Source organism: Plectropomus leopardus, chromosome 6 (genome assembly GCF_008729295.1).
Source record: "Plectropomus leopardus isolate mb chromosome 6, YSFRI_Pleo_2.0, whole genome shotgun sequence".
NCBI lineage: Eukaryota > Metazoa > Chordata > Actinopteri > Perciformes > Serranidae > Plectropomus > Plectropomus leopardus.
Window position 1 is genome coordinate 23,753,044 of NC_056468.1, and position 116,826 is coordinate 23,869,869.

A 116,826-nucleotide genomic window follows, 5' to 3' on the forward strand; every position below is an offset into this window, starting at 1 on the left:
CTGTCTTATTGTGTTTCATGAAAGCCAGGTCATTTCGAGCAGAATGGCTGTTTATATAACTGCCTCAGGCCCCTTTAGGAGAACGTGTGTTGCCTGAAGCCGGTCATCCCGGCTGAATAAGGCGAACTAGACCCCCTCTCCACCTGTCTGATAAATGGCTTGGGCCTGATTCCCTCGCTTTGCTTTTTTATGCCGTCGCCTGTCTTTGATGTCATCAGATAATTGCTCCTTTTAGAACTTGGAAGAGGCCACTCAGCGCACGCGGGATGGAAGAGTATCCATGGTGACAATCTTTGTTATTCCACACTGCAAACAACTGTTTATAGTGCGCTGGAAGAGAAAAACGCTTTTGAGTGGAGATACTGCACATCTGGGGCAGAGGAGAGAAGGAGACGGAGGGAAAGAAACAGGAATAGAAAGGGAGGCAAACTAGAAAGATCACATTTGTGTGTGAGTGACAGAGGAAAAGAGAGACAGGCACTTATTGGATCGTAACTGTTCGGGGAGAGAAAGAAGAGCTTGGTGAGGGCTCAATGAGGCTCCTGAAAGGAAAAACAAATTCACAGGATTTTTTTTTGTCTGTGTTCACAAAGGATCTTTATGTGCAGAGCATTGATCCTAACCAGGCAGGAGGGATATTGATACCCTCGCTGGATAGATTTATAGATGCGAGGATGACACAGTACCTGTGGGTGACAGATTGTAATAACACGTCTTTCAAAATGAACATATGACGTATTACAGCAATTTTGCTTGCCTACTTCCACCAGCACACTTCTGCTTTAGCTTCCCTTTTCCTCGTGTATTATTATTAATGAATGCACACACCCACAATGTGGATGATTTTGGCTCAGCCATTTGTAAGGCTGTCATTCTGCTGTATCCCTCAGCCCCATCAGTCCCCCTCTCTTTTCTTGTATTAGACCTGATGACTGAGCTAAACTCCACTATATGTCAAAGCACTTTGAATTACAATCCTCTTCACACTCCAGTGCAACAACAAAATTGGCCGTCTCACATTTTGCAGTTATTACCAATGGATATTGCCAAATGCAATTATGGCAGAAATATGCATGGCTTCCGGCTATGTGATTGACTTTGACGGGTAGCCGTATCAACTTTATTGTAACCCTACAAGGTGATGAGAGTCATATTATTAATGTACCTGATTAATTTAGGGAGCACATAGCTCCCAGTGAAACAAGTGAGGCCAGAATCAGGAACAGACAGGACTATGAGGCTGATTTACGTGTCATTTTCTGGAACTTTTCTCTGATATTACACCTGTATAAAACCTACAGTTATTCAAAAGTCAGAAGATAAGTTACTGATCAAATGAGAACTGCAGTTTACAGTGGGTTCAAATTAGAGTTTAGATGTGATGGATTTGTTGTTTTTTTTTTAAAAATAAGAACTTCACAGAAATACACACACTGAAGAAGGGGATGGATTACAGATTTTTGGTAAACAAGTTGCAAGCCGTATCGTGTGAAATTACTCCCTGTCTATAGCCATCTGCAAGTGATCTGCCCACATCTTGTTTCTTGTTGTGTATGCTGAACCATTACCAGCAGCACTTATTTCAGTGGATCCTCAAAGATATCCCAGGGGTCTGGAGCAGCAATCACTTCCCTGCGCTGCATCTTAATGACAGAGGAGAGGAGAGGAGAGATTGTGCCTCTCTGAGGAGTTGCTGAGGGGAAGGGGAGAGAGGATTTGGGTAAAATAGAGTGCAGTGGAGAGGAGACGAAGTTAGGTGGAGGATGAGGAAGACAGGAAAGGAAAGTGTCAAGAGGAGAAGAAAAGTAAAGAATGAGGGGGCAAATTACAATAACACAGAGAACAGAAGAGTAGATCATATAGTGCATTATACCAGATGTCTTGATTTTGAATCTTCACCTCCTGGGAGACTCAGCCGTACCGTTTGTCTCTCTCTCTCCCTCTGCATGAATAATACATCTGAAACTTTATTCTTCCTTTGTGTTAGAGAGGGGCATGTGTAGCTTGTTTTGGCTGCACCTGGAAGTTAATTGATGTCTTCTCAAATCCATATTCTTCATAAATGAAGATTGCCCTTGTTATTTCTGTACTCTGAACATCTATTGCATGTCTGACCTTCCTGGATGAGGATGTTTTCCCCTGTTTCTCATCCTAATTTGTCTTTTTCTTGAAGTTTTTTTATTATTTTATTTTACAGAGAAAAAAAGGGTGACATTGTTTATATATATATATATATATATATATATATATATATATATATATAACCTTAATTTTAGAGGATTTTATTTATTTTTGTTTTAGTTTTCCTTATTCCAAGAGGGTCAGTGATAGACATATTATTTTGCACTGTACAGTAAGCAGAACCGATGGGAAGAGAGCAGGAAAATAGGATAGAATTAGTGAAAGGGTGAAAAATTGGGCGAAAATGAAATGAGGTTTTATGAAATGAAAGAGAAAACAAGAGAGAAAGAAAGTAAGTTAAATATGATAATGGGAGGGTACTGACGCTATAGGAGGAAAGGGCAGGAGTGATAAAACGAAGAAAGAATTTCATGGAAACCAGAATTATGTCTCCACTGTCATGTGTGCACATGTGTGTATGTGCTTTTTACAAGCATGCATATGTGTGCTTGCATAAAGTAAGAAAGCCTGCAAGCATTTTAGGAGCCAAAACTCTCTGGTTTCCAATTTGCAGAAGTCGCGCTCTCCCCCTGGAGTTTCACACTGTGAATTCTTGTCATTTTGCGAGGCTCTGAGTTTGGCAATCTGTGCAGTGTATTGTTCACACATCTCTGATAATCCTGGTCTAGTCCTTGTGGATTAGAGCAGAAGATTCCTCTGGGGTCTTGCGGTTCAACTTTATTGATACTCAGTGTTGTCTGAGAGGGGAGAAAATGCTCTGGCTTAGCAGGAGGACAGAGAACCTGATATATCCGTTCATTATTTCATTGTCTGCGGCCTCCGTCCATTTTTCCCATAACTTGTCGCTCATCCAGGCAAACGCATTCAAATTTTTCTTTAACATAGATCATGACAATATGTAAGGCCAGATGACTCCAGCTTTACATCAAAGTAGACCAGTCAAAGATGCATGGTGTGCATAATCATGTTCACTATATATTATCATTCAGGAAGCTTGTCTGCATAATTCATATTTTGTTGGAGCATATTTTATCCAGTGTATACTTTCTCCTTTTCTGTAGTTTCCCTTCTTGTGTCATTAAGTCAGGAGACCTTTGCATGAAGCACTTTATTCCTCTCTCTGTCAGGAATGAAAATTCATCCTTTTGCTGAGGCAAACATATGCCCTCAGAATATCAAAGCGTTGCTGTTCAGATTTACTGACATGTAGTATCTAACTGAGTTTGAGTTGAATATATTCATTCAGTGGATCTGTGCTCCTGTAGGTATGATGAAGGGTTGTGTGATACAGATTTACAAACATCAATCATTTCTGTCACATAGATAAATTAATCAAAATGATATGGAAATATGCATTTAAATCTCACATTGTGACATAATCATGTTTTACATGATAAATGTGTGGCTCAAAAGCTTTTACTGTATAGTTATTTAAATGTGGCCTTGTCAGCTTAGTGGCACTGGATCAACAGTTTAGTCATGGAACTATAAATGACCTCCTCATCCCCACTGCCTTTAACCCAAAGAGTTCAACCACATGTCACATGCATCATTTCGCATTACATGGCATCACTTAATCTCAGTGCTTGGCCAATATAGGGAGTAAAGGCAAGGCAAAGGCAGGGCAGTCTTCTTCATGTTGCAGTTTTCATACAGAGTGGCAAGTCAAAGTGCTTAACAGACTGCATAAAATACGTTAATATGGCCTGTCATTAAAAGCCACAACAAACATAAACTGTTGAAATGAGATTGATGAGCAGTTGTAAAACCAAAGTGGAGACAAAAATCAAGCCTCCTGGAAGTCCAGGCAGGGTATTAAATATTTTGTGTTTTTATCTCTCTATTTATTCATTCAAGAAGGGACAATAAAAATCAATCCACGTTCAAGGATATATTCCTAGAATAACAACAAGAATACAATATAATGGCCTATACCACACAATCCACACAAGCACTGTTACAAATAAATAGATGTCCAAATGAATATGAAAAAAAAAAAATCCTGGCCAATCAGAAGCCTGAAAAAAAAAAAAGCCATTACTGGCTACCTGGAGGCGATTTGCATGTCCTATTTGTAAAGGCATGACCAGCCCTACTCCCCCCTCTGATTTGCTAGTACTTGTTGAGTTTGTTGCTTTAATTGTGTAGCTTTAGGAAAGATGAATAAGATCTGTTAGGGTAAGAATCTTCTGGTAAGCCAAACAGGTAGAGTAGGGCAGGTGATGCTTTCACTACCCTCGGAAATGCAAATACATTACCTGGAGTAGTGGTCTCTGTAGTGCATTTTGACACCTTTGTTCATTAATATAGCGGAGTAACTGTACATTTATCTGTAAACTTTAAAATTGTCCTTTTAGCATGGCATTATTTTGGCTACCATTGCACGAAAGGTTGCCTCATTCATTAGGCCTCACAAAGGAGATCATGGTACACACTCTTATGAAGAAAAAAAACTCAGTTTTTCCTGTCTGCAAGTCAACACTAAAAACAGAGTTTCTTAAAATCATTACCCTGGTGGGAGTTTTACAAAATATGTTTTCATTGACCCTAAAGGTAGTTTGCATGTTGATAAAAGACCAAACCACAAAGAAAAAGATTTGTTTCCAAATATACCTGTGCATATGCGGACAAGGGGTTGACAGATATTGTTTTTGTTTTGTTTTTTTTAGGGCTGATACAGATACCGATTCGTAGTTAATGAGACCGATAACCAATACTTGGAACCACATTTACATAAAACCATTTACATACAAATGAAAATATTTCTGTCAGCATTTAGGATCTGGATTATCACAAACTCCAACACAAAGCTTTATTTGGATGCCTTTAGCAAATGTCAAAAACTGAAACTTTCAACAATCAAGTTCCATCCATTTTCTTTTGAAAATTTTGAATAAAAAATGAATAAATAAAAATAGCTCCCAGAGGTTTTACAAAGTAAAAGTTCCTCCCACTTTGACACTTTCGTTGCACTTTTTAATCCATTAATTTTATTGGCAATCATTAAAATAAAACGCTGATAAAAGTGATAGTCAAAATGCCAAATATCGTCCCCAGTAATCGGACCGGCCAATAATCTGTCGACCCGAAGTATGGACAAGGTCTTGTCTGAACAGCAGTGCTGCTACACTTCATTGTCCTCTTGCACTGTCCAACTGCTCAGCCGCCTCTTGTTAAGTCTTTAGTTGTATGTTTTTTGTTTTTTTTTTTAGTCATGCTAGCAGCTTGGCTCTAGAGATGACGATGTCTGTCTGTCTGGTTGGTCCAACACTTCAGTTCAAACCGGATTAACTCAACAACTACAGGACAGACTGAGATGAATATGCGTTAATCTTCATCTAATGGTGTGTACCACAGGCTCTGCCAGAGGGGGCGGGGTTGTGTGCACACGGTCTGACTGTGTCAAGCTTGCTCAGATTTGTTCCAGAGAATCACATGAGCAGAGGCACAGTGCCAAACTGAAATACGAAATGTTGCAATAAATGGAGAACTCCTTGCGTGAGGCCTCCCAGTCGAGGTCTGTTATAGGCAACAGTGTGCAAGTTTTGATGTTTAGATTAAAACAAGGTCACATTTAGACAGCACTTAAGATAAACTTAAGTTATTAATGTTTTTTTACATGAAATTTTTAACTCAAGAAAAGCTTAAGAAAAGTAGAAAAACATTACAGTAGATTGTGAGACCAGACTCTGCAGTGTGAATTACCCTCCATTGAGGGTTTCTTGTCTCAACAGTAGCAGCAAAATAATGTTTTCGGATTTTCCACAGTTGAAATTTAGTGGTCTTGCCAAAAGCATTTTGTTGTTTTCTACTTCAAACGTTAACCAGCTGTGACGCCGCTTTTGCCATTTCTCATTAAATGTGGTCGTGACCCTTTTTTCCACGCTTCTTTCTCCCCCTTCTCATGGTAATTGACAGCTTTAGTTCTTTCCTTCCCTCAAGACCTTTTGCATCAAGAATATAGCACCATATTTTACAGTGTAGCTGAGCTTTTTCCCTTTGTGTAACCCAATGCCACAATGTACAGTTTGAAATGGTTCAGTACAGCAGATATGGGGTCTCTGGCATGTTAAAGTTTTTTCTTCCTGGAAAGAGATCAGAGGATCTCTTGCACTAGTGTGTGTGAGAGAGGGGTCAGCACAACACCCCAGAGATAAAAGAAAATAAGCTGACGGCTAAAATTCAAATCATAATAGAAACTCTGATATGATCAGTGCATTTGGGTGTTAACGCACCACTGTCACATACATACATACAAACACACGTGCACATGCACACACTGCTGTCTCAGCAGCACATCTCCTGTGAATCTTCTCTATATATTTTGGGTCAGTTTAAGAGTAGGGATAATGGTATACAGAATTTATACTGACTCTGCAAACTTTGGCAGTATATCCCTCCAGGGTCTACATAATTAATGGAAGTGGGGGCAGGCATACGTTATCAGTATACTGCACATACAGTATCCATTCCTATTTTGTATACGGTGTTCTCTCTCTTTTCCTGCAGGCTAATTTCTCTGCTTCTCATCCATATTTGCTCATTTTCACTTTTTTGTATTCCAGGAATTAACAGTTACAGTATTTTACCTTTTAACATTGGTTCAATCTTCACAACTAAGCCAAACCAGTTCAATTTAAAATACTTTCGACCACAGTATTATTCAGGGAAGCAGCATTGCAACATATATTTTTTGTACTTTTTTTATAGCTTTTCCATTACAAAAAATGCACACATAAAAATGCATGAATGAAAAGGGCTAGATTGTCATGTCTCTACAAGACCTATTCATTCCTGTGACATATTCACTGGTTCAGTCTCTTATCTACTGATGTGTAAACATTGTCCATTTTTCCCATTTCTCTTGACATCGCTCCTCTTGAGGTAACTGTTCCATATCATATATTTCATTCCAAATTTCAGCCATCCATCTTGGTGATTTGGCCTTGTACCATCTCCTTGTAAGGGGCTTTGTACAAGTTGCCAATAAGATTTTCAGCAGATATATGTGTTCTCTTAACACAGTCGTTCTTGTATTAATGCCAAAGTACAGTAATACATTACCCAGGTATATTATAGCCTAAATTTTTGATATGGGAGTACAAAAGACAAAGCCAAAATACATGGGAATGGTCTGCATTTATTGCCCCCAAATCATCTCCCTCTTGTTGTTGTGCTATAGACAAGCATTTAATCTTAGTTTTGGGTGTAAAAAAAAAACATTCATCTACTGTAACACTCACATCTAATTATTTTTACATCTCAGCTCTACATATAATATTGTGTTTCCTCCTCTCTCTGGCATAAAACCACAATGTTTCTGTTAAATGCTATGGATGTGGGAAAAATTGATACAGCACAGTATAGCAGTATTTTTTGCGTGGGACTATCGCATTGATGCATGGATGTCAAGTATCATTTTTTTTAAAAATATATGAACTTTTAATATTACAAATACAAGTTAAACTTTTGGTAGCCTAGCAGAATAACAAGATCTTTTTTTATTGTTTGTACAATTTTCTGCAATAAAATTGACTTAAGTGAAATGAACAGACTGAAAACTTTATCTTATTAGATAACACAATGTTGACAAAGCTTACCTTTGGCGACAATAAAAGCTGCTAAGAAAAAGTAATAAAATGCAATATATGTTATTGCAATACTCAGCATATTGCAACATGCTTCAAATTGCAATGATATTGTATCTTAAGTATCATGATATTTTTGTATCCATAGACATGGCCACCATGACTTCACCCAGTGGTTTGTGGACTGCTGTTCTGAAACCTCGAATCTAGCATTTTGGCCATCACCATCTTGGATTTATAGAGCCAGAAGTAAAGATATTTGGACAAGAGGGTGGAGCTGTGGAGGAGCAAGGGATTTTTGTTCCTCAAGCAGCCTTTTCTTTTAATATGTGTATATTTAAAATGTAAACGGTTGAGTTATAAAACAAATGCAGCCCTTCTACGGTTGTCATGAAAGGGGACATTGGCCATAAACACCCAAACCTTTTTTTTTGTGACAGGCTGCAACATGTTTATTTCTGTTGTAAAGTTGGGGGTTCTTCTCTTTTGGAGCCAGCCTCAAGCAGTTTTTAGCACTTCCCCATTGCCTTCATTTTTCAGCCTTGGAGGCTGCTGCTTATCTTGGGGCTGGTGGTGATTCCCAGGCTTATTTAATGACAATACAAAAAGTAAAACAATGCAGAAAAATACAGTCACAATCTGCTTTTGTGTTACATTTTTTATCATTGCTATTTGCATCATCTTCGAGAAAACTGCTATGTTTTGTCTTTTCCTAAGAAGAGACAAAACATTATTTAGACCATTTTATTATAGAATTAATGATTTAGTAATAAACATATACAATACTATAATGCTCTGTTGAACATGATGCATTACCTAATTCGCTTCAAGTATTTTGTTTTGCGTGCTACTCTATGTGAGATTTGAGCCCAGTATCATAGCATGTTTTGTTTGGGGTTTTTGCACAGCGGCTAAATTGAACCAAAGCAGTCGTAAAATACTTTAACAGTGCATTTTATTGGTGTTGAAATGATCGAATCTAATCAAATGGTTGGAAGCCAGCAAATTCTCCCTTGCCAAATAGCTCTGCCTCTCTTCATGACTTCTCTCTCTTCCTGTCTGTCTCTATCCCCCTCAAAAACATTTAAAGGGTCTCTCAACATTCAAGAAGAGAGGTCATCTGACAGGCTCCGCTGCTCAGAAAAACGGAACAAGAGCGAAAGGTCAAGGATTTCTGCCAGCTAGATAGCAAGCGGGTGCTGCTCTTCTCTGACCTGTTTTTTTTTCGGTTGCTGTTAAGTGGAAAGTCTATGAGACCAGACTGTGGAGAGAGAAGAGGAGAGTTGCTTGGGGAATAGTGAGAGAGGAGTAAAAAGGTGAAAATTTAAGAGCATGGGAGGAACACAAAAAAGAGATCAGGACAAAGGGGAGGGAGACTGGGGGCAAAGACGAAAAAGGGGTGGTTAGGGGTCGTGAGGATGATTCATGTGTATGCTCTTCGTGGCTCCCATCTCTGCCAGTCATTATGCTTAAATTGGTTGGAATTTGTTTTGAATCCTTCATTATTGGTTTTCTAAAAGCAAGAAACAGAAGCGCAACTGTAAGAGCGCAGCAGTTACACATTACGGATGAAAACAAAGGGAATCATTTTGCTTTTAAATTATTTACTTGACAGCAGCCTGCTGTGGTTTGGGACCAGGATGGCTTAGGGAGTGGAATTTGTTAATAACACTGAAAAGTAGATATTGATCAGGAAGACTCTTCCCTGTGGAGGATTTCCAGGATTTCCTCCTACTGGGAAGAGACCTCGGGGCTGACTCAGAACACACTGGAGGGATTAGAAATCTTCTGAGGAGGCTGTCAGATCACTTGCCAGACTTAATCACATCACATCTTTATGAATAGCACAGACCTTGAAAGCTGCATGTGCTTATTGTTCCTTATAGATATATGTCCCTAATGTGATGTTATGGTGCAAGTGTGCAAGTGCACATGTTTCTATTTGCACAAACTTCCATGCTTGACTACCCACATAGCTCTGTTCATACACTCTCATATTGCTACTCTGTTAAATGGCGTGGTCAGAGGATCATAAGATAAGCCCCTTGGCTCCTGTTAGCGCTGCATGTATCTAATTGGCCTCCTTTAGAGGCTCAGTTTGCGAATGATGAAGTGTCAGCCAGCTCTTATCCTTTAGATACGTGGAGCTGCAGCTTGGCTGTGACAGAGACTAACGGATAGACTTTGCCAAGGGTACTGCTGCTGCTGCCCACTAACACATATACGCAAATACATCACACACACATCTAGGGAAAAAACAAATGAGAGCAAGCTATGCACACGCAGGCACGCTATTTGTTTAATAAGGTCTGACAGTCCCATATAGGAGTATTATCAGCCTCAGGGTTTCTGCTGTCCAGAGACATTCAGATGCAGTTTACACATACACATGAGCAGAAAATACACAACAATCACTTCTGGAAATAGAAGGATATACTGTATATATTCCATGCTTGAAAGAGTATTGCTTGCATGTACACATGTGCACACAGCAGCAGCAGCTCTCTTATCTCAAGGCCAAACGCCTTCAGCTAAACCTTGAGCCAGGACTCTGATTATCCTTCCATACGCTGAGGATTTCTCCGTTTGGTAACAAATAAGCTTTCTGAGTGGAGTAGTGCATGAGCCTGAATTTTTGGAGCAAACCTGAGGCTGAAGACAATATTTTAACATCAAAACTCTCTGTTCATTTCATGTCTTTTTTTGTCTCTTTCTCCCTTTCCATCTCTGTCTTTTTCTTTTTTTTTGCACACACAGGTGGCCACACATAGATGGTGGCGCCTTGTTCATTGTGTTCCTGCTTCAATTTATGGCCCAATCCATCACAGAGCATTAAGTAAGTGAAGCGATTAAATTAGCTAAGACAAACAGTGGTAATAGTAAATGTAGCTCTCACCAAACATTAGTCAGCCAACCATCACTCCTACGCAAATCTTTAAATCTCTCCCTGCTGATAAAGTACACCTTAATTCAACAGTTAACAATAAACCAATGAATCAAGACAAGGGAAGGGTTAATTTGAGACATGACCTGTCTTTTTATTCTGTGAGGAATTATATGGCCCTTTCTATGAGCTCTCACTAAGACCGAGAAAGTGCATCACGTCACTCCAGTTTGGAGATCTTTGCACCCGTTTCGTGTAATTTCCATGCAAAATTGGTCTAGATTATGTTTTTTATTAGATAATCTAAATATGCTTATGGCTATTTATCTAATTTATGTTTCAGTCTCTACTGCCTCTGTCGATTCTCTCGTGGGCCATCACCCTGACACGCACACGCACAGCTCGTGTGTTCAATGACACTTGGTCGAGTGGAGGCAGCACTCGGTCTACTAAGTATAGTGGCATAATGTACCAAAAAAGAAACAAATGAAGAAGATAGCAGCTGAGGTCAAACAGTCAGGTGATAGTGCTGAACTGTGTCGCTGTGGAGTGCAAAATGTTTGTGGTGCACAGTCTTACAGTCTTACTGAAGGTCCAACATGCAGGGAATATTTAGGGAGTTAACCCTGAAAATGCACAGAAGCAGTTACACTATTGTATTGTTTTATTTTGATGAAACTTGCCTGAATACAGACTGTGTGCCAGTTATCTGCACATTTGGATACTAGATGGGGCTTAGGCCACACATTGATTGATTTTATTATTTTCAACCACTGAAAAAAAACAGTAGGCCTCATGAAAACAAGTGACACATTATGCTGATCTCACAGCTGATCAATAGATCGCAGCAGACTTTAAGCGCAGCGCAGTGACAGAGGCAGTAAAACTGCACGTGTTTATTAGTGAATCTGGAGTTTTTTCTCACAGTACCAAAGTGCCTACAGTAAAATGTCCAGCAAGGGAAAATGACTTCTTCAAACTCCTACAGAAGATGTTGTTTTAGTCTTAGTTTTAAGTCATACTTTAGATGCAATTCTTTATAAATGTGACAGCGCATCGATCCGTCTCTCATCCAGGTGATCTCTACTGCTTTCGTTATTATCAGGGGCAGATTTAGTAATTTGGGGGCCTGGTGACCCAGCCTAACTGCCTTGCTTTGATATCACCCATTATCTAACTGGGAATGATGGTGGGCTGTTGGCAGCTGTAGAAGAAGTTATGCTGTTCTCTAAACCCTCAATTTAACAAATAGAGACTAATGCAGGTGATGTACCATTGCAGGAAAGTTGTTTTAAATTACATTTAAACACAGGACACACTGCAGGAAATAGAAAACAACAGAAAATACTCTTACTGGCTCTACAGGAGTGAACTTGGTAAATAAATATATGAATTAATCATTTAATAAGCTATAGATAAATACAGTACATAGAAAATGTATGGGGAATTATTTAAGTTTTCTTTATTGGTTGGTAATAGGGGAGGGGTCCCGTGGGAGACCATCCTCATCCAGCCTAGGCAAACACCCCCCGCCTGTCACAGCTGGCAACTGTTTGCTGTTATTCCTTGAACTAATGTTCTTAAGTAGTTTTATGCATTTTCCCCCTTAACTGAGAACCAAACCATACACTTTAAAACTGAGGTATGTATTGAACCGTGATTTATATGTACCATTACGCCTAATTTATAATTTGATTATTTATTCTGTTATTTTTATTCATTTATAAGGGCTGAATCATTTAGGGCCCAAATATATTTCTGATCTTCTTCTATAATATAATCTGTTTGATTCTGGTCTCTCTCCCAATTCGTCAAATACTGACACTTTGCGACAGATTTAGATTTCAGATTTCCTTTATTTGTCATTTTCAGTATGCAATTCCAAACATAGAGAAATTACATTTCCTCTAAAACAATAAAACAGTGCAAGTCCATAATAAATAGCAGAAAAAAATAAGTCGATAAAAGTCATAAATAAGTAATAAAAGTCATAAAAAGGTTATGAACATCTATAGTTAAAATTTATAAAGTGCAGCATTGCAGAGACATGCAGGGCCCCTCTAATAATGCCTAGTGTTTTGTTTTATTGTCTACGAATAGCACTACACGTGTGTGACTGAGTCTCTTTCCTGTGCTGGATGGGGGAGGGCAGGAAACATGTGCTGGGAGTTTAGAGTCTGACTGCCTGTAGAATTTAAAAAAAACTGTTTAGCTGCCTAGTAATCCTGGTGCAGATGCTTCTATATCTTTTCCCAGACTGCATGGGGTAAAACAAGCTGACACAGACACACTGAGGCACCTTCAAGTGGTGGTGAGAGATACTGAGCAGCTGCATTTTTGACACTCCTGGCAACTATTGAAATATAAAGTGTGAAAAAGTCTGCAAAAGGCAGGCAGAAGTGGAGATGGATGGGTTAAACAAACTCTGCACCTTCAACTGGGAACCAGCTGTTCATATTCTCTGTGAAAGAAGAAGTCAGTCAAACCATGATGGGTTTTTTTAAACTAACTTTTGTTCCCTAGTTGCCTAAAGCATCGGTATTAGAGGAGTTGGGAGAAACAAATGTCTTAATCATCCAGGTGTCTCAGGTCATCTGGCACAGGTCTGCTCTCTGTCCCCAAAGACAAAACTAAAGGTGAAGAAGCAGCTTTCACTTGTTGTGCACAATATGTCTGAAACAAACTCCCAGAAAACTGCAGGTCTGTTTCAACTATCAGTTCTTTAAAATCATCACTGAAGACTTCTCTGTTTGCTGCTGCCTTTTGTTAATCAAATAATTATTCATAGATTACACTGCACTGTAACTTCTATTCTCAATTTGATACCTGTCTTATTTTATCTAAGCTTTATTTTATTTTCTCTTGCTCTTTAATGACTGCTTTGAATTGTATTTAAATATCTTTTCACTTGTTTCCTTTGCATATTGTTTGTAAAGCACCTTGAAATGTCCTGTTCCTAAAATGTGTTATATAAATAAGCTGGCCTTGCTTTAGTCTAATCAAGGATTGTTGTTTACTATTTCAATTCTCCTCTCGTATTTGACAGTGAAGAAGTGACGATGATCAAATAGCTCTAAATCAGCCTCTTTGCCTGCATCATCCATATGATTTTATTTTACTTGAATTATTCATTTATGGGGGACAATGTACACTTATTGACATCAGTATAAAATTCTGTCAGATTTAGCAGAAGGCTAATTTTAATCTGCAGTCCCTGAATAACTGGGAGCAAGTTGGGAATAACTGTATTTGTCTCTCTCTCTCTCTCTCTCTCTCTCTCTCTCTCTCTCTCTCTCTCTCTCTCTCTCTCTCTCTCTCTCTCTCTCTCTCTCTCTCTCTCTCTCTCTCTCTCTCTCTCTCTCTCTCTGTGTGTGTGTGTGTGTGTGTGTGTGTGTGTGTGTGTGTGTGTGTGTGTGTGTGTGTGTGTGTGTGTGTGTGTGTGTGTGTGTTTATAACTGCCCAATTAATGGCCACATCTTCTGCCAGTGTCTGTATCTTGTTGGCAATTAAGACAACATGACTGAAAGCAACAGCGCTGTCTCGGAGGACACAAAGCAGCGAGCCCTGAGATGATGTTGTTATTAAAGATCTATGAAGCAGCAATAAAGCTATCGTTACTGAGGACACACAGACTCCTAACTGCCAGAAAACATGCAAAACTGATGGTGGTGCATTTTGGTTTGCAGAGACACAAGAAAGAAAATGTAAATTGAAAAAAGAGAGCGAAATATTAACTCAAATTAGATGTTTTCCCTGAAGCAAAAAGCTGACATGTTAAGTTATTTATATGTAGACTGTGAACATATTTACTGGACACATGGTGAGATGCTGCGAAAATGAATCGCAAGAGTTGGCAGGAGATGAAACAAAGACAGCAGGGGCTTTTTTTGTTTTTGAGTTCATTTTAAGGCAATAGATCTGTACTCTTGGCACCAGATTTTGCTTGCTGACAGGCACTGGAAATGATGCAATAAGCCAAGTGATGTTTCCTCTCCAAGATCTCTCTCGCTCTCTCTCTCTCTCACACACTTGGTCTCTCTGTCTCTCACTTTCAGTCTCTGACTCTGTCTTCCAGCGCCATCAACAAGGTGCCAGAGGCAGTAAGGTCCAAATTAAAATGTGTTGACTCCATCCTCTCAAGAAGCACCACTACAGCCTTAGGAGAAATGCACACACAGACACACAAGGGCCATTTTCTTACGTCTGACTAAGAACTTGAAAATCTAGGAGATAATGAAGTAAATATTAGACGTGTAGGATCTTGAATAAGCCAAATTACATTCGGAGTTTGTGCTGTAAATATTCATCTGTCACTGTTGGGTGGCTGAAATTGAGTGGCAGAAGAAGTATTGAGTTTTTTTAGTAAAGTAAAAAGTAGCAATACCACATTTTAAATGTACTCCATTACAAGAAAAAGTCCTGCATTCTTAATTTGATTTACATTTTAGCACCATGTGGCAGCAGAATGGTCTCTCAGATTAAGTGTTAATGGTTAGTGACAATTTACTTTCATTTAATATGAAAATGATTTAAACTTTTTGATTTAAACTGACTTAAACATTTTGCGCTTGGCAGAGATCATGCATTTGGTTATGTGTGTATGACTGGTGTGTGTGTGGGCCTGTCTGTCTGTCCGCAGCTAATCTCGCAAACTATTGGACTAATCAGCCTAATATTTTGGATGCACATTTATAACTACACTCAAGGACCTTTTGTGGTTGCAGTGATTCACAATTCTTAAGGAAAACATCTTATTGACTTTTCTACCATCACTGACTGCAGACAAGCTGCTGTCAGGTCAAGACTTTGGTGCAGAAGATGAGTATGTAGATGCAAAGAAATTGTTTCATATGTTGTTTAGGTGGCTGGTTTAGACAATCTTTCAGGTGAAGATGCTGGATGTGGCAGTCCTGAGTTTGGTTACACGTGATTTATGGTTGTGAGATTGGTTTGATGTACTGCCAAATTCATGGAAATGACACTGAAGACATCTTATGGTAGTGAAATGAACATTCAGTTCATTGGCAACAGCTCTAGTGGACATGTGGTCAGTAGCAAAACTAGAGACATCTGTGGCAATGTGGTCTGTGATTAAACTGCTCATCTTGGAACGTCCTTTTATTGTGACCATCCCAAGGCACACCTGTGGAGTAATGATGGTGTCTCATCGGCATTGTGATATGCCACACCCGTCAGGTGGATGGACTATCTTTGCTTCCTAACGTGGTTTTTAACAAATTTGAGACCAAATTTTGAGAGAAACAAGTATTTTGTGTGCATGCTAAAAGTCTAAGATTTGTATCTTAAACTGTTGAAAATGGGAACAAAAGCAAAAAACTTGCATTTACATTTTTCTGTGACAGATTCCACGCTATGGTGGTTTTGCGAAGGAAATTCATAATTAATGCTGTTTTATTGCGAATGCTGATCTCTGTTTATGGCTCTATGAAAGTTTGATTTCTCTAATGAAATACACTCAGATGCTGTTATAGCTTTGTGGACTGTGATGATTCATCATCCTGCCTGTTTGTTGGACCCTTTGATTATTATATTATTGTGTGCTGTTGCTCCACTCTGTTTAATTTTGTGAAGTTGTATTATGTGAGTAAAGATGTTACAGTGCCAATAACTGCAGTAAATGATGAAACACATTCAGTTAGCGCAACCTGGCAGTCAGTACAGCGACAGAGTGTTGATGGTAGAAGACAAGTGCCTTGAGATGCAGCTCAGCTGCTGTATGAAGGATCCAGGAAAATGCCAGTTATGAAAGTGAATAAAGAATCCTTCAAGCATCTCAAAATACACAGACTGTATTGCCATGTTTCATGTGTGGTGGTAGAGATTTGGAGAATTATTGTTTCATCAAATAGTTCAGTAGTTTAATCAGGTGGCTCCCCGGCTGGGAGTTTGCCCTCCAGTCAAAGTTCTGATACACAAATAATTTGGGGTTTTTTTGTGGAGGTGTTGGTGGTGGGGAGGTAATATGGATAATTTTACCTTTTTGGTGGGACCACAATCAGACACAGCTTTTTCTGTAAAGGGTTACAAATTAAAAGGCATTTAAAATTTTAACAATGCACCATATTTTTTAAGTATATCTGACATTTTCATCTGAAAAGTAGCAAGGAAGTGCATTGGTCAGATAAATGTAGTAGAGTAAAACGTACAATATTTCCCTCTGAAAGGCCGAGGAGTGACAGAGTAGAATCATAAAGTAGCATAACATGGAAATACTGCAAAAATATACTGAAGTCTAATACAGGAGTAAAAGTACTACTGTCCTGTTACTGTTAGGTCCAGATAACCAAATACATTTCTAGAAAATATGGGTCAGTGTTGACCAGTTAACCAATGTAAAGGGTATAGGGATGATGCGTTGTCAAGTGTTGGAGGTGTCGGCGATAGAGGTGTCTGCCTGCTCTTGATGCAACAAGATAATCCACAGACCTTGTTGTGAGCAGTTTCATGTCTTTATTTACCCAACTACACTCACTAACTGAATCATCTTACAGAAGGAAGCATTCATCCTTTCATGGTCAAGAGGCTTTTGCTCACGACAGCATGAGATGTAAACATTAATGGCTGCCACCTACCAGCAGGCTCTACAGTTAAAAAATTAAGCGAACATAGAAGTGCCAAAAACTGCAGTTCTTTGACTGGCCACTTGAGGCTGGCTCCAGAAGCGAGTCAATCCCCATAGACCACAATATTAAAATAACCACCTTTACAGCAAAAATAAACATGTTTGCAGCCCGTTACAGAAAACAGTTGTGGCCTCTAAAACTAATTTCCCCTCTTAATAACGACTGTACGGGGCGTAAATTTCTTTGTAACTCACATATTTACATTTTCATGGAGGCTTAAAGTTACGCATAACTCAAGGTGAGTTGCTTTGAGTGACAGGTTGATGTAGTCCTTGGCTTAGTCAAATGCAAAAAAAAACCAAGACGGCATTCAGCCACATTGCTGAATTCCAGGCTTTAAAGTGTGAGTCCACAAACCAATTGGTGATGTCACCTAGCTACGTTTATTATCGTTGTAGCTATGTGTCCTCAGCTGAGCTATAACGTTGGTTAGCTCAGTGCTGCTATGTAAGCAAACAGTAGATGCATGCTTCCCTCTGTGCAGTGATACGCTCAGTGAAACTGCTCACAGCAAGGTCTGTGGATTATCTCGTGTGAACGGGTCATGATTGCTAGAAAGAAACGTTAAGTTTTTCAGATGTATTTTTTGGCACTTTGGGCAAGCGGATTGCCATCTGGTTCCATTATACTGAATTGAAGGAAAACATGGATGATATCTCCAACACTTGTGAACTCACACTAAAACAATCTAGACTGATAAACAGCATTACAAAAAAATTATATGTTAGGTTGCAGCCTTGTAGTACCTTGTTTTATGTGAACTTGTGCAGCATTTGATGTATTCTATTATGTTTGATGTATTTGTATATTTTATGTGTTTGGTCTGTGTGAGTTACTGGTGTGTTTCATCTGGCTAGAAAACAAATTTCCCCTTGAAGACAATAAAGTTAAAATTGAAGTTGGGTGGGAGCTGTCAGCTGACATTTGGCCTTATAAATAACGACAAAGATTTTAATTTCCCTCTGCCCCCTTTACAAACAGACACAGACACACACAGACACACACAGACACACACAGACACACACACACACACACACACACACAAACACACGTAGACAAGCAACTGCAAAGCATTCACTGCCTCCAGGCGAACTGAGAGGAGCTTGTTTTGTTTGGAGTGGCCTTTGTTTGGACACTGTGTCACACAGTCGGAGTTTGTCTCACACAGTTGATGTTTGGTACTCCACTCTGTGTCTGCCCACATATTTTATCCCATCAAAGTTTTAGCAAAATGGCACTTTTTAAAAGCGCTGAGTAATCCTCTTGAGCTAGAAAAAAAAAAAAAGGGGGGGAATAAACAAAGCAGCTGCAAATGTTTGTCTCTCATTGAGGAAGATGCATAAAAGTTCTTTAAAAATCTCAGAGTCTTGGAGTGAAGTGTTTCTCACTGACTTTGATACTTACAGTAAGAGGCACTGGAGCACCACCCTTCATCTCTTATTTGTTTTTACATTGTTTGTGAGAGTGGAAAGTATAAGAAAGGACTAGCGATCATTTACTTTGCCTTTTGTTTGCTGTTGTCCTTGAACATGTGATGCCTGCCTTCCATCAAAGTGATGAGTTTGTGTGTTTGTGCGAGACAAGGCGATCTATACACATGCTCTATTTTATCCATCAATTTTTGGACTATACTGCGAAACAGAAGTGACGCATGTGCTTCTAAATGAGGTACACTAACCTTTGTTGTAAAAAATGACCATATCTAAAAACACCCAAACCCCCATCTCTCTGCGTCAGAAGGAGTTTTCTGGTGCTCTTCCCTCCCTTCCTCTCTCTCGGGCTTGAACAGAGAGAGAGCCTCCGGCGTGTGACGGGCTGTGGGCTGTGAGATCCCTGAAAAAACTGACAGATCAAAAAGACCCTGTAGTAGGAGGGGGCGAAGCAGAAACATGTGTTGTGCTGAGTGTTCAGTCATATCTGTTTCTCTCTTACTTTCTCCTTGTCGTTGCCTCCCTCCTCTTCCCACTGTCTTTGAAACCTTTTTTTTCCATCTCTTTCTTTCTCGCTGTTTTTTTTTCCTCATCGCTTCACTAACTTATATTTATTAATATCCTTTTACCTCTCTTTGTTGCCCTCCAAACAACTTAAACATGCACAGATATACACAAATACACTACTGTCATGTTGAATGGCCATAATAGTAAACGTCCCTCGATTCTGCGCCTTTGTTGTAGCATCGGAGTCTCTGCCTTGATTATGTTCAGAGATTACATTAATTCAGGTAGCGAAATACTACATTCATGTTCCCTGTTGGCTTTACAGGAGATGGTTGGAGAGGGTGGCGGGCTTACCAAGTGCAGAATTTCCACATCAGAATTTTGGGTTTGCATCCTGTCTTAGGTAAAGGCAGCAGAAGCACTTTGGTTGAGGTTAGGGAAAGATCTTGATTTTGGTTAAACGTTAATAAAAAGGTAATACAAAATGAATGCTGCCGTTACTAAGTCCAGATACTTTTATAGCTTTGCTTATTTTGGTGGCAAAAAACTGAAATGCGTTGTCACTGAATACCGATATGTTCAATATCAAAATATTTGCAACTTGCCAGATATGTGAATTAGAAACCTTCCCTCATTATGTGAGTAGAAAACGTGATTTGCTTGGCATCAGGTTTCCCTAAAACATATTTGCTTTTTCAAATTAGTTTTACATACCCATAATCTGTGGGAGAGAGGGCTGCATCACTAGCATAGATTTATTTTTTTCACTTTCTGTAATTCTTTATTTGATAGGAAAGCTTAGTGTGAAAGGGGAAGAGAGGGGATGACATGCAGCAAAGGGCCGAGGCTGGAATCGAACCCACAGCCACTGTGGTGAGGACTTTATATGGGGCGCCTGTTTTACCAACTGAGCTACTGGGTGCCCTGATGCTTTCCTGTATTTTAAAAATAAAAAGTGAATTTAGTGAAAGTGATTGTTTTTGATTGATTGGTTATGTAGTCATACATTAATTACCTTAAACTAGGGCTGGGCTATATATCAATAATATACTGATATCATTAGACTAGATATCGTCTTTGATTTTGGATATTGTATTGTTTAAAGTGTTGTCTTTTTCTGGTTTTACAGGCTGAATTACAGTAAAGTGATATAAGTTTCTGAATTTGATTGTTTTTACCTGTCTTACCCACTTAGTCAATATATCCATAATACTGATGATTATTTACAAAAAATCTCATTCTGTTAATATTTTGTGAAAGCACCAATAGTTAACCCTACAGTATCATCTTGATATAGGTATTGAAGTATTTTAGTAAAAAAAATCATGATATTTGATTTTCTCCATATCATGCAAAATAACACTGATTTAACATTAATAAATGTGTCCTTTATGTGTTTTTATGGAGCAAAAAATCTGTCGTTTTGCCAAATACTTGAAAAACAAATCAAACACAAACAAACAAACAAAAAACATGATTTTTTGGTACTAGATACAGCTCCAACATTCTACTGTTGGGACTTAATATTTACACTGATTAACTTACTCATAGTGTTCAATTTTAACCACAAATTGTTATTAGAAAATGTATTATTTCAGTGCTGATGATCTGTATTGGTGGATAAAAAAAAGTTTTATTGTCCAAGTTGCAAAGAAATCCTTATGCAACAAATATTTTTAGACTTGTTTATGAAAAAATCACCAAAGCAGCATCTTTCTTTGAATGCAACCTAATTTTGTAGGTTTATTTTGAGATTTCCATTTGAAACACTTCACTATGACTGGCTCTACTGTCTCAGATGATAGTCTGTTTTAATTAATTAGGTTAATTTTGAAATAAACATCTGAAATGTACGTGTACTTTTAATATTTTTTTCCATATTAACTATGCATTTTCTCCCTATCATTCTACAGTGCATGCTTATTAAGACTCTGCCTTTCCGAAGTGATCAGTGAAGAACATCAATTTTCAAGTGATCAATCAGAACAATTCGTCACCTGATAACCTATGAGATCCTTTGATCAGTTTAAACTTTTTCATGTACCATCTAAAAAAAAAAGCTTTAATAACAAAAATAGTAAGTGAATTAATAAAGTAATAAATATTGATAAGTAGGTTTACTTCTCTGATTCACTGTTCTTAATGCAGCCGCTGTGGTATCACATTTTCAGGTGGCAACTTGAGTTTGATATTGATCGGTTGAATCAATTTCAAAATAGCACTGTGAAAAAATTACCATTAGGTACCCAAATTAAATGTCACTTTAAAATGGACAGGTTTGCCTTTGGAATTATGTTACTTCCTGCGTGACTTTTCAATACAAAATCCATTAATGTTTAATATCTTGTGTGTTGGCACCACTTTGAGTGCTGAAAAATGTGTTGAATCAGGAGCCCCGCGTTTCACTTGACTGTTCTTTAACCTTCTGTTCAGCCATACTTTAAATGCTTCTAAAGGACCAATAACAACCTACTGCATATAAGCAAAATCTCATACAATTTTGCCCCAGTTTTAGGCCCGAGGGCAGTGGCACACATGTAATAAACCCTGTAATCATCCTGTTAGTGGTGCTATTTTATATAATCCTCTCCTCTCCTCTCCTCTCCTCTCCTCTCCTCTCCTCTCCGTTGCTGGGTTAAAGGATATGCTTGTGCGTCACCACACTGTTTCCACCTACCCACATTACATTTAAGAATCCTAGAGGGAGTGGGATTAATGCAGACCTACAATCCAAAGCTTTGATATTACGGCATAGTTCAAAGGAGGTCATCTGCTTTGTAATCCCATGTATCAGGGCTAAAATGTAATGATTTTAATGGTCTTACACACAGTGTGACTCACAATTGAAAAATATACTCTGCCTTGCTGATCGGCTCACATCACATTCTCCACGGGCCTCTCTGAGCCCTTCATAAGCCCAGAACTTGACCTACAGGTCACAGGTTTGAGATTCATTTTCCCAAAAGCATTTTGAGTGCATTGATGTCGCACTGATGCGCCAAAGAGTGAAAAGGATCAGATGGAGTAAGGAACTAGTGTCTTGGAGAGACAAAGACATTTGATGATGTTTTTCCAACTCTATTTTGTCAGTAACTGCACTTTTCTGCACATTGTAGCTGTAACTAATGATGATTTTTGTTGCCAACTTTTTTTTCCTTGAAAATAGTGAAATAAAAATGTAATTGGATTTTTTCCCTGTTCAGCAGTCACAAAACAAAAGATATTTAGTTTACTGTCATGGCCTATAAAGCAGAGAAAAGCATCACATTTTCACATTTGAGAAGCTGAAACAATAGAATATTTAATTAATTATCAAAAGAGTTGCAGAATAATTTTTCTGTTGAATGACAATAAATTGATTCATCATTTCAGCTTTAATGCAGGTGTTGTCACTCTGCTGCTCACCACACCACATGTGGCTAAATTTTTACTTCCTGAAGTCAAGTCATGTTAGCCCTGGCGGGAAAAGTCAATTTTTTAAAAAACTCCATTAATTATGTTTTATGACATATATATAGTATTGCCCTGTGGCTGCCACTTGATGGGTGCCCTGGGTGCCATTTAAGGTCACACTTTATTATAACCCCCTGAATTTTACATAGCATTAATATATACACACTTCGTAAATGGCTCACAACACACTATAAAAGAACTTACTTTGCCCGGGGGGCACTTTTGCAAAATAACAGGAGGCCAGGGGCCATTTACTAAACCAAAATAATATTTATCAGGTAAAATTAATAATCAATGCAAATCCAGTGTGAGCAGCCCTGAAAAGGTCAGCTGTCCAGAGGGGTGTTTCTAGGATGTTAGGACATTTGCGGCCTCTGTTGGGGTCTGGGGGGTCCTTGCCTGGCACTTTTTTTGATAAACTTGTTCTATGTTGAAGCTTTTTAATACACTCAGTGACTTAATTAAGCCTACATTCAAGTTAATTAATGTATTTCCATTGTAAATTAAAAAATGGTCGGAGGGCCACCCGGCCACTCTATAGCGGGCCATATTTGGCCCACAGGCCATAAGTTGGGTGTCCTCACTCTACTGTATATTGTAGCCATAAATCATCCATAACTGGTGCATTAAAAGTTAAGAAATAAATGACAATTTGATATAATACACTTTTAATCATATACCAACATTTTACATGATTAAAAAACATGAAGTATTTGTTTCATTTATCAACCATTTTGTGATGTGAATTAGTTATTTTACCTAAGTAGTGTTTATTATAACTATATCTATTGATCTAGTATTATTAATTTAAAACTACTTCTGCCAGGGTGCCCCTTAGGTCACCTGGTGGAGAGGGTAGCCCATTTACAAAGGCTATGTCCTTGCCGCAGCAGCCACAAGTTCGATTCCAACGATTACTGAGAGCCCTGAAATAGAATGTGAAGTGGACTTTTAGTTACTTGGGTTTTTTTTTGTTAAACTAAACTGAATCCTCAACTCAATAGGACTTTGCAACATAAATTGCACGTACACATAACATTCATAACACACTTTGAAGATGTGTCCGTGTGTTATCATATATAATTTAATATGATTGCATACTGTGTTATCAATAAGTTATTGACTTTTTATACAGAAGTTACAGATGCCTCACAGGAGGAGCTGTGGTTGTTTACACATTTAAAATGCCCTTATATCTGCTTACAATCACATTAGTCTGTTATAGATCATTTTTTATTCATTGTTTACATCTTGTCCCTGTGAACAGTATGGACTCCATGGGTTTAATTACTAATTAGCGTTATTTGTGTTTTCTGGAAAAAACACGCACCCTATCACACACAGGTGTCATCTTTAATTTTCACACTGTATCTTACACTCTGGTTTGTCCACGCTCGCCCAGCCTGCCTGCCTCCTTGGCTGACCTGTGAGGCCTTGGGCTTGATATGTTGCCATGACAACAAGGCCAAATAGCCACCCATCTTGTAAAGGCCTCATTGGTACTTCTTCCTGAAAGTTTTTTTTTTCCTCCTTCCTCTTTTAACGTCTGACAGTCTTTATCTCTGTATCTACTGTAAGTGGATTTGTGTCTGGGGTTTGTTGGATAGCTGTGAGGAGGTTTCCTGCAACTCTTTCTATGTACTGTAAAATCTGACAAGTTGATCTAACTTCATCTTGGAAACTCCTTGCTTTGAGAAAGGAAAGTAAATATAAATATTAATCTTAATTTTTGTTATGTGTCTAATTGTTACGTTTACTGAAAATGCAGTTATATTTAGGCCTACTTGATTTTTTGAAGTTGCTGCAACGTAAAAATAAAAAGTTTAATTAAATCAATCTTTCTAAGCGTTAGCAACTTCAGTAAACCAAGTCACTCTGACTTGACTTCACAAATTGGATTTTGCAAGTTCTGTTTTCTTATGTTAAAGAAAATACAAATATGATTGACCGGTTTGTAACAAGCGGAATTCAGACATATAGCACAGTAAGGTTGGTTTATTGAAGATTGCTTTAATTAAACTTGTCATTTTTAAGTTGTAACAACTTCATGGAATTAAGTAAATCTAACTACATTTTTAATAAACCTAACAATTAGATATAATGTAAACATAAATTAAGACTAATAGTTATCACTTATAGTCACATTTACTTACATTTGTTAAGGCAATCAGTTCACTAGACTTCTTAAAAGTAAAATCAACTTGTCAGATTTTACAGTGTGATGTGATTCCTCTAAGCAGGCCTCTATATTATGTGGTATTATGAGTGCTTGAGCTAAATTTAGCACTGCTCTTTCTTGATGTTACAAGCTGCCTTCTCAAACACTCAGTGCTCTGTAGGCCTGTACGGGGAATGGTGCTGTAAAATAATCTAATATAGAAAAAAAATGTTTGATGCCCTCTTTTCTTTGGAGCAATCTTTCCTTCTCAGTCTGCTGTTGTTTCAATCTTTCTCTCTCTCTCTCTCTTTCACACACACACGCACACTGGCGACAATCTGAAATGGGATTGGGAGGCAGCTCTGGAATAAGAGGCGAGAGAGGGAGAAGATATAAATGTAATACCAGCCTCTGTATAAAAAAAAAAGCCCATCTCCTTTTCTTTGTACTTTGAGATGGATTTGACAGATAGGCGGTGAAGTTAGTTCGATACCCATTTGCTGTGAGACACGCCACACGCCACACACGCCATGCACTGATAACCTGATCGCCCCCATCATCATCATCATCATCATCATCATCAGTGAGGCCTGTCAGAGCAAATTGATAAGTCGCTCACTGCTTTGTTTCCTCAACAACACAATGATTCTCTGAAGACGTATATGAGACAGGTCCCAAGTAAAACTGATTTCTCACAACAGGCCCTGAGCTCTGCTTGACTCATTTTATTTGCTAAACAAAAATGGACTCGTTTTGTTTCTTAATGACAAACTTTGATTGCTTTTATTGTTTCAGTGCTACAAAGCTCATGACGTAGGACGGAAACCCCGCGTGTCTCATGATAAAAATGCATGAAATCAGCACATGACACGTGTTGCATGGCAATACAATGATGGCTGCCGTCGCATATAGGCTATATACTGTAGCTACAACACTGAATAAACATGAGCTTGTACATTAAGAGCGAAAAGTTTCTGCCTCATTTCATCAATGCCCGGCTTTTTACACGGTCCTCGAACACACACCGAAAAGAAACTGTCCCTGAATGAAAGTCTGTTTACAATCAGTGAACATTTCCAGCTGTCCCTTCATTTACTCCACTCCAACACAAATGTCTCCACTGTGTGGTTACGGTCTGTTAGAATTTGCATCTTATGATCTTCTTGAATGCACTTTGGAAGTCTTTGTTGAAGTAGGCATATATGATGGGGTTGAGGAGAGAGTTGGAGTAGCCCAGCCAGTTTATCACTGCGCCCAGCCAGTCGGGCATGTAGCAGCTCTCTGCACAGAAAGGCAGCACAAGTGCGACGATGAAAAAGGGCAGCCAGCAGAAGATGAAAGTTCCCATGATGATCCCAAGTGTTTTCACCGTTTTACGCTCTCTGGCCAGCGCGATCTTTCTCTTCGCCCCGGAGTTTTTTTCATTCATGTTTTCGTAGCCCTGCGAGGAGGACTGAGGGGTGTTGGGCAGAGGCAGGTGCGTCTTTGAGTTGCTGATAACTTCTATGATCTCAAGCGACTCACCCTCCTCTCCATGTTTCACCGCGCCATTTACGCACGGAGAGCTGGGTTTGGACTCGTCGCCGCGCCTCCAGCCTTTGCCCCCGGCTTCCCCGTTGGTTTTCTTGTGGAAGATGGCCGGCGACACAGTCAAACACTTATCTGACACTTTTGCTTTCTCGGTTTTCTTAACCGTCTTCCGAATCCGGAACCGAGCAGCCTTGAATATTCGCCCGTACAGGACCAACATGAGGATGAGAGGGATATAAAAAGCCCCAAATGTGGAGTAGATGGTGTAGCCCGGGTCCTGGCTGATGATGCAGTTGTTGGGGTCCGCCCTGTCTTCGGCGCTTCTCCAGCCTAACATAGGTGGAATAGAGATGGAGAAACCAATTAGCCAAGTCACGCTTATCAAGATCGCAGCTCGCCTTGGTGTCCGTTTATTTACATAGTCAATGGGGTCTGTTATGGCCCAGTACCTGTCCAAGGCAATTGCGCACAGATGCAGGATGGATGATGTGCAACACAGTACATCCAGTGAGATGAATAAGTCACAGATTTCCTGCCCCAGTGTCCACTTGTTCAAAACCTGGTAGAGGGCCGCCATTGGCAGAACCAGCACCGATACCATGAGATCTGTCACGGCTAAGGATCCAATTAGATAGTTAGCTACATTCTGGAGAGATCTCTCCAGGGCGATGGCTGCCACGACGCACGCGTTGCCAAATATGGAGCAAAAGATGAGGGCCCCCAAGAGCAGAGAAGTGATAATCTGGTAACTCAGCTTCACATCTGGCAGAGCCCCAGACCCCGTGCCATTCTCACCCCCGTCCCAGTCGGCGACCACGTCCACCCCTTTAGGGTAACCGCCGGTCGCGTTGCTGTCGTTGCTGCTTGTTGTTATAAAATCCATAATGCGACCACACTCAGAGCGCAACTTTCCCAGAGCAGTGGGGGGACACGCTGGACAGATAAGCAGGACACAGTCAGCCCCTCAGACTGCTGCTGCTGCTGTGCGTTTTACCAGGGTCCATCGGAGTTACCGCGTTCGTGCCGTCGCTCTCAGGACGCATGACGCAGACGTGTTTGTGAGTGTGTGTGCTGGGGGTTGTGTGTGTTGTAGCCCGTGAGTGTTGACAGCCGGGTGAACTCACTGGTGCTGCGAATCATCTGAGCCTGGTGACGCCGTGAATTCATTTATACCAGCAGCTTTGGGTACGTCAGACCGTGTGGAGGTCGCCCTGGAGTTTTGTGCCTCTGCTCTCGTCGTTGCTCCGTTTTTCACTGCAGACAGCCGATGAGGGCGCAGAGCTCCTCTCTCCTCTTCTCTCTCCTTTATTTGACTCTTTGGACTCACTGAATATAACGTTTTGAGGATTTTTTTTATAAGTTTACATCTCAAAGGGTAGGTGTCAATCAGGAGTGATATTTACTAACTGATCAGATGGGAAAAAAATACAGATACAAGATACAGTAAATATAAAAAAGTCGAATCTGTTTGCGGGATATTTGAGACGAAAATATTAACTGAAAAATATCTTAACGTTTCATCACTTCTGTTGAACTTTTAGTTCAAGCCAACTTCATTTACAGCAAGCGTTATTTAAAAGGCAGGAAGATGTTAAAGGGAAACTCAGAAACAAGTGGAAACAGTGAGTTTAACAGCGCAACAATGCATTTCCAGCCGGTATGGAGAGAAAGGTGACATGCTCAGAGCTGTGGGAGCGAGAGGTAGTTTCAGGACCAGGGACAGCGCCACGAAAGCCCAGAGAGGAGAGCTGCTGCCATCTGCTGCCCACAGCGGGTCCTGCATCACACGATGGACGCTGTTATATCATTATTCTGAGTTCAAGACAGAGTAGGATTCTGTAGTATGGATGAGGCAACAGGACGGAGCTGAGCTGCTGAGGAAGATGTTGAGTTTGTTGAAGCTAAACGAAGCAAGTCATGTTCTTGTGTATGTGTGTGTGTGTGTGTGTGTGTGTGTGTGTGAGAGAGAGAGAGAGAGAGAGAGAGAGAGGGAGAGAGGGAGAAAGAAAGCAGTCGTTTTTTCCTCATGATTATGTTTGAGCCAACTGATGATGTCATGAATTTTGAGGATCATTTAATCTTAAATAAAAATGTAAAAAGAATATCAAAGAAATACAACATAAGCGGATCCCTTCTGGTACTGGAGAGCGACTACCAGTCATAGTACCCATTCCTCAACATTTTTGTCTCCATAAAGTATATACAACAAAGATCGTTGATTCATTACTGTTATTATTACTATTATCAGAGGGCATACGTTTTAAGATCTTACCTGAGTGTGCATTATTGGCTATCTAATGCCTGCCATGAGCTGCACTTAATATTCAACGTGGATCCACTCAGTAAACAAATTCATAAAATACAAGTACATGGTTCAGCCCTGTACTTACTATCTGTATGACACTCCATGTGTTTGTGATGTTCAGCAGATGATGTGTTTTATACTTTAGACTGGTTTGACACTAACTAGGAAATGTCATGTTCCTGCTAACCATTATCATGCAAGTGTCCGCCAAACTACTAGAACCATCAATATTCAAGTATCTGTGTAGAGAAACAAAAAGATAGCGATAAAACCAGGGCAGTGGCTGAAGCTGTTCCTGACCCGACCCTGTTCTTTAGTCTTTAAGCCTAGAGCTGCGTGAACGGCAGCTCAACAGCCGCATCCAAAAATGAGGCTGCTTAGACAGATTCTCTGCTGAAGGTTTCTTCCCCTCCTTCTCCTCATTCTATATAATAGAAACAAAAACAGTATGTAAGTACAGAAATGTCTACAGTTGAGCAAGAAGATAACAATGTTGAGACATCTTTAAGTCAAAAACAACTACGCTTGTTTGATCTAAAAGTCTTTATCATTTCACAACTCATGAAGCCTCTGGACAAAGCAGCATAAAGTTGGAAATGGGGATGAAACATGTTAAAGAACAAACAAGTCCAGCTGAGACAGCTTATCATGAATCCTTCATAGTGTCTCCGCAGGTTTTTTGCACCTGATTTAACATCTGACATCTTTTCTGGCTAATCTTTTCTGATCTAATCTCTTCTGCTGTACTTTCATAATGATCTCATTGATTAGAACTACCATTTTGATGCATCCTTACCTTTGAGAAGATATTGCTGAAGAAGCAAGAGAAGTGGTTGCTCCTTTTTGTCTTGGTCTTGTCAACATCAATTTGGTTTTCGCTGAGGCACTGGGGGTCAGGCTGAGACTGGTCCACAGAGCTCTCGCAAGTGCTTTTTTCCTGACACTCATCAGTCATAGCTTGAGCCAGGGGTGTGACCTCAGCAACCTGATGATCAGGTGGAATCAAGCTTGTGGACAACAGAGATGAAACCTCTCTGGTGTCTTCTGGTGTCTCATCCTCGTCCTCTATGTAGTCCTCCAGCTTTACTGGAATGAACCTATGGTCTTCTCTGCAGAAGGTGGTGGAGGGTGTTTCCTGAAAGCAAAGAGTGTGGTTGCTCTCTTTAGTACTGCTAGATGTCAGGTCAGCACCATCTGACTTGACAGAATCCAAATGTTCAAATGGAGCTGGCTGAATCTTTTGCCTCTGCCACCCACTGACACACCTCTTCCACTTCCACAGATTCTTCTTCTGGCCTTTACATCTTTCTTTGTGTGTCTTCTCTGTAGTGTCTTGTTCTATTGCCTGTAATGTGTTGTTTGTAACAGACTCTGAAATGAACCTCAGCACATCTCCGCACATGTTTGTCAGCTGCTCCTTCATATCCTGGTTGTAAATGCCTTCTCTTTCTTCTTGCCATTGCCTAAAAAAGGACTAACAAAAAACAGGAAGGTTAGGCATAGAAATAATGCGTACAAAAGTTTTAAATCTATGTAACTATCCACAATATTTTCCATGGGGTCATAGATAACCTACTCTTCAGTAATACCCTGGAAAAATGTCCTTATCAGAGCATTGACGGTGGAAGAATCCAGGATATGTTGCAGGTCTGCTGGTCTTTCTTTGTCCTCCAGGGAGGGAGAACTTCTCACCTCCTCATGGGAATCAGGCATGGTTTCGGCCAGCAGTTGAGCTGTTGGAGCTGGTTGAAGTGAGCTAGCAGAGAGTAGAGATGGGACAACGTTCCTAATCTCCTCTGGTGTAACAGCCTCAAAAGGACCTTTGGTGTCTGGACAGTTTCAGTGGGCTCTGGTGTCTCAACAACCTCAGTGGGCTCTGGTGTCTCGACAACCTCAGTGGGCTCTGGTGTCTCAACAACCTCAGTGGTCTCTGGTGTCTCGACAACCTCAGTGTGCTTCAGTGTCTCAACCTCAGTGGGCACTGGTGTCTGGACAACCTCTGTGGACTCTTGTGTCTTGATGGCCTCAGTGGGCTCTGGTGTCTTGGTGGCTTCAGTGGGCTCCAAAGTCTTCACAGGATCAGTGGACTGCATTGTCTTTACAGCATCATAAACCACTTTGAAGACCAGCATTCTGGCCTCCTTTGTGATGGCTGTCTGAATTGGAGTGGTGTGTTTTCCTCTCGTGGAAACATGTTTGTAGTGCAGATACTCTCTGTGCTCTGTTCACTGTGAAGAAGAAGTCTGGAATTAACTATTTCAGTTGCAGCACAGAATCCTGTCAGATTTGATAACTTCCTGACCGGATTAATCTGTTTGGAAAAATTTGCTAAGTTTTGCTATTAGGCTTCTGTTATTGTGATCATTTCATTTAACAGCACTTTATCTAGAAATATGTATCCAGTCTGACTTAGTTTATATTATGCTTAAGGGGTACAAGTTCCATTACACATTTACAATTAAATTACCAAAAAACAGTTGACACATGATCTGTGGCTTTTTAGGCCCTGAGAGTTGTGGGGCCCCTGGGCATCCAGCCCTAGCTTACTGTTGTAGACAGAGAGACAAACACGCACACACACACACACACACACACACACACACACACACACACACACACATATATGTACCTGTACATACTGTTTGTATAGGGTACTAAATAAATGCAAACTTGATCAATAAATGGCAGCCTACCACATTATCAGGAACACCTGGCGAGTGCCGACAACAGCACCCATTCACCTGCATACACCAGTGAGTCAAATTACTACACCTCATTATATGCTTTAATTCGCTTTCATGAATATAGTTTGATGAAATTATTTCTGAGTACATCCATACTCAATTGCCGTGGCCTGCATGCCAAGCGAAACAGGAGGAAAAGGGTCAAATTAACGTGTTAAAAATTAAAGGGAAAATTTATTAGACATTATTAAAACAATTAACGCAAAGTATAAAAAATACACAAAAAAAGATTGTTTTCAAGCCATTCTGCACATTTTTTTTAAAAAAAAGTAATTTTCCAGCCACACCTTGTAGGATATTCCAAAGCTTAATAGGCCAAGAGCCAAAGGCATGAACTCTCAAACTTGCCTGGAATTAGGACAAACTATTGAGGCTCTTTTAGAGCTGGATGTAAGATGGAAAGTTATGCCTTAGAATGGGCTATCATGTAATTTCCTATGATCATTTTTTAGGAATATGTACATAGTAGTTAAATAAAATTGGATTTTATAAGCCTTATTAAAGATTGGAATCTGTTACCATTATTGAAGAAGTTATATGTACACTTTTAATCAAATACATTTAGATTTTCTTCAAATCTAGAGCTTCCGATGCAAAGACACTGAAGTATTTGAAGGTGATGCACCAGCAGAAACTAGAAATTATACATCGAATAAAGAAAACGTTAGAGGAATTACATTTTTAATGATAACTACACTTTCTCAATCTCTCCCTCTCTCTCTCACATGCACACACACGCACACACGCACACACACACGCGCGCACGCACACACACACACACACACACACACACTCACTCACTCACTCACTCACTCACTCACTCACTCACTCACTCTGTGCTCTGTTTGTAAACCCCAGAGTGAAAAAAGCTGACACCATGGCAGTGAACCTGAGAAAAAAAGGTGGCTCTGGTTTTTTCACCTTATTTTGTGTGTATTCAGGGGTTGCATAGCAGTGTGTTTTCTATAGGTCACACAGGACAATAGTAAGGCCATGAACAGTGCACCTATTGTAAAGGGGCTCACTAGGGGGACTTTGTCTTTGTTAACAGTGTGGAATGTCCCAGGGGGGCAAACAGGGACAGGATAGGCCAGGCCAGAGGGCTGCACTCCTCACCTCCTCTACGCTGGAACAGTCGCTCTAGCTCTTAGAAAAAGAGCTTGAACCTGTACATCCAGAAGGAGTGGGAGGCAGAGAGAAGACTTGGGAAAAGATGACAGGGGAAAGACCAGGCTAGCTGGTTGAAGTTGCATCAGATGTGCTCTGTTGGTGACTGAGGGGCTCAAAAGTGCCGTCATGAGCTTCCGTGCAGGGGCCTCTGGTGTAAATGGCTCAAGAAGATTTGAAGGTTGTGGAAGTGAGGATGCCGGTGAAGAAAACAGCAACAATGAGACTTATATCCCGCGCTTAAAAGCAGTGAAACCTGGGCTGAGGACTGCAGATCCAGCCGGAGAGGGAAGATCGAGCAGTGTGGAGCAGCTGGTGAGACCTGTGCTGCCGGGGAGGAAAGCACACAGAAAGACCTGCAGCAAGGACAACAGAGGAAGATGGAGAGAGGAGAACCAAGAGAGGGATGAAGAGAGATGTAATGTTGAAGGAGGCAAGGAAAGAGGAAAACAAAGGCAGAGAAAAACTGAAAAAACAGAAACACATGAAGATGAAGCCCAGGGAAGAGGAAGCACTGACAGTTTGTCAAGCAGTAACTCCGACATCCACTTAAACAGCAACTCGGAAGTTGGAGAAGGGTCAAACAACTTGCAGAGAGGATACACAGGTCCTAAACCTCCCAGTGCTGGCTGCACCCGGACCAGCACCACCAATTTAACCCCCCAATCCCAGCGGCCAGGAATGAGGTCTTCTGCACTAACTCATCCTCGCATCCAAACCCAGTCCACACCTTTGACCCCTGAGACACTTTCATCCAGGGCAGCTGCAGGAGATTCGCAACTCTACCCTTTAAGTTTATCCAGAGAGACAGATCCATTCTGGGCGGAGGTGAGAACTGGAGCAGCAACTGCACGATCTTCCCAAAGCCAACAGACGAACATCTCATCTCTCACCAGCTCAGAGCTAGGAGAGGAAGAAGAGGAAGAGGAGGGGGAGGACGTGGAAGATGGCGAGGAAGGAGGCAGTGGTGTGACAGAGGTGATGGGTCAAACCGTGACCTCGTCAGTGGTGCCACCTTGTGTTCCTTTTGGAGAGAGGAGGATGAGTAAAAGAGAGAAGAACAGGATTAAATGCCTGAAGAGGAGGCAGAGGAGGAGGGAGAGGTGGAGACAAAGTCAACTGCTGGAGAGCAGACAGGTGAATGACACAATTAACTGAGACTTCGATATGACACTCATGTCAGTGTTCTTTTGCTTAACAGTTTGCCAGTGAATTATGATCAAGCAAGCACCTTGTATATTTTTGTGCTTTAATAGAACCACAGAACTGTGATTAAATCACTGAATTATTCATTTCTCTCTCCCAATTAATGCTATGCTAATACAATGCAAATCATTTATTAACTATTAAAGGAATGTGATTTTTTAATGTGGCCACTGAGAAGCAGGGGCAATTATCTACTGCTGAATGACACACATTATTAGTCTTTACCAAACCGAACATTGCTGTCTTCGTCCGCAGTCTTTATCCATTTGCATTTGCAGGATACTTGAGAAACGTTAGGATACTCTTAAGTTGCTCCAGTCTCAGAGCACTTCAGTCCCAAATTACCTAACTAATGCACTTAAAGGTCCATTTACATTTTAGGATGAAAGGCAAGTACAAGTTTTGTATTTGTTTGTGTGATGCAATGCAATATGCACAAAACTGAGAGTTAAATATTGCCTGTTGAGTCCACTTTCACTGTGTTTATTGATAGTACTTTATGTGTGTTGCTACATGTATATTTGTGTGTCTGTATATGTGTGTGTTCATTTCATCTAGAGTCTGACTCTCGACAGCCCTATCAGCACCCAGCTCATCTCAATAGCCATTGTCTGTGCGGTTTAAAGTGGGGTTACATCTGAATTAGTTGCATGATGAGGCTTGGATGGAGAGCCCTTCAAAAACAACCAGACAAAAGAGCAGATTCTGTTTTGATTGGCTGCTGCAGATCTGCAGTCACGTTGGTGGATTGAAATGATTCTGACTGCTGAATAGAATTATTTGCTTTGAAAGACAAGATGTATTTCCTAATTCAGTGCCCCCTGCTGATTATTTTGTTATGAGCTGAGCTATCCCTCTCTTCTTTACATTGGAGTTGCTGTGTCCATGTTAAGCATGGTGTTGATGCATAATGCACATGCTATCTGGCTGTAGCAGATTTATTTGTGTACATTATTATGTGAAGGATTATTTCTGAGGGAGAGAACAAATGGCATGTGCAGCCATGAGGAAGATTTTATGTGCTATGTTGTTTCAAGTGATTATTTTAACCCAAACCACTAGCTTTTCCTAACCCTAACCAAGTGCTTTTTGTGCCAAATTTAACCACAACTCAACCTTGGCATTCTCATGCCATAAAATCGTGAGACAAAAATATTTTGAAGCATCTTACAAGAGTTTCGCAAATCTAAGTTAATCATCTAGCCAAGATGATTATTCGCTCAGTTTGATTTAAAGACTAAAAGCAGGGGATAACAGCTAATATGGCTCTGTCCAAAGTTTAACATTTTCATATAGTATTATCAACATACTAAAATAGCATTGCAGCAAAAGCAAAGTATCTCATTTCTTTTTTTGTTTGTGTGTTGTGTTTTGCTGTGTTTTTACAAGCAAGGTTGAGTAGTTATAGATTACATGTGATCAGGATTATGTAATCAGATCACAACAACTAAATAACTATAATTGGAGCAAATGACATTTTAAAATACAGTGTCATTAGATTATAGTACATTGTCAAGGATTATTTTTTGATTTCATCTTAAATATGAGACAAATTTAAAATTGTGAATTATTTTTTCATGATGACTTATGCTCTGAAATAATAATGAAATGATATGAAAAGTGCTTCTGACATATGGAGTTTCTCAGACACTGCGTCACTTTGTGGGAGAAAACAGAGCAGTGCTGAGTTAAGATGGAAGGTTGAATCAACAGCGGTCTTCTTATTTGTATTTTCAGAACTTACATTTTTTTGGCCAAGTCTTTTTCCTTTTTTTTCTGTGCTGTGTGGAGGAGAGCAACAGCACATTCAGCCTAACTTGTAAACTTTAGTCGTGCTGGTAGCCATATATTTGAACTTCAAAGAAAGCCAGCCTTTTGCTTCCAGTCTTTATGCAAAGCTAAGCTCCACACTTGAGTGGGATTGATCTTCTTGTCTAATTCTGAGTAAAAGTGAGTAAGCATGTTTGTGAAGGTGTCCCTTTAAACTTTTTTTTTTATTTAGAGGAAATTGAATAAACTTAATTGATCATTAGTCATTATCAAGGCTTATTGAGTATGCATGCTCTTTTCTCAGCTTTATTCAACTTTACACTTGCACAGTTACACTCATTCTCACCTCAGGAACTGCTCACTGCAAGCACAGTGTATCTGATTTAAGCCATAGCACCTGGGACTTGGGGATACTTCTCGACAATATTTTTTCTCTACTTTCCAAACCATTTGATCACAAAGCCTGTTTTATATTTCAGATAGGTATTAAGTATTTATGTTTCCAAGTTTGATGCGTTTTTTATTTCCCCCTTGGTGGACTTCCTGTAATTTAACTGTCTACTTAACTCCCTTGTTTATGGAATCTACAAGTCAATATCCTGCTGTGCTTTTTGCATACATTATACATTAGGCCAAAGGTCAGAGCGGGTATTAATGTCATCCAGTTTCCCAAAGGAAGTGGTCTCATCCTGTGTGATGGAGAGGCAATTAGTGCTGGATTGTTCTGTTACTGTATCCAGCCGCTGCACAAAGGCTGAAATGTGGTTTTAGTTGTTTCTTGAAGTTCTACAGAAACATTATCTGCCGTTGTGTACACAAATTGCATTTGTTCCAAGTGCAATAGCTCTATGAGTCAAATTACGCCATATGGTTGTAAAAAAAGAGGCTTTCTTCATGTCCAAGCAAAGATCTGGATTTATTTTGACTGCATTTTGATAAAGAATGATGTTTATTTATTTATGTACAGTGTAACCAAGACAAAGGTGACATGTTACAGTGCATGTAGCCATGAGAGAGCCTCAGTGCCCATGATTACTTGGGATCTGTGCGCTCTGTGTTCACTCCTCTGTGTTAATGACACACCTTGGGATGCAGGTCTGGCGCGCCGTAGAGGTCCCTGGAGCTCCCCCTGGGTGACAGAGTGGTAATTACTTTGGAAGCATCCCCACCCCCCCAGAGTCTTTTTTCAAGACACAAATCCTCTGGGTCTGCCAGATACAGGAAGATACAAAAGAAGATATAGGGCTTGAGGGGCCCCATACACTGTTCTCAAAACCAGTTTAGGTACTCTCTGTCATATGAGTTTTAGTTGAAATTTGGAAAAGCTGAGTGTGGATTTAGGTGCAAAGACACTTGAGAGGGAGGGCAAGTTGACTGCTGAGGAGATGAGAGGGATTAGAGCAGTGGGGGTGGCAGATGTATTGTGCTGCATGAAATAAAAAGATACAAACTAGATTAAAAAGGTAAACAGAGGAAAAACCATCTGCAGCGTAAACAAACTGTTTTATCGTACAGAATTGTGCAGGTCACACTGCCTTATGGAGAAAAAAAAACTCTAGATAAAGAGATTCAACACCTTTCTGTTTTCTATCAACTGAATGGAGCTTGAATTAGGGCAAGCATCAGGGTCAAATATCTCTAACAAGCGATGTTTATGCTTTACAGTAAGAAGTGAGAAAATGTAGATAGGAAGACGTCTCAGTCTGCTTAGCTCACACCTGACTCCCTCATGTCCTCACACATATCAAAATGCTGTTGGGTGTCAAAGACATTTACACTCATCAGATAGGGTGTATTAATGTGGAGAGTGTTTAAAACATAATCCCAAGAGGGCCGCAAAATAGGACATTTTATATTTATGGCCAGCCAGTGCGATGACATCTTGATAATATATGCTCAAGACCTCATATGTATGGGTCAGATTTCTGCATTGTTCTGCTTTATTCTTCTATTTGATGCTTAATCTGTCTGTCTGAGAAGTTTATTCCATGTAGACGTGATCCTGCAGAAATGTGATTTTGATTTTAGTGTTGAGAAGAGACACTCATAGAAGTATCTGCTCCTTTTCATTTTTATCAGAAATGTCTAATTTGGTGCTAATCAGATGTGAATCTAATCCAAAACACAAAAAACAACATATACAAAGCCTTGCAGATGTGCAAGTACACATTTGCATTATTAAAGATTTGCACAATTAGTTGACTAGTTCATATTGTGAGATGACACCAGTGATTATTAGGATGTACACATTTAAATTGCATATTGGCATAATATACACTAAAATGTCATGCATTCCTAGTCCAAGTTTGCTTAAATACATGCATTTGTTGGGCACGAATGTTAACAATACTGGATTAAAAAAATACAACAAAGGAAAAAGTTCTTCAAAAACATAGGAGAAAGGCAATGAGCAATAAAAGAGGAACTTACCCAGAAATTACCATGAAATAGTAAAAGTACAAAAAATGGCCTGAAAATTTGAAAATGTTTATTTTAAAAATGCAATTATGATAATAATAAATATAGTATTTCCCTGGGTTTTTACTTTTTTCCCACTAGACATTTTTCCTGGCTTTTTAAAAATAATTGTAAAAAAACAAAAATGTCTTGCAGTATGTTGAACAGTTCTTACATAGTTGCTCTTTGCTTTTTCCTCATGTGTTTTTTTACAGAAATCACATGAATTTTCTCAACATTCAATGGTTTAAATACTTGTGAAGGGCATCTGAAAGCAGCACAAGGAAAGTGATATCACTTCAGGTTTTAAAGGGTCAAACCTGCATTTTAATGTGAGGGAAATACTCCACAAGGAGCATCCCTACCATGTTTATACACATAGATGTTTATCTGCATGAGTAGGAGGTTTACAAGAACATCTTTCAACATCATCTGTCTCTCTTCTCTCCCTTCTGTCTTTCCGCCTCACCAAGAGCTCAACAGGGAACCCATCGAGCAGCAGTAGCGAGGACGATGAGGACGTGAGCGGCGGTGACAGAGAAGGTTACATCTGTGCCGTGTGTTTGGATGTGTACTTCAGCCCTTACATGTGTCACCCCTGCAACCACATCTTCTGTGAACCCTGTCTGAGGACGCTGGCTAAGAACAGCCCCACCAACACTCCCTGCCCCCTCTGCAGAACAATCATCACGCACGTCTTCTTTCAGAAGGGTGAGCTAATGGGCTGAAAGCACTTGCTGTACAATTCACATGATTTGAAATACTTACCGCCTCTACTTGTGACTCTATTTAGCATTCTAGATTGAATAATGTGAGATGGATAAAAAAAAACAGCTTTAAATATGACAGTAAAATGTGTTGTTTCGACTAAAATAACCCATGAGCAGCCCAGATGCATACATGTATATTTGCAGCTATGTGTATTCTTACATCTGTTGTACAGATGACATCTAAACTGCAGATTGTTCAGGGGGCCCAGCTGCAAATGTCCCATAGGGAGCAGAGTAGACCTTTAGTTCAGCTCTGACCAGATGAGTCACCCAGACCGAGAAGACAAAATCAAACACAATCTGAACACTTTTATTTAGTGCTTTCTGACGGAAATAACAAGTAGTATTCCTTATGGGTGGAAAAGACATTGCGATATAATTTTATATGTAACAAAAATGTTACGTCATTCTTTGTAATAATAATATTTTTGTAAATAAGCTGTGTGGTGACATACTTATCTTATGTAAGCTTGTGATCAGTGCATGTTGATTACATGGGAGGTATTCAGATTTGGACAAATCTATTAATAAGTAATGAAGTTCTGTGATTCACTTTGGCCTACTTCTGGATGTATGTGGGATAAAGTGAGCGGCAGGGACACTGCCGCGGCCATAAAAAGGCAGAGTGGCCGTGGTTATGAGGACTGCAGACACACTGAGGGCTCTTGTGAGTGATTAGGTGACAAGCATTGTAGATTAGATTCTTGTGCTGATTACCAAAGCCAAGGTCACACAGAAACAGAACAAAGAGAAAATGAGGGAGTCTGGTGATGCTTCATCTGCTGCTTTTTTTGAATATATTGAATAAATCAAAAATAATCTATCCATGTTATCAAGAAATAGAGTAAGATGTTCACTTTTTACGATATTTTTACCCCCTTGTCTTTCTTACAGAGCTAAACCAAACAGCAAGGACATTCTTCCCAAAGGAATACCTTTCTCGGAAACAGAACTTCCAGAAAGCAAGTTGTGCAAAGTGGCCTCTCCCAAGCTGTCGAAAACTCTTCCGTATATTTGGAGGCAAGTTTTAAATTCCCCCTATTCTCTCATGAATTGTTAGATTTGGCAAAATAACAGTAAAAGAAGGACACATTTTCAACGTCACTGGTTTTCTCCTTGAAAGTTTTAACAAGACTTGTGACAGAGTACCAGAAATAAACTGGCTACGTCTCTATCCTACAAGCACCTCGAGGCTTCAATGACATAATAAACACAATGTTTTAATCTTATGGCTTACAGAATACAAATTTAAGTGGCTGCCTTTCCCACACACAAATGCAATTTCTTATTAAACACAAAATTCATGGAGAATATCTTGAGGGGAAGCAGTCTTGTACCATTACCTAAAATTGTTTCCAACCCATTTATAACTATTGATATTTTACCACTAATTAAAGCAATATAAATCTCTCTTTGAGTATTAAACACTCTATCCTTATGGCAACAGTCACATTCAACAGAATATGTGCCCCTGGCTTCAATTAAAGCAGTAATGCAACATGGATGGCATATTTGGGGAAAAACAATAGTTTATGGAATATAACTGAGCATATGGATGTGCAGGGGAGAAGCTGATAATGCTGCAGGAGTTGATTGACACATTTTGCTCAGCATTTTCCAGAATATTTAGGTTAGGAGTCCCAGCAGAATACTAACCTCCTAAGAAATGTTTGACTAACCACCAACCAACAATCTAAAGTATTTTTCAATGATAATATTTTTTGTAAATGCTGTTTTTTGATGTTATAGTCTAAATATTGTTTCACAAACACCTCTATACTGTGTAATTCTGATGGAGAAGACTGAATCCTGTTTACTTTATTTCATTTATGTTTAAAAACAGTCAACATTTAGGACAGTAAAAAATCAAAGGGAATTAAAGATACAGTTAACCCCCAAATCAAAAATATATATTTTTCTCTGACCTGTAGAGCTATTTATCAGCTTTGTTTTGGTGTGAGATGAGTGTTGGAGATATCAGCCGTAGAGATGTCTGCCTTCTGTTGAATATCATGGATGTAGATGGCACTCGGACTGTGGTGCTCAAGTAAAAAAAAGAAGAAAAAAAATTTAAAAACTCAACCACTATTAGCTCACATAGCGCCACTGAACTAGCTAACATTATAGCACAGCCGAGGAGGACAAAGTTATTGTTTACATCTCATGCTGCCACACGCTCAAGCCTCTCATTCATGCATAGATGCACGCTTTCTTCTTTGCGGCGGTATGGTTGGCCAGTGTTGTTTGGTGGAAATAAAGAAGTTTCGAGAGTAGATCATGATTTCTGGAAAGAGACATTGCTGTTGAGTTTTTCTGATGTATTTTTTTGCCACCATAAAGTTCCATTATATTCAAGAGAAGGCAGACATCTCTATAGCAAATATCTTCAACTCTACAACTCATACCAAAACAATGTGAATTTATAAATAGCACTACAGTTTGTGATTATGATTTTAGGGTAGCTTGCCCAGTGAAAAACACAATTTGTTAGTAATTATAAATTGTAAACATTTCTTGTTGGTATTTAACCCCTGATTTATTACCAGAAAATATTACAGAGAAAATGTGTCCTCAGTAGTAGCTATGTATTCAATATTTTGATACTTTTTTTACTCTGTAAGTTTGTAAACATTAGAATCCACTGTTACTGACATGAATCCAATTAAGGGGAAAAGTTCTCAAGAAATATTTTACCAAATATAACTGATTTTGAGTGAATTGTCAGTCTAATGGAAATCACCCGGTAAGATTCTTCATTTGTCGCCCAAACCAGGCTTCCAGAGGCAGTCCAGTCCCATAGCTAGACGCCAGTTCCCCCATGGAGGAGGCTACCGTCTGGATGCTCTGGATTTTGAGGATGACTCTCGTGGCTGGCACTTTGACATGGACATGGTCATCATCTACATCTACTCAGTCAACTGGGTTATAGGCTTCTTCATATTCTGCTTCCTTTGCTACCTTTTCTTCCCTTCATTTTGACAGTCCTGGCAACAGTGATGGTGCAACACAGAGAAAGGAAGGGTTGAAGATACTAAAGGATGAGGCTAAAGTAAGGAATTAAAGATGAAGCAGAGGGCAGGCAAGTACATATAAACACACACGCACATACACACACACACACACACACACATATATATATATATGGAAAAACTGAGCTGTAGGGATTAATGATGAGACAATGAGTGAATTATGAGCGGGTGGGATGGCCCAGTGGAACGAAACAACAGTGTGCCAGCATATTGTCTCTCATTAATAAATTATTGAAATTCGAAAATGGTGTACGGGGCATGTTTGGGCATCCAGTGTTCTCTGTCTCTTCATGTTGCACATGTAATGTGGGTTACACAACATGTCTTGCTCCTGTACAGATAGGAGTTAATACATGTGTAACATCTTATAGTGTAGTATAATGTAGTGTTTTTCTTCCAACATAATTATATACAGTCTATTCATGCTTAAAATTTCAATTTGCAGCACACCCAGTTTGATCACTCCTAGTTGATTACTTTGACTGAAAAATTACGTACGACAAATTTTATAAAGAACAAACTTCAGTGGAAAACTCTAATTTACTATTCTCCAATTGCACGCTTACCCTCCCAAAAGATTTCCTAATTTTGAAATGCGCAGTCATGATAAAACACTTTATAATGGGACAAACAGCTTTATATCTCTAAACTCATTTAAAAATTAACTTAAATCTAATTTAGAAAGTTCTGATGGGCAGCGGAAGCAAATTGCATTATATTTAGTCACAGGGAAACACAAGAATATGCAGCTCCTCTGGAAATGAAGTGGTGATTTTGAAGACCATAGTGCTTGTTTATGCTTTGCCCAAACCCCAGAACATAACATTGAAGTACTACCACAAGTTTTCACACCCACATAATACAAGCTAAATATAAATCATAGTTCAATAATAATAATGATAACTAAACCACAATTAAGACTTTTTTTCTCCACCACCATGAAGCATGTGATATTGCTATGTTCACTCAGTTTGGTGTAACTTTGAAATAATAATTAAGTGATCTGGTGCATTGGCAGTTTCGGGATCATGGTGGAATGACCTCTGGCATCAAAAACTGGACCAAGGGGCATAAATTGTCACCTCTTTGGTTAGTTTTGTTAGCTATTACATGAGGTAAAGCACTCCAAATTGATATATTTTGGGCTTACCCTATGGAAAGCACAATCCTGGATAGACTGGACTCTGTAATATTGTGTAGTTTCCTTGATGAGAGGTGCAAGGCCCCAGCAGGAAAGTTTGGGGAAGCCACAGAGAAAGACTTTCAGGTGGCAACTCAGGAGGCCATTAGCACTTGAAATTACCTAGCTATTGTGTTTATGTATTAAAATGTGTGGAATAAGGGCCATTTAAGGTGAATGAACTGGCTTGTCATTGCTAAGAGACCAGGATTAGGGTTAATGTGCCATCTCCTCTGAGAGATCGAAGTCAAACACATGATAAGAGTAGAATTTTTCTTTTTACATTCAAACAGACATAAAATGTACACTGTAAATTTCCTCTGTCACCTAGCTCTGTATGTGTGGCCCTTTGTGTTTGTGTGAGTGTAGCTTTGTGCGTCTGTGGTTGTGTGTCACTTACATAGATGGATTTTGAAAGTCTTCTGCATTCTCAATTAAATAGTAATGCAGGTTTAGAAAGAGCACTTACCATACAATGATTTGGACTCCTAATTTATTCACAATATCTACCACATATTTTCCTTTTTTGTGGTCATGAAAAGCAGGAAAGGGTATATAGTCACCGCTGAAAGCTGCCAGCAAATTTTTTAGGCACATTAATAGTAGCAAAGAAAAGATAGGAATGCTGAAGGAGTGTAGTTTTTGTGGTGTAACCATAGACAACAGACTGGTACACATATTGATAAATTATACACTGATATGTTCAGACATACTGTATGTATTTTTTTTCTTTGATGCCACTATGCTCCGTTTGGGCATGAAAGAAGTACTTCCAGTTTACATAATACCTATTTTCACCTACCTATATGGGTGAAAATAAGATTACCCATAGTAAGAACAAAAATAAATATTTAAACTACCAAGCAACGGAAGAATTTGATGCGTCTCGCTGCTGCCAGGTCTGTTTAAAAAAATCACAATAAAACACTTTTTTCTTCTACAAAACACAGATATGTTACAGTTGCACTAGTAGATACTCAAGACACTGCATTATTATTAGGAAAACATGTTTATGCTTAAACTGTCCAGCTGTTTGGGGCACAGTCCAGGCAGGAAGAGCAGTTATGTCTCAGTAAAAAACAACTGTGTTTTTTGTGGCACTATTTCCGCTTGAAAAATAGCAATGGGTCCCTAAAAACAATCACATTTCGAGGCTCAAAAGCCACAGGAAACCCAGCAATGGGTCTGCAAAAACCACACACTTAGGAGCTAAAAAGCTGCTGGAAACACAGCGATGGGTCCCTAAAAACATCCACATGTAGGGAATAAAAAGCCATTGGAAACCTAGTGACAGGTCCCTAAAAATCATCTCTATTTAGAAAATAAAAAGCCATTGGAAACATTGTGATGGGTCCCTTAAAAACACCCATGTTTGGGGACTAAAAAGTTACTGGAAACACAGCGACAGTTCCCTAAATAATGCCTATGTTTGGGGACTAAAAATCTGCTGGAAACACAGTGACGGTTTCCTAGAAACCATTCATATTTAAGAGATAAAAATTTATTGGAAACATTGTGATGGGTGCCTAAAACACACCCACGTTCAGGGGTTAAAAACCCATGGGTCCCTAAAAGACATCAATGCTTGGGGGTTAAAAAGCTGCAGAACGCAAAGCAGCAGATCCCTAAAAAAACATCCACATTAGGAGGGAAAAAAAATACACTGCGAGGGATCACCAGCAAACAACTGTATTGAACAGTGGTCTGCAGCCTGGCAGGTGTGCAAATGTAACATACTTGTGGTTTACAGAAATGTGCAATGCCAATATTTACAGGGCTGAAGATGAGCAACTTACATTAATTCTAATAAAGTAACACTGCACCACACTGTGTTGGAAAAGCATACAAATGTGGTAGAGATTAAAATAAACAAACAAACAAACATAAAAACTAATTTTTTAGTTCCAATACAATGACACTGCTCAATTCTTTGAAAATCTGCCTATTGTAGATCTGGATCTAAACTGTGCTATTACCATACTAAAGTTTAAATTGACCCACATTATTTATTCACGGGAATATTGAATTCATTTTATTCTACTTCTTTATTGTGTTGAGGCCATCAGCCTGGACTTCACACGTTTAGAAGCTCATAGCCTACAGCTCAGGGCGGGGGTCTGACTTGATGGGCCCTATTAGTATTCCCGTCCTTTGGGTGCGCAGTGTTGCCATCAACAGAGCCACGTCAGGCCTGTAGCAACTGCTTGTCTTCTACTGCCTCTCCAAGGTTAGAGATAGGCCCGCCCGTCCAGCTGGAAACACTCGAAGAAACAAACACTGGGAGCCGAACTGAGACCGCTATATCAGGAATTAAGTTTTTTTTTGCGTTCAGATTTTCTCCGGCACAGAGGCTGTAAGTGTCGCCTGTGCGCTGTTAAATTGGCAGCGGGGACGTTGGCAGCGTTATTTCGTCTCAATAAGGAGGTTGTGCAGCTGAGGAAAGATCGTTATCGCCCGTCTTATTGGTGCTTAATGGAAACGCGCAATCATAAAAAATGGTTGCATTTGGAGAATATCCGTGAATGCGATCGTCTCTTTCCGACATCGGTGCGTCAGAGAAGACACCTCAGCTAGCTGGACTCCGGGTTGAGTGTGAAGTCTTCACTGTGCACCGTGTGCTGCTGGAGTGAAGGTGACTTGCGCCCCGTCGCAGTCAAGGCAATGCAGAGAGGAGTCGCAGGCGCTCATCCGGTACTTTTCCTGCGCTCTGAGGCTCGTCTGGGATAATATTTGCTCCGTCTCTTACACTAGAGGGGAGGAACGTGAGAGATAGACAGAGCAATAACAATATTCGAGCTTCAACCCAGCCAGTAGTTGGCGAAGGTGAATTGAGCGTAAACGGGGGAGAGAATAAGGTAAACAGTAAGGTGCAGGGTGGTGAGACAGGAAGAGAGAAAGTGGTGGAGTTTGGTGGTGGAAATAAGACCAAACCGTTCTGTATTAGGGCTGTTTTATTAGTGGATGTGTATGCATGAGTTCTGCATCGAATGGGCGCAAAAACCGCCCCAGATCCGCCGGGAACATCTTCCAGATCGGCAAGCCTCCTTACCGAGACTCACAGAGGAGGGAGAGCACCGAAAGTACCCGCAGAGCCCAGCGCGCCGTGGCCGACTGCAGAATGGTAGGTTTGCGACACGTCAATGCCTGCATGGTATAAGGAGTGCTGTGCTATTATCCCCAAGCTTTCTTTGTTCTAGGACGATTGACTATCCCGTGCATGCAGGATACACAGGCTACAGCTGTTAATAGCTGCACAAAAGAGAGAGACTATAACCCGGTCTGGGAGCCTAAAAATAGCTATATGCATTTGCATTGCTTTGTCGGCAGTGAAGCCAAACAGATCATCTCAGCGTGCAGATTGACTGTGTGATTTGCATTTGGAGTGCAGAGAGAAAGCTGCTGGTGAGTTGGGTTGATTTTTTTTAAAAACTGCCCGAATTACAAGATTATCCACGGAGGTGTTCATGCCTCAGAGGTCCCATGTTTTGACAGATGCTGGCAGGAATGATCATATGTATAGCCTGCTTCATACATCAGTGAACGTCATGGAGCCTCGCTGTTCTTACACAGGAGTGCAGCAGGATGCAGGAGTTGCACAAAATGAACGAAATGTTTGTCTCTCAAGATCTGAGGTGGTGCAAACAACCAAACTTAGCATAATAGCATAACAAAAACCAAGCAATTCATCATGCACTCTGACTTTGCGGAATATTTAATGGCAATAATTACCTTTTTTTTTCTTTTTTTTTTTTTTTTTTGCTTAATCCCACATTTCTTTCAGATATAAATGGGCTTTGTGACAAGATGTGCAAGATTGCAGTTTCTGACTTCTGTTGAAGCATGGCACAATGCACCTGCACGGGCACGTTATTTGTCCCCAGTGTGGAGAATAAGAATAGTGAGGCTGGATCTAGTGCCGCTCAGCATTTCCTTTTTGACACGTTTTCATGTTGATAAGTATGCAGGCCCAGAATAAAGGCGATTATATGGCAATGGCGAGATCAGAAAGTCACATTCAAGCAAAAGTTTTATATTTGTTTTGATAATGTGTGAATTGAGGGACTTATTTTGTTAATGTGATTTTATCTTCTCATTGCGACACAGATCGTGCAAGAATTCAACACGCTTGTGGCTCTGTACCGTGAACTGGTCATCTCCATTGGCGAAATCACTGTGGATTGTCCTTCTTTACGGGCCGAAATGCTTAAGACCCGAACTAAAGGCTGCGAGATGGCGAGAGCGGCGCACCACAGTCTCTCCTTGATATCGGGGTAAGTTGGCAACAGACGCTGTCCATGGTGCTGAACATTAGTACTTCCCAAAAAGAGGTTCTAGAAGTGCAACCCAATGGGGCGCTCTGCAACACTGCTGCGCCTAAAGTTGTAAAGTGGGTAATTTTATCTCTCTAATTTGCATAAGCACCCCCGATTTAGCTACATGTATACTTAAGTCTGCTCCTTTAACACTTCAAAGAAATAATCCAAGTGTCTGCCCCACTAGTGTGAAACTAGTGAGTCTCATGTGGGGGAAGAGTTTAGGGGAAAACAGAACATGAGATCAGCTTAAAAAAAAAAAACATGATGTCTCTAATTGCTGGTGGGACAGCTTTACCAGGAAGCAATCACAACAACATACTGTAACTGACCACTTCCCATTAGCCGGGCCCTAAAACGTTAATGCATGAAGTGGAATGCTTCCCAGGATGAATATCTGAGATAATAGTATCAATAATGACTAATAATGACAGCCAATGACTTTTGCATCCTATGTGTCTGTGTGTGAGTGAACATTTAGATACTAGCGTGCTTCTCAACAGTGGATGTGATTGTTTTCTAGAGTGCAGAGTTACTGTGAGTCCTTGGCCTGTTCTTTCAGCACAAGTGATACAATAATAATACAGTTAATGCAAAGCGATAGGACAGTTTTTAGACTGAATGTCTTCATGCTAAATAATAATACAAGTTGTCTGTGTATGCTAAATATTGTAGTTTAAGATAGGGGAGAACAGCTATGACAGAAGCCTTGGCCTGCACTCTCTACTGAGCATAACATCTATTCCACATTGATGCCAGTGGAAGAAGGGCAAAGTGAGGCTTGGGATTTGAAGGTCCTCGGTGAGGCTAAGATGCCAGCTCACTTGGCACCCTCAAACTTACTTAAATAACAATCGGACAGACTGAAGCCAGTCGTGTGATAGATTTGGAGGACGTGTTGCAGTGCTAGCTGTTTGCCGAAGCCAAGGCACTACTGGAACAATAACAGCATCAGGTTTACTCTCTATATAGTAGCTCATTTTGCTCCTTATAACCAGGGGTGTGGGAGTGGGAGTGGGAGTGAGAGGGGGGGCCCTAAACACATTTGGAAAGCCTTAAAATGTTTGGATTTGTTTATACTTTTTTTTTTTAAGTAATATGTGCCATAATCAAATTTAAATTTGCCAAATAAATTGGTTGAAGAGTAAACTTTCTTTAAAAAGAAACATAAAGGAAGCTTTCTGAGGCCCCTCTCATCCATTAAAGGCGGGAAATGCTTTGATCCGCCCCTGCATGAGGATTCATCTCTAACACAGCTAGTGTGAAGTGGGTGACTGCTTATGTTGCTGGGGCACTGACATACACTGTCATGTTCTTCCCCCAAAAAGAAATCTTCCTAAAAGAAAAGAAAAGAAAAATAAGAAAGGAAAAGGGAAAGAAAGCAAACTGAAAAAAAAGAGAGAGGGCAGGGGGCCCACAGGGAATGCTTCTGCATAGGTCCCAGAGTTTGATGTGACGTCCCTGCTTATAACAGGCATTTGTTTGAGACCTGTGAAATCACTGAATGCTCTCCTATTAAATATTAGCCAGCCATATTTTTCATAAGGACAAGTTTAAAATGTGTTAGCCTGCACTCTGCTCTGGAACCCATTTCCTTTTTCAATAATTAATCCACTGGCTGTATCTTACAGTGATTTAAGAATGCATATCCTTCACAGTCTGTTACATGCATGACAAAATCTTTCCATTTAATGTATGGCTGCTTTAAACCACATGTGCGTGACACATTCATATGGTTAGCCGGTAAGCGTATCTCTTGCATGTTTCCTGTTGTGTGAAGGCATGAATCATAGAACATCAATTGAACAGGGTCATCTTAGTTGCTTTTTATAACATCTTGTTTAAATCTTTGGAGAAACAGAGCAGTTTACAGCGCAGGACCTTTCTGCTCCTTGCTATTGTTTTTTCCAATGTACAGCTCATAATTATACAGACACAGTTTTACCTCCAAGACAAAAAGTACTATCCATTATAATTCTATGCCTGAATTTCCTGCTGCTGCTATAGAAATAGAGACAGTGCTTTAGAGAGAACTCAAGAGAGAAGTTCCGACTGATAGCAGCATCAACATCATAATCATCACCGGCACATACTCTAAACCTCCTTCTCTAAAAGCTCTCCAGGCCATTTCAATGTCTGTCTCCACTACGAGAGACAGAGCTTGAATTAGACAGCACAGATCATTCCCCTTTAATCAAATAAAGCCAGTGTGTCTGAACGGTTTGAGTGATGCAGGGCCTCTCCGACGTGCTAGAGAAAAGCTGATAAGCAGGATAGCATTGATGACAGCTGTGCTTTAGCAACAATACTGTAGAAGGCAGCACTGTGACAAAACAAGGATGGGAAGGAGAAGCTCGCAGTTGGAAGAGGGGAATGCAACAGCATGATTTGTGTGAGATGTATTTGTACCAGGTGCAAGTTTCACGCCTTTCATCGCTGTCACTTTCCCCTGTGATATCACACCCACTGAATATCACCTGCTGTAGTTTCCCCTTGAACACCAGCTTTATATGGTTGTGAAGCTACTGCAGTGTCTCATAAAAGCTAGTGATCAGCTCTGAGTAAATAAAAACATACTCAGATGGGGTTTTTCTGTTTGAACGTCTCCACTACATTTTATTTATATATTCTGCAGCAGCTAAACAAACTAAAAATATAAGCACATAGTAACAAAATCAAGCAAATTCTTTTTTTTTTGATGTTTTTTTAACCTTGTTTGCTATTGATATTTAAAGCAGTAGAAACAAGTGTAAAAAACAGATAGCTCCTATTAATGCAAATACCACAGCTTATCTCTGAACCGATGGTTTACATTTGGTGAAGTTTTTTAAACTTTTTACAAGTATTTGAGTTTCTAACTCTCTCTGACACTGGCTGCTATTCAGACCCGTCGCCGAAAAAAAATGTTGACATTTTATTTTTCTACAAACTATGGATACATTGCATGTATAAGTGTATCAGTGTATGATGTGACAACAGAAGATGTGCAGACTGAAAATTAACATTTTTTTCGTAGTTGGATGTCATCTAGTCCTTTATTTAATTTTTTTTTAAAGATCATTTTTTGGCATTTCAGCCTTTATTGGATATGACAGATTGATAGTGTAAAAGGGGAAGAGAGAGGAGATGACATGCAGCAAAGGGCCTCAAGTGGGAGTTGAACCCAAGGCCGCTGTGGCAAGGATATTGCCTTTGTTCATGGTGCACCTGCTTTATCCACTCAGCCACCAACACCTCTCAAGTGTGTTTTTTATCTACATATCAAACTAATCAACACATACTGCACTCAAAACTTGGTAACTTTAGCCACAATTATTTTTTTAGTAAAGACAAAATCAACTCATCAATTTGTTACAAACATCAAACACTTGGTTAAGCAGTGGAATAATATTTGAGGATTTTTTTTTTTACTTTACTATTTAATATACTATTGTTTAGTTACCCATATTCAGATAGTGTCTTGCCCTTTTTTATGGCACTTTATTCAATGTAGAACCTATAGGCTGAAAAGTGGACACAGTCTTTTCTTGGAACCTCTACCAACATTAGTCAACTACTGATAAACTGTACACAGGGACATGAATAGGATATCTATGAACTTTTGTTTTATCCCTACTTTTTGTCATTACAGGCCAGAGGACGGGGAGATCCACCCTGAGATCTGTAGGCTCTTCATCCAGCTGCAGTGCTGTCTGGAGATGTACATCACTGAAATGCTTAAATCTGTCTGCTTGCTGGGCTCCCTGCAGCTCCACAGGAAAGGTTAATACATAAAATACACGAATAAGCCTCATAGCGTTTGTGTGTATAGGTGTGACTTTATACATGTCTGCTAGTTTTTATATTTATATATACAGCTTGCTTTGTTTCCCTTTTTTAAAATGTCATTAATTTAAACGAAAGAACCAAGAAAACAGAAGACAGTAACAACAACAGCAGATTTAAAAATACATATACACAGATTTAATATCTATTGGCAGCTTTAAACCACAAACACAAAAACCTTACCATCATTCCTATAATGCCACCAGCAGCCTAATCAGTGAAGTGTGTACAGGTTAAATGAAGTTTACAATCATCATGTGATCATTGTGATTCAACTCTTTTTTTTTCTCTGTTTTGTTCACCCGTGTTTTAATGCATGATGCAGTGACACGTTTGAGACTGCTCTCTGTGTGCTTCAGGTAAAGATTCCTGTGGCCCTACCAGAGTCGACAATAAGACAGAGGAGAGCTCAGACATCCCCATCCTGGAGGACACCTCCTCCTCCCCCACTGACTTTCCTCAGCTCTGCTGGCTGGTGGCCACCGACATAGAAAACATAGAAAAGTAGGTACACAAAAAATGTGTTGTGTCAGTCGGTATGTGTGTTTGTGTCCATTATTGCGGTGTGAATAATTGTACATGTTCCTCATTGGTCAAAGCAAATGTGTCAGGATACATCATGCAAAGTACGCAGGAATTTAAAAAAAAAAATTTGTTCACTTCACAGGATAGAATAGATCAAAAATGAAGTAACATTCATTTTTTATTTACATTATCAGCAGCTAATGTTCTCCTAAAAACACACATATATGACATTTGAAACACTTATTGAATTGCATCACTTCAGGTTTTCTCTTTTCAACCTCACTAATGATGTCATAGTTAATCATTTACAGCTCAGTTTGTCAAATATTTGTCTTTTATAAAGATGTAGTTGCATGATAGTATTTACAAATAATAAAAATTAAGATTTTATTTCTTTTTTTAAATCGGACATTGTATAAAAAAATAATTATGTGCCTCTGATAATTAATATTTGTATCATTTGCAAACCATACAGTATATGCAAGCGCTGTTCTTGGTAGAGGAGACAAAAATGTATTGTAATGTGATTGTTTACTTGATTTTTTTAAAACCATAGAATCACATATAAAAAATGCAAAACATCTAATTTTTACTTGGGATCTTACACCATTTAATACACTGTTTGCAAATTTCTTGAAAAATACTTCATATATCTGGTAGTCAAAGAGTGTACTGTGATTTATTATTTTGTTTATTACATTAGGAGGTGAAAAAAACACTGCGGCATGTTCTGTAAATTAGGGTATACTGTTTTTTATGATGTATTTTGGGTTGATGTTGCACAACTGGGGCAAGTTAGTGTTTGATGAAGTTTGATTTGTGTAAAAATATACCACGATTGTTGCTATTGGTACATGACATAAAAGCATTTAATTGTGTTGTTGCAGGGATATGAGGGAGATGAAGAACCTTCTCAGTAAACTCAGGGAGACAATGCCTTTACCATTGAAGAACCAAGGTAAGATAATAACATTTTCTTCACCCCTCATCTTGTTACATCCACATCCCTACACAGACCCCTATAGAGTAGTAAAACTTTTCAAAACTCTTACAGTCAAAAAGTATATATATAATATTTATAGTCATGGGATAAAGCGAAAAAAAAAAAAACACAGATCTGAAACTAGGAGTAACGTCTGACTTGGCAGCGGTCTGTGTGTGTTCTTGTGCCCAGATGACAGCAGTTTGCTAAACCTGACTCCCTACCCACTGGTCCGACAGAGGAAGAGGAGGTTCTTTGGGCTCTGTTGCCTGGTAACCAGCTAAGGGCCCCGCCTTTGTGGGTAGGAGGCGGCAACAAAGACACCATTACCCACTGTCCTTCACCACTTGTGTCTCCCACCAATCTATAACTGCCATTTTCAAATAAATTGTCTCTTTCTCTTTTTTTAAAGGCTGCCCATTTTATAATTTTATTTTGTAATACAAAGAAGAATTGTAACTGCAATGTACCGAAAACAAAAGTCATGAACATATATTTTAAAATATTTTGCAACAAATTTTCCCTTTTTTGGTAAATGAAGTCAGATATCTGCTTGTCCAATGTTAAAGAGAATGAGAGGTCATTTGAAATAATGTCAGTGTTCGATTACTCCCACAAACCTGAGTGAATGAAACGAGGATTCATGTTTTAAAAAAGGGAATATAATTGTCCATTTTTGTCAGAAATAATGTGATAACTTATGACGCCATCCAAATTTGAGGACGGCGCTTGCAAAAAACAAAGTTACACCTTCGTATGTCTAGACTGAGATGACAGGTTTGTGCAGAGTAAGTTTGTTGTGTATTACAGTCTCTGTTTTCTGTTCCTTGCTGTTTTTTCCTCTTAATGTACTTAATTTAGTCTTCCATAAACCAAGTACCTGTATCCAACTTAAACTTTCCAGCTTCAAAATGGAATATATGATACAATACTTAAAAAAGGAAACTTCTTTGCACACAATATCTATCTATAAATTGAGACATTAGACTTGTATATACACATACTCTTTACGCAATGCTCTCTGAATTATTTTCAAAGATGGAGATGTTTAGATGTGGGCTGGTATAAGCAGGGAGGGTCTCCTTCTGTCTGAGGTGGACAGAGGCCAGGCAGCATGAGTCTTGCTTATTAATGATAGTGATCAATGTTTAGGGCACAGTGAAGGTAGTCAAAGCTGATATAGGTCATTTTACATTGTTAATAAAACTTTTGTTATTGAAACTAATCAACTGGTCTCTGTAATTTTCTTGCATGTAGTTCACAGAAAATGTCCACTGGGTGGAGACAAACTGTCAAAAACTACGTTTAAGAGTTTGGGATGTGGTAAAATAAATAAATAAATAAATAGAATAAGGATTTATATGGACTGACTTGTTTGTAGAGGAAACATTTCTATCTGGGAAGGCTAGATGGAGGCAAAGATAGATGGAGGTAGAGAATGGGAGACAGAGGAGAGAGAGAGAGAGAGAGAGAGAGAAAGGCCAGATAATCTTTTATTAAGTCCATGGAAAGCAGCCTTTATTTATATTCGCAGAGACTTGGAGAAATAGAGTGAATAAGAGAGAGAGAGAGAGAAAGATTACATGGCCAGTGCTCAGACAGGATCCAGCTGGTCACCTACTTTTACTGGTGGAATTAAGTATATTTTTATCAGTAAAGGAAAAGCTTCAAAGTGTCCTCAGTGCGCAGTGATCAGTGGCTGACATGGTTTATTTGATTAAATCTCATCAATCTAAAAATATCAGGTTAAATGTTTTTTTTGTTTCTTTCCTAATTTAGACATGCTTGCTAGTTGAATTTAAAACTAAATTGCCTGGGAATGTGAATCTGAGGATGAATGTGTGCTGCTAAACAAACCAGTGACATGCCCACTGCATATTCTAAAACTCCCCGAATACTGTGTACAGCACTTTAGAATGGATGGATGAACGGGTACTGTTATATTTTACTTCATAAACTGGTGTTTAGATGTACTATTGGGAGAAGTTTGCCTTCAGGACTTCCTGCAAGAGGGCTTGCAATAATGGTAGCAATTGTCAATATAAATCAAACATAGTAACCTCTATAGGTTCGCCATCATTTTCCCACAGTGACTTTTTTGCCTAACGCCTTACTAATGTTGTTTTTCTTATCTCTCTTAGGAAGTCAGGTGGAGAAAAGAGCGACAAAGTTTACACAGGAAGGAGGTTGTGATGGATGAATGGGTCAAATACAAGACTTACAACAAAGAAATTTCCATGGGTTCATATCTTGTGAAAAACTGTAATTTTTCACTCTCAATGCATGTGGTTAGGTATAGTAAAAGACTATGGTTGGAGTTAATTTTAACCCCTGTTAGAAAGTTTTCTTTGCAGAAAGGGCTCTAAGCAAACTTCCCCCATGTGCTTAAAATGTCACGTTGGAGCAATGTGTCTAGAAAAAAACTAAAGAATAGGTTGTTCTTTTTAGAACTGACAAATAACCCTTTTAAAGCTAAACAAAAAAACAAATAAACTGTTGGGCTATCTTAAATTGCACTGTCACAAAGCTGAAACCAGGCATGTTTTCTTAGCTCATGAGAAGTTTACTTTTTTTACTTTACATGGCAAGCCAGTAAAACGTGGGCTGAAAAATTAATACTAGTAACACCTTTCAATATAATGCATAGTAACCTCCATATGTTCACCCTCCATTTCCCACTAACAGAAATATTTTACCCAACACTTTCCTCTTGTTGTTTTTCTTAATGTTGTCACCCATCAGCATTTTTACTTAGAGTTCTTAATGAGGTTGAGAACTCATGGAGAATGATCATCATTATTCTTTACTCACTGAAAAAACTTCTGTTTGTCAGTTTGTTTGTAATACCCTGCTTAGAGAGCACCTTAGCACCTTTCTCTCACCCACCAGCCTCTGTGTACAACATGATGTAACTGAGGCATAAACATCTGCCAACAATAAGCATTTTGGTGTGATGAGGTCACACCAAGTAGCCAGTGTCTTCACATGGTTTCACAAACAGGTTGAGACACACATGCTCTCACACCAAGAGCAGGCAGTGAGCCAGAGGCAGAAATAGATTTCCAGCAGGGGTTTGCTTGGCAGTGCTGAGCACTGTCTGGTTTAGTAAGTGCAGGACATCTTTTGAAATAGATCATCTCAGGCCAGTACACAGATTTTTAAATATGATCTCAAGGGGCATTCACAGAACCTTTTTTTTTCAAAGCCCAGGCCTACTTTATGTAGTGTATTGTGTATGTACTCAAGTAGCATCAACGAGAAATCTATATATCTGTGTAAAAATTGCATCTACACATAAACATGTTTTTGGGTCATATCTCTGTCTCTTAAAAAAGTACAAATAGGAAAAGAAATTCAACATGGCCAGTGTTCTCCTGTTTATTCCTGGTCTTTATACAGTTTTACATAATAGTTTTATGCATGCATAACTTTTACAAAATTTTAAAGAAGTGTTATAGAGGATAAATGTGTAAAGGAAGGTGAAGATAAAAGGTTATGAGGTCAAACCCTCCACTTGCACCCTCAGGTAGCACAAGGCAGGATACTAATAACTGACACCTTTTCTCCTTTGCATCGCTGAAGTCCTGCTTCACACTCGCTCATGGTCTGAGATGCTGCAGTTGCATTCTCTCCAACTTGGACACAGACATCTGATCCTGGGCTCAAGCAATCTGGAGATTCCTTACAGCTACACTCATTGGTTTGTTCTGGAGAGTGATGAAAAGGATAATTAGATGAAAAACCTCAAATTGCAATCTGCTTGCTATAATGGATTGTTTATAACTCTGAAATTTCTCTACCATCACAGGTCTCCCACAGGAGACAGTTGGTGCAGCCTGTTGTGCTACACTTTGGCCACTTGCAGGTGCTGTTGTCTGCTATTGTGTAGCTCTTACCCATACACTTCAGTGAATGCATTTTGCACACATTCAGAAGGACAGGTTTTCTAACCACAGAAGCAGTGGCACACACGTCCAAAGATTGACTAGAAACAAATATAGTCATCAAACATAATAACAACAAGAACAAGAAAATTAGTTACATCAGTCCAGTTTGCAAAATTTAACATGATCAAACTGATGATTAAAAGATTAAACATACCTGCACTCAAAAGGCATTTTGCAAACACATTGCCCTCTGGAAGACTTCTCCCAAGGTTTACACTGAACCAAGGGAAGGCTGCGTTGTTGTGGCATAATGACTGAGGGATACATTGAAACCATTTTTTTTTACGATAATAACTAACTAATATCCAAACATAAGTGGAAAAAAATTAATGCATAGTTTCTCAAAGTTTGACCTCCAGGAAAATGGTGGCCCTCTGAAACATTAAATGAATTAAATAATATCAAAATTCTATTGTATGCCACAAAAATGTCACAGGATATACTATATAACAAGAACTGCCACAATATAGTATGTCATCAAACTCTCATAGAAATGTATGTCAGACATTGCAAAAATGAATAGTGTCATTAAAATATCATGGTAAAGCATGTAAGATAAATTGCCACGGTATAGTATGTCAAAAAAGTGATGCAATACTGTATGTTAACTCAATGTGGCCCTAAAACTCTGTTGTGTTTACATTTTATTTTGTTGACATACTATACAATGACTTTTTCATGCTATTCTGAAGGATATCCAATCCTATGACTTTTTTAATGCTTTTTGGATGACATAATATACCTTCGTATTTTACAAAGCATCATAAAAATATTATTCTATTTTTATGATATTTTTATTCAGATATACTACACTATGACTTTCTAGCTGTTATGGACAAGATACTAAACTATAACTACTATAACTTTTCTATGTTGTTTTCAACAACACACCTTACTATAACCTTATCTTTTTTGAATGACATACTATACTATGATTTTGATGATTTTTATGCTTTTTTATGCATTTTCTGACAATATATTCTTCGAATTTTTCATGCTACTTTGGAAAAAAATTACCCTTTCATGCTTTTTTGAAGGATATATTAGACTTGAGGCATTTTTGTGACATAGTGTACTATGACATTTTTAACCGCTGAAGCGGATGCGACGAATCGGAAGCGAACTTCAGCGCGGTTACTCAATGACAGCATGATGGTGGTGAACGGGTTAAATTCAAATTAGCTTGCCGAGCCTCTGTGTTTCCTCTAGCGTTAGTCCAGCCCATCGAGGCACCAGCCAATGTCATCGTGGCGCTGACTTTTTGGAGCGAGAGCTAGCACAGGCAGTAGCCACATTTCGCTACATTTCAGCCTGCATCACCCGTCGTCTCCCGGCTGGGGCTTTCACTCTGCTCCTCGGCTCGTCCCCCCGTGTTTAGCTCCAAAACATGGCGGCCCTCAAAGCTTTGTGCAGAGCGGAGGATTTATTCCTCAGAAACCTCTCAGGTCCCTGCAGAACCAAATTAACCTTCGCCAAGGTTGGTATGAAACGGTTAATGATAATGGTAGAAATAGCAGTGTGAGAATGACACATTTGCAAATCGCAAGACTTAGCCTAAAGGTCATACCATTATGAAGACTTTATTCCTCCTACCGTCCAGCATTTCGGAATGGTAGCCTGACAGATCAGTAGGGGAATTTATGGTTTTACACACAGTCTTGTTTGTTTCATTTGAGTTTATTTTCCGATGATATAGTGAATTGACCTCAAGCTACTCGCTAACGCTTCTTAACAATCTTCATATTTTTGTCAACGCGGTTAGCAACCACACTTAGAAACTAACTTTCCGTCATGCACAAAGTGAGTGTATTTGATTAGTGACTTAAAATACGTTTTTTACACCAGTTAAACCAGCAGCTTTACATGCAACATAGTTTATGTTGGCCCGGAGCCACGGTGTGCATGTGTGTGTGTGTTGTAGGTGAAATGATCATAGGTGCTGGCATAATTCTCCCCTACCAGCATCGAGTTACACACAAACTGCACAGTATTTCCATCATGGTTCTTTTATGTCTGTGCCTAAAGTCTAGACATTGTTTGTTTTTAGACATTTATGTAGTGTCTGCTAATGAAGACATGTTGAAGGGAACACTTGGCCAAATAAGCATTTCTTTGCGCAGGAATAAATGCAGTTTTGGAGTGACAAAAAAGGCATACAGAGTTGATCTGAGATCTGACATCTGAGCGGTAGTCTCTGAAATGTTACAATATGATGAATGTGAAAACAAAACAGTTAAATGACTGATAGAAAAAATGCAGTGATACATCAAAGTTTTGTTTAAGTTCACACAGTGAAGTCAAACAAATATGGAGTGTGATAGATAAACAAAAAACTTCCCATAGTCAAAATTGGCTTTGTTTTCCTCAAGATATTACTGCAGATGATATAGTTACTTTAACCTTTATTCCAGTTGTAAACCATCTGGATGACAGTCAGAACTGGCTTTTCATAAAGAGACCATGATTTGATGCCTTTTGTATTGTAAATCACACAAAACAGATATTAATATTAATGTACATGTTTCATTTTTTATGTCACCGGTATTACATAACAAGGTGCACATGTTTAATTTTATTCATAGAAAAAGGAAAATAATAATTAAGGAGGAGGTTAGGAACATCACAATTAGGTTCCTTCTCAATCACAGGTAGCAGGGCTGCACGAAATGCAACAAAAAAGTCATATTGTGATCATTTTGATGGATTGTATTTGCAAAATGAGTCACAATTTTAGTTGAAATGGTAAAAATATCAAAATGATAGTAATGTCTGTGTTTTGCTCTGGTCTGTACCAAACAAGAATATTCTCTTATGTTTAGAATTAGAATATGATTTGTAGGCTGGGGTATCTCTGATGACCGCCGTGCTTCATTTATGGTGGTATGTTGTGACACATCCTTTATCCAAAAAAATTGTAGCTCCTTTAATTTTGATATTTTACTCAGATTTATTGCAATTCCCCTAATATTTTAATTTATCTGTTCAGCCTTGTCTGGGAAATTAATGGAGGCAAAACATAACAATATTTTTTTTTTAAGTTGGTTTCAGGTACAATTTGGTCAATGTTGACCCAGTGGATTTCAAATTTGAGTCCCCAGCAAACTGTTGCCTTTGGACTCTCGGCTGTGTGCTGCCCTAAAGCTCTGCTCCCTTTATTGTGAGATTTGTTCAGCAGTTTTGCTTATCTTTCCCTTCCTCTGCTGAATAAACTGGATCAGCCATTTAAACTGTCCAAACATATTAGCTGCCCTCAGGCGTCTGTCAATTTTGTTTAATCGAGGCATGTTTGACATTTCTCAGTGTTATACTGTTATGTTTTTACCCACACTCACTTGTTACTTTCTGTTGCTGGTTGAAGTTCTTTTGAAAGAATTTATTCGAGCATTTTGTAAAGTTTTAAGCACCTCCTGTTTTGCTTTCTACAGACCTGCGGCTGTTACTTTTCTACCTCCAGCAAGAGAAGCTCACAGTTCTACTCAGACCCAACAGAGGCAGTCAAAGACATCCCGAATGGAGCTACCATTCTTGTGGGAGGTATGATATACAATACACAAGCAAAACAGATACTACTGTAAGATGGTTGCACACACACCTCATGACAGTGCTGGCCTTAGTTTTTAATTTTGTGCAAATATTGTTAACTGATGAAAAATACACAGAGATGTATTTCCATACAGTGTATGTTCAATGACCACTTAAGGCTGTAGTTTCTATTAAGAATAACTTTTTGGCTGAATATTTGCTGAAAGTCACTATGTCTACACAGGAGTGTATGAGACAGATAATCTTTAAAAAATTATATTCCTCTGCCTCCTTGTAATGCTTTAATGGCATTTGCAAGAATTCACTACACACGCACAAAAACAACCGTTTAGAGTCGAGGAGTCTCAAACACAGCTGTTAATCATGTTACTGCTCGTGAAAACAGTCAAACTGTCAAACTACGCGGCGCTGATCAGATATTATTCAAGATTTTGTCACTGTTTCTTGCCTCAAATGTGTTCATATTTTAGCGTAAAAAGAGAAAGTTAATGGCCTTGGTTGCCATGTTGAAAAAAGCTGTGCTAAACAGTACACTAAAATATGTTTCTGAAAACATTTGAGGCAAAAAAAAGGCAATGCATATTTGATCAGCTCTGCTTTGTTTGACAGTTTGACTGCTGTTGACAGCAGTGATTTACATATTTGTCAGCTGTGTTAGAGACTCCTCGACTTTTACTGGTTGTTTTCCTTCAACCGCGTTAGATTCTACTGAATGCCATTAGAAGCACTACAATGAGGGGGAGCAGGATTTTCATGCAATGCTGTGTAGATGTACCTACAATTTCAGCAAATATGACAAAAAGAGGCTTTCATAAAAGTCACTAACTGTAGCTTTAACAGCAAAGTGATCTCTGTCTGGCATGGTGGTCGATTACCATCCACACACAGAGCACACACAAATTCCACTGCTCTTATTTATAGTCAAGTTCGGAGTGACATTGTTAAATATTTTTCCATTGTGTCACACCTCTATCTGAGGGAAAAAACACAGACAAACAGAAATCTGCCCCGCTCAGTGTAATATAGGAACACCATATACACACATGACTAAAATTACCTGGGGTTGATCCAAGGTTCACCATGTTATTGGACTTTTCCTGTTTGATTTGTAACAGCTGGAGGGATCATGCCGTGTCTCGGAACTACTAGGTTAAATTTCCACCTTAAATTACCGTAATTAACCCTTTGATGCTCTTTGCAGTGATTCTTGGTTGTTTCTGTTTGTTTCTATTTACTTTGCATTACTTTTTTTTGATGTTTTCGGACACAGGCTTTGGACTGTGTGGTATCCCAGAGAATCTTATCAACAGTCTACTGAAGACCGGTGTAAAGAGCCTCACTGCAGTCAGCAACAATGCAGGGTAAGTGAGTGTGGAAGGGCGGGGGAGCATGTGTGTGCCATACGTACATGCCTAGCAAACATGGAGGTGCTTGTATGTAAAGGTGTTATTTAATCATGAAGTATGTTCCATGCTGGTGCTTGATTTTGATATTAATTTGTCACCATCACTCCAAAATCAGACTGAAAATTCTTTGCAGAGTCATGCATCACGTCAACTGTCATTTCTGTTTAACTAGAAGGGGTGTATTAAAACTGTTTAATGAAAATGAAGTACAATGTTAAATATTTAATTGGGTTAACTCTTTATCAGTTTTGCAGAAAGTTTCCAATGCAAGTGAGATTTTGTGACAGTATTTTCTGGGTCGGTGGGTCAGACTCTCCCCGTGTTCCCCTGTGACTCCGTCCTGTGTAGCTCTCCAGGCGGGACAAGAAGTCTTTATTGGACACACAAAGGTGTCTGTTGCTTCACCTCCTTAGCAACCAATTTTAAACTCACATTACAGAGGTATTTGTGACCTTGTTGCTGTATCCTCAGTGTTGATCTGGAGAAATGCCCAGAAGTTAGCTTCTGATAAGTTATCAGATCTGCAGACGCAAACACAAAACACAAAAAGTGTGTTGCAGTGACTGCCACTCCTTCAGTGGTCAGGTGATATGGTGCATGTGATGTGTGTCGTTGCTCAAGGTGGGATGGACTCAAATATACTTGCAGAGGTTTCTCTTCTAGCACTTGCATCTGCTAACCTCATTGACCTTTATTGTGTATTCTGTCTTTTTATTACATACCATGATATGGAGTATCTCAAAGTGAAGATGTAGTCATTCATTCTGCATTAACACCAGCCTTGTGGCTCAATAGTTTAGGAATCATCTGTTATTTTTTAAAAAGAAAATAATTTTATTTTTGAGGTAATACAGAGTGCAAAAATCAAGAGGGAGGCAATATTGATTTAAGGTTAAATTCTTTTAAATACCACTTTAGTACCAGTGCAAGTTAATTATTTTCAGTTATATGATCGGATTGTGACACTTTGTATTCTCTGAAAGATTGAACAGCAAATTTTGCAGTAAAAAGTTGCACAAAGGAGGAAAGAAATGTTTCAAAGGCTTCAGAATTCACATTCAAGACTTAAATGCAACATTTACTCACAAACTGACAATTGAGCTTTGCACTTCAATGTCACACACAATGCTGATGTCTCTCACAGACTAGTAAACAGTCTTATCTTGTCAGTTGTTGTGTTGCAGCCTGCTTCTGTAATTGAATCCCAATGTGCTGCTGCCACAAGGTAGCTTTATCTGAACTGTTTACAGAGCAACAATGAAATTTGAGACTGTGACCAAAGCCTGATCTTATCTGCTTAAATATGAAATGCATTCTGCAAAACTCTGACCACAGATCACAGTTTAAAATCCTACATTGTTAAACACAATAAGTTGTTTTATTTATTTGTTTTTTTAACAAGAAAGGCACTGGCCTACAGTAATGTTAAACTTTAACCTCCTTTCCTTTTTTGCAAGTGCAAACTTTAATTGATGAGCCGTGTGAATTTTGTCTATTTACTTAGAAGTACACAGTGGTCCTCTCTGAAATCAGTTACAATGTGTTCAGATATTCTTATGAAAAAACATTTGAAATTGCATCTCTACCTATTATTGTCTATAAATGTATTTGCAGTGTAAACACATAATGTGTCAGACTTGATGTTGGCTACTTTGAGAAATCTCCCTTTTTCCTCTTATTTACCAACAGTTGGGATCAGTTACTGTAATTGTTATATACAGTACCTAATAGTAAAGTGCAGTCTCAGCTTTGGAAAGGATTTGTTTGTGCTGACGTAACAAAATGAAGTGTCAAATCACAGTGGTTGCACACAGTCTTATTGTAGTTGTGCAGTAAGAAGATCAAATGGCTTCAAAGTCTCTGCACAGACTGTGTGAATACATTTCTCAGTGACAGTAGTTTTAGCCAGAAAAACAATGTCCTCCTATGAGGTGTGTTATTGTTCTTAACAGAAGTTACACTGACACAGATTTTTCTCGTGGACTTTGATTTTTTGTGAGTATTGATTCTTGGGAACAGGTGCTCAAAATATTTGCTTGAGCCGTGGCATCCTACTGAGTAACCATTGCTCCCCTGAATGTTTTCTCTCAACAGACATTGGTTGTTGGGCCAAACTGTGTGTTTTGTGTAGTTTCTGAACATTTCTGAGCCAACACAGTGCAATGTCTTATACACTCTATACATACAATACATATAGTACCCTCGAAGACACGCCTTCCTTATACAATCTTTGTGAGTGCTGGTTTGACTGGGCACATAGACGGAGAGAGGCATGCATATCTGGCTTATACTATAAAAAGGGTAGGGGGGTGAAAATTGAGGGTTGCGTAAATATTGGCAGGAATGCGTTACACATGACTGCTTTTGATTATTACTTTTTAAAAATAAAATCTACCCTGCCTGTTTACTGAATATTATTATTGCACAGCTGAAGCAGATTTAAATGTTCTTGCTCTTTAAGGAAGAAGGCGGGAAGTGGAAAGAAGTAGTTATGTAACATTTAATTTTAGAGTGAAAATTCCTTAGGCTGAAACTCCCCTTCGTCTGCTTGCTTCTCTTTGGATGTCTAAATGGGCTGTTAATCCTCCTAGAGTCTCAGGGATTTGATTTTGTCTAACTTGTATTATCTCAGAAATAATGCAAACATTGTAACGGAGAGTGCACTCTCGACTGCTATGAGCACGTTAAGGGAAACAGTTTTTTTCAACAGGCTTCTATAATCTAAACTGTGTTGCAGGTTTTTAATACTGCAAAGAAGAAATATGAATTCCAATAACAGCGCTTATGATTGATGAAGTTTTGGGAATAGAAATATTTTCCTTTAATGATCTGGTATGAATAAAGGAAAGCGATCCCACTCAGCAGTGGAGATTGTATATGTTGTTTGAAAAATCATGGAACTTGTAAAAATAATTGAAAGCTTTGGAAAAATCATTGAAATATGTTGTGTGTAATAAATCAAATTACATTTTTTCTTTGTAGCTGATGATGTAACATAGCTTTATTATGAATTTTACGTACGACAATGTTTTGGTTTTTTTTTGGTTTATGTGTGACAATCCTGGAACACATCATGTAGGATGCTGAAATTATGTTTTAATAGAGTTTGAATCTTATATGTTTGAAAAACACACGGCAAGTGTGGCAAGAAAAAAAGAACATTTTGGGTCCTTGAGAAGTCATGGAAGAGTTTTGAAATTTTGTCCATGACAATGTGTGGGACCCCTGAGCACAGGCACAGTGGTACATGAGAGGACGTGATTGAGCTGTGTTAGAGCTGCACCCCCTGCAGCTTTATGTTCACGCTTTAATCCACTGCTTCACATATGTTATTTAACTTAAATAGCACAGATTCCATATAAAAAGCATATATTGCATTCAAATTATTCGAGTTCACCCACTTGGTGTTGACAAGGTTTTTACCCTCAAACATTCGCCAGTTATTTACACAAGATCACAAACTGTTGGCATTAGTCAGTCTTGCCAAAACCTTTCACACAGATAACCTATGATGTGTTGTAACACTTGTGGTGTGTCTGACAGGGTTTCACAGTCTGTTTTTGGTATTCTGAGGGCAGATGGCCTAGATATGGTGTCAGCTGACCGTAGATCAGATTTAAGGACAAAGCAGTTGTTCCTGATTCTCAGCTTTTTGGGTCATGGAAAAGCAGGGTCTACTTTTTCAAAGCCGTCTCCTCTCGGCTCTGATTCGTAGGAACAGTGACGCCAATGGGACAGTGGGAAACTGTTTTATGGATACATGCCTTTACTTTAACATACATTAAACATTTTTATAATGTGATTATGTTGGACTTTTAAATTGACTTGATTTGATTGCATGATGTTCCCGGAGGAATATTGCCTGTAATCAAACTTCTTCTTTTATCTTTATCTACTTTCACAACACAATGCCCCATTCAAAATGTCTTTTTATTTCTTTCATAAAGTTTTATGAAGACTATTCCTTCATAGGTTAATGACTGACCAGTCACATAAACTCAGTCCTCTTATAGCTGCTGTAGCTACTCAAGTGACAGAATAACTTTCTTTAGTCACAGAAAGTTAGAAAGGAGTACTCACAGTATTATGTTTAAGAATTAGTTTTTCTTGACGCGCATGATGGTTTGATTGGTAAATAAATTTGGGACATCCTATATGGAGCAGGTGGAACCTAAACTTGAGACCAACACGAGAATCACAGGCTCATTAGAGTGCAGTCCTCACTCTAATGACACCTCATAGTGATAAAAAAAAAAAATTGTGCAGTTTTCCTAAACAATAAACAGATGCTCCCACATGTCTCTGCGGCTGCTTCAGGTGCTGCAGGTGTATTTGGTCTCATGATCTTTCATTATGACTGTGGATAGGCTGTGCCCGTCTTTAAGATCACAAATACGAGCAGTATCATTTGGTTTGGCCCAGTTACAGCCTTGAATAACCTCTCTGGGGATTTATGGTAATGTGAGCTGGGTTGCAGTTTAACTGTAGAAAGTCAGGATATACCTGGTCAAGGAGTAAGGGCAAATGAGACGTAAGCAGTGAAGCGAACTGCACAATTTTTTTTTTTTTTTTTTTACAAAAAAGAGTCCATTGTCAAAGAGACAACAAATCAATACAAAATACCTAAATTAATTACACGTATGAAACACAAAATAATTGACTGCATACATATTTGTACCCTCTAAGACAGTTTGTGGCAGAGACACTTTCAGCAGCCATAAAGCTATAATCAGCGTTGCACATCTGAACACTACTGCTGTCCCCATTCTGCTTTGGAAAACTCTTCAAACTTTGGCAAGTTGCATGGAGATGACACAATATACACAATATATCCTCAGATGTTGAACTATAGCATCACTGACATTGAGGTCATACAAATTTAACTTTATTTGATAAATATCGCATGGCAACAACAACTCTTCTCCTCTAGGATAGCAGAGAACAGCAGAATGACTGTAGAAAACAGATAAGAAGGCAAGAAAGCACAACTGGTACCCGTGTGTCTGGGCTGTGGAAAATAAGGATTGACAGCATTTCAAATATTCAAAATTGATATATATCAATAAATGTATGTTTTGGACAACACTTGCATCTAAACATGTCTGCCGACTGTGCTGCTTTTTCTAGTTTTCTTTAAGAACTTTAGCTGGGAGGTTTGTGTTTTTAAGCCACATTTCTCTGTCTTGGTATTTGTTTAATATATATATATATGTAGCTTAATTGCACCCTTTTAAAGAGTCATGATGCTATGTGTACGTTTCTGCAGAGTGGATAACTTTGGCCTGGGTCTGCTGCTAAAGACTAAGCAGATCAAGAGGATGATTTCTTCATACGTCGGGGAGAATGCAGAGTTTGAGCGACAGTATCTGACAGGGGAGTTGGAGGTGGAACTGACTCCACAGGTTGGTCAGAAAACACACAAATTTCCTAAAAGTAAAACAGATATGAGGCGGCGAATGAAACACACATTCACAAGAAGTTTTGACATGATAAACTCCAACATCCAAATGATCAAACGGATAATGAAGCATGCGCTGGACATTTACATGCTGTACTTGTCTTGATGAGACACCCTTTTTCCCACAGGGAACTCTTGCAGAGAGGATCAGGGCTGGGGGTGCGGGGGTTCCAGCCTTTTTCACAGCCACTGGCTACGGCACACTGATCCAAGAGGGAGGCTCTCCTATTAAGTACAACAAAGACGGCAGTATTGCCATCGCCAGCGAGAAGAGAGAGGTAAGAATGGTGTGATTGTGCCATCAAGTCCATTATTAAGTCAGTGTAATCCTTTGTGATGACTGCTGCAGCTGTTTTCCAGACCCATGGGCACTCTCCCTGAGAGTTTGATTGGTGGGTTGAGAACTGCAGTCAAACTTGGGTTTGGTACATAAAAGTGGTCTTGAATTCACTTCATAATGACTCCACCATTATTTACTTTCCCAGAGCTCGGCTACAGTGTGTTGTAGCTCTGAAAACAAACTTCTGCGTACAGTAGAAGATATATAAAAGACAGGGTATGAACAAATCATCAGTGTAGGCTCCCAAAATTACACTTAAAGGGTAAGTTTGGTATTTTTTCAACTTGGACTCTTATTTTCCCAGATTTTTGTGACTTAGTGATGAATGGGAACAACAATTTTTGAAACTGTGCATTGGTCCAGTATTGAGTGAGACGGGTGTTCCCACGGTCATGGAAAACCTAGAAAAGTCATGGAATTTTACAATTGCAACTTCCAGGACTGGAAAAGTCAGGGAATTAGTAAAAATCATAGAAATTCATAGAAATTTTGTTGTGTGTCATGAAATTGCCACAGTATTCTTTCCTGGATAAGCTTTCACGTAATGTAACATGAAGCCATTTTTATTGTTTGCTGTTGATGCAACGTCACTCTCATATGTATTGATTGATAACATTTCGCTCATCATCATGTATGTTTCTTCATTTTTCCATTTCAGCTCTCTCTTCATGTGTGCCAGCTATCTGTAATTATGTTTGAATAAAGTTGGAATCTTACATGTTTGAAAAACACTGGTTAAGTGAGACAAGAAGAAAAAAAATGTCATTAAGGGTCCTTGAAAAGTCATGGAGAAGTTTTGAAAATCTGCCCATGAAAATGTGTAGTGAGAGGACTGAGGATGAGAGCACTGCAGATGGCAGAGGCAAAATAGGCTGCAATGTAATCACTTGGGGCATGTTTGCATCGTCAAATTATTATTCTCAGTGTCTGACATAATGGAAATCTTTTTTGTTAAAGAGTAAGATCCTTTTTTTTCTTTGAACCAATAACAACCTAGAAATTGCCATCATCAAACCCACCAGACTACGTTTAGATATACGCTAATTGTGTGTTTAGGGCCAGCATATTTTCACATCTCACTGGGTGAATCAAGGGTTTATTTCAACTAAATCAGAGATGATGATTGTTAGAATAATGGAGAGATGAACCAAGAGGGACTTTGTGAGTTTTATTTTGTTTCTGGTGTCTTTGAATTAAGTGTATTTTATGGTGATTAAATGATAGTTTATTTAAACGAAGTTTGGTGGTTGGCCTTAGCAATTTCTGGGCTGTTTCTATTTAAATAAAACGGCTCATACTGCTTAACAAAACGGTGTGTCTCTGTGAGGATACTTTTCATAAGTTTTTAGACACTTAAAATGATAATCTGAACACGTCAATGGTAAAAAGCAAGCACTTATGATTGATGTAAATTGGAGGGCAAACATGCTCGAGTGGTTAAATTGCGGCTTGTTTAGCAAAATGTTGCTCTAATTGGTTGCCTGGACAGAAAAACATGGGAAAATAGGGTCCAGGTTTAAAAATACTGAATTCACCCTTTAAGGAAGATTGCCCACTGCACTGAGTTCACTTTTGTAATGTGAATGTATGCATTTAGAGCACAGCAAAAAACTCTAGCCTGTGAAAACCTGCATTTAAACTTGTTTGAATGGTTGATTCAAGTGTTGCAGCAGGCCCAAAGATACTGCATTTAATGGTGAGAGAAACATCTGCATTTACTAGTGTTTGCAAAAATAATGCTTTTCACAGATGGCGTAATATGTTGTTGTGAATGTTTATCGTGTTATTGATTCTGTTTTGGGGAAAAAAAAATCCACAGTATTGTCTAATCCAAGTCTGGACTCAAGTAACTGGGCAAAGTGCAGGAATGCTGCTAAAAAAAACATGTTCGTCCTTAACTACATCCAGTGCCAATCTTTTCTTGGGCTTTGTTGTCAATGTGCAGGTGAGGGAGTTCAATGGCAGGCATTACATCATGGAAAAGGCCATCACAGGAGACTTTGCACTGGTCAAGGCCTGGAAAGCTGACAAGGCTGGAAACATAATTTTCAGGTAAATGAGGAAATGGAATTCAAGCTGTTTGGATCAAGTTGCACTAAACAGGAAATATCTGCTGGTCACACATTATTAGACCTGTTGCATTATAGCAGGACTTGTATTTACCAGGTAAATGATTCAGCTCCTTCAGGATGTCTTATTCTCTGTGGTTTTCTTTCATTTGTTCCAAGTTTCTGAACATATTGTAGTATTTCCATCACCTGCTGTATCTTGAATAATTCAGATAGCAGACTAATTTCAGGATCATCATGGTCATTACTGATTTAGTTCCAGTTAAATCACCAATCAGACCCGTTCATGGATATCCTCATTAGCTATAACACAATCTAAATTAAGTGATGACCTTCCATCCAGCATCAAGGTAATTTGCACCAACATGGTGCATGTAAATGATGAGAATTAGTAGTTGTAGTAACGTCTTTCTCCACAAGAGAGCAGTGTCTCCCAGTAGACTAACAGGCAATACTCCATACTATATACTGGATGTTACACAAACAGTTTTCATGATTACTTACTTATCCCTGCTTTTGGTTTAAATATTATTATTTCATATTTGTTTTCATATCATATCTTTCCTGCTCTTCTCTGTTAGGAAAACAGCGAGGAACTTCAACCAACCCATGTGCAAGGCAGCCAAAACCACCATAGTTGAGGTATGCATTTCCAACAACTCAACAAATTGCTCGTAAAGCTGATGTCCACCTGGAGCATGTTTACTTACAAATATCTATCAGCAAGGTCACCATCTCTGAATCTCAGCTTCAGCTTTCCTTTTTAATGGTTTTCATGCATTATGTATACTTTCATTTTCTAGGAATTTAGTTATTCTGGACCCTGACAGCTGAAACAGGTCCTCTAGGCTAAATGTAAACACATACTCTATATATCACGGCATAAAAATCCTAAATTAAACTCCAGTGCCGCCTGGAACGTATCTGGAGTGTGAATGTGTGATTTTGTATTTCAGCCAACTAAAATTGCCCCACCACCTACGTCTACAAATAACCTTTGGATAAAGCAACATTATGATGTTTTTTAACTGTAGTCCATGAAATAGCGTATATGAAAAAGTAATTTGACATTTAAATCCAACTACACAAAGCCTACACATGTGCTGTACATCCTGAAGCAGTAGAGCGTCACAAAAGTCATTAAATATATGCTGTCTCACCACCCTCAAAGGACAAGGTAGAAAAAATGACTGTTGCTTTTTTTCAGAGTCAAGGTCACAAGCAGAAATGTGAGACAGGCATCTTACAGGTGGAAGACCAGGTGTTAAATGCTTGCAGAATGAAAAGATCACCTTGAATTGAGAGGAGTTTATTTATCTGAATATATCCATTAGACCCCAGATATTATTAATAGATCGGAAGTTTAGAGATCTTAACCTCAATCTGTACGGCCAAAAATGAGGTGACAATGTCTCTCAGTCTTTCGGATGCCTATGTCATTTTATCTGTGTGGTTACCCACCTGTCTGTCATTGGATCGTCTAGAAATGTGATCGCCCATCTCTCTCCTCTGTGTGTGTGTGTATATACAGAATGTGTGTGTGTCTCAGTCTCCCTCTCCACCCCTGCAACACACAAACAGCTTCACACCTCCGATATAGGCACCGTTTGATTCAGAGAGCAGCAGGGGAGAAAAACTGTGTGTGTCTGTGAAAACCATAAAATGCAGTCGCTTTGTGAAAATAAATCGGTAGCGAAGGGTCTCTCGTAAATCTAACCGGGCTCCACAAAGCACATTTTCAATTATTTCACGGTCGCTGGACCTGAGATTTAGTCTTCTGTTGATTAGAAATGTCTGGGACCAAATGGGGAGAGTAAATTCTCTCACTAAAGCATTGTGGAGGCCTTAGTCGATTAATTACAAATATTTGCTCCATAGTGGTAAATAGCACATAAATTTACTGAGTTATAGACGGTATTCTGCACTGTTTTTTATCATGCCCAATCCAGTGTATGTGTGGTGACAATGCCCATGATGCCAATGATGGGTATCAGTGAATTATGCAAAATCAGTGCGATATACTGTGTAATATTATAGAAATTGCCAAATTTAAGCATAATGAGACGTGTCACTCTGAAAGCAGTGATGCTGCCATGAAATGTGTCTGTGTGACGTCCTCTGGAGTTGTGATGCAGACTGTAGTGACATGAATGATAATGTAGCTTTGCTTAGAGCTGCTTTATGAGATGCAAGCATAATTGGTTGGATTTAGTTTTGAACTGCCTGCTACAACCTTTGTATGCCCACAGTCATCTGCTCAGGGTGTTTTTGGTGAGTGGAGAGGATGAAACAATCGTTTAATGGATTTAGAGACCCAAGCTGCATTTGGACTGAGCAACAGAAGTGGTTTTTTTCCTTTCTGTAATTCCCAGGTGCATTTCTAAGATTGTTTTTGTGGCATTTCTACTTGCGTACAGTGGAGAATGGCAGCAACGATAGGAAAGAGAGAGAGAGAGGGAATGACATGACAAGTTGAAAGCAAGATTTGGATCCCGTAATATCTCAAGCTTCCAGGATGCACCTGACATATTTCAGTTACGAAGGACTGAGAAAAGTTAGAAACACAAACAGCTTCTGTAAACTCTCATGTATTTTGAAATGACTGCTAAATTTTTCCAACAAGAACACAGTATACACAATCTTTTACCGGAGGACTACGCATACTGTAGGTGGGTAGCCAAAAGAAATATTATTATAACTTGCCTATTTATGAAAATAATTAATGTCTCAGTCAATTAACCTTACCCAAAAGACCCTGACAGATCATCTTATTTTGAGAAAATAAAGCTCCACATTTGCATCTGAACCAAAATGAATCAATTTTAAATATAATTTTATGTTACTTGCCAGCGCTGAAACCAACTGTGTCAAACAACTGTGTCAGTTCCCGCCTAGTCTTTGAAGATTTTGCATTTCACTCGTTTTTCATGTCATGATGTTCTAATAACAAATAGTCCTTTCAGACACTTGTCATCCACGCATCAACTAAATGCTTCTATCCAGTTCTACTCATTGTAAATTGTGCTGCAATCTGACAAATGATCTCAAGCTGGATTTTTCAACTGTTTAATTGGAAATCGGTACATTTTAAAATCGGGTGGCATTTATATAAACATGAATTACCTGTTTAGGTGACATATTTTGGATATGTTGTTTACATGGGCTTAGAAAATTAGGGTCATTTATATTCATCGTATACATGATAAGTACTAGTGTCACAGTTACTCGTTGCTGCTAAACCCCCCCCCCCCCCCCCACTGTACATTTATTAATTTATTACAACTGAACACTAGTTAGTTTCTTCACTGCTCTGATCGCAAATGCTGTCTGATTTGGGCACCAACCATTTCTCTCTCTCTGTGTCTTCTAAACCCCACACACACTCAGCTAAAGTTATCAATGAAAGCTGCTACTCTGCTCTTATAACACAGTCCTCCACAACAGAGCCAGCCTGTCACTGTCACTACCACTGTGTAGGACAGGGGAGCTGTGGATGAAGATAGTTGCTGGAGCTCCCTTTAGGTAGCATAGCAATATGGAGATCAGGTCCAGTGAAACCACTCAGCCCAGAATAAGGCCTCAGGCCAACAATGCCAGAACTGACACAGAGTGTAACAGAATAATACACCTAGAGCTGCTGATAAAGCTGGCGTAGCTTCTGTTAATCTAAATCTGTATTTTGTATTTTGAGTATACCAAAGACATATCGAGGATGCAAGAGATATTAGATAGAGAGCAGTCAGTCTCTTAGAAATCGCAGCAGCAACACCTCAGGCTCAAAGCAGCAGATACCCAGCCTCTTTAGTTACCAAAAGTAAAATATCGTTTTCTTCATTGCCACAGAAGTGAGACGCTTTTGCTGCTGCCATTGTTTGTGTGTCTGTTACATAATTTGGTGGAAGCTGTGCCTTCGACGATAGCCAGTGGCTCTCAAAAACTTGGATGATGTGTGTACATACAACAGTTTTGTGGTTTCTTTAGGAGGGCTCCAGCTAGCATATTTGGGCTCATCAAAGCAGGACAAGGTCTTGTTTGGATCTCTGAAAAAAAGGGTGTAGCGCTCATACATGTAAACACAGTACTCCAAAACCCAGATCATAGACTGTTACACAGCACCATGTAAACACATTCCCTGTCTTCCTTACACTCTGCAGATGTGAAGTTGTTTTTTTGAAAATATAACAGTAAAACATAGTGAATTCTCTTCCTCATTTTATACTGATACACTTAAAATACCTGGTAGTAAATAATGCAAACAACATGTATCCTAATATAAAATATATACAATAAATACCATATTTTAAATGAAACGACATTCAATAGGTGTGTGTATAAGTACTTGGAATCCCAGTATAGCCGTCTGAACATTTCTTTTCCTAATCATCCTATCAGGTGATTTGTCAGATTGTATCCACCATGTTTTTTATGATGCCTTTTTATGGCACATATGAACATTATCTATGCCAAGCCTACTTATTGGTGACAATAAAATGATAGCCCTGTATTACAGTACCCATTAAGACCTTTTATCTCTGATACTGGAGTAATTACCATCTCTCTAAATGTATCTTTAGAATTCAGTGTGTGCTCAGTCATAAATCTGCTGATATGCTGTCAATATGGACCCTGCTGTCTTGGCACACTGGTTAAGGTTGGGAAAGGAACCTACAGACAAGGTCAGGTGTATTTGAGGCTTTTATTGAACTTGCAGCTCAGCTTGGCAGCTCAGGCCAGTGTGCCACGAACAACCGTGTTACACAGTAAATGTCTTGTCTGCTAGACCAGATTTCTTCCTCTGTAGCCTATATACATATATGCCAGTTAGGCTCAAGCTGTTCAAGGGCTGAGCAATTAATTGTTATCAAAGAGCAAAAAAATTCAGCACATTGTGGCAGGAAAATTACCAGGACAAGGAATAAATGGGTAGAATAATATGCACTTTTCTGTTTTTAGTTAAAGGGCAGCAACTTAGACAGCAGATAAAACAAAGCCAGAACAACCAGGCTGACGTATTAAATTTAGTCCAGATTAGATTAAAGTTTTGTCTTGCTTCACCAGTTGTAAAATTAAGTCCCACAGTCAGTCAATAAAACCCCCCAAATCTCCTTACCATTTTGACATATGGTCATAGTTGAAATGAGTTCCATAAACACTGATGAGCTTCCCCTTGACACATGGCAAAAGCTGGTGCCCATTAGCCTCTTTAGTTTTGTTTAGCCAACCCACCTCCCTCCATGTATTGTTTGAATTACTGGTGCTTGAACTCTAAACTTGCAGAATGAGATGACTGTCTGCAGGCACAGTAGTTCACTAAATCAAAAAGTTCTTCACTCACACTTCTTAATGTGTGCCTCAGTGTTGTAGCTTTGTTATTTCCAAGACATTTCAAATGTTAATATTTGTATGTTTTAAATTAGGGATACTCGCCTTTGACTTTCACAGTCCTGATACCTGGGCTTTGGGTATCAGCCAATACAGAGTGTGGATCATGGACGTGTGTGGACATGAATAACCTGTTTATGAGGCGTAGTCTGGTTATTATCATATATCATAAATTAAAACACTATTTAAGATACACCCTGACATTTCCATGTAGAAGATGACATATAAAAACAAATACATACATACTGATGGATATGAATTTACAGAATTATTTTTTTATAATTATTTTTTTTTCCCAGGTGGCCACATACACTCTACTCATTGGAAACAAATGAAAAAAGATGCTGATGCTCAATTAAAAAAGCTATGTGGACATAGGCTCTAATGTGGCCTGCTGCTATTCTGCTGATATGTAACATGAACATTATATATATATATATAGCCTAGTGTTAACTTTTTACTTCTGGCAATTACATTTAGGCTTGAAAAATTCTAGAAGTTGTGTTCATTTGTGAAGATTATATTTTCAAACAAGACGTGTAAGTTGCCTATAAAAGTTTGTTCCCTACAGAGCTTATTCTCTACAGTAATCCAAAATCTGATGGAAAAATCCCATAGGCTTTTTTGACGAAACTAACTTCCGCGTTGACCTACAGAAAAATGTCATCCATGGGGCACTAAGTGAGGCTTAAGGCTCAGTGAATGGTTTAGCAAACGTGCAGATTTGTAACCTGGTGACTCCGCTTCTGTGAGATATTAATGGCCAAATCTAGGAAAAATAAGAATTTTATTATAAATTGTATCAAAGTAAGTCTTTCTTATATGTGAGCTGTTAATAGATCACATTTTTCCGATATTCATCACAATGTGTTCAGTCCCTCAGGTCAGTGACCACTGGTGTATCATTGTAGTCCCCGTCTAAATCCTGATACAAGATTCTCCTTTTTTTGTACTGAATCTAAACTACAAGAGGCAGGAAGGGTGTCAGAAAAGAAGATAACACAAAAGCACTTTGAAAATTACCAGATCATCACCAGCTCCTGCCATGGTTACTAGGCAACCAAACCCTGCTATTCAATTGTTGAATGTTCCACAGTATCCAGCTGGTCCAGTTATTCCCTTATCGCAGTTACAGTTAAAGGCCCCAATTGCATTGTGGGATACAATGCACCAGAGACTGAATCAAAGCAGTGGTTTCTGCTGTTGTTCTACCATCAGTCACAGTAAATGACTCAACTGTATTCTGTTACTGCAGCAATGCGATGTAGCAGCGTGGGTGTTGGTGTGCACGAACCAGTCATGCATGCATGAATTGATTGAATGTATTTGTCAGTGTGTTTTGTTCTTTTAACCACGCTAGAGGTCTAATTAGATAAAAATGACCTCCATCCCCCCAGGTTTCAGCCTCAGCCAGCCTTCCACTGTACATTTGTGTTAAAACAAAAATAGCGACAAAAGCATTTGCACACAATAAAATAAAAGAAGACAATCTCAGTTTTCATGTGTGTCATGAATTCCGAACTTGAACTATGTGTAGGTCCGCCATGTTGTTTTTTTTTGTTTTTTTTTACTGCAAAGTTTGGACTTGGAATGATAGTTGTTGTCATTGTGGTATGTAATGCCTTGTTTGCTCCCTGCTGAAATTTTAATTATTTATCACAGCCCACATTATTCATGCTATTTTGCAGCACTTACTATGCCTTGTTGAGTTTTCTTGCCTTGTTCTTGACTTGTGCCCTTGACTAATTCCATTACTCAAGCTACTGTTGGCAAATAATTATAAATCCACTCATTTTCCCCATCATTTCCTGCCTGAAGATGTTTCTGCATTAGGCTTTGTTTCCATTAGATGTGCAATGAATGTCACAATTTCTGTCAGTGTTTCGCACACATTGTGGGAAACAGTGTTTCTGGTCCATGCTGTCTAGGTGGCCCTGGTTCAGCCCTTATTTAGATCACCACAGTGCTTTATAATATAATTCATATGTACCAGAAGGTGACAAGGCTTCGAATCTAAACGTATATACACATCCTTATTGTACAGTAAAGTAATGATTCCTCATTACTCTCACCGGGTGCTGATTTTGACATAATACATGTGACAGCAGGAAAGTTAACATTGTCCTCATAATAGTGTCACTTTTGTGACTTTGAGCTGAAACCTCTCCAGAGCAAATGGTGGTAATTGCAAGGCTGGCTAGGCTACAACCACCAGCAAATTGCTGTAAAAACAAAGGTGGATGTGTATAAAAGCCTTTGACATCCCCTTTACTCCCCCAGCAGTGCCTGTATGCCCGTTTGTATGCATATAAGGGAAGAAAATTCGTCACAGTGACACTGTTGTCAATGATATTGTAGCAAGGATTATCTTGAGATGTGAGACTACGCATCAATTAATAAATCAGCAAACTTGATAGTGAGGGAGGATGAAAGAAATTATTTCTAGTAGCCCTGAAAAAAGTACACATGACCTAGAAGTGAGCTCGTGAATAAACTACTATCTAGTAAGCCAGATGGTAGCAAGCAAAGTTACAAGACCAGATAATATTCATTCATGTGTCAATTCTCTGAAACAAAATTTGGGTTGCTGCTTGTCCATTTCTGTTTTGGCACTGTTTTATGCACAAAAAGTAAATTCAATTAAGCTCATATTGGCACCTGATGAAGTAGTTGACCAAATGTAGTCAATGGGCTTACAGCTGCTCAGGTCAGAATCTGAATAAAAATCTTCTGAATAAATTTGAAGCTGTAGTTTCATTTTGAGCTGAACAGAAAAGCTGATTGATATTTTATAACTAATGTATCTAACAGCTTACCTTTTTAAGGATGTTGCTGGCAGTGTTTGTACATCTGCTCTGCCAAAAACAATGTTCCCAAATGATTTGCTCCACTTTATAATAATTTTTCCTGAAAATAAGGACACACTGAACATTTTGTTGATTACTTGTGCCAGTCAGGTTTGACATAGACTTAAATTCACATGCAGTGCTGATATTTACTGATGACTTATGTTAAAGCCGGTGACAGACTGGAGCTCTGTGGTTTAATAATCAACTGTACTGTAGGTCTCTGTACGAGTGGTTGAACAGAGAGGCAGAAAAGGGGGAAGATAGTCGAGATAAAAAGAGATGACAGGAGGAAGACAGATTTGCTGAACATATGCACAAACTGAATGTTTGAAATGGCAAATTTGCATGTTATACGCACTAACCGTAAGTTCAAGGTTCTCTGATGACTGCCTATCATCTGAATCTGAAGCACATTGCACGGAGGCTTATGAGTCCTTTGAAATGTAAACATTACTGTTTCAGCAGGGACTGGAGTCCCAAATCCGTATGATAAAATGTCCTTTGGTGTGCAGTATGTGTCATTTGAAAAATGTATTTTTAGTTCCTCTAATGTTGTCAGGGTTTGCATTGGCTGGCTGTCTCCCATTTTCTGGATACCGTAAAGGCTGTCAGAGGCGAGGCAAGTTTCCACTGAGAGGAAACAGATTGCTCATGTTGTCAGTATTCTGGGTTAGAGGATAGAGCCGGAGCTGAGCCCCGAAAGTGGCAGCAGAGCGTGGCCAAGTGCCCACATACACAAACACACACGTACACGCACTGGGAGGAAGATGGAGAGGCTATAAATACGCAGGGTAATGAGAGTGTGGTGTCGCTGTCATCCTCATGCTCTGTCGCCCGTGGCCACACCATCTCTTTCTCCTGACTGTCGCATCTCACTACGTGCACAAAGACGCGTGCACAAACAAGACACAGACATGAAGGATTATGTGCTCAGGTAGCTCTGCAATTAAAGTATTAGCTACAGAAGCTTTTGCAGGCTGTAATATCTCAGTTTGTGAAGGTGTTATATTATGTGATTTAAAGGTCCAGTGTGTAGGATTTAGGAGTATCTATTGGCAGAAATAGTATGTAATATCCAAGACAATATTTTCATTAGTTTAACACCTGAAAATAAGAATTACTGTGTTTTGATTACCTTTGAATACGCAGTTAATCTATGTAATGAGAGTGTTTTACGGAGTCTGCTGTGTTGTTCAGAAGCCCAGAATGTACAAATCAAACGGTCAAAGTTCAGCGTCCCTAGCGGATGATTCCATGTGATTTTGGTGACACCCAGATTTTACCTTGACCATCATTTGCACACAGATTGGACAGGCTTAATATGTGTCCAATACAGAAGTGCTTCATTCACCAGAGATGATAAAATGTACTTTGATCGTGAATGACCTAATTTTGATTAAATGTGCTGTGGTTGTCAGTGTTCATCGGATTATTTTTTTTTAAATTTTTATAATCTTGGAAGGCTCCTAAAAGTGTGAAATGAACAATGTTCGCCATTCTTGGTCCTGTTTGTTCATTTGGTGATCGTCACGTAGGCCAGATGGTCGCACTGAGTGTGATCAGCTCACAATGAACACCTTTTCTTGGAGCATTGAGTGTGTTTGGTACCGAAAGGTTGTCTATGCATGGATGATGAATTCCTGTCTGAAAGCATGCTGGTGTTTTTCCATTTCATGATCAGAACTGATTTTATGTCCATGTAAGTAAAATGTGTTTGTTTTTTTTATTTTGGCTGAGCAAATTAATTAGTGTAAAGCATAGCACATTTCCAGCATTGTTTAATAACAGTAGAGGAAACAGTGTATGCAGCACCACTGGTGGTAGTTTATTCTAGGAATCTGGTAGCATTGCGATTTAATCAGTTTGAGATTAACAAGATTTGACAAAGCTCACAGCCTAAAAAAGCACAAACCCTCGAAAAAAAGGCTTGTTGTGTCCCCAGAGGGCACTTTGATTCCCTCTATCCTCCTGCCAGCTCACTTCATGCCTTGCTCAGCTCTCATTGATGTGAAAATCGTTTTACAGATACAGGAATATCAATGTGTGTGTCTATGCGTGTGCCGGTTTGCTTGCTCCACACACCTGCTCATTTGTGCGTGTGCCTATGTGCAAATCCTCGTGGTTTTTTTTTTTATTATTTTATTTTAATGCTTTATCCGTCCCTGTCCGTTGGACCTCCTGTCTGAACTGCATCTGAGCACCGGTGCAGGCGGGACATATCACCTAGATGAAAGGAACGGGGGTCTTTTTTATGTACACAGCAAATTTAAATTGTATGAGCTTGTTATTGTGCTGTGACTTACCTTTGGAAGGCTAATTGAAAATCTCGCTGAATATGTGGTTTGGTTGCAATGGACATGAAGAAACCCATCTCTGAGGCATAATTTATTTTTTGACTGACACTGTTTAACACTTTATAACTTAAGGGGGGCAAAATATGGATAGATATTGTTAATTAAATGAATTCATCCGAAGTTTATGCCACCAATTATTTGTAGTGATTCCGTTGTCCCCTCAGTCTTCCTCATTTCATTACTGTAACTGTTTCATAATGTGATGAGCTCAGTCTTGCTTGATGAAGACATCTATGGAAATCATCACTCTCACAAAAGACAGATCGAGCCCCCAGAGAAAGATGTGGGTGGATGTGTGGGACTGCTGTATCAATTCTCTCGCGCTACCAATCTCATCTCGCATGGCCTCATTTTTTTGCTGTGGAGCATCAGAAATTCACCATAACCCAACCAATGGTGCCAGAAAAAGAGTCTAAAATCACTCTACAGCCCCTGCGTGGCCTGAGTTCACCACAGACCAAAGCCTGCGTATCCATGACAACGCTAAGATGGGATCCACTCTTAGCCATTGACTCCTCTCAGTCAGCGCTGAGTGCTGAGGGAGGAAGTGGAGATAAGGAGAGATTCAATTCAATTTGCTCTGAACGGCTGCTTGCCCCTCATGTAAATGGAATAAGTAGGTTACACTCTGAGCTGCACAGGAGTGAAGCACAGAGACGTAAAAAAGGAAGGGCGAGAATTATGTTGTCATGGTTAAGTCCCCTTTTGGTCCTCAGAGATGTGATGATAACTCTGGTGCTTGGGTTCTTTTTTTCCTTTTAATTTCATGTCATTTCAAGTTATTTTCCCCCATGAATCCTCAGGAAGAAAGAAATTGCACCTCCTTCCTCCCGAGTCTCTTCTAACAAAAATGCCCCCTATGTTATCAATACCATTATTTTGCATTTCTCTGGCTTAAAAACTCTGCCCGGTGCAACCTCTTAAAGACAGGACTGTCAGCCAATGATTAATGCGATTTTTTTTTAAAAAAAGTGTTATGTAGGGACCTTAATTGCATCGCGAATACCACGTTAACGCTGACAGTCGTAGTTCAAATGTAAGCTTCTAAAATGTAGTTTTTGGCGAGAAACTTTACAGTTGTCTAAATGAATACGTTTTTGCTTTGAAGCGATTATCTTTTAACGTTCTTCATATCAAAGAATGTCATTTTAAAGATTGTTTCATAAATGTGAATAATTTAATCTGTGCTCATGCAAAGGTAGTGTAATGAAGGATTTACTAACTTTAAAACAGTTCAGTTTTTAAAAAATATATATTTTTAAAATGTCTTTGTTTATCTTGCACGAAAGGGGAAGTAAATCACAACAAAAAAAACAAAATCGACATCAACAAAAACATCTGTAAAACAGCCAAAGTGTTATGTTAAACATTGGTATCAACCAGGAATTAATTTTAGAAGCTATAGCAGGCTGAAATGTGTACAAAGATTGAGTGGAGCGCACACATGCTGTTCACCTGCCCCAGAACACCTGTATGTGGAAGCTGTAGGCTCATTTTATGGCAGTTCCTAATGTTACCTAAGGAGCAGGGAGCAGGTGCGTTCGTTCTGGGATTTCTTTCCCAGTCATGTTGACCCAACTCTTCTTAAATCAATAGCCATTTCCATCTGCCTCTTGTTAGTCAGACAGAAATAATCTCTTATGTACACTCCTGTGCTTCTGCTGCTGGACACTTTTTACATAAAGGTGGTGCTCTTCTGTCTCAGTCAGGAATATATTGTTTGGTAGACATATACCTTATAATATTCTGCCATATTAGATGTAATTAAGGTGTTATGAGGGTACATATAGAAAGAATAGAAGTGGCCAATGTTAAACAGCTCCTCTGAGATCCAACAGTAAGCTGAGCTGAAATGTATATGAAAGTCTTTTAGAAGACACCTAAAAATAACGATATAGCCAAACATTGTTTTCCACATAGGGGAGTAAAAAACTCTACCTCTTTTGACCTCTGTGTTTGGTCCAACCAAAATCCCTCCCAACACCGAAACAATCTCCTCCACAAACCCCTGCTCTCCATCGCCTTTGATCCCAGGGATCAAGCTATGTTCCCTGGGCATGGTTTGTCAGATGATCTGCTTCTGTTTTTAGTCCGCCAAGCTGGCTTTGGGTACACAGACAGCTTTCAGTGGACTCAGTGGGGAGCTGCTAAATGAATAAATGTAACACATTCTCCCACAAATATGTACCCTGACTTCCCCGTGAAAGACGTGACAGAGGCAGAATTTTAAAACTGTGAGACCATATTTGGTAAGCAAACGTCTGCTTGTGCGTCACTGTTTATTTAGCTCAGTTTAGGATTAAATATCAAACAAATTATAAGACACACAAGTCTGCTGTAAAATAACGGTTGAGCATTTCCATTATTTTATTTGCTTTTAAAATTATTCAAAAAAGTCATTTCTTGAGAGTACCAAATAGGAATGGCAAACACTCTTTATCAGCTAATCTGTGAAATTTCATAGCAGGGCAGGCAGAGGTTATTTTCTGGGAGCTCAGTTCCATCAGTGTGTGGTTTCCTTATCTGAGCTTTAATCGCAGTGATCTTGAGGCATTTTACAGGTGAAGTTGGAGCTCATCTTTCTGTGTCTCCGTGTAGGTGGAGGAGGTGGTGGATGTCGGGTCCTTTGCTGAAGAGGACATCCACATACCCAGCATCTACGTCCACAGGATCATCCAGGGAGCCAGCTATGAAAAAAGGATTGAGGTACAAAACCAGGCCTCGCACAGCTTTGACCCTTTGAAACCTGAGCAAAATGGCTTGATTTCTTCTAAAAACATGTGAAAAAGGCAATGAGCAACTTAACAAGAAATGGCCCAAAATTTGGCAAGAAATAAGGAGAAAGTTACAAAAAAAATTACTTGAAAAGAAGCCCCAAAAAATGTAATATGATTTTAAATATACAAGTATAAGAATTATAAATACAGTTTTTTTATTTTTCTCTTTTTTTTGTTAACATCTAAAAGCACCCTCCTCTTTAGGTAGTTTTCTTGTTTCCTTTTACTAATATCTTGCAATTCACATGGCATTTCTTGCCAAGTTGCTCGTCATGTTTTTGAAAGAAATGAAACCGATTTTCTCAAGTTTCAGAGGCTTAAATGCTTGTGAAAGGTCTCTGAATGCAGCACAAGAAAACTGTTGTTGATTCAGGTGTTAAAGGATTAGTAAATGAAGAGATTATATGTACACATCCTTTCTCTATATAGTTTCTAAATTATGTCATTATGTGGAAGTCACTTTACTGAAAATCTTTCAACAATTGATTCAATTAATTAAAAAAAAAAAAAAAAAGAATCCTATAACAATTGAGGGTGAAATTAGAGCCTTAGTTTTGCAGAATTTTGCATTTCCATTATTGTTCAGAAACACACATACTCGCTGTAATCCGTATGTGTCCTTGTACTCATCCAGAAATAGCCTTCCAACATGCTGTCGTCCTGTTCCTCATATATCTCTGTATAATTCCAGAAACGCACAGTAAAGAAAAGCCAAGAAGAGAAGCCCAAACCAAAGAAAGACTCAGACATTGTTCGGGAACGGATCATTCGCCGGGCTGCTCTGGAGTTTGAGGATGGGATGTATGGTATCCTTTGTAAAAGAATACAAGCTGTGAGCAAAGTGCAAAATCACATATTGCCTTTGTTTTGACACAAGTAAAAGCAGGAGTCGGTCGGTCGCCACAGAGAAAGAGAAAGCTGTGCCTTCCTTTCTTTTCATCACACTTTATGAATAATTGTAGCCTTTGCACCAGTTGATTGCACTGACAAATTATGCGCATACTTTTTTTGTCAGCATTTCACATTTACATGTTATTGTGATAGCATTCGTTCTTTCTCATGAAAGCAGCCTTCGTTTTTGAGTGGCTCGATCTGTGATTAACAACTTAGTGATATTTGGACTTATTCACAATCCCCTATAATTCAGCATGACATGTTTGGTATCTTGGCAGTATTAAGACTTTATAGTTCTGTGGGTTTGAGCATTGTACACAAAACAAATCTTTCAAATGCATTTACACAACTCGACTGTTCGGAGGAGCACAGCAAACTTTCCAATGTGGTTGATAGGTTTATGGTAGTTTCTATTGAAATAACTGTTAACATGATACTATATTTTAATCTTCAACTTAAAGGGACAGTTCACTGTAAAATATAAATACACTGTACACTTGGAGTAATGCTGAAGATAATTTGCCAATATGTTTCACTATTACGTACATGTTAGCTAACTAGATCACCTCACCGTTATAGATAAGTGCCACAGTGTGATTTAAAGCTAGCTAGCACTCATGATTGCACAATGGTTCATGGGCAACAGTTAGCCTATCATTAATGTTAGTGTAAATTAAACAGGTATATTATGAATAGACTGATTTATCTCAGCTAATAATGTTGAATTTATTATAACTTTTGAAAAACAAAGGAAAATGCAGGTTTTGAATATGGACTGATAATAAAGGAACTTGGTGGCATAGTTACTAGCAGAGCTAGCTAATGTTACAACTCAGCCGAGGAGGACGGCAATAATGTTCACATCTCGAGCATTAGCCTCTTCCTTCTGCATGTAATGCGCTAGGTGAGTGTAGTTTGCTAGAGAGAAAGTAGTTTCTAAATGAAAGGTCTGTTGCTACTGTGGATTATCTTGAGTATCTTGAAAAGAGACATTGCTGTTGACTTTTTCAAATGTACATTTTGGTGCTATAAGCATCACCAGCTGAGTGCCATCTAGCTCCATTATATATTCACGAGAAGGCAGACATCTCTACAGCAGATATCTCCAACATTCGGCAACTCACAATCTAAAATAATGAACTGCACTACAGGTAAGAGAAAAAGTATGTATTTTTGAATTTAGGGTGAACTGTCTCCTCAGTACCTGAGTTATATTGCAGGATTTCAAATTTAACAGCTACTATCTTTAACAAAGAGCCCATCAGCCAACCTTGGTATTGGTATTCCCATGCTGGCTAGCAACTTCATAAAGCCAGACATCACTGTACACCTCCAAAGTGAAAATGGAATTTTGGGACTGGTAAGACGCCTACAAAGAGCTTTCCTCCCACTCAGGCTTCGGTGCTTTTATTCTCAACTAAACAAGATAATGAGCAGCAGCAGCATATTTTCTGTCCTGTGTGTAGACGGTCGTTTCAAGCAGCAGTAAACGTTTTTAAACTGAATTGGGCTCTGAGCATGTAGCAAGATGAATAGCCACTCATTTGAGCGGTATCATTGCTGGCTTGGGCCCTCAGTCGAAAAAGTGCTGGATTTGTTATGTAACAGATTGTGGCAGTTTGACACTTTCCCATACATTTTTCTTTCTCACAATCATTATTTGCTGGCTGAGCCTTTCAACAAAGGCTGCTGCTGCTGCTGCTGCTGCTCTGGAGTGACTTTCCAATCAGTTGTGTTGACAGGAGAATGTAGGTGCCTATGCTAATGCTTTATTTGTCAACATTTCTTTTAATTAAGAGTGCCAGTTTTAAAGAGATACTGCTGTCTGCTATCCTCCTCGCGTCTCCTCTCCTCTCCTCTCCTCTCCTCTCAGTAGGATTGCTCCCTTTGTTGAGCACAGAGAAAATCAATGTCTCATCAGATCACAGAAATGTGATTGTGTCTGTCCTCCCTTGAAAGATCATGGCCCATGAGGCACTTGTGAGTGTATGTGTGGCTGCCCACCTCTGCACACTTTCTTGTGTATTTTCATCTCTCTCTGCATAGGGCCCCTACCCCAGTGAGGAGGATGTGGATGCAGACCTGATTAACGCTGGTGAGGATCATCTAAATCAATACACCCAAGGATTTATCTTCATGTAAAATTTTAAATAATGTGGAAATCTTGGATGGATTAAAAGAGCTTTTCCCAGTGTCCTAAATTATAAACACTCTCACATGAATGCTTAATACGATATATTCTCCATAAAGTTTTTAAAGTTTTTCAATCAATTCTTTGTAGATGCACATTTTTTTAATTCATCCATTCATACATTTTTTGCGTTTTTCATCCATGAATTTCTGTAAACTGTTCTGCTTCTTTTTAGAAAAGTGTTGTTAACTTTGCTTTGATATATAAATCCCAATATTCTGTTTTAAAAATGAAAAAAAATATATATGTACAGTATGTATCTCAAATATGTAACCTCTCTTCTTTAGGGAAGGAGACTGTCACGGTTCTCCCTGGCGCTGCCTATTTCTCCAGTGATGAGTCATTTGCCATGATCCGAGGGTAAGGCCATAACACATGAGCTCTGAAAACTTATTTGCTGACTCAAAGTTAGATATGCTTGGCTTTTCTGGATTTACATATAGACAAGATATTAATGCTTAAAACTGTGAGTCACTTCTTTGAACTTTGTGGTCCAGTTTATGCAAAAAAAGAAAACAAAAAAACAACAACAAAATATACTATATGTGGCCTGCCACAGATTATTGGTTAATCAAGCAGTATAGCTTTGTACACTTTTTATAATTTTCTCACCAAATTTCTCCTCAATTTAACATTTATTCATCTGAGGCATTACCCAGCTGAAAATATGTGATTTGACCACAGGACATAGAAACTGGATATTAACAAATAGCTACTATCACCAGTACAACTAGACAGCAGCCTGGCCAATATTCCCAAGGTCCCTGGTTCGTATTGATTTGCCAGCTGTCTGAGATTGCCCACCCGCACACCCTGCAGCATCAGTTCTGTTTGTCCACCCAGTGGAAATCCAATAGTGCTCATAAATAGTGTTGTCCAGTCACACTGACGGAGACCAAACGGAACCGTGTCTGTCTGTGTTAGCATCTGTGTGTGTCTGTGTGTCACTGAGAAAGAATAACGCAACACATGGTGGATTGTGAGCCATGTTGCCTCAAACACCAGTTGAGCTACATGGGATTACATTTAGACATGTGCGTCTTTCTTACAAACCTTAATCACATCTTAGTCTTTGTATGTGTGTTTCCTCACATCTGCTATGTATGTGAACAGAAGCAATAAGGGAATTTAGATAGTTAGGATTTTACTGTCTGCAGCAGTGCCATACATCCTGGTTTTAATCTATCTAACTACAAGCATCCTAGCAATGCTCCTACCTGCTCTAGAGGGGTTGCTTGATACCTCACTTTAAATCCTTAAACAGGGAAAGGAACTGATTTCTTAATCAAGAGATGAAATAACTAGCTTACCCACAGAATTAGACTTCAATTTATTCTGCTAATACAGCATTTTAATGTGGCAGCTGGAGCAGATAAGACCTCAGCACCAAACAGAAACAAAATATGCAAAATACAAATTACATTTCAGAAACAAAGCTTTGGTAAGAAGATACAGTAGTTTAAAAATGAATAAATGTGCAAGCTTTTTACTTATGACAAGTTCTGCTATGAAGAAAACAGCAGAGATGGGAACAGGATTATTATTGTGAAGACATTTGTTGTTAGAATCTACCCTATCATTAAGTATTTGCGTTTGTGTTGTGTGTCTTGTCACAAACAAACAGAGGCAATGTGGCACAAATATATGCATTTTTCTTGTGAGTGGACTTCATGAGTGGGTTCATGAGTTGAACTGACTCTGAAGTTGACAGCTGTCTTCTTCTATTGTGTCATTCTCTTTAGGGGTCACATCAACCTGACAATGCTGGGAGCCATGCAGGTGTCAAAACATGGAGACCTAGCCAACTGGATGATCCCAGTAAGTTTGTTTTGATGACACACATCGAAAATTCATGCTTTCCGCTTTATCTGCTGTAGGTCAACACACCACCATTACTGCAATAAGCGAGCTTCAAATGCTGCTTTGTGAGGCTTATAATAGTCTTTGTTTTTGAGTTTGTATCAGAGATGTGTCCACTCTCTGGTAATAATCATTCTCTGGCTTGAGGCACTGCTGTATTGGTTTATGGGATATTTTACTGATAAATGTGTCGTCCTTGAATCTACATAATTTTATGATTTTGTTCTTAGTCCTTTTATGTCACACTGCTGACTCTCACAGGTCAGTAACTCTGAATGTTTCAGTAATGTATAATACTTGATATTTTCTTAGATTATACCGCTTAGAACATTTTAAGATTTATTTATTGTCACTCAATAATGCAGTTGACTTGAGGCTTCGCAATCAACCTTAAAAAAGCTTAAGCTTTGTAAACATGTCCATATGGTGTTTTTTTAAATTTATTTTTAAAATATGCTGCAAGACTCGGAGACAAGGTTTATTAGCAAGACGTGTTATCTGATGGATAACAATCAATCTGCAGGTTCATGTTTCCTGTAATTGGTCAGGTTTCCAACACTGTTGAGAGTGATGGGCAGAGTTTAAAGTTAGCAGGTGTGCTCAAGCTGCAAGTAAGCAACTGGTGGAGTTAAAGGTGTGGGTTCATTTGCATATATTTATAGTTTCACGCATACTTAATTAGGCAATTACATCCAAGTTATTTTAAGGCATAAGGGGATTTTTTCATGGAAAAAACTTCAACACAGATGAGTTTTTGGGGATGTTAATCACTACTTACAGAGGACCTTAGGTGGAAATTTGAAACAGTTCCCTTATGTTCATTAGTGATTAATCTGCTTATTTGTGCATCCATCAATCAATAATTTCTTTGTCTTGTGCAATTAAACAAGGTACAACTGTGGTGAAATGTGAATCCAGCAGCTCCTTTAACTTGTGCAATGTAATTTAGTCATTTTTTTGTCTTAGGTTGTTGGCTGCTGCTTTATAGTTACTATAATTTATAGTTTCTAGTTTATAGTAATTTATAGTTTATAGTTACTTTATAGTACTTTATAGTTTATGTTTCCAGATAGTTCTAGTAATCAATTGTTTTCGGTTGTGGAGAGATTTAACTGTTATCACGCACATCCTGATCTTGACAACTGTATTGTTGGTCCACGAGATATTTCTAACACAAGACTGGTTAAAAATCTAAAGTTGCGTCTTTAAATTGCTTGTTTTGTCTGATGATCAGTCCAAAAACCAAAGATTTTTAGTTTGGCAGTATTTTATTTAGACAGTTAAGACCTTGTTTATGCTTGGTGGCTTTCAGCATTTCTCATAGAAAGAGATGTCTTGGTTAAAACCAATACTGCCTTCAAATGAAGTTGTGTTCACCATGAGAGTCCATATGAACGCCCCTCTTTTGTGGTATTCACAATCTCAGGAGTGGAAATTTTCTAAAAGCTCAGAGTTCATGAGTTGTTTGCTGACATTTTCAGAAATGGTGTATGCCATTGAAGTTCATTTTTCCTATTCAAATTTTTGAATATGTCTGAGGAAGATGTTACTCCAAACAGCAACATCTTTTTCCCTCTGTCATTATGCCTGTGCATTCCTGAATTACCTTACCCGAGGCATGTCCAAAGCCCGGCGAGGAGGCCAGTTGTGGCCCTTCAACCAATTTTGAATAGCCTCGGCTTGACTTTCAAAATATACAATGTGTGGCCTGCCACATATTATTGGTTAATCAAGCAGATATAGCTTTGCATTTTTCCCTTCACCTCATAGTGGCAGGACTATCACACAGTTCGTAGACATGCATCAAGTGGGAATTATGCAGGCGGAACTGACAGTGAAAAAGAAAATGGAGCAGTAAAAGTAGCAGACATGGCCACAGCAAAGAGGCATAAATTCAACAGTGAGGAGTGCTGCTTTCAGGAGCATTAAAAGTGCAGTCTTTTTTTCACTGCACAATGAAACAATTGCATTTGTTTCCGTTGTTTAGATTTTTTTAAATAACCCATTTGATGCTAGAAGCAGCTAGCCCTCAGGTATTTTTCACATTATCCAATCTGGCTCCTATTTTAAAAGTTTGGACATTCCTGCATTACCCTCTCTCTTTCTTGCTAAATTGTTCACATGGTGGCTACTTTTGTCATCCATGTTGCTGTAACTTAGCAGCAGTCTTCTCACAACTTGACCGCTTGAACATCAAGTATATATTGTGTACACATCTTCCAAGTCGTAACCACAAGCTCACAAATTCCATTAGAAAGCAGCACGATTCACAAAGGTGCAGCCTTGGTTTTTGTTATTCAAGAACACAGAAATATGCTTGTCAGGGGATCGAGGGGGTTGGGGCAGTTTGTGAGCGCAACAATTTTAATTGATTGCCAACATTATTGTGAGATTTTTTCATCAGGTCAATTGGTCTTAAGACCACAGCAGCCACATTTGTCCTCTGTGATTACTAAGGTTAAGAACCCATTAAAAGACTGTTCACAATGTGGGAGGGCTCACCCAGAAATGCCCCCTGGCAAGCAGCTGTTTTCTGCTTGACTGAAGTGCACATGCAAGGTTGCTTTGGCCAGTGCATAATTTTGTAGATGCACCTCCTCTAAGCGGCAGAGTGAATACAGAGTGTCGAAAATGTTTACATGTAGAGAACAAAACACAAAAAATTAAATATGATAAATGTAAGGCAGCACTATTCACAAGAATACTGTTTTTGATGGTGATCTCTTAATGTGGCAGCGTTATTTCCTCTTAACTCTCCAGTTGTGCTTGTTTGTCTGTGGTTATTGCTAATTAACTGGTGCTTGATTAAACATATTAAACACGGATATTGAAGGCCTGCAGTGAAGCTGTTATTCAAAGGGAGGTAGGTTTATCTTGTTTGGCCACTCTTGTGTTGGACAGTTTGAACAGCAAAAATAATGCAGCAACACTGACACAAATACTGCTGTCCTCACCTACACATTCAATCTTCATTATCCCCTCTTTTGAAAGGATTGATGAAGAGAATTATATTTCCCACCTTCTGGGATAATGAAAATTATTCACTATCCAAAGATGGCTACATAGCGTGAAATTGGAAATGTTTTACGTAGGAGTCGGGGATGCAGTACTCTCAGCGTGATTATGTTGATTTTGAACGCTTTAAATATGCAAAATGCAGATGAACATTTTCCATTTGAGGGCTCTGAAATGCTTTTACATCTCCACTCAGCCTGAAACATCTGGAAAAACAATAGATGGAGAGAATGGGGTAATAGAATAAAGGATGGCATTGTGGATTTAGTGTGCTATTTTATCATTTTCGCCGCCGGAGCTTTATCAAGCTGTCCTGAATGCAGGGGTCTTGTAAACACTGATGTTTCCTGTCATAAGTACATCCTTACAGATTTCTAACAGTCAGCCACACACTGTTTTTAAAGTGGAACCAAATTTGACTTTTATTGATTTTGACTGCCTGAGCAGCGTTACTTTTCAGAGTTTTGAGTGTACAAATATTGTAAATGAAGCAAAACTGAACATATTTAAGTTGACCAAACTAATAAAGATATACCCGGTCAACTCAATTACAGCTGGGTATTTTATAAAACAGAATTCAGTTCGATAGGTGTTGACTTTTAAGAGAAGTGCTAGATCAGAAATATATTCCAAAACCCTGGAGGCTCAGTATAAATGCAACTTAAGTGCTACAACTGCTCGAGGTACTTATTATTAAAATGCCGTTACTAGCTCAGGTGCTCATGATAAGGCCTGATGGCAGCTTCAATGAAGAAGCTGCTTAAGAGCATAGTGCTTTTTAAGAATTTCACTCGCTTTCCTGTTGTATTATAAACAGATTTACCTGGACATAATTGCCAATTTATCATCAGTAAACCCTTTGAAAACATTAGTGTCCTGTTCGGTATTCAGGTGCGTTTTACAACCATTTAAACCATTGAAATCCAAGCAAATGGGTTAGGTGTCTCTAAAATACTTGGGAAACAGACAATGACGAAATGTGTAAAAGATACCCTATAATTTGTAAAATAAATAGGAAAAGATGACAAGAAAAGATGTGTGTATATATATATATATATATATATATATATATATATATATATATATACTTTTTCCTTTTAAAGGTGTTCTTAGTTATTAGTTGTAGCACAAAGTTCTCAGTGTCTGCACATTTTTACATGTTTAGTTTTTGTTCTCCCATATATGCTGCTAGTGTAGATTACATTGCATTCACAAGTTACACACTGTAAATAGTTATGTTTCCCAGTTACTTTGTGTCCATTGTCTTCCTGTCAGTCCCGTCTCTCCCTCTGATTCTTGTCATTAGTTGTCTGGGTAACGAAGGCTTGTAGCAGGCAGTCGCTATGTTATTAAATAGAGAGCCATTTGTATCAGACAGCGGAGATTGTCAGAGAATTTGTGGGGGAGAGAAAGGAAGCCAGTTGGTAAGTGGGAACACTTGGATTGTGAAGGGGGTCATTTTCTGTGGTGTTTCTGCCACTGACTAGAAAGTGAACACTTGTGCATCACGAGGACATCGTATTCTGTTGTCATGGCAACATAAAAAAGAATGCAAGCAAACCCCTAAGCCTAGTAAGACGAATTCAATTGTGTTAGTCAAAGTATAGGTTTCCCATGATGCTTTTCTCATTCATTTGTGCCATGGCAGCATATTTTGGAGAACCAATCTCACTGTATGTCATTAAATAATCAGCTTTTTAATCAGTCCTTTTGACTGATAATTAGGGTGGCCCTGAGAGTCAACACACTACAAATAGACAAAACACATGCAAAAGAAGAAACATCTTCACCAACCATCTTCACCGACAATTTGTGCAGCACTTACAAACATTCATCAACTTGACGACACACAAAAATATCAATTTGACGACACAAAAACATTAATTTGACGACAAAGGAGCAGCATTTAGAAAAAACACTGCAAGAGGTTCACAACACAATGGAAAGTGTTTCCAAAGGACACTAAAAAGTGATGCACATGAGCAACAGGCTAACACCAAGTTAACTACAGATCTGCAATAATAATGTTAAATGTTAAATAATGTTAACAATGTTAAAATGAGCCAAAAACATTTACAATTTAGGTGATTTTCCAACACCACTGACAGATAGCCAACTTCAATAACTTCTGTTCAAATGTATTTAATAGAATAAAACCCCTTGAGATGTGCCTTCTCATTTTTGAGAGTCCAAACTTCATAAACCGAAACCATTACAATAGCAAGTGTGTCCCTGCCATGCGCGTCACATTTTAGCATCCACTGAAACAGTTCCCTTTGTGTTGTAAGCTTCTTGCTGTGCTTTTTCCAAATGCTGTGCATGTATTGTGAAATTGATGTTTTCATGCACCATTAAGTTGATGTTTTCCGCCGTTGTCAAATTTATGTTTTTGCGTGTCAGTGAGCTGAATGTTTGTGTGTGTCTTTGTGGTGATGTTTTCATGTGTCATCAAGTTGATGTCTTCGCATGTGCCTAAGTTGATGTTTTTGTGTATAAAGTTTTTTTGTGTGTTGTCAAGTTGTTCTCTTCTGACGTTGAGTTTAAATGTGTCCTCAAATTTATATTTTTGTGTGTCATCAAGTTGTTGTTTTCGTGTGTCTTCATTTTGATGTTTTCTTGTGACATCAAATGTTTTTGCATGTTGTGAAATTGATGTTTTGGTGTGCTGTCAAGTTGACATTTTTGCATGTTGTCATTTTGATGTTTTGAGTGTCGTCATGTGGATGTTTTTGTGTGTCGTCATGTGGATGTTTTTGTGTGTCGTCAGATTGATGTATTCATGTGTCGTCAGTTGTTCGTTTGTCCTCAAGTTGATGTTTTGGTGTTGTCGTGTTGATGTTTTTGTTTGTTGTCAAATTCATGTTTTTTTGTGTTGTCATATTGTTTGTGTGTCATCAAGTTGATGTTTTTGTGTCGTCATGTTGGTGAAATGTGTGTTGGTAAAGTGATGTTCTTGTATGCAGCGCATTGAGCTCTCACAGCCTCCATAGATAATGGATAAAATGGCAACAGAATTTGAATTTTCTAAATGTTTCTTCTTCAGATAGAGGACATAGGCACCGTATGCACAGATTTCTTTGAAAGAAGAATGGCAGACTTTGAATTGTTACACCTGTTGCCCTGTTTTCCCAGACAGATAGAGCAACAGTGTTCTATATACAGGAAATCACAGTATGAAAGCATTTTACTGTTGTTTCATGCTCACTCTTATAAAAGTCTGTTCAGGACTTTTATCTGTGTAGGATGGACTCTGTCATTGTGTCTCTGCTTCCATGTTATGATAGGTGTCATCTTAGGAGAGCTTTAACTTGAAAAGTCTTATGTTATCTGGGTTCTGCACCTCTAATACTGTCTTCTGCAGTCCCCCACATTATCTCTCACTTTTAAAGCCATTATATGAATGGATGTTCTTTAACGCCTATTTAATTAGCATATGTGTAGGCTACTGTATATCTGCCTCCGGCAAGGATTCATTTCAAAGACAGTTCAATAAGCCAATGAAAGTAAAATGGATGTATCGAGGGAAAAAAAAAGTAACATCAGTGTCAACGAGTTTTCTCATTACTGGTGCTAATGTGAAGCAGTGAAATAAAGAACTAGAAAAAAAACATGGAAGTGCCTTTGTAGTAACAGTATTTTGCACATTTGAATAGAATTAGGTCTTCTGTAAAACATTATGCAACAATACAGCAGTTCTCCCTAAACAGCATGTATGAATATTTCCCTATGATTGCATGTCAGCAGTCGCTGCAACTTAGAGGGGAGATGTCTCACAGGGTATCTTTATCTTTTTGTGTGTTTTAGCTAATGAAATGTGTCTAGATACACACTTTCAGGTGTTCAAGTGCCCCCGCAGTGCCGAGATTTCAGCAGGCAAAATGGACACAATCAGAGCAGTGAGGAAATTAAAAACCTGTGGGGCTTCAGTCAGACCAACAAGGTTAATAATCATCAAAGCTGTGTTAATTAAATAGCTAAATTGCCCAGGCGACTTAGACAGAGGATATTTCTTTCTGTGTGTATTGTTCTGACAATCTATTAGTTCCGTTTAAGTGCCTTCCAACAAGTTCTGCTGGTTGAAGCCTTACGCTACAGCAACCACTATATTCCATAGTTTCCTCGAAGTATCCATTGGGCAGAATAGTCTATTTCTTTCAATCAGTCAATCAATCAGACTTTATTTGTAAGCACTTTTCATACGAACAAAACTGTAACACAAAGTGTGTCATACAATAAAACCAGATCCTCCCCCACACACCCCTTCCCCTTCACACACACACACACACACACACACACACACACACACACACACACACACACACACACACAAAAGCACACTAGCACACAAATACAAATACAAGATAAGCAAGACTTTGTAATTGATTAAAGCATTGAAGTAGGAAAACTCATTAAAACCAGGAACTAAAGAAAAGCTACCATAAGTGATGAAGCACCAGAGGCAGGATAAAACTTCTAGATAGAAAAATAATAACTAAATAATAGTTATTATGAATAAATAATAGTAATAATTAACAAATAATAGTAATAACAAATAAACAAGATACTCTAAACAGTAGGTAAATGAAAGAATAACAGCACAAAGTATAATATTAGATAAATGTTAAAAACAGTAAAATTATATATCATCCAGTAAAACAGACTAAAATGTATAAATAGTCGATGAATAAATAAATGTTTATAGTTCAATTAAAAGCCAATCTACAAAGGTAGGTCTTGAGTTTTTTAATTTGCTGGGATGCCTCCAATATTAAAAGGCAAGTAATCAAGAAAGATCTGATTATTGGCACAGTTGCAGGTGAGCAGCTTCACAGAAGCCTAGCAACCAAACCTAGTCAGACAAAACAAGTCTCACAGACAGCCAGACCGGCCAAAAGTTAAGGGTTGATTGGATTTAATGAAATCCAATCAACCCTTAACTTAATAGTGAGCAGGATGAAATAGGTTATTGGCTTTTATAGGTTATCAAACCATTTCATGATTTTTTTTTCCTCATCAAACAGATCATGATAAGACTTTTCCTATAAAGAACAGCTTGGATCAAAGCAGCCTCAGATAAGCATATGCAAAGCTGTAAATCAAAGACGGGCAAATGACAATCCTCCCAGCAATATAGGTCATGGACAATACTCTGTGAGCCACAGAGCCCACACCTGTCTGTCTCCACAGCAATGCTGTTCTGTATTTCTTTATATTACAAGGTCATAAGCATTAGTGAGACATTTGACAGCGTGTATTTACAGGCTGAATTGTTGTTCCTGTGTGCTTGGCTGTTGCCACCGCAAAGCAATACAGGAACTGTGGCTGCATCATTTCATTTCAGAGCTTGCATTCATTCAAAAATTAATGGCCTATAACAATTCCACTCACTTGATGCTTGCATTTTTAGTTGCCAAAAAGACATAGCCAATTCATTTTTTTTATAGTAAATGGCGGTTCCAGCAGAAATTTCATTGCCACTACAGCACAACACGATCACTTTGTAATTTCCTTCAAACACTTGTTATTGTTTTGACTCTTTTATTGATCATAACCAGACTTGGGGTTCAACGCGGATGTTTAATTTTAAAAGCAGATGCCCTCTTTGATTAACTGCAGCCTAGTAGCAGGGTGGAGTGCATTAGCAGCTGTAAATCCAGACCTGCTACTATCAGGTCAGACAGTTTTATTCCCCGAGGGCTTCTGCACACACCACCTAGCCCTTTGCCTGTCTCAAAGTGCATTAACATTGATCATATGAAAAAGGACACAGTTTCCTCTTTGCGTATCATCTTAAGATACATTTTGTGTTGAAAAGAAAAACAGAAAGGAAAAACGGTGGAGTGATTTTGTTTGAAGGTTAAAAGTCACTAAGGATACTATTTTGACCCCCCCCCCCCCCCCCCCCGGGTTGTTTTATTTGAGGAAGTTATGTTTGGTCACTCCCAGTTGGCATTCTGGAAGATAATACAATGAAGTATATGAAATTAAATGCAGCCTCTCCCATATTCTCAGTCTATGCTTTCTACCTACTTCCTCTACCCCCACCTCCCCTCTCCCAGCCCTCCTTCCGCTCTCTGTTGATATCTTCTCTGCCCAGCTGGCCTCCCCGGAGGCAGACAGTATCCCTACCACACTTGGCATATATATCCTCTGGTTATCGAGCAGAGAGCAAAGCAGGCTCTTCACATGATTGATGAGCAAATGGGATTTTAATTCAGTTACTCAGCCGTCACCCTGTGGCCATATCTGCATGTCAGCCTTCCTTATTTGGAAACCTTCTTTATTGGGAACAATGAGGGTATGGAAGACAATTTTTTCACCCGGCTGGCAGCTGTGTTGCTGTGATGATCTTTCAAATTGCTTATCTTTAGAAAAGTATTTTGGCTCCATTTTTTAAATGAAATCTCACTGTGATTTTATTTAAATTTTTTGATGAAACATGTATTTATTTTATTTACCCATTGAATTGTAACTAGACAAAGCTTTTGTGCACTGTGTATCTACACAGGAACATTCAGACATGTTTTAAAGCCCCATTTTAAGCATATTATCTATGCAACTCATTTAGAAGATGAAGAAAAGTGAACAGTGGCTGTTGTTTTGAAGGGATGCCTCTTGAAGCTTTAGTACAGATGCTTTGCTGCTTGCACTGTGCTCTGCTCACATTTCTGCCTAAATAAGACACAGTAGTCCCTAGATATTTTAAACTGTGGGATATAATCATATTTTTCAACACTTATGATGTCATTGGTGCAATGCTATAACTGTCTACTAGTGACACAAACCTTAAGCAGTTGGTAGCTAAGAGTTAGTGCTGTTAATCAGGTTTACACACCCAGTTATTTTCTTTGAATATGCAGCTATCGACGCCTTTTATAGAGAGGGTCTAATCATAGTTTCAAGATAGTTGTTATATTGGCACTAAATTGATCTCTATGCTGAGTAGTGGAGTTCCTTTTTCTGCTGAATGTTAGTGCGACCATTTAAGATGCAGTGTTAAGGATTTAGGGGGATATATTTGAAGATATGGTATATTCAGATCTATGTATTCATTACTGTACAATGACGTGAAACTAAGAATTTTTGTGTTTTTGTTATCTAATGCTGTGTTCAAAGAACGAGTGACACAGCAGATGGCTACAAGTCATTTCAGTGGAGGCCTGTGACATGAAGCTGCAAAGTGACGGCTGACAGTTGGCGTTGGTGACAGATGTGACGCACCACAAACTACTTTTTTCAGTGCTCCAATGATTCATTGAAGCACCAACTAATCATAGGTGACGCTATGCTAGCTTCATGTGTATTGTGGTCCACAAAGGGATGCAATAAGGGGGTAAAAAGCTATGTCAAAATAGAGCTCAGGCATTAAACAAAAGCATAGATAATTTTTTGGCCAAATAAAAACTAATGATATTTAGTCAAGGTGCTTTATGGACAGTAGCACACGCAGATAAGCCTGTGACGATGTAAGTATGTTAACAAGCGCTCAAACAACACTTCAACAGCAACTCTGTGATAATGCAGTTGGTCAAGCTGTTGCTATGTTGCTTGTAGTGTTAACACAGCATCAGAGTGAGCTGTTTTTATCTACATACAGAGCAGGTCTTCTCCCACAGAGTCTGTGATGTTGTTAGTATCCCAGAATGGACAAACTGAACACTCATTAAATTTACATGCACAGTTTAGTCAAGCTACAGTTACAGCTCTATTAGACCATTTAATCGAACTACTGTCCTTGTCCCAGTATACATGCAACGGGGGGAGAATCGATTTATTGATGGAAGTATTTGAGAATCCACCACGTTAGGTGGTGATATGTTCCCTTTCAGCTAGTTGCTATAAACCTATATTTATACAGCCTATGATATAGACAGAATCACAATCATTACTGTTTATTCACAATAATTTTGGGGTAGAAAACCGCCGTGTCATGGACATATAATCAAACAGCACTGAGCAGACTCTGCCTTTATTGATTAGTTTTAAGCCACCTTAAAAAAATCAATATCACTTTAAGTATACACTATAATTACAATATTTTCACCACTTTACTTGCCGTAAGACAGCCCTTACCAATGGGGATTTGAAGCCGTTATATCAAAAACACCAGACTCTCTCCCTCTACATATATATATATATATATATATATATCATTGTGCACTGTGAAGACACAAGCTGTATTCACAAATATCCAGAAAAGTCATCTCCAATGCAACAGTCACAGGAAATAATCTGCTCAAAATTGATCGTAATTGCTAATCTTATAAAAACTTCCTGCAGTTAGGCATTTCGGTTAATTGTACAATTTATCAGTTGTTCTCTACTGTTATTGTTATAAATTCCATATAATAAGAAATATCCCACAAATATGTCATCAGTTTACTCAATGATAATAAAGAAGTCCCTGCAGGATACCGGTTGAAAACCAGTGTACACAGTTCAGCCAAATACTAGGTTTTAACCAAGTCTTGTAGTAAAATCATGTAAACGTGCGGAGAGGCTCTAGATAGAGCCATTTGTGTTTTTGTGTTGGTCACTGTAGTTCTACACACTTGTCACGTGAGAAAGTTTCAGTTGGTATCAATCTGCAACCTCACTGGTAGATTCCACTAAATTCTACAGACTAGACCTCAAATACTTTAGACCAGTGGTACTTAAATGAGGTCCGAGGGCCCTCAGGGGTCCTTGAGGGTGTTTCAGAAGGTCCCCAGAAAAATGGAGAATTTTTATTTCCATGATTTAATTTACTATAGAAGGTATCATTTCAAAGGTTTCAAAGGTTTCATTTCCCACAGTTATCTCCCCAGCTGTAGTTTTAAGATAAAATTCAGGTCATAATCAAATCTAACATCCAAAATCTTTTCATACGGAGGTCACTGGAGCAAAATCATATCAGATGGGGATTCGTAAGCTAATATGTATCAATTTAGATACAAAAAAGGTTGAAAACCAATACCTTTGAATGCAAGAATCAAGAGTTTTGATGACATTACCCCTGAAAGTAAAGGTTTGGTCAACCCAATTATAAAAAGCTAATTTTTTTCTTTTTCCACCAGTGGTATCTACCAATGCAGATAGCTTTGGTTTAATTTGCTCAGGTTTTAAGATATCTGTCCTTGACATTTCTGTCGGTGCCCCATTACAAAGGGAGTGAATTTAATTTTGCTGGTGGCATTCACAGCATTGAAAAATGACATTTAATAACTTAACTTACAGCAACACGTGTTTGTAGAAACAGCCTAGCTGCTATTTTGTATAATTTGAAGTTCATGCTGCCAGCATTTTCTATTGGAGCTAATTTCCAACTTTCTACCAGAGAAATGGTCCCTATTAAAAGTTGTGCTAAACTTTGCAATGCAGGGTTTTTTTTCTAGCTTTTTATGGTCACCTTCCTTTTCACTAATGAATATGTGATTTAGATTTGAAATTGTTTACACTTAAGTGCTCCATTTTTATGTTTCATTAGCTACCTGTGTCACCGCCTCCTTTGTCAATTAAACTGAAAAGTGAAAGTAACCCACAGAAATAATGACATTAAATGACTAAAATAGGACCCAATTTGGAAAAATAAACAATTTTCTTTGAAAATACTAGAGGTTTTGGCAGAGGGTTGGATGCCACCAGTGCATCTTACAGGCTATTGGAAAACCTTTGTGGTGTTGCCACTGTAACCCCCCTACATATTTCTAAGGCTGAAGATCCATTCTTATCTCTTCCTCCTGCTCTCTGTCTCAGTCTGTGAAGTTTTTTCAGGGTCTTACTAATGCAAGAATGAAATTATTCATACAAAGCAGAAAGTATTAGCAGATATACCTGCACTGAAGACACAAAGCCACATGGCAGCTTTGTAAACTTTTATATATTTTTGATGGAAGAGGAGTTGTTTTTAGGAGAGCTATCTGCAGAGAAAATGTGTTGTTGTCATTTCGTTCCACCTTTCTAAATAAATGTGTTTGTTTACTGTGATTTTGTAATTTTATTTGCTCAGCACTGAACTTTATGCTCATTTTAAGGTAATAGTTAATAAAAGTTTAAGTTTAGATTGTTTTATGTGGTGTTGTTTTGTTAATTCAAAGATAAATGAACTAAACCTCGATCAATTTTAATCTTCCATATTTAGGGTAAGATGGTAAAGGGAATGGGAGGAGCTATGGATTTGGTGGCTAGCGCTGGAACCAAGGTCGTGGTCACCATGGAGCACTCTAGTATGGTGTGTGTGTGTGTGTGTGTGTGTGTGTGCGTGTGTGTGTGTGTGTGTGTGTGTGTGTATGTGTATAAGAGTGAGTATGAGCTTTTAACATGTCTGTTTTAACCAATATTGTCTTCACAAATGATCCCAAAAGACTCATTTCCTTTCTTGGGGATCCAGGTTGAAATTAAATTGGCAATTTTTATTTTCCCATGTTGGTAGCGTCACTCGTGTACCTTGTATCTGCTTCCTGCAATAATGAGTGTGAGTGTTATGACTGATTAAGGATAATTCTGTTAATGGATTACTTAATGCCTCTTTACCAGAGAGTGCTAGCTCATCCTGATGAGGTTTTGCACACAAACCTTCTCCTGTTTGTCCGTCTTCGGCTAATTTAGAATACAAGTCTAAGATTTGACTCACTGTACTGGGAACAGCTGATTATTTAGACTAGTGTTGCTACTAGGCATGAATAACCCCACAGGGCTCTGACAATAGCAGGAGGCAATCCGTCTGAATCGGTTTACTTTTAGAAAGTCCAAACTGATATGATGCAAGGGCAACGTAATATTCTGCATTCACAGAAGCATGCTGTTTTTTTGCTAATGGGAGCCTGTCTGGCACCCAGCTATATTCCAGATGGTGCAGCAGGTGAGCATAAATTTACTGCCCTGAAGTCTGCTTTCATTCATGATGGGGAAGGGGGGGAGTGTGTGATGTATGATGTGTGCTTCTCAGCCAGTGTTAGAGGCATTTGGATGTGTGACGCCCTTTCTTTAAGATGACTGGCGGGGAAACTGAGACAGACTCACATGGAATATGTGCTGTTATGTCCTTTGGGTAAAGGATGCGGAAAGAAAACCAGCTGCATCCCTGGATATATTAGAACTGAAGCTGCATCCCTGAGTGTTAACACACAGTCTGAAGGTGACTGACCTGTAGTTACTTTTAACCAACCAACCTTTGTCTTTCAGGGAGGAAAACACAAGATATTGGACAAATGCAGCCTGCCTTTAACAGGAAAGCAGTGTGTGGATCGCATCATCACAGAAAAGGTGCGTTTTTTCCTGTTTGATTTATGTATATACAGTGTATATATAATTTATGCAAATGTGTCCTTATAATATAAATTTAGTGGATGGGTTGTTGCATGCATGAGCGGATGGATGAGCCATTAGTCATGAACTTAGGCTGCTTACTCATAGGTGCTCCATAGACGGTGGCAATGAGTAAGCTATGGTTGGGCGACACTCATGGCCTGTAAAAGGATTTTTTGAAAATAGTTGATTTGGAATTATTGTAACAGACATTTTTTGGGGCATATTGTGCACATGGGTGGATACCTACAGGGTTTCCCACAAAGTCATTAATTGGTTGCAAGCTGCCACTATTAAAACATCTGCTCCACAAAAAGATTTTTTAGCGCTACATAAATTTATATACCTTGTGGTTATTCATTGCACCACACTCTCAGGGCACTGTGCTTACTGTTGTCACCAATAAAGCATGTGAACACCAGGGGCATTGAAATTGAAATGTAACTGTTCATTGTGCTGGGTCTAAAAGTTTGTATTCACTCTCTCTGCACTCTGCTTCTCCTCTCATCCATTGATCTGATCAGCTCTAATGGGATCAGCGGTTCATTTAGCCACGCCACAACACAAATTGCTGCTGTGGGAGAAAAATTTGACCTGTGACTTTTTAGGATCATCCTTTGCCAGTCTTGCATAAACAGACCTATCTCTGTACTTGTTCTAGTGATGTGCCAGAGCTAAAGAAAAGTCTGGCTGAATCCATAATTCTGTACTAAAGGTAAAAAACACCCCGAGTTGTTTGTGTTTCTTTAAATCCCAATCTTCTTGGGTGGCGCTGAACCCAGGATGCAGTGATGATGCGCTTGCAAAATAGTGTCGGGAGGGAACTTATTTCGGTAAAACATTTGCACATGGGGAGGTAAGCCCTGGTTTTTTAATGGCTAAATTCCTGCACCACAGAAAACATGAAAACACATTTTAGCATGTACATTACTAACTGGAAGGTTGTTGTTCTTTCACAGTAGCACTAAGACAACGTGTGGAGATATGTCTGACTATGCAAGATTGGTTTTATGTAGCAACTGGGATTTTGAAAATGTTAACATGCAGATAACGGAAGGAAAGGAGAATTCTGTCCTGAATAGACAGTCAATGGCAAGCTTAAATGGATGTGTTAACCAGTTATATTCTTGTTAAACATGAATACACTGCACACCCATCTATTGCTTATTCAGGTTTAAAAGATAAAACTGGTTGAGCCTATACATATGTAGTACTTTGATTATGCAGTAATTATTAATCACTTAAAAACATATTAGAACATTATGCCTCGATATAGAAATGTAGGTCGTAGTCTGTCTTACTTTTCAATTAAAAATCTTGGTTAATTTGTTTTTAGTTCAGGGGTGGCAGTTCACTTTGCCAACTTTTTTTCAGTCAGGAGTAATTTACTGAGACCAAAATGTAATAAGTTGACTATGGCAGTCAGTGGGTTTGCATTCCTATTTTATCATAGTTCCCTGAATACGTCAACAATAAGAGACACACACAGAAAATAACAATGGAGCACCAATGACACATTGCATCTTTATCTCTTAATTACATCTCCCTCATACACACGTTTGAAAACAAAGACACTGTAGCTGATCCATTGGTATGATGCAACACAGTGCCACAGGAAGATGGAAATTACATTTATTCAATTAACACTAATTCAATAAGCTGATTTCGGTAAAGAGGCATCTTATTGATTTTGATCTGGTTAGTTAATTTTCATGGTAGGGTTGGGTTTCCTTTTATCACGTATTCCATTGATGCGTCCATCACTGCCTTAGGCCGCTGCTTCTAATGTTGTTGATATTTGCGCCACGATCTGTAGCTTTAGGTTTTGGACTGTCTTGAATATTTTTTAAAAACCTCTGAATGCAACCAACATGCCTGTCTTTAAGGTGGAAGACTCCAGTCTGATTTATGTTAGAGGACTTGACATGTTTGATTGACAAGAATTACTTCTTTTTCTTTTAAAGGAAAAAAAATGTTTCTTGACATTTTCATTTTGTGTTGCGCACCTGGAGAATTTTGTTATTTTGCGAGAAATGTCATAGTGACTCGATCCCTGGCTCCTCCAGTCAACATGTCGAAGTATCCTTGGGTAAGATACTGAACCTCAAATTGCTCCCAATGCTGCATCATCTGAGGGTTTCATGCATGCGAGTTGAAAACAGGCTGGCAGGTGGGGGTGGTGGTTGCCATTTTTAAAAGTTGCACCACAGGGTGTACACTTGGAAATCTTACTGCTCCATCTCCCGTGGAAAGCTTATGGAGCTTAGCCCGAGGGCAAATCTCTGTCGTCTTCATTTGTGCATGAAGAGCTCTGTTTCTGCTCTGTTTTTGAATTTCATCAGCTCCCCACAGTTTGAGTTCTGCGTGGTGTGACGGAGGGAAGCAAAAAACATTTGGATACAGAACCCATTTACAATATATTGTCGTACTTGGTAGCACATATGGTGAAGAGGGGAAAAGTCTGAGAATGAGTCTAGCTGCAGAGGAGCATGACTATTATCTTATCATTCACACCCCTCTAAGGTTATCAATCCAGCCAAATGGTAATTTAATGACCAACAGTCAAGTTACAGGTAATGCTTATCTTGTCAGAATAGTGCTTAAGGTTGGCGACGAGTAGATTTTTCTTTTTAAAGAGGACGTAAGCAGACAGGAGGTGAAATGGAAGGTTGGAAAAAATGAAGGAAAGTGAAGATGGAGGTTAGAGGGCAGTCAGTGGGAATAGGGGAAGTATAAAAGAGGAGGCATAAATTCTGATTAGGTTAAAAAAAAAGGTGGAGGTTAAAAAAAAAAAATTCAGAGACGTTCCAGTAGCTTGTAGAGCTTAGTGCTGATGCTGTTATTATGTCCTCTTGTACTTAGGTTCCCTGTAACCCTCGGGTGGTTACTGCCTTTGTAGCTTGTTCATTGAAAACATGACCTGTCAGGGGCAAAGTCAGATAGTGCGTCCATGCCTCCTTTTTTTTACCATCTGATCTTTTCAGCTCGACTGGCTTTTGTTGTGATTGTGCAACATTTCTCAGTGAGCAGATTTCTGTCAATATTTATAAAGGTTAAAGCTCTTTCTATTGCCCTGCTAGCACATGTACCACCTCCTCCTCTTCGCCTTCCTCATTTCATCTCCTGCTGTTTTCTCTCCCTCTATATCCGTTAGTTCTCTCTTCTTTTATTGTGTCCCAGCTTTTTACTTCCTTTGTAGTGACACAGATTCTTACATTCTATCATTCACAACCTTTTTTTCTCATTTCCTTCCATCTCTATCACACATACTTTCCTCTTATTCCTTTGTTCTCCTTTCTGTCCTTACCTCCTCCACTCTATTCTTCTCTCTAGCCTTGTGATATAGTGTCTGTTGCACTATGAATATTTTTTATCTTTCTATTTAGCCTCCCATCCACACCGAACAGCTACTGTCCATCTCCAAATGTTTTTGAAAACACCCTTCCTTTGACAATGCCAGTCTCCTTTTGTAGTTTGGAAAGAGGTGTCTGAGCTTTTCAAAAATGCTGACATGTGACTGTCAGCTTGTCAGCCTCTCAGATATTGCCAAAATACTTCTACCTGGCAGCAATACTAAGAGGCCAACCCTTTGTTACCTCCAGGTCTCCCTGTGAGTGCCTGTTTTGAAAATCAGTGTACTGGACAACACAATAAAGGTGTTGTCATTTACATGTTTCTCTTTCTCTGTTGTCAAATCAGATTTTTAAACTCGTGTGGCGCAATTGTTGCCAACAGAAATGGAAAGAAATAGAAATACTCAGTTTTGTTCATATTAAACACATATAGGTGTGAACATTAAACATTAAGAAACTAGAAAATTCTGTGTGTGAAGGAACATTTATATACATGGTGTCGTTTTGAGACAGATAAAAGAAATCAGACCTGATTGGACTTGGTTTCAATCCATACTTTTTGCTGAGCTGACTTCCACTCATCACAAACACCTATACTTCCTCAGGCCTCCTTTCTTGATGCTTCTTCCATTGAATATCATATTTGAGTGAAGGGTGCCATGACAAAACCACAGCAGTACACTCATTAGACAGGAAGCCAAAAGATTTTTTTCCACATTTGTTTTTATAGGGCTACCACATGCAAGAAACACTGTGCTCAAACAGTGTGACATTGAGACAATGTAAGAACCCTCTAAACTCCACAGCGCATTAAATTAATATGACATGCATTATCGATTGTTCATGGTTGATCAATAAACAATGTGCACACTATGATTTACCCGCCGTGGGTCTTCCAGTACCTTGCTTTCACTGTGAACTGTCATAACATTTTCCTTTCAGAAATGTAAGTTTCAGTTTAGAAGAGCAGGAATAACGGTTTAAAAAAATAAATTAATAAAATTCCAACAAAAATGACAGCAGCTAGGGATGTAAAAGACCATGACGAAAGCTCTGGTAGCGACACGTTCAAGTATATTGAGTTAGACCAAAAGGGACAGCATTAATCAAATTGGATTGAGCAAAAAGTAATGAAGCTCACCTGTTGAATTCTAATGAGTTTGGTTTTCCTATCATTATATTGAGAGTTTTCACAGTTAGAATCAAAAATAGCTTTATTTGCCAAGTATGCTTACACAAACAAGGAATTTGACTCCGGTTAGCTTTGCTCTCAGTGTACAAAATTAAAGATATAGTTTTACATTTACGTATGTACAAGCCCTAATGAAACAATTGAAGCTAATATATACAAGTCTGTGTGCATAATGGTGCAGTTACAAGGAGTGCAAAGATGCTGAGATAAACTTGAACAGGATAACAAATGTAATGATGTGGAAATGTACATGAGGTATTTAAAAACAGTGCAAAGGGTCATATGAGCTGAGAGGTTATTCCACAGTGATTTTTCTCACAGTATTTAAGTTAAAAGCAAGTAAAAAAAAATAAAAAATTGCAAAATGTGCATTGGTGATTATTCTGACACTCTGTCACCGTTAAGAGTTCATCAGAGTGACAGCCCGGGGGAAGAAACTGTTTCTGTGTCGGGTTGTTTTGGTGTGCAGTGACCTGTAACGCCTACCAGACGGGAGGAGTTTGAACAGTTTGTGTCCGAGATGTGTGGGGTCTGCAGCGATGTTACCTGCCTGTTTTTGACCCTGGACCGGTATGAAAACAGAGATGGGCACAATTATTATTAGTAGTAGTAGTGGTATTAATATTAGTAGTATTAGTAGTAGTATGTGTCTTTATGCCATGTGAACAAGTAGGTATATGATAGGGAGATCTGAGAGAACATACTGTACTTAACAAGAGAATTAAAGGGACAGTTCACCCCCAAATCAAAAGTCCATATTTTCCCTCTTTCCTTTGTTGCCATTTATCAGTCTAGATTGTTTAGGTTTGACTCTCAGAGTGTTAGCGATATCAGCCTTAGAGATGTCTGCCTGCTTTAAAAAATAATGGAACTAGATGGTACCCATTTTGTGGTGCTCAAAGCACCAATTTATTTAGTTATCTAGTCTTTCCAGAAATCATGGCCTGGTCATTTAGGACAAACCACAGACCTTGTAGTGAGCAGTTACATGCAAGAATGATTTTCTTTCTACCAAACTACATCCACCAACAATATCACTGCTCAGAAGCAGGCGTGCATCCACTACCAGCTCATATGGCACCATCACACATAGCTTAATAACATTACAGGTCAACCGATGAGGAGACCATGTTTACATCTTGTGCTGCCTTGAGCACGAGCCTCTCGTCCATTAGTAGATGCATGCTTCCTTCTGCACGTTGATAGGGTTGGCAGGTTGTAGTTTGATAGAAACAAAATAGTCCTTACATGCTACTGCTTACAACAAGGTCTGTGGATTATTTTAAGTAACTGGGTTATGATTTCTCTCGGAGGAGACACAGCTGTTGAGTTTTTCAAATGTATTTGTGTTTTTTTGTGCTTTGTGCACCACAAGCTGATCTAGTTCTATTATTTGAAAGAAGTCCGACATCTCCCAGCCAACATTGCCAACAAACAGCATCTCACACCAAAGTAATCTAGACTGATGAATAGCACTACAGTTAAGAGGTAATACATGAACTTTTGATTCTGGGGTGAACTTTCCCTTTAACACACAAGCAGTCTTGAAGATTTTACTCATCTTTATATTACACTTCATAGCAATTTAATTACTGTTTATGCAAGGTTTGTGGGTAATAATCGGTATATTTGCAAATTTGAAATTGAATAACGTTTTAGTATTAACTAATTTTCCAGTTGATTTTCAAAAGCAGGCCTTCAAACTTGCTTTAAACTTGAAAAAAAAGACCCACAATGAGCCAGTTTCATGCAAGGAAATATTTTTCCTCCTAATATTTCCAGTGTGACTCATCTTGCCTATGACAGATTTTTGGAGTTCGTGAGGCATAATTTAACCAGTGATACATTTGAATGTAGAACAATAGCCTCCTCTGCCACTGTGTGTCTATGACAATAATGGTAGAGAAAAAGAATCATCTATGACTGCGGATAAACACTGATCAATGAAAGTAAACATTTACAAAGCTATAAGGCACCATGATGAGACTTCAAGGAGGATAGTGCATGGCGTTTGTATCACAAACAGCTGTTAATCATCTCACAGCATAGTGTCAAAAAAAAGCATTTTTAAAAATGTGGACATAAAACCAATTAGGGCTTAATGTCTGAAGTCAATTGGAACCTTTTTATTCAGCAACGTATTGACAGATAACAGCACAGCTTTTTTGCTTTTGTTCTTTATTAGAAAACAACACTGTGTATAAATTACTTGTGGGATGTAAGAGAATTATTATTCTAGTGTTCACCAGAAGAAACTCCCAGTGGTAGAAAATGAGGAACTATAAACCTGGTGGCAAACAGTGCCTTTAATAAGCCTGATAATAGTTATCCCGAATTTATTTTTTACTGTTTGCTGTCTTACATGATTAAAATCTCTGCTCCAGTTTGTTTCTAAAATGAGAGCAGAAACTGGGGCCTTGCAAACATGCCAATTTTTTTTTTTCTTTCCACTCAGACACACGCACGGATGCTCACACACAATATAGTCTCACAAACACATCGTCCTCCTTGCCTCTCCATGGCCAGGAGGGATTGTAATTCAAGTGTTGTCCTAAATAGTGTTGCAATGATTTGAGACCCAGAGTGATAGGGAACCTGTTGCCTCGGGCAGAGTCTCTGCTGCTCCTCTACATGGTGCGAACCATTTTATACAGTATGTCACCATTTTCTTTCTCTTAACTACAGTTCTCCTGTTCACAGACTTGCAGCATTGTCATTGAAATGATGGATTGGGATCATTTTTTGTTTATCTTGCGTGCTGTGTGAGTAAATCACATTCGCTGTCCTGCCCCTGGTAGTTGAGTTGCTGCCATGACAATATTTTACATAAGTTTTTCTGTATTTTCTCTATTTCCCTAAACAGTTAATTAGGGAATGAAATTTAAAAAATGCCCATTCATTCACAGATGAAGCAGAACAACCCCTGAATAATTCAATCATCATAATGGGCCCAGAAAAGCGTTACCTGTGGCATTTTCCATAATGACAGCAGGGCCAATGACAGCAATTATTACTCCAGCAACCAAATTGAAATGCTTTTATTGTCCTATTGAGATGTTTTGTCTGAACACATCTCAAAATCTTATAATTGCTGCAGTAAATTGACAGGGTAATGTATTAGCATTTGAAGTTTATTTGTTGGAGGATGAAATGTTTTTTTTTAACTCTTATTTCTTTGTTATATTCATATTTGTCTAAAGCATGAAGTGGGCTGAATAGCTTATTGTTGTTACGTGACATTCAGCCCACTTCTCGCCAGACAACACATGGGGTAGACTAGCAGCTTCTTAATGACTAACTTTCATCAATCTGGTTAATGGTGGCGGTGACTCTGAGGACTGTGAAGAAAGGTGACTCAACAGTTTCACAACAAAAAGGCTGCTTAGCGAGCGGAGGCACAGTTTGTTTTTCAGTAGTAAAGTGTGGATATCAGAATTTAGGTCAGTCGATAGTTGTTTTGAAATTTTTTTTACCCCGGCCATTTTGTGTCAAGATCTTGTGCATTTTGAAGTATATTAAACTGTGTGTTCACATCAACATTATACAGCACCTGCTCCAGCTGCTGTTGCACCTATATAGACCACCCCTGGCACATTTTAATGAATCTTTAATTTTCCTTAATCACTTGCAGCATGTGTCATGATTAGATATTCATCTCAGTGTTCGTGTTATCCATAGACCCTTGCTCCTCGTGACATTCCATCTGTCTCACTATACTGGAGCGAGATATCGGCCTCCTGCGCCGTCACTGTGTGTGTGCAGTTCTAATGAGCTGAGAGTCCTGACAGGCTTTGCCTGTATGTGTCTGTGGCTTGGCCCGTCAGTCCCTGCTAAGAGAAGCAAAAAAAAACCAGCTCAGCTGAGTGTGCGCAGCCTGTCTCTAGAGAGTATTTTTTGCATCAATAGGTGTAATGATATTGCTCCAGATTTAGTTTTGAATGGGTATAGTATAAGCTGTACTGTATGTACACCCACCTAACTTTATGACAGACCTGTGTTGAGAAGCAGCAGTCTGTCAAAGTTGGTATTTCAAATTGAATCTGATGATATTATCAGTTAAAAGACAAACATGGCAAACTTTAGTCTATCCCTCCATTATCCTCTGGCAGGCTGAGCAAGGCTTTTCAAACGTCCTTCTCCCCAGCAACATTTTCCAGCTCCTCTGTCGGGAATTCCGAGGTGGTTTCACAACAGATGAGATATATATTCCCTCAAGCGTGTCCTGGGTCTACCCCAGCGCCTCTTACCAGTTGGACATGCCAAGAAAACCTCAGGACTCCGAGGAGGCATTCTGATAAGATGCCTGCACAACCTCACCTGCCCCCTTTCAATGCAAGGCGCAGTAGCTCTACTCCAGGTTCCCTCCAGATGTCTGAGCTCCTCACCCTATCTGTAAGGCTGAGCCCAGACACCCTACAGCAATCCTAAAATATGCAATTATCCAATTCATTGATGGAGAAAGGGATTTTATATTCATTATTATATTATTATTTAAGAAATTAATGGTTATGATTTCTACCTCTATGTTGTAGTGTTGCAGAGACACATACATGTTTATGCTGAATATCTGTCTCAATCTTTAAGCAACCAATGATAATGAAAGAAATGTACCAACATAAAGTTACAGTGTTGATGATCTTTGTTCAGTACACGAATCTGGGAAGAGAAGCCAACCCAAAACCAAAACAAGTTTAAGACATGTTAGACAGAACACACTGCATCACTCTGATGCTACACAAAAAAGCTCCTAAAAGAAAGCTTAAAGAGGTAATAACAGGTCTGTAACATGAAGGTCTTCTACAAGTGTTGGTTTGTCAAAATAATTTGTTTGTAACATTTCTGCGACAACAGATTTGTTTTTCATTAGATAAATTTCCAGCATTTGTAGTTCGTTCACCTTCAGTGTAGATGACACAGGAATTTTCATAGTACTTAACAAAAAGCTAGCAAACTTCCTGTCTTTTCTATGGGGGCAATGCCTTTAGCCATAAGCAGCATTTCAACACCGTTAACATCTGACTTTTTAATGCAATGGGAATTGCGTACGATCGGCATTCACACCCGGGTAAAACAACTCTGCAGTAGACACGGGTTTTTAATCGCCTCCAAATCCGATTGGCATTGATGGGAATGCAACACCCTGGTGAACGCTGTAATTTCAGCTCTTTAACCAGCGAGATGCAATGACGCTCAATCACTAATTACCGTCCGTTTCCTCTGAAAGCAGTGCTAAAGCATGGATCCAAGCTTGAAGCTTGAAAGAGAGACTGAATCCGTAAGTGATATAGAAATAGAAGAAACCACTGAGAAGTTTTCAAAGACCTCTGTTCCTGCTGCTGCCTACTGTTTACCTGTTCTCCTGCCTGTCTCTGACATTGCACGGACACAGCACACAGCAACAAACTACCCCCCCGCAGACAGACACACACACACACACACACACACACACACACACACACACACACACACACACACACACACACACACACAGGCAGACACATGCAGTGTTTTCTGGCAGTGGGAATACAGTATTTAGCAGGTTTACTCTGTCTGAAAAACCTGCTTGCACGAGGTACTTTTGGTGGGAAAGTGGTATTAGAGATGCTTAAAACTCCAGGGGCCTCATTTATGAATCATGCACTCTCAGTTTTGTGCATAAACCATGTGCAAGTGAAGTTAGTGTACATCTGGGCATTTTTAGAGTTTCTCAAAGGGTGGTTAGTGTGAGAACAAATTATTTTAACAACAAGGAAATATTTAGGGTTGAATTCAATTAACGTTGAGCTCCCTTACTTCCTTGTTGATATTTGCAATGCCTCTGACTATTTCAACCTTTTTTATTGTGCTACATCACAGAGCAACTGCAGCACCACAAGCAGATCTCCAAAATGGCTCTCGTGAATCCAAACGATCTGTAATGGCATTTAATTTGAATTTTTTCTGCATTAATGATGAACTTTTATGCTTCAACTCCATTATTCACAACCGAATTGATTCTTCTTTTATGTTTCAGCTGTTAAAAGTAGTGTCACAATTAAAATGTAATTGCTCTCTACTTTGTAGTGGTCCAACCTCAGACAGCTGAGGACCACTCTCTGAGGCCTGTCACTATAATTGCAGCTATTTTTTCATCTGTGGATGACACTGAAGTGGTGCTCTGCCCCTCAGTTTTTTTTTTTTTGTTTTTTTTTTGCAATGAGAGGTCACCATCTCTTCAAGGTCACTGTAATAGTTTAGACCTCCACATCCTTGTCTGTGACCCCAGTGACAACATATCATAGGGTTCAAACCGAATGGATATCTCCGGGTCTGAAAAATGAACCCAGTGCAAAAGTGCCATAAACCTGCATTGTTTGTAATGGGGAGCAACAGGTTGATCATTGATGAGAAAATGGCCCTTCTCACTTGATTTATTACCTCCTTAAATATTTTCCTCATGAGTTTATGATCTCAGTCACTAGTTTCCACTCTTCTTCAATAAGGCATGTTGTTCATTTTGTAAATTATGGTCCCATTAAAGTTAAATGGACAATAAATCAGAGTATGCTTGTGGGCGGCAATGTCCTCAGATTCTTAGTCAGATCCACCCACAGCTCTACCCTCTCATCCAAATATGGTCACTAGTGGCTCCAAAAAATCAATATGGTGATGGCTGAGGTGCCAAACTCAATGCTTCAAAATACAGGACTGTGTAAGGATTGGGATCCCTCAGGACCCAACCCAAATCTTGCAGGAGTTGGCAGTCAAAATGAGACATGTCGGTCCCAGAGATTGATTAACGTGAAGGATGGAGTCGCCAACAAGTGACAAGGAAAAGAAGATAAAAGCAAGACATTACAATGCAAAAGAAAAGCAAGGCAAGTCAGACATTTGGATGAATTTCTCAAGAATATTACAGATAATGACACTGAATCCCAGAAACACCATCATAGCTGCAAATAATGAATGTTATCATGCACCAGAATGTACGTTTGCTACTACCGCAGCAAAATCACGTGTTTTCCCGGTGGGACAGGAGAGGACTCACGTTATTGGTAAACTGTTGTGTGGGTATGTACATGTATGTATGGAGTGTTTGCTAATGTGGTAGCTGTGGTAGCTGGCACACACCCTGCAGGAATGGGCAGGAATAGATTACACACTCTGCAGGAGCAGGCTGTAATGGTCAGAAATCCAGTGGGAGTGGGTAGGAGCAGGATTAGGAAAACAGTCCCACGCAGGGCTCTACTTCAAAACAGTAGACCACAAACCAATGTGTGGCATCGTGGTGGTTACATTTACTTCTTATGTACCATTTATGATTCAAACCCATCCCTGTGAAGGAAATAATCATTCTCATCATTTTATTGTTGTGTCTCGTCACCCAACTGTCATCCTCACTCTCTCTCTCTCTCTCTCTCTCTCTCTCAACATTTCATCCTTTTTTTCCTTTCTTTCCCTCCCTCGCTTTCTGCCCTGTTTCTGTTCACCAGGCTGTGTTTGATGTGGATAAGACAAAAGGCCTGACTCTGATAGAAGTATGGGAGGGGCTCACTCCAGAGGATATCAAAGCATGCACCGGCACCGATTTTGAGGTAAGTAACTTAACAGTTTGGCTACAAGCGCTACATTTCATTTTCTAACCTCAGCTATCATAGACACGAGACATCTCTCTTTCTTTCTTGTGATCTGTGTGGTGTCCTCCAACTTCTAGGTGTCTCCCAACCTGAGGTCCATGCAGCAAATCTAGAGGATCTTACAGTGGATCTGACAAGTGTTTTTGCTTTGTGTGGCACTCATTTCACTTCTCTGTGATAAACAACTGCCGATTAGAACAGCCTGAGATGGTTCAAATATGCATACAAATGGTAATCAGTCAATATCAGAAATCATCACTAATATAAACTGAATGGGATTCACCAGAGCCACATGAATGGTTCTTTTGAAATCTAAATGGTTAAGGAACATTACATGGTTGCCTATAACACCATTAAGTTATTAATTTTTACTAATGTATGTGCAGCTATTACCAAATAATCCATCTGAAAATGACAAAAAAATGGAAATATTCTTTGTATGTTGTCAAAGAAAAAAGTAACTTGTACTATGAACAAAAGTGATCCAATTACTTGAATCATATTTGCTACAGATCAACATTGAAGTTATGTAGAGAACTGAAATGTGATGAATTCAGAAAACAAAAGTGTGCTACAGGTCAGGTTTTTCCTATTCAGCACAGAAGGGAATATGTTTTTACCATAGATGTTTAAACTTAGTGCTATGTCACGAAACAAAAAAATGTCCTTCCATCCAATGTAAGATATATTTTAGTTTGTATCCATTTGGAAAATAATGATGTGAAAATAAGGGTCTAACTGAAACATGTTTGTAATATTAACAGCTGCCACAATGTCAAACTGTTTAGTGACCTGTCTTTTTTTCTTTCTCAGCCTCATATTTTTCAGAGTTGGTGCACATTGCATACATTTCAGCCAGAAAATATGAAGCCTTAACATTTTGTACACTGGCATGTGCTGTCCCCTTGCCTTTGTATATACAATAAAACACAGCCTTGTGTGCTGACTGAAACAAATGGAAGTTCTTTGGTCTAAATCAGGATTTCTGGATGAAAAGTATCTTAAAAAGCAACAGTAGTTGGCTTGTGTGTTGATACTATTCATCAAGTCGCACAATGCTCGAAAGCAAATGGCTTCTGACACTCTACAGGTTAGAGCTTTCTATATATGGAGAGTGTGCTTGCATTGACATTCTTGATGTGATTTCTCCACTCGAGTAGAGAGGCGCTACCATTACCTGAGGGCCATTACATAACTGGAGAATTCAGCCAGCGGGCTTTCAGGTTCAAGGAGATCAACTGGATTGGATCATCAAGCAGAAAAATGGAAGAAAGTGACAGGGGCTTTTGCCACCGGCTGTTGATGTTAATCCAGCACATCTCTTCATGAGTCAAACTAGGGTGGTACCCTATAAGCCTACATTTAGTTACCTATTTCTCATGCTGTTACTGAAATGCAATTAAAGGGGGATTTAAACAAACATGGCAGGCTTTGACACAAAAAAGTTTCAACAGGAATGTTGTAATAACTTGTTTTTTTGTTACAACTGAAAACACCAGTAACTGCTCTGCTCAGAATATAAATCAGTACAATAAGTTGATTGAGTATGGTTAGCATTATGTGCTACCTTCTGTACATCGTGGTTGTTTTGGACTTTCATGTTGGTGGAAAGCAATCTTTAACCCTTTTGGGGGCACAATTCTGGGTACAGTTTTGCTTTTAGACAGGTTGCTTTGCAGTTTGGTAGGGTATGAAATTTGATTTAAAGTAATTTGCAGGTCGGAGTAAGTATGTCAAACAGAAAACAGTATACAGTTCAGAATTTCTAAAAAAAAAAAAAATGTTTTCAGTGTCACAAAAGATCTACAAAAACCAAAACCAAAATAAGATTTGTAGTCTTATTGAGGTTAGGCAGGACTTGACCAATTAGATTCGACTATAGTAAAATTCTTAGTGAGGGATACCCCTATTCATTCAATTCAGGCAAGGAAACACTTGATCGATCACCTGAACAATGCCATAACAATTTGGATACTGTGTACCAATGTGCTTTATGATTTATTACTGGCTTCTCTGGCCGTCTCTGTCCTTCCACAGACTCTTGCATTGGTTAGTTTTTGTACTGTATGTAAGAGTCTGCTTGGGCTAGTTCCTTCTTATTTGTGTACATACATGCGTAAAAACCAAAACCAATATGGCCTGTGCTTTCACAATATTGTCTTGATGTTTGCACAGAACTTGGCAAAAAAGCTTTTAAATATGCCGCCTCCTCTTCTTGGAATAAATTACAGAAGGACCTGAAATTTTCTGAGCTGACTTTTAAAGGATTGAGAAAATGGCACTCATGGTCAATGTGATAGCTAAACTACTTCTAAATGAAATTGAAAAATGCACATATTAATGTATTTGACTGTTTTTGTGTTGTGAAGTTGTGCTTGCTCTTTGTCATGTGTGACAGTTGTATTTGTCTGCTTGTATTTCTTGTTGTAACGATGTTTCTGCTGCCCCCTTTGACTGAACGGTGTTTCTTTATTTGTCTGAGCTGCCGTGCGTAGCTACAATCCTCTTGGAATGATCTGGTGACATAATAGCATTCGTAGTCAGAATTTATCATAGATGTTAACAGTTGGATTTTAAAACTATTATTCACATAATAAACATCTAGTTATTTGTGCTCAGATGTCAAATATGGTCTGAAAAATCTACAGAGAAGTCTAGAATTTTGATTCTGGAAAAGCATGAATA

At 38.9% G+C, this 116,826-nt stretch overlaps 3 protein-coding genes across 3 annotated transcripts; 2 read left to right on the top strand and 1 right to left on the bottom strand.

Annotated features, from left to right (window-relative positions):
- Positions 1-25,789: 25,789 nt before the first annotated feature.
- Positions 25,790-27,423, bottom strand: htr1aa (5-hydroxytryptamine (serotonin) receptor 1A a). Its single transcript, XM_042488746.1, has one exon. The coding sequence runs from the start codon at positions 27,217-27,219 to the stop codon at positions 25,945-25,947; it is 1,275 nt and encodes a 424-aa protein (XP_042344680.1). The 5' UTR covers positions 27,220-27,423; the 3' UTR covers positions 25,790-25,944.
- An 18,106-nt stretch (positions 27,424-45,529) lies between these two features.
- Positions 45,530-53,229, top strand: rgs7bpa (regulator of G protein signaling 7 binding protein a). The gene is made up of 6 exons (XM_042488900.1): positions 45,530-46,085; positions 47,069-47,235; positions 50,909-51,039; positions 51,462-51,606; positions 52,515-52,585; positions 52,802-53,229. Exons 1-6 carry the CDS (start codon positions 45,936-45,938, stop codon positions 52,891-52,893), a joined length of 756 nt encoding a protein of 251 aa, XP_042344834.1. The 5' UTR covers positions 45,530-45,935; the 3' UTR covers positions 52,894-53,229.
- Positions 53,230-57,792: 4,563 nt separating this feature from the next.
- Positions 57,793-115,097, top strand: oxct1a (3-oxoacid CoA transferase 1a). The gene is made up of 17 exons (XM_042488990.1): positions 57,793-58,033; positions 59,982-60,090; positions 61,370-61,460; positions 66,772-66,907; positions 67,092-67,241; positions 69,249-69,355; positions 69,954-70,014; positions 82,556-82,663; positions 83,426-83,540; positions 84,894-84,988; positions 85,675-85,723; positions 86,107-86,179; positions 87,562-87,637; positions 100,815-100,904; positions 101,858-101,938; positions 113,998-114,099; positions 114,219-115,097. The coding sequence occupies exons 1-17, from the start codon at positions 57,944-57,946 to the stop codon at positions 114,252-114,254; spliced, it is 1,569 nt and encodes a 522-aa protein (XP_042344924.1). The 5' UTR covers positions 57,793-57,943; the 3' UTR covers positions 114,255-115,097.
- The last annotated feature ends 1,729 nt before the right edge of the window (positions 115,098-116,826 follow it).

What these genes read in the sequence shown, in the direction of transcription:
- oxct1a (XM_042488990.1), top strand. Translation starts at nt 57,944, where the DNA reads ATGGCGGCCCTCAAAGCTTTGTGCAGAGCGGAGGATTTATTCCTCAGA. An exon ending in AGGTGGAACTGACTCCACAG is followed by an intron (nt 66,908 to 67,091) that starts GTTGGTCAGAAA and finishes TTTTTCCCACAG; the next exon opens with GGAACTCTTGCAGAGAGGAT. An exon ending in GTTTGAGGATGGGATGTATG is followed by an intron (nt 83,541 to 84,893) that starts GTATCCTTTGTA and finishes AGAGCCCATCAG; the next exon opens with CCAACCTTGGTATTGGTATT.
- htr1aa (XM_042488746.1), bottom strand. Translation starts at nt 27,219, where the DNA reads ATGGATTTTATAACAACAAGCAGCAACGACAGCAACGCGACCGGCGGT.
- rgs7bpa (XM_042488900.1), top strand. Translation starts at nt 45,936, where the DNA reads ATGAGTTCTGCATCGAATGGGCGCAAAAACCGCCCCAGATCCGCCGGG. An exon ending in AGTCTCTCCTTGATATCGGG is followed by an intron (nt 47,236 to 50,908) that starts GTAAGTTGGCAA and finishes TTGTCATTACAG; the next exon opens with GCCAGAGGACGGGGAGATCC. An exon ending in CCTGCAGCTCCACAGGAAAG is followed by an intron (nt 51,040 to 51,461) that starts GTTAATACATAA and finishes TGTGTGCTTCAG; the next exon opens with GTAAAGATTCCTGTGGCCCT.